Genomic DNA, 111,283 nt, shown 5'->3' on the forward strand with positions numbered 1-111,283 from the left:
CTCTGTCCCAGAATCCTGAGGCAAGTACCAGAAGAACTGGGCCAATATTAGCATATGCATTCAGTACATTCAGGTTTTCAGAAAGATACAAGTGTAACACCTGCCTTTTCTGCTAAGAAAAAAATACAAGAACAACCAAAATACAGGGAGGACACAGCCAAGCCAGGATGGAGCAGCCCAGCTCAATTGTTATGATTTAATTAAGGAGAGTTTGGCTCAGTGGGAATCACACATGGGAGATTATTCCCATTGAATCTGACAGATTTTTTCACATTGGTAACAAATATCAGAGGGAAACTGTGGATTTGAAGATTATTTTGACTCTGGACTGCATATTGTTAAATCATAAAGTTCCCAATAAATGTCTATACAGGATGAAAAGCTTGCAAGAGGGAAAAGCTGGCTTTGAAGTGAAATATATGAGAGCAAAAGGGAAGCTGAATTTTAATTTAATACAAATTAAACTGAATTTTAATTTAAAATACAAATTAAATGTCTCTGCCTGCTCCTAAGAACTTCTGGCCAACTAACCATAGAGCCATAATGAACCATTTTCAACAAAACCTGAACTCTCATGTCTTGCTGCCTCATCTTCTGCCTAAACAGACACACACTGCCCATTCCCCAGACATCACCCACTCCTTGATTCTGTTCTTGCCTTCCTGGGACACCCACAGCAAGTTGCTTTATCAGGATTCCTGTCACTGACAGAGCCCCAGGACACTTGGGATTAGAAGGGACCTTTCTGAGGTTTGAGGACATGGTTCATGCTCTACGTCCCAAACATGGGAAAGCCAAAGCACGTTGCTCAGGCTCTTGGCCAGTTGGGTTTTGGTGTATTTTCCTGGAACTGGGTGAGTATTTCATGGCAACCTGTTCCAAGGGGCAGCTTCCCTCGTGTTCCAGTGCTCTGCTGGATCATGGCTTTACCGAGACTGGGTGGCCTTCTGGTGACACCAGCCAGCTCTCATGGATGTGTCACAGCCTTCTGAACATTCTTTAGCCTGACCACCCTCACTTATGGGTAAATCTTTATTGCCCCACACTTTCCAACTGCTGTCAAAGTCCCAAGATTCCTGAGCAAAAATCTGAGGCAGTAAAACCAAGGCAAAGGTGGCACCAAGTGCCTCTGCTTTTGTCACCATCTCTCATGTCATTCAACACTAGACTCACATTTTAATGATCTTCCTTCTGCTGATGATACAGCTATAAAAGTCTGTTGTTTTTCCCATTTCTCACCACATTCATCTCCAGATGAACTTTGGCTTCCCTGTCCCATCCTTGTGTGCACCTTGCACAGATTTTCTATATTCCTGGCAGGGCTCTTGTCCCTTCTTTCACCTTTTTATGCTTCTCTTTTTTTGTATCCCAGTTGTGCCAGAGCTCATTAATTCAGGCTTTCTACCACCTTCATTTGATTTTCTACACACTGAGATGAATCATTTGGGAGCTTGGGGAAGGTAGAAAGTTTGAAGTCTCCTGAACTCCTCTTCAGGACCATTTTCTATGGGATTCTTACTAGCAGATCCCTGAACAGTCCAAACCCTTCTCTACTGAAACTTAGGGTTGAAAGGCTGCAATCTGCCCAGTTCCCTCCACCATTGCATGGACCCTAAAACCAAGGCAGCCCCAACCTTCACACCTCAGACCAGCTTGTTCTTCTTTATACCAGGTCCACCAAATAACTTCCTTTCCTCAATTCCTCAGTTCCCTGGATCAGGGAGTCACCACTAAGGCACCCCAGGACCTCCTGGCTTGCTTTGTCCCACCCTTGTTGCCTTTTCAGCAAATACCAGAGTGGAAAAACCTGAAGGATCTGTGAGCTTTTTCTGGCCACTGCTCCTTATGCCACAGCCAAGCCCAGTGAGTGTCCCAGAGAAAGCACACAGAGGTTCATCACTACCCTGAGGATGTGCTAAAGGAAAACCAAATGGGCATGATTCCTTCAGCCAACCCCCAGCCAACAAAAAGCCTTTCCACTGCTTTGTCTTTGGCACAGAAGGAAAAGTCAGTGGCTTCCAGTTGTTTTTCAGGATGTTTAATACCCCAGGAGGGAGCTCACCCTACATTCAGCTGAATGCAAGAGCTTAATTATCACCTAAAAGACTGGCAATTTTTTCCTACAACCCTCTGGTTGTCTAGATCAGCTGTTGTACTACCCAAAAAAGTAGCTCCAGAGGACCTCCAGATCACTGCTTTAGTGAATGTAAAACACAGTATTGTTTTATGAGACACAAAGTTTGGTGACTTCTGTCCCAGAATCATACTTTAGTTGACATAAATTGTTTGTACAACTCCAGAACATTTCCAGATAAAAGTTTGAAGGCAGTCACTGGAGATAATATCAACCCAAGAAAGAATGTTGAAGAATTACTCATTTCTTTTATCAACAGCAATGTTTACAGCAATGAAATCTGTTACAAAGATCACTGTAAAAGAGTCTAATATTGGGGAGGAAATTAAAAGCAGGCTCTGACAGTTATCTCTCCTGAGGATCAGAGCTGGGGGCACACACTGGTTTTTGGTAATAATGCTCTGAGCTCACTTTGCAGGCTCTGAGCTCTCAGTTTGGCAGCAAGAAAGTAACTCATTGGTCTCTGTCAGCCCCACACTGTGGCCATGTCAGAGAATAGAAGGAAGAGACCAGCTCCTTTACTAAGGAAATACCACAACAAGGTATACCTTTTTGGACTTCAAAAGAACCTTGAAAATATGGGAGAGATTAAATTAAGAAAAAAAAATAATCATGACCCATCCAAAAAGGTACAGTCAGGAAGGTAACAGCAAATAGAACAGAGCAAAATGAAGAAATTAATGAGCAAGGAGTAGTGCAGAAAATATCTTGACCTCAGCAGTTCACAGACTACAAGCTGACACTTCCAACAAATGGAAAGATCTCATTCTGAGGTATTTTATCAGAAGTGTTGTATGCAAAACAAGAGAAGTCATTATTCTGCTCTACTTGTTACTAGTGAGGGCTTGGGTCTTGCTTTGGGCACAGCATTTCAAGAATAAAGAATATCCAACAGAGAGGAAGAGAAAAACAGGGATTTCAAAACCCATGATCTATAAAGAATTGCTTGAATCATAAAAAAAATAAATAAATTTGAAAAAAAGGCAATGGGAGAAGAGTCTCCCAGGTTCCCAAAGCCCATTACAACAAAGAGAGGGATCAGTTCTTCTCTGTGACCTCTGGAGGAGGGCAAGAAGTAAGCTGCTTCATTTGCAGCAAAGAGGATTCAGGTTCCACACCAGAAAAAAAACTTGCTACACAAGGGTAGTTAAGCTCTGGAGCAGGCTGTCTGGAGAAGGAGCAGGATTCCTGCAATAATAAGCTTGAAGTACAGTTTTGGCTGATGCCTCAGGGATAGGAACTCCAGGGATTTAATGTTTCAAGTGAGATAAAACAATTTCATCCTCTCTTGCAACTCTGATGTATTTTAACACTGCATCTACACATATTCTATATTTAATATATTCCATATTCTACACATATTCTGTATTTTATGATACTGGATCAGTCTGTGCACCTGAGGAGCAACTTGTCTGCAGAACTGGAGGGAATTCTTGGGAGGTTTTCTAAAGAATTTGGGAAGTGATGCTGCTCTGTGTTCCAGCCTTCTTTGGTATAATGATTTACACCCATGTTAACAAGGGTTGGTAGCAGCACTATTAGGTGACTGCTTCATTACAAACCAAGAAAGACCATGAAATTGTGAATTATTACTGTAAATTATTATTAAAAGTAAATTATTTCAGGACAAAACCTGCTAAAAGACCTTATGACTTTCCCAACCAACTGCTACAGTGTTTTTGGCACTGGACTTCTCTAAATAAAAAAACCCTCTTGCCCACAGAGTGCACCATGGCCACATTTTGAAGGGCAATGGTTTCACACTTGTGAATTTCAGTTTGGTGATTTTTATCTCTAAAGGTTCCTTTTGTCTTGTTCACCTTGGAAATCCTCCTTCTCACCACGTGACACGGAGTGGAATCTTTGGCACTGAGCTGCTTGGACATGCAATAACCCTTCCAAATGGGAGGAAAACCTTAGCCTGATGTTTTCTTTTGGTGACCTAATTCACCTTTTTTACTAAATATGAGAAGAGACAAAGTTAGGCTCTGGACATGTAATGTGGTTTTATTTCACTGAGCTTAGGAGGCTTTGACTTTGCAGAGGAATAAAGATTTTTTGTAGGTTTTTAAGGGCATGAAGTTTGTTGTATTTTTGTGTTTTATTTATGAAAGTGTTTAACAGTACTGGAAAGCTTGTTAAATTTAAATAACCTGAGAGCTAATCTGCTTATACTCAGCTCTGAATCAGATCTTTAATTTTCACAGTCTTTCACTTGCTTATTTGTGGGACTTCTACTTTGTGGTTCCAGGAGTGAGCAGAGTTTCTAAAATTCTAGAAACACATTACATGCTTTCTTTCCCAAGGGTTAATAACTACTTCAGTGACTGCTTTCAGAACCTCAGTTCTCACTTTTGTGCACTCCAAGGTTTTTATTTTCAGAAGCAACCAGTGATGGGCACATCTAACACAGACCCTTGGAACCACAGGACAAAAGTTGGGAGATAAGAGGCAAGAAAAAAGGTCTGCCAGATATTATTGCACCAGAAGAGAGATGCAAGATAAGGTTGTCTATACAGACTTAAAAACCTACTTATTATAAGGCAGATGTACCAAAAAAAAAAAAAAAAAAAAAAGAAAATCCCAAGCAAAGCAGTCTGAACAAAAGGGTCATAAAACACCCCACAACAAGCTGGTCCAACCTTCAACTGATGCAGAAATTAAAGACTGAGGAGCTCAGAAGTTCCTGTATCAATCCCTGTTGTTTTAGGCACATAAAGTCCCATTAGATGCTCTCAAAGACCTCAGACACCTAAAAGGAGCAAAGTCAGAGCTTTTTCCCTATTTCAGCAACAAAACCCCCTCAAATCACAAAGACAACCAGCAAGCACAAGCTGTGCTTAAAGAGTCTGGGGAGTGCCTGTGCTTTGCTCTGGGTCTGGAGAGATAAGAATTCCATTTAAATGTTGTAGCAGCCAGTGAAGTGGCTGCCAATCTCTTTATTACATCAAATAACCACCACTTGGCTTCCATCCAGAATTTTCCAGCTTTTGCCTACTATTTGAAGTTATTAATTCAGAGAAAAAAAACAAAAAACCCCAGCAGCAGCTCAGGAATAACACTGGGACATGGTGGGGTGTTTTCTCTTTACATTTTCCATGGCTGAGTTTTCTTGTGTTTTGTGACAGGACCAGAAGGACCCAGCAAGGTCTGCAGAGGCCAGAATGGATCTGATCTCATGGTTTTAGGGAAGGGCAGGCTGGGACACCAAGATTCAAGAGCTGAAATTAATCAGAGGATCCAGAGGCACATATTGACCTGGGGAGAGAGATGGGAAGAGAAGGGAGCAGAAAATGTACCTGGAGTTTTTTCTTAGCTCTCCTTTCATGAGAATTTACCATAATTTAGATTCTAACCCAAAGAATGCACATTACATCACCTTCCAAGCTGCACAGCAGGTCAGGGGCAGGATGGTGGAGCTGGAATACATGCAAAAGAAGTGTGATTTTTTTTGTTCATCAAGTCAGCAATGCACAAAAAACCCCAAACATTTGTATTTACTCCATGCCTTTGATCTGTCTGCAGTCTGTAGCAGAATACAACCCTGGAGTCTTTCCTAGTCCTTGAATTCTAGCAGCTGTCACTTTAAATTTAATTCTTCTCTTGCCTGGGAGCTATTTTAGTGCCCATGGAAGCACATATGCTCTGAGCAAGGCTCCTAAGAGCAGCCAGCATGACAGGTACCCTCCTACATCTGTGGTATCTTTTTTCAGCAGGCTAGAAACTGGTGCAAATATTTTTTTTCCCTTTAATGGATTTTTTGTTAATCCAGAGCCTGTTGCTGTGCTGCCCAAATCACCCCCCGAGGTATCAAATGCAGCTTAGCAGAGCTGGAGGTGGAAGTGGGCTCACATCCATGGAAGGAACAGAGCCTCTTCCAGCTCTTGAGGTCCAACCTACAGGTGAAGCCTATTTAGTCAATGGCTTTTCAACCACAAAATAAAAGAAAATCACCTCAGGAGTTACTCTGTCTGATTTCTGGCTTTCTCACTGCTCCCTGAGGTTGTAGCTCCCTGCCTCCCCTTATAGTGAAGGTTGTTACCCCTACAAGAACCTCTACAACTCTTTGCCTGTTTCTCCTACATTTTGAGCTACTGACCTGCAGAAGACCCTGAATTTCATTCCATTTCTCATCCTCTCCTTTTATCCCTAAAAATTCCATTGCCTCCTCTCTTGCTCTCCAGAATTATCACCCATTAACCTTTTCATCAACACAGAAACCTCCATTCCTCCTGCACTCAACAATGGGATCCAGACTTAAACTGGGAGATTGAAGGAGGAAGGAGATTAGGAACACAAACTCAAAAAGGAACAAAAAAGAAAGGAGGGTTGGGCTGGAATATTTTTAATAACACATTTACTCTGCACTTACAACTAAACAATATCTTCTTGATTCCAAATCCAGGATTGCTTGGGGAAATTTAAGAACAGCAAACAAGAGTCACCTTGCTGGGCTTTCTTACTGTGCTTTAAAACAAGATTTTAGTGGCTTCCCCTGGGAGGGGACAGAAGAACAACTTCTGGCTGGACAAACTTCTGGGAGCAGAGATCTCTGCTAGGCAAAGGGTGAGATTCCTCTCAACATGGAGATGCTCCTGGTGCAGGTTCTTACCTTGGGGCTCATTATCTGGGCTCTCTTTGCAAAGAGACAGAAAGAGGCTTTTCAAGAGTCACCTCATCTCACCCCAAGACAGGACAAATGATTAGAGTTTCAGAAGAATTTATTTCCCTCCATGGAATATGAAAGGAAATTCAAAGATGAGCTCAAATGTAGATATCTGTGCTGCAGACACATCACAGAATGGGTTGGGTTGGAAGGGACCTTAAAGCCCATCCAGTTCCAACCCCTGCATGGGCAGGAACACCTTGCACCAGCCTAGGGTGCTCCAAGCTCCATCCAGCCTGGACTTGGACACTTCCACAGCTTCCTTGGGCAACCTGGGCTGGGGTCTCATCATCCTCAAATTAAAGAATTTCATCCCCATGTCCAACCTCAGTCTCCCCTCTTCCAGTTTTAACCCATTTCCCTTGTCCTCTCCCTACCCCCCCATGTCCAAAGCCCTCCCCCAGCTTTCCTGGAGCCCCTTCAGATATTGGAAGGTTGCTCTGAGCTCCCCTGGGAGCCTCCTCTTCTCCAGGCTGAACAACCCCAATCCCTCAGCCTGGCTTCCCAGGGAGGTGCTCAGCCCTCTGAGCATTTCAGTGCCTCCTCTGGACACCTTCCAGGAGTTCTGTGTCCTTCTGATGCTGGGGACTCCAGAGCTGGACCCAGCACTGCAGGGGGGGGGGCTGACCAGAGCAGAATAAAGGGGTAGAATCCCCTCCCTCAACCTCTCTCTGTGGTTCTGCTGATGCCCCCAGGACCCAGTTGGGTTCTGCTCCCAGCACACACTGATGGCTCACATTGAGCTTCTGCTCCACCATCACCCCAAATCCTTTTCCTCAGGGCTGCCCTCAATCCTTTCTCCTCCCAACCTTGCACTTGGCCTTGTTGAACAGTTTGCCTGAGCCCACTTCTCTCTCTTTATAGCTCCTAAAAATCAACATTTTCACCTTTGAGGTGTTTTAGTTTCCAGGCAGCCCTTAGCCATTCACCTGACTTCCCCAGGCTGCTACCCAGGTCTTGGCCTGTTGCTTGGTTTTTGTGTTGCACTGGGATATTTTCTGGATGTTTTTCTGTTTTAATTTCTTCACCATTTGCTGCTGTTTCTGCCTCCCCCCCCCTGCCATCTGACAGCAAAAAGCCTCCTCCCAGCTTTCCAGGGTGTGCCTCATAAATCAATGATCAACTCATTGCTGACTTAGCTCTGGGGGCCTCTGGTTCAACACGTGCCCTTCTTTTCAAGCCCAGTAAAAGGCCTGAAATCTGTAACCTATTTAAAGCCTCTCTCTAGCCAAGGACACGAATTCAAGCTCAGGATCACACAAAGTTCTCAGAACAAGCTGCTACCAAACTGGAGCCTGACACAGTCAGTACAAAGCTTCAGACCTCTTCTTAGCAATGACAACACTATTTTTACTGGGACACCAAGTTAAAAAAATGCTGATAGACTGTTTGGCAGCTGTGCAATATCAATGTGCCCATGTTAGAATGCAAAGCAAGCTGATATTAGTAATTTTGGTGCTCCTACTTTCAGGGCTGCAACAGGACTCTGATTTTTCCAGAGTCACCAGAAAGCCCCAGAATTTTTGAAAGTTTCATCTTCTCTATAAAGAGTTATTGGCCTCAAGTTGCTTGTCCAAAAAAATACAAGTACTCTGCACACTAATGAATAAAGAGCCTTACTCACCATTTACATAATTCCATCCCTCAGACTCCTCTGTTTGAATTAGTGGTTTACTCTGTTTGTTTTGCTGTAAGACTTCTGTTTGCTTTCTTTACAGGCATAAAAAGATTATGGGATCATTCTAAATGATCACAAGAAAGAAAAAAACACCTGGAAAGTCTGAGAACAATTCCCTCTGATTATGCAAGCCCTCAAGAGCAGAGCTTCAGGCCTCTGATTTAGAATGAAATTACGCAGAACAGTTCCAGAGCTGGGAACTAAGCAAGCAAACACCATTTCACATGTTGGAAAAGAAAGGATTTTTCTTGTAGAGTATTCAGAAATAGCCAACTTTTCTTACCTGGTGCTGGCTGGAAAGAAGTGGAAAATATTCAGAGTTTCAACCACTGCCCAGCTGTGTAAGGTCACATCTTGGAAAGGCTGCAAAGGAAAATATAAACCACATAATGTACAGGAAACACTTAAGAAATGCAAATATCAGGAAGTTCATCTCACAGAGGTGAAAGTACTGTCAGCAAATCTTTGCTGTCCTTGACAGTTTTGGGGGATATCAATATCTCAAGCTCACCCTCCCACTAGCAGATCTATAAGTAAGTATTTTGGGGCTTAAGAAACACTTCCTTACTGGGGAATGTCTGACCTGCTCACTCATCTTTCAGTTTTCCAAAATCAGATCTTCACAAGCTTAAAAAAATAAATCATTCCCCCAGGATTCAAAAACCTAACAAAAGAAACTCAAGCTCCTGGACAAAAAGTATTGCTATCCTACAGAGAAATAATATTATTTTAGTTATTAGGTACTGAAGAGTTGGAAGCTCCAAATACTCCTCAGAAGGGGTTTTCTTCCCTTGAAACAAAATAACTTTTATTAACCTTAAAAGCACTTTTCCCACTTCCTCCATCCTCAAGGTTCCTACATGGAATAACCTTTCCTCATCTGAATTATATTAAGCTGTGCATTAAAAGAAGCTCAGCTGCCTGTTAAATGCCAAAACCTTTTGTCAAATAATGAATTACCCTTTCATAAATTACCTGGCTGATAAGTGGATTAGATAAAGCAATAAGTGATCAACTTTTAAAGCCACATAATGAAGAACCTGGTAGGAAAATGCCTGAGGTTTCTCACCTGAATCAAAGCAATCAGCCCAGCTGAGCAATTCTTTTGCTCCTCCTGGTGTTTGATTTCCAGATCAGCTGTTTGAGAAATAAATAAAGAAGTAAATAAATAAACAAAAAAGTCATTAAAAGTGGATAAATTTGTCTTTAATTGCTGAGAATGAGGTGTTCCCCAGCACACCCCCTGGTAGTGTATGCTCAGGGGACTATCAGACTTTTTTTTCCAGCAGTGTTGGACTTCTTAAGCAGAAAACTACCTCAAAATTGCTTGTTTGGGACCATTTCTCAGAGAGCAGCCTATCTGTCCATCCACTCATTTCTTTCTAGGATCTGGGGTGGTCATTGCCCACAGCACACCAGTGCCCAGAACAGATGCTGTGTTCTTAACATTGCTCAGGCAGAAAAGAAATAGTGCCTCTTACTGTCTGAGTCTCTGTGTGCCTTTTCTTAGCATTATTCAGGAGTCACAACAGGGGAAAAAAAAATAAAAATCAGTGATATGATGACAGTAACCTTACTGGACATTTTTGAGGAAGAAACCCATCTATATGATTGTGGCAGAAAATGTCTTGTACTGACTGAGAAAAACACTGAAATGTTTTCAAGAGATGCCAGGGCAGGCAAACTTGCCCCCAGCTTTTATCCTGGATGTTATAACTCATTAGTGTTAAGAGCTAGAGGCTGGTGAAAGCCCTTGTGCCACGTGCCCACTGCAGGAGCAGAATTCCAATTTTATTTCTGCTCTTTCATGCCTGTCCTTGGCATACAGGAGAGCATCTTGACAGCAGGTCGACGTTCTGAAGAGGTTGTCCTGAATCATGGACAGGCAGAGAAATGTGAATGGCCAGATAGCAAAGAGCTGAAAATGAGGAACTGAAATATTCATAGCTGGAAAATCAGCATCTTTAACTCTTCCATGGCTCTTCACATTCCCAGGAAACCTCCCTTATCACAGCTCCCTCCCATCTCTTTTCATGTGTCAAAAGCTCCAATTCTTCTCTAATAGTTTTTGACACTTTCCATGAGCCTGTTTTCTGAGAATAGAGGAAAAAAAAGGAAAATTGTGTCACGTCTGTGATTGAATATTAAAGCAAACAGTTCAGGAGAATGTGCTGATTAGGTGAGCAATGGAAAATGAAACTTCTGCAAAATATCTGGTCCTTGGCACCAGGGGCTGAGGAATAAGATGCTTGAGAGCAGGATTTAGGAGTCAGTTTGCAGCAGTTCTTGGCCTGGGCAATCAGATTTGTGGCATTTCTCTGCCTCCACTAAACTGCATTTGGCAGAGGCATCATCTTGGGTATCACACATCACTGGGGCTCAAGGAAAACATTTCATTAGAATCTGAGCTGCCACACACCCCCTGTCAATGTCAGGATAACTCTTTATGAGACTGGAAACAAACCCTGGGAAGCTGAGCCTTGAAAGGGGTGAGAAACTGCTAGATGAGTATCTGCCAAAAATGAGTGTAAGAAATGAGAACATCTCAGGACAGGTTTCTAATATGGACAGATTGTCACCAACTATTGGTATTTGGTGAAGGTTCTGGCCCAGAAGCTTCATCTGACTGTTTTATGGCTACTCTGCTGTGGTCAGTATAAAATAAACTTCTGCTGTGATCCCAGCCAAAAGAGATTAAACACTACAAAGTGCAACAAGTGAGCTGCTGGTTACGTGGGTTTACGTTTTCTACGTGTCTAAGTGTACCTGGAGCTGGTGGCAGGAGAGATACAGCTCTTCATCCCAGAACAATATTCCAGTCCATTCATTCCTCCATCCATTCCACTCAACCATCCCATGACTGATTATTGTAACACCTCCTGGAGTCTGGAGAGAGACCAGTGAGAAAGAGCAAGAAAAGAAAAAAAAACTTTAAAACCCCCAAAAACAAGGCAAAGGGTCTGAAGTTCATTCCAGGAAAAAATAAGGAAAAGACTGGTATGGGAACAGTGAAGAACAAAGCTATGGTTTTAGGAAAAAATGGCTCTTGACAAATAAACACCAATGGGATTTTTAAATGTCTCATTGGCTTGCTTTAAAGAGAAAAACAAAAAAAAAATGACCAGGTTGTGTGCCTTAAACAACAGTGATAATATGTAATAAAGCTGTAAACTGGCTACTAAATGTCTTAGAAAATGCAGCAAGCAAGTATAAATCTTTAGGATCTTCCATGTGTCTCCAGGGGATTTCTTTCTCACCAAATGCTGCTAAATTAATAATGTGGAAGAAAATGCAAAATTATTTAAGGAAAACCATGCAGCTAGCAAATACCATTAGAATAGAAAATGAATACATGGTATTAGGAGAAGAATAGGGCAGTTACACAAACTAACCTGAACTGACTTGGGAGGTGAAGAGCAACTGAGGCATGGGTTGGGTTTTTTTACATTATTTATATGTAATTTACATTATATATATTTAATATATATAAAAAAATATATATATTTATAGATATATAATATAAATATATTCTATATTTACATTATTTATATAATTATATGATGGAGAATGTAGGTCAAGTGTCTGACCAGAGGAACCTTACCCACAACAGCTGCACATTCAGACCAATCACCAAACCAGTTCCATCCAGATGTTATGGTCAGCAGGACATTTAGGATTCTCCCTGGATATAGAAGCACCAACCAGGTGTTCCAGAGAAGGGTTGGGATGCTGGGTGATGTTTGCTGATTCACCCTGTGCCAGCCCTTGGCCACAAAGCTTTACAAATGGCTACAAACCTGTGAGCCATGAGTTGCCAGGAAGGAACTCAGGTGGCTTGTCAAAATAGTTGTTGAAATTATTCTGTTTTGGAAGAGGCAGGTGAGAAGCCAAGGTGACAGCCCAGACAGGAAGCATTGGAACAGTTCCCTCATCTTGAAGATGTGTCTGGCCATGGGTATAAATCCAGCCTTGCTGAGCGTGCCCAGTCCTGCATTTTAAAATGAGTTTTTGGAGACCAGGGCAGCTGGAGCAGGGCACCACCAAAGTCTCTTATTTGTTTTTGACAGTCTGCAGAAAGCACAGGAAGATGCAACCTCCCCCATGAGCTCACAAGGAGAGGAACAACAGCCCTGACCTCACTGAGGAGACCTTCACAGCTTTTAGGATGGGCTCAAATGAATTACTGTTTGCTGGGTGGGTGGGTGAGCATCTGTCTCGTTTGCCACCCTAACCCCACCCCTGATGGGCACCATGTGTGGGTTTTGCAGCCAGCCCTTTGCCTTCACACAGGGCAGGTACCAGCAGCCCCCTGGCCCCCCCAGTCAGCAACACAGACAATATATGGTGGCCATACACATGGATTGAGGTTTTGGGTCCCCTGTGTTAGGGGGGGACAATATTCAGCCAGACAGCACTTTTGCAGAGCCTGCTCCACAGGGTGTGCACCCATCCTGCTCGTGTTCCTTGCACCTTCTGGCTGCACACACTTTACACCCTCATCTTCCCTGCTTGTGACCTATTTATTATTTTCTACCCCCAGAGGATCCTGGCAGGCACCACCACAGCAAGCTCTTCACCCCAAAACTCCCTTGCTGGAGGGGTTTCCTGCTGTCAGATAATCAATGCAGAACTAATTGCACCATCAGCATTGATCTGGTTGGGGATCCCATTTGAATCAGCCTGGGTGCAGATTACTGGACACCAGCACCCATGGCTTGGCATGGGAGGTCCACAGGAGGAGCCCAGCAATGCACAACAAGGACCTGAGCAGACACTTGATTTGTTTACTTGAATTTTATTTCATTTTTTTTTCTTAGGCACAAGCAGCTGGGGCCATGTAACTCCCATGTCAGCAGCTCCTGTGTATCTGACAGCTTTGCAGCTCCTATGAGCTGCCCATTTGTGAAAGCCTGCTTGACCCAGGGGGCCATTAGCAAGATCTATGGGTAGAAAAACCCCTCCCTCTGAGTGAAAGTGCATTTAGTGCCCTGGGTTGACCTGTCACATTTTGTGTCCCTGGTACCTTCTCATTCTGTGGAAGAATTCACCCACGTAGCACTCTTACCACTTTCTGCCTAATAAATGTCTCCTCCTTTCTGCTGCTGCCCAGAATCTGGCCCTGGGTGCCCAGCTGAGCCCTCCCCTGTGTTTCCAAAGGGAGTCTGAGGTTAAAATAAAATTGGTTTAGAACTTTGTGCCATTTCCTTGCTGAGGACAGAGTCCTGCAAGTTCTCAGTGCAGTCCTCAGGGTGAGATGCATTTTATCTTCAGGACTGCATTAATATTGCAACTGCACTGAAGGAGATCAAGAAGAGATAATTTCATGGGGCTTTGGAAAGGCAAAGTAGCTCCATGACTCTTGGTGGCAGCTTAAATTCAGTCCTACAAAATACCTCCTGAGTCTACAGGTACCTAACACAATTAACACCCCCTTGGGATTAGGCAGCTCCTGCTTCTTGGGTAAACACCCCTAAGGAGCTCTGTGGGTCCCTTTCTCAACTGACAGTACCTAAATGCTGCATAATCCCTTTTCAGGCAGCTGAGAAGCCAAGCAGAGTTCCACAGGTTTGTCCTTTATCTGATGTGCACCCCAGGTCATTTCTGTCCTGCCAGGTTGAGAGCAATGTTGAACCCATCCATCCCCTCCCCACGTGGCCCCATGAAGCTGCTCCCAGCTGAGCTTTCCAGCACCTGGGAAGGGGCAGGTTGGCTCCAGGCCACTGTGCCACCCCCCAGGAATGACACCTAAAGGTCCTCACTGAACCTGAGGCTGTTGGCACCAGGGGTGATGATGGGGAATGGAGACAGCAGCCAGTGATGGCTTTGGGAGAGTGGACAACCCAGGGATGAGCCTGGCACCATAAGCCCCAGGGTGCAGAATTTCTTTATCTCAGAGCTGCTCAGCCCACCATTTCACAGGCAGAGAGAACCTTCAGCCAGGCTTGTTTAAACACCCTGATAGAAGGAAGTTCTTCAAGGCAGGGAGTGATTTGTGTCTCCCTAAAGGAGGGCTCTGATGCATCTTGGGCTTCATTTAGGGTGTAAGATCACATTTCCCTGTTTTTGGTTTTTCTAGCTTCCCCCAGAATCACACACACTGAGGCTGCACTGAGTGGAAGTCCAAGTCCCAGAAAGGCTGAAGGATTTATCTAATAGGAAAACTACTGCAGGATTAGAGTGCTGTGATTGATGTGTTTTAATAATCCCCACGTCTGCTCAGGCTCCTTGTGCGGCGCCATCCCTGTAATTAATGGGCAAGGCCTTTCTCATTCTCCTTGCTGCTGCTCAAGGGGTGCCAAGACACTTGAAATGCCCATAAAATATGACCAAGGGAGCTGGAGCAGGGCTGCAAGCTCTAATGTTCTCCCTTCTCAGTGCTGAAGCCTGAAATCTGGTGTGATGCCCCAGCACTGATGCAGTAACCCCAGCTGAGCCCATGGGGCACATTTGGTGGGACCCTCAGGGATTATTCCTGCCTGGGGACCTGGGCTTCTCCCTTCTCACCCTTCTACCCTATGTGCCTTGTTGCAGTGGTCTGTGGGGTTACACTTCCCACCTGACACCATCCATGGGATTCTTTCTTCATGCCATGGGATTGATGCCCTACTCCCCCCCCTTATAATGGAGCCCATACTGGTGAGGAACAAGTGAACTGACTGGTGGGAGTGACCCCAGATTTATGGCTGATCTACCTGGGATGAAGGTCAGCTTAATAACTCCAAACTTTCCCAGAATCCTGGTTTTAAAAACTCCATTTCCCAGCCCAGCAGCTCTACTCTGTAATATGCTCAGTTCTTAAGAGCATCAGTTCCTACCTGTGGATGAGTTACCTGCTGCCTGTTTTCAGGTTACAGAGCTCTGGGCACCACTGGCAAGCAAAAAGCTTTGGATGCACCAAACTGTGTGGCTGCTGAGAGCTGGTTACTGCACTGCATCTCTGTCACCTCTGGATGTCAGAACTTCTGCCAGAGGGATCCAAGGAGAGTCCTGGGATAGGAAGGGGAATCCAGAGTGCAATGTGAGCCATGTCCTGCTCACCAGAGGGACTTCTGCAGTAATTCATGCAGAAGGATTCCTTTCATCAGCCCTTAAGAAGGAAGTGCATAGCATCACCATAGTGGCATCACTCTGGAAAATCAGATAGATTTGCATAATAGGCTTTCCCTGAGCAGTGCTTCCACTCCCAGCCTTGCAGTATTCTGGATAAGAATATAACCAAGACCTATATTTTTATCTATCTCTATACAAATCCTTGCATTTATATTTATATTTGTATTTATATTTATACTTATTTTTATTTTTATGTTTATCTATATTTAATTATATTTACATTATATTTATTTTTATTTTTATGTTTGTCTATATTTAATTATCTTTATCTTTATCTTTATATTTATAGATAGACTGCTCTATCTGGAAATGCAAAGCAGTGGCACTGGATCCTCCAGTGGGGGATGGGAGCCACAGGAAGGAGAGCACCCAGGAGAACAGTGTGCAGCATCCCCACTCACACCAGGAGCTAATGGAGAATTAATTTATATGCTAGCAACATTGATTTTTCTAGCATGCAGGTTTAAGCTCCACAAGGTGATTAAGATGTGATAAAGCATTAATTACAGACCCTTGATATGTGCAGCTGTGTGAGCACTGTGCCCATGCAGCCAACCAGGCATCTGTGAGCATCACAGAGGATCTGATGCATCCCAGTGACCACATCAAGCCCTCCATACACACAATTTCTCAGTTTATTTCGTTGCTTGGTGTCCTCAGCCTGTCCATGCCCATCCCAGGGTATACATCTGTTCCATGTGTTGAAGTGTGTGTGTGGATATGTGTGATACTGATTTCTCCTTCAGAGATGTGTGGAGGGAGAACCCAAAGGATTTCAGGGTACAGTCCCTCCCCAAAGCCAAACTTCAGATCCAAGTGAAACTCCTACATATTTACAGAAGCCTTAACAGAACAGGGCACTGTGCTGAAAAATGTCTGTGTCAGGGAGCAGCCAAGAGTTTCCAGATAAATAACAGTAAAACTGAAGAACCTACTGATTCTGGAGGACCCAGATGAGGAGGATGGCTCAGCCCCTTCCTCAGTGCTTATCCTAGACAGGACCCACAGAACTGCTGCTAGAGGAAAATAGGATAAGGACAGAGGATTTGATACCATTTATTTTACTGAGTTGTTGACACAAGCTTGGCTACAGCCTGGATTAGAATAAGTGAGGCCAAGTGTGTGAGAGAAAGGCAGTAATTGACATTTTAAGAATGTAATTACAGGTTGAGAACAGGTGATTTTTCAAAAGGCAGAAAGCTCTGGAAGTGCCTCATTTTGTAGCTGAATATGCTGGGTGCAGTTTGAGGAGCCAAAAAAATGAAGTTTCCTGGCGGAAATGCTGTTTATAGGAACCTTGAGACAGTCAAGCCTCAGAATGAGTGGGTTTAAGGTTTTTTCAGGCAATCTGAGTAATGAATGCTACAGAATCTGTCCTCACTGTACCAGGTACTGATAAGCACTGCTCTATAAAGGTTGCTTACTCCCATTTCTCCTGGGGAGAAAGTAAATTAACCATGTGAAAAGCTTTTTTCCCAAAAATAGAAGCTGCTCCTTGAAACACCATCAAATGTGTGAAGAAGAAAGGGAAATGAGAGCTGATCCTACAAGATATCAAAGATGTCTGCAATTAATTTCATAATGGATTTTCACATGTGAAATCCAGGCAATGGATTTTGGGTTCTCTGTTCTTCCCCTTATGTAAAACCACTGGAAAACTTTAATTGGATCCCCTCCTGTGCTGTGCAGTGACCCAAATTCTGAGCAGAAAGGAACTGCACAAGACTAAGCCATAGAAGCCTAATGCAAAATGAGATCCTTTTTAATGACAGGATCTTATTGATGTACAACAGAACTCAGGCTTCACTGGTATAAAAGCCCAATGGTTCTGCCCACTGATTTTGTAAGCACAACCCCCAGACTTCCCAAGACAACATGCTCACAGAAAATCTAGGGATTCTGGGAAGAATCCAGTGGTAAAAAGCCCCAGAACTGCCATTTCCTGGCTAACAAACTCTGCAGTGTATTTTGCCTGGATCACTTCATCAGCAGCAAAATCATAAAAGAATCTTTTGTTTCTTGATTCTTGTTTGTCTTCACCACCACCTCTGCCCCTCAGTCCCCAGTGTTTTGTGATATTTAAACAGTAACCCCCAAAGCTGGGGTAGAATGAGCAAATTCCCACTCACCCTCCCCCCCAAATTCTAAATGTCCTTGCATGAAACAAGCAGCTCCCTCCCCAAATTCTAACTTTTTTCCTTCTTGGCCAGCCTTTAAAACTGAATCAAGGATTCTGTCTCAGGTAGCACCATTTTTGTCACCAGTAAAACAAGACTGGTAGCAAAAGAAAACCCCAGACAGACCCCATGAGGCCACCTGTGGCTCATGCTTTGAGATCCAAGTTCTTTGATTAGATCCTTACCCTCTGCTGGGTCAAGACTTGCTGCAGGTTCTTCAGAATGAACAGGAGGTGTTCAATTCTGAACCATCAGCAGTTTGGAAACGTAAAACATCCAAGATCTGCCTCAGCTGTTCCCTTTGATCCTACATTAAAGGGCCTGCTGGAAATTTCAGAGCTATGGAGCTTCTTACACAGTTCCAATTAAAATGACATTTGAGCTTTATTCTGTGAATGTACAATAACGTAGAAAACTCCTTGGAATTCCCTCATCAGCTATGTTCTGTTTAAAAATACATGGATTGGTTTTATAGCAACATCCTCAGCCACATTCAGGACTCCATTTTATACCCTTAGGGTCAGCAATTCACAGAGCTTCATAGATTCTTAGCAATAAATCCCAAAATGCATGCATGGCTTGATTTAAGAAAGATATTTTACTTGTGTTTCATACACAAAAAAACTGATAATCAACAGTGGCTTAAAAAATTAACACTACTCCACTTTTCCACAAGTGTACAAAAAAGAAATAATGGATTTACATTCAACAGTAAAGCTTAAAGTCCACTCTAATAATAGCTGCATTGACATTCACATACACAAGCACAGAATAAATATTTCAGGATTCTTATAAGAGCATACAGCATACATACAGTACTTGAATTGTACATAATAGTGTTAGTAGGGTCAGGAGCTCATAACCTCATAGAAAAGTAAAACTAAAATCAGAACAGGTTGTGTGGGAGGTAACACCAAGGTACTGCACAGAGCTAGCAGGTCAGGAAATCCATTTCTGTGAGGAGTTTGCTTCTGCTTCTTCATATTAGGAGAGTTGCTTTGCAAAGGTGTATTGAAAGTGCAGATTAATGGATAAAAAAAAAGAAAAAAAAAAAAGAAAAAAAGAGAAAGAAAAAAATATTCTTGTATTTACTAACACATGCAGGAGGCAGCCCTCAAATCACCCGACAGAATAAAGCTGTTGTTGGCAAGTGGCCGATATCATAGAGATGTTTCAGGCAATTCTTCTAAAGCACTTTAATAGCAGCAATTATGATTTATAATGGCTCTAGATTAACTTCTGTTTGGGTTAAAGGGCATCATATTTCTTTTAACATTTACAGCTATATCTCTCTATAAATAAATATCTCAGATAACAAGTAGCATAGTTAACGTTTCTTTTTTCTCTCTTTTGCATAAGTGTCGTGGAAAAAAAAACTCTGACCTTTTCAGAGACTTCATGTGCAAAATAACATTGGAGTGGCAACAGGGACACAGAGCATCACAGTTACATTCCTGGGATGTCAGCCCAGCCCTTCTCCCACTCGGAGGGCCAGCCTTGCCAGGGTAACACAGGGCCTGAAGGGACAATTTTCCCAGTGGTTTGCTTGGGAAGAGCTAAAATTTATAGGAGCTAAAAGAGCTGTAAATGTGAGGGGTTTGTTTGCAGGAGTGTGTACAATACGTCATGTATAGGGCTCAGTATTCCCACACCTTCCCTTCTCGAGGTCTGGGAAGTCTGGGCATTTCCTTTCAAGACTTTTCCTCCCCAGCCTGAACATCTTTTGAGGGTTTTTTGTTCAAGAGGTGTTTCTGTTGGTTATTTACCAGCTCTCCTTGCAAAGTCTCAAGTCACCTAGCTGACATCTGCACACAAATATTTCCAATCAGATAGAGGGTGCACAACATCAAAACTTTTAAACCTGCCCTGTAAGTGTCATCAAGACAGGAGCACAGGAACCACAGTGCTGAGAGTCCAACCTCTCACTGGCTGTACTGTGAAGATTCTCCTTTTCGGCGTAGGAGAAAGGAAACTTGTGTCTGCTTTTTAGAGTCTGAAAACAAGCCAGAGTGGAGAAAAAGAGTTAACACCAGACTTAATAAAGCTTTTAAGACAAAACCTGTTAAGCAATTTAGACAGACACCGAATTTCCTGCTGATTTTTCTCAAGTCTGTACATACAGGAAATTTGTTAACAGGAGGAAGAAGTTGGGAGGTTGCTACATAGGAGAAATTTGCCATTATTACAAAAACTGGCTAATTGGATTCTCTCATTATTAAACCCCTCACTGGTCACTGTTCTCAGTGGTGCTGTTGCCCTTTTCTTTTTTCTCCTGAGTCTTGTTTCCCTTCTTCTTTTTCTTCTTTTTCTTGGTCTCTTCCTTCTTGCCAAAGGTTATGAAGTCACTTTTGTCAATTTGGCTGTTGGGTGGCTCCTGCCGGATGGAGATGATTGCAGGAGATCCTGGGATAATGAATTTGTCTGGCAACTCACCAGGACCACCTTGTTTGGAATTGCCCGGTCCAAATTTAAAGGTCCAGCTGTTGCTGTTCACTCCAGCTCCCACTGGGGGGGACACCTCTCCTGCCTCGGGTTCTGGAAAAAAAAAAAAAAGGTCAAAAGAGCAAGAAAACCTTAAAGCACCATGAAATACAAGCACTGGGTGGGTATCAGCCCTAGGGGTGAAAGCTCTGGCTTTCTCCTGGCTTTCCACTGAGTCTTGGATGCCTGGATCTGATTGTTCCCAACTGGTTCCTCTCCAGGTTCCTCAGTGCTGGTAGGCACTGCCTGACTCCACACACCTCCCACTAGTCCAGGATGCTCCAAATCCAGTCTGATCTGCCCTGGAATGCTTCCAGGGATGGGGCATCCACAACTTCCCTGGGCATCCCCTGCCACTGTCAAGGAGGTGATGCGACTGCTTTTACAATACGATGTTTAATCAAGGATTAGAACAACCTGTACAACTATTTTCCCTTCAGATTATATTTAATGACAAAGAAGATTTGACTTTTAGTTTATCTACTTCCCCAGAACTGCTAAAATTGTTTTAGTGACCTTCACCTCTTTTGTCTCAAATATCTTTGTAAAAATTATTGTCGATGTGGAAGTTCCTCTATTTTAGTAACTGTAGCTTTCCTGTGAATTTCAGAGAATCAGTCAGGTTGGAAAAGACCTCTAAGATCATCAGGTCCAACTATCAACCCAAGACCTCCATGCCAACTAAGTACCAGGTCCAAACATTTTTTTTTCAACTCCAGGGATGATGACTCTGTCACCACTTCCCACAGTCCAACCTCAGACATTTCACATTTGTCATTTAGAAGAGCAATGTCCCAGCAACCCCTCCCATACTGAGCTCTTTAACATGAACCAGCTTTCATTTCTGCTTAGCAAAGTATTTTGCTCAAGTACTTTTCATATGGTTTCTTTATTTCTTCGAGCTGATAAATCACAAAGGTCAGTGTTGTGTGTGTTGGCCTTTTTCCAAATTATTAATCAATTCTCTTTCTCCAGCCATATAAAACTGTGAGCTTTCAGATTGCACATTATAAATTAAGCCCTAGTTGAAAAACAAATCCTTTCCCCTTCCCACCCAGCCCATACAACACTGGCCCGGACCCAATGCTCTTTTCCTGTTCCTGGCAGGAAAAAAACAGCTGAAGGTGACCTCAGTTTTTGAACCCTCCTTGGTTGGGAAGAGTGAATGGTCCAAAAACTGCTTTGATATGTGCAGGGACACAACATGATGGGTCCCAGGACCACCATGGCACTATGGTTGTGCCACCCTGAAGTCAGCACCTGGGGCTGAAGATGGGAGGAACAATGACAGTGACTTTTTCTTACTCATTTTACCATACAAATAAAGCAATGTGCAGGAAGCAAGGGCATCCTTAAGGTCCAGTAACTCTTTTTCGTTGCATGCAAGCTCGTGCCAGCCCACCAGAGTGCACATCTGCCTCTGCATTATTAAAATCTAATTCTGAGCAGGATATTGACCCTTTAATCTGGTTCTGCCTAGACAAATCCACTCACCAGATGAAGTCAGTAACATTTATCACAGAGCCATCTGACATAATGCAGCCAAACACAACAAACCCATCATATCAAGCCTGGAATCAGGGTTCTGTCAACCTAAAGACCAAAGGGGGTGGGGAGTTATTTGCATTTCTGTGTGTCTTATTTTCCCCAGTCCCTGAACATGTTTATTGTCCATGCAAAGTAAGCATTTTAATGCTCCTTAATACTCACTAAGCCAAAGGCAGCTAATTATCCTTAGAGCCCACACAGGAAAAAACAGGGCCAGGCAGAACTTGATGAGTTAACAGCCATCCTTTGCCATCAGAGGGGCTTCAGCAGCCTCCCCAGGACATTTCCCTTCTGCCTGATTTACCTGATAACATCCATGTTTATCTGTATTAGCAGCCTGGAAGGTCACAGTTCAGCTCTCCTAACAATTTTGTATGTTGAGGCATTTCAGCTCAAGAATAAATGTCACTTGCTACTTCATTTCCCAAGCTCCCTTAAGCATCTCTTCTGCTCCTTACCAACAGGAATTCAACAACAAACCCTTCCCACTGAGATGCTATTTACATTTAACAGGATTAGCTGCATTTCTCTCATGTATTTCCTGGGTCTTCATGAATGCTTTAGAGTTGTTTAATAAAAACCTAAGAGGGAAATCTAAATAAAATAAATCTGCCAGCTATGTCTATGCCACTTCATTTAAACCATTCTGCTTCTCCTCTTCCTACACCAACACAACGGGGCTGTGCCACAGAAAAGCACAGAGTTTGCCCATTCCCTGGTGTAACTCCAAGGATTACTTTGGAGACTTATCCCTACATTTTATTGTCAAGGAACACAGCAGCCATCATGTTCAAGGACCAGATTATTTATTTTTAATGTGTGCATGCAGCAGACCCCAAAATCTAGGCTGCACCTGCAGTTCCTGAGGCTTCCTTGCCTCTCTGTCTGGATGCTAAAAGGGGAACTGAACTTTTCACCCCTTCCATTGCCTCTTTCTCTCACCAAAATACAAGTGTCCCCATAGACTTTAAATGGAATTTAGAGCAAGAGAGACTTCGCAGTCAAGCCAACCATACATTTAGTTGGGAAAAAAGGACTTCCAGGGTTGTCTTTCTTTTTCTATCCAGTAACTGGTGTCTGAAAAGCACAGGCAGATCCACACACAGCCTCCCCCCATCCTAAAATCACCTCTGGGGAAGCCTGGAGCAGCAGGTGTGGTGCCCACCTATTTTATTTTCTTCCAGAGACATTTATGGGTTGGATGCTGTAGCTCTCTGAAACAACACCCAGCTTCAAAAACAGCCCAATGCTCAGCAAGTCCTCATTGCTCTGAAAGCACCACATTTCCACACATTGTCAGACAGAAAGGGGCATGTGGATGGCAAAGACTCCAAGATCCCAGGACAGGAGCAGGTTAGAGGTGAGCCCTGTCACCTCACTGACCACTCCTGGTCTCATCACATGAGCTTCCCAGAGGTACCAAACTCTCCTTGTGCTGAGGAACCCTACAGAGTCCCTACAATTTAGCTTCCAGTTACTGTAGTCACCTCTTTTTTTTTTTCTTTTTTTTCTTTTTTCCTTTTTTTAAGGTGTCACCCACAGAGTAAGGTACCCTTTTTGAAATTCCCACTGATAAAAGTTGGCATCCAATCTAAACTTTTTTATTTAGTCCCTGCTACAGGCTCTAAAGACAGGCAGGCACCCTCAGAGAGCAGCTCAACCCACCTGGCTTCCACTCCTATTTTGAGCTGCATTCAATTTTTTTTGTTCCTCTCCTTGCTGGAGCTGTATCAGCTTTGCTTCTGAACTACAGATCAATCCTGGAGAAACCAGACAGCTAACTTTTGGACAGCTAGTGGAAAAGGAACTGAATTCCACCCTCAGGGCCAAACTCAGCAGCATCCTGGCTTGGGGGATGGTGCATTAATGGCCCTGCCAAAATATTAAAAAAAAAATAAAAATAAGAAGTTTGGAACTAATCTCTTTAACAGTGACAGTCACAAAAACCCTGTGTAACTATTTGCAAGACGAGGCCACTTTCTCATCCCTAATCCCTTCATAGGATTTTAATTTAGGAAGGCACCAGCATGTTCTGTTGGAATACTGGGGAAAGCTCAGCCATAGAAAGGCTGCACCATTACCCCCTGCTAAAAGGCCCCATTTGAGCTGTGACACCAGTGACACCAGCACAGTTGAGGTCTCCAGTGATGCTTTGCTACAAGACTCCAAAGCACAGCACTGCAATTAAAATTTCTGTGCTGTCTTTTCAGATGCAGCATTTGCAAACTCACCCAAGTGAAGAGCTGGCTGTAACCCCACCCGTGCTGAGACCTGAGTGGAATAAAGTGGAAATGCTGAGTGATGGGCACAGACAGGCTGAGACTGACAAATATGCTGAATATGGGGCAGAATGCCTGCTCACAGAACTCATCATCCCACAAAACTATCTCCCATCAGGTCTGGGCAGAGATGGCAATCTCTATCTCACTGACGTTTTTCTCTGGTTTTATTTTTTATTTATTATTCTTATTTTTTTTGATGAGGGAACATGTTTTTCCCTGTCCCTGCATAGCCCCACAGCTCCAATCTGCTGTTTCCCAGGACCAGGTGATGCTCAGTTCCCATCCTGTTGAGCTGGCCAGACAATCCTGAGCATTGAGGAAATCATTCCCACCTCCTCTGGGGCTGCTGCTTCCCTAAAGAACCTTTGTCAGAAGGAGGCAGAGGAGTGTGAGAACAGATGTGCCTCTGCTCAAGGGGGAGAAGAAGAAGAAACCATTTCTGTGCAGCTCTGTCTCCCTGCAGAGACATTTTTGCCATGCTCAGCCAAGGCAGCAGCTTGCTTTCCCTCCCTTCACCCCCCTTCCTCACCACTCTGTCCCCATCTTTAAAAATTTGGTGTTTCATGGGCTCAGGAGATCATTTCAATAAAAGCTTTCAATCATTAAGCTTAAAGGAAATATTATTCAATCCTTTTGTTTGTTTGTTTGTTTGTTTTGCTAGACACCAGCCCATGCCAACTAAAAGCTGTCGTGAGAAGAGGAAGACCCCAGCAATAATCACAGACAGACCCTTCTGTCCTCAGGTCAGAGCAGCAAACCACATTAATTAAATTAATTTATTTAAAACTAAGGTCTGGCAATAAGCAGGAAGCAAATTGCAGGGAAAGCCACTCATTAACCTGATTTCTCTCTTCCCTGCCTCCTCCTCTGATGCTGTTCTGACTGCAGCTCCTGCCTCTGGCAGCCTTAATGAATATTCACTGTTAGAATATTCTGAATATTCACTGTTAGACAGAGTCTGACATTGGGCACTGATTCCAAACCAGCACAGCAAATGCAAAGAGAGTGCACTGAAAAAAAAAACAAACCCCAAACCCCCCATGGCATTTGGAGGATCTCTGCAGACACTCTGGCTTTGCTGATCATCCCTAAGTCTTTTTGAGATTAAAATGCCCATTTAATCTTGCTTTTGAAAAAAGAACAAACAAACAAGCAAAAAAAAACCCTTCAAAAATAAAATCACAACCAACAACACCACAAAGGGAGCAAATAAAACACCCAACCTCAGCATGATAAAATGACAGATACTGAACAGAGGAATTATTTGGTCAGAACAAAGCTGAACCATTTTAACCATCAGTTTGCCAAACAATCTCAGCTGTCTCTAAGGACGAGGTCAATCTGAACCCTTAGAAAAGAAAAACCAACCACCAAAACCACAACAAATAAATAATTCTCACTGTCTGCCCTTCCATCTGCTTGTCCTGCCCTCCAGTAAGGATCCAGAGCCATGAGGACCAAACAAAATGCAAACTTCTGCCCACCCAGGAGCCTGTGGCTTTAATGGATGGCTTGGGTTTCAAGTCAGTAACATAAAGCAGGGTAATTATAGCACATATGTTGTGGGAGATCTGCAACCCCCTGCTGCTCTGACAGCCAGAGACAACCCAGGGGGTGGCAGGGGGGTCACTGCCAGCTCAGTCCCAGGTTCCTGTCCTTGCTGACACTGAAATAGAAATTAATTAGCAGTTATCTGTCTCATTAGAAGAAAAAAAAAATACATCTTCCATGGCTGTGTATTAAAGCAATAGTCTCAGTACCTCTGCCAGCATCTTCTGAGAGATGTCAAAGCAAAAAATGAATCATTTGCTAGCACAGGCTGCTGTGGCCAGGACATGATGCAGGCTGGGTGCCTTCTGGCAGCTGCTGAAAAAGCAGAGCCCAGAGGCTGCAGCCTCAAGCACCTCCCTTTTACTGAAAAGCAGCTCTGCCCCCCCCAAAAAGCATCAACCTTGTCAGAAAAATCCCTCTGGTGCTGTCTTTGTGCCCAGTCCTGCTCTCTTGGGATGCCCCTCTTGGTGCTTGCTCAGCACAAGCTTTAACCCTTTTCTCACCACACTGAGGACTCAGCTGCTGCATCACTGGGGCAAAACACAGCCAGGATCCTCTGGATCAGCATTCCAGTTCCAGTTGGATGCTAGATTCTGAGGGAAGCAACCTGTGAACGTTTGGGCCACATCCAGGGGTTGGTAGGAAGAGACTGCTCCTGAAAACTAAGGGAAAGGGGTTTTTATGGGAGGCATTTTTGCCAGATCTGCAGGGTCCTCAGGGACCATTTTTAAGAGTTCATGGTTGAAAACAGGCAAAAAACCCCCAAAACCCCAGAAAACTACAGATTAAATAAACAGGTTTTAAATATAGTGTGGGCACCTAGAGCATGTTTTGCTCCAGAGTAAGGGAAAAGGACAGAAGAGTGCAGGAAAACTGGAGCTGGCACTGGGGTGACTGCTGTGCCCCTCCATCCCTGGAAGGCAGAGGGGGTGTGGGCAGCAGCTGGGGACAGTGCCCACCCTCCCTTCACCAGAGAAAAAGCTTTTCTTTGCCTTCATGCCAGCCCAGGGCTGTGTAACCTCCTTAAATGCTCCAAAGGAGCAGCAAACAGTTCCCAAGGCTGAAGGATGCTTCTTGAATTTTCTAGGTGACACATCCCAAAAATGGGGACTTTGAGACAAATCCTTAAAGAACTGGGACATCTGCTTTGTGGCTGAAATCTCCCTCTGGATGTGGTGCCACTGCTCTCAGCAGCTCCAGTGGGTGCTGGGTGGGGTCTGCTGCTTCTGTTCCACAAGGACATGAAATATTGGAAAAAAAAAAAAGAGCCAAATCCCTGCAGAAGAGAGGGAGAGACCTGAGCACTGCTTTGGCTGTGTGGCCAAAAGCCAGTTGTAGGTACTGTGTTCTGCCCAATTTAAATACAAAATATTTTCCTTCTTCTAGGCAAGCATTTTCCTGTGGAAGAGAAGAGGCTCCCAGAGCATCCTAAACCCTGCTGGGAAGGGGAAAAGGAGGAAACATTTCCTGGCTGCTGCTGCTGCTGCCTGGAAGAGCATCCTGCAGCCAGATGAGCTGCTGAGCTGATGCCAAGAGCCCAGGCTTGCTCTCTGTCTCTTGTCTCCTGCCACTGGGGGCCACTCTGCATCTATGGGGGTGCTCACAGCACCAGCACCTTCCACCTCTGCCACCTTGCTGCCTGGTTCTGAGGGATTCTCCAAAAAATAGGGACGTTTCAGGTCAGGGATTTCAGGTCACCTGATTTTCAGGCACTATCCCAGGATGCTCAGAGCAGGGCTGGAGTCCCCATCATCCCTGGAGGGGTTTGCAAGCCCTGAACATGTGGGGATGAGGGACCTGGGGTGTCCTGGTTTGGGCCAGGATAAAGGTGATTTTCTGTCTTGTACTTTTGCTTTTAGCTAAGTCTCTTGTAAGTAGTTGCACTTGCTGAAATTAACAGCAAGTTTCTCAGACAGTGTGTGCTTCTAGGACTGATAACACTTGATGTTTATAGTTACTGCTGGAGCCTGGTGTGCAGAGCCAAGGCCACTGCTCAGCTCTGAGGAAAACTTTTACCCTCCAGAAGGAATAAAGAGATCCCACCTGCAGCCCTGCTTTGGGGAGAAACGAACAAGATAGATGCCAGAACTGACCAGAGGATTCCATCCCATACATGTCATACTCAGTATAAATCTGAGGGATCACGAGGGCCAAGCCAGATTTCCTGCTTCCAGCTGCCTGCCCTTCCTGCCTTTCCTGCTTCCCTTCCTTCACCCAGCATCCTGGGAGGATTCCATCCCTTCCTCTGCCTGTGCTCCTGATCCATCCCAGCCCATATCTGTGTGTTCCTGCCTCCAGCTCCCAACTGCTGCTGACCCCAGGATTCCAGCCTGGACTTTCCCAGGGCTGCCCTGCAGCCTCGGGGGTGACGTGAGAGTGATTGGGGGAGAGGGGGCAGAAACGTGGGATCAATTTTCCTGTATATTTGTATAGATTTAGTAATTTTTCCTATTTATCATTCCTGTTTCATTAAAGCTGTGTAGTTCAGTTGCCAACCCATAAGTCTCTCTCCCTCATTCTCTCTCCTTTCTTTATCAAGGAGGAGAGAGAGATTAATAGAGAGCATCTGTTATTCGGTTTAATTGCCAGCCCAGTGTTAAACCCTGACATGGGGCAGGGGTGGCCTTGGCAGGGCTGGGGGGACAGTTTGCCATGATGCTCTGAAAGGTCTTTTCCAACTAAAACAATTCCATGAAGGGAAGCCAGAAGGCAGGACTGGATGCTCTCCTAGCACTGGAGCTCCTGGACAGGACTGGTTTGGGGTTTTTTTTTTGTGTCCACCTCAGAGACTGAACACTCCTGAGAGAAATCTGTTGAATTCAGTGCTCTGTGCTTACCCCCAGTGAAACTGTTCACCCAGTACCTGTCTCTACAACCTTCTGCAGGTGACCTTCCCTTTGCACAGTCCCTGCCACTCCTGGTGGTACCTAAAGAGGAAGGAGCCCAGTGTGGCTGCAAAGCCCAGTGCTGACAGTCAGGGAGAATCCCACTTGATAAATGAGCACAATTAATAGAAAGCCAGTAACTATGGCAACCTGAAGCATCAATTTTAGTCTTTTGAGGCAAAAATCTAATTTTAACTAGCTAATTGGGTGCTTGAAGTGGTACTGGAAAAAAGGGGGACATGTTTATATCAGTGCTTTTCAAGTGGTTCTATTTTAAACAGGAATAAATGTGTGAGCTCAACCATGATGCAAAAGGATGGCAGACTGATGGGTCATGGGCACCAAAGGTCTTCAAATAGAATTTAAAAAATGAGTTTCATCACCTGAGTTTATCTCATGGGCTTCAGCCATTCCTCTTGCAGATGTTCCCACATCAGCAACCTGAATTATCCTTTCAAAAACCACTCAAAGCTCCACAGAGTGGACAAATTCAGTGGAATTGTCCCTCAGAGCCTGAAGGTGGCTCTGAGCCTCAGACCTGGGACTTGGTCCCTGGCTCCAATCACAGCAATAATTTTACTGCTATTATGAAAGATGAAACTGGAACACAAAGGGGAAGAAAAGGTACCAAGAATGTTTAGTTTACTTTGGCTTAGTTATCCTCAAGGTATTTCTTAATTTTAGAAGTAAACTCCATCACACAGGTACAGAAAATTAATTCAGACCTACCCTTAGCTGACCCACTCTGATTTATCACCAAACTGCCACAAACTTCTCCTCCAAAAGCCAATTAACTGAATACTGCCCAGTATTTGACTCTCACCAAGTGGCTGAGAGCCAGGAACCTGCCCTAAAAGAGATGTGGTGCTGTAAAACCTTCCTCAGGAAGGGGCTGTAAAACCTTGGAGACCTCAAAGCAGACTCTGGCACTCACTGTCCCCTTTCCCTTCCACAACATCCCATTAAAGGCTTCCTATCATCTCCTGTTTGGATCACATCCCATAATGACTCCTTTTCCCTGCTAGGGGAATGAATGGAGCTAATAATATTTCAGATCAGCTAAAAAGGAATCTTAATTAAATGTGAGGAGCAACTGCTAATCCAGGATGATCAGCACCCTACACAACTTCTCTCTTTTCTCTTTTTTTTCTTTTCTCTCAAATTCTCTTCTCTTTCTCTTTCTCTTTCTCTCTTTTCTCTCTTTTCCAGAATCTTTTAAACATTCTCCAAGGGAAAAATGGAGGTGACCTTGTGAAGGGTCCATTCCCCTACTGCAGAAATAGCTTTGCTCTTTCTGATGGATGCAAGGTCCACTGGTGGGTTTTTTCTTAGGCTGTAGGGAAATCCAGATATTATGATCATTTGGAGCCATCTGAGTTCTTTAACCCTTTATAAGTTGATTATTTTGGTACTGATGAGATGAAGCAGACTGGAAGTTTGGATCTTATGACTCCTTCTACCTGTTTGCCCTTCCCTGCACCTAGAGGTGCCCTCTCTGAGATTATCTGAGGAGGGATGATCACCCAGGGATGGATCATTAGGGTCTGGTTAGCTGAGTAAAGATGAGCTCAAAGTTGGCAGATGCTTGGGAGGGATGGCACCATCCTGCAGCAACCATTTTAACAAAGCTGCAGATGCCTTTTGTGCCCTGTCTCTTGGGACAGAGTGGCTGGAGAGCATCCAGACAGAAAGGGAGCTGGGAGTCTGGATTGCCAGGAAGCTGAACATGAGCCAGCAGTGTGCCCAGGTGGCCAAGAAGGCCAATGGCATCCTGGGCTGGCTCAGGAACAGCGTGGCCAGCAGGTCCAGGGAAGGGATTCTGCCCCTGTGCTCAGCTCTGGTGAGGCCACAGCTTGAGTCCTGCGTCCAGTTCTGGGCCCCTCAGCTCAGGAAGGAGATTGAGGTGCTGGAGCAGGTCCAAAGGAGGCAACTGGGCTGGTGAAGGGACTCGAGCACAGATCCTGTGAGGAGAAGAGGAGAAGGCTGGAGAAGAGGAGGCTCAGGGGAGACCTCATCACTCTCTCCAACTCCCTGAAAGGAGGTTGGAGCCAGGGGGGGGTTGGGCTCTTTTCCCAGGCAACTCTCAGCAAGACAAGAGGGCAGGGTCTCAAGTTGTGCCAGGGGAGGTTTAGGTTGGAGATTAGAAAGAATTTCTTTACTGAGAGGGTGATCAGGCATTGGAATGGGCTGCCCAGGGAAGTAGTGGATTCTCCGTGTCTGGAGATCTTTCCAAAGAGCCTGGATGTGGCACTGAGTGCCATGGGCTGGGAACCACGGGGGGAGTGGATCAAGGGTTGGACTTGGTGATCTCTGAGGTCCCTTCCAACCCAGCCAATTCTATGATTCTATGATTACCATTTCTTAATTATTCATCAGATGGCAGGCATTCATTCTTAGAGGCTTAAAACTTGAACAGAAAATGGACAGAGCCATCCCTGTTGATTTTTTCATCACTGTAACCACTCCAGAATGGAGCCCTCACACCCCAAGTTTAAGAGTTGGTAGATGATATTCTTTAAGTTTCAGTTATTTTGATTTTAATTCTATAATCCCAGGCCTGCTTTACACCAAGAACTACTCCCTCCATGAAACAATTGGAGAAATGGCTCAGGCTTGTGCTTCCACATAAAATGATGCTTTAATTGTACTCAAACCTGCCCACTTGCTAATGAACTTTCCTCTTTTTCAAGAAAGACATTGCTCCAACAGTTTTAGTGATGTCTCAGAAAGTTATTTCTATCCTATGCCTTCCATTTCACTTCTCTGAAGGAAATATGAAAAATTCAAGAACTGGCTTGAAATGCACAGGAAGATCAAATCTAGGAAATGAATTATTACACATAAAGTGTAATGGACTTTAAATGGATGTTTGAGAGCAAAGTAAGGAAAATTAACTTCATTTCTACATTATTGCTTGATGGAGGCTGGCTGAGGAAAAAATCCTATTCTAATTCAATTTTAGAAAAATCACATTTCTTACAGCTGCCAATCCTTTAAATGAAAAAGCAAGGAGAGAATTAAGGACAGCCTGGATCTGGATTGATAGCACAGTTATTTTCCTTCCAGGAAATGTGTCACATGCCCAGGTAAGTAGGACAAGCTGTCAAAGAAGAGAGACATTTGAAAGATCCCAGTGATTACACAGGCTAAAAGGCAATGTTGGTGCTTCTGGAACCCTTCACTTCAAAAGGAATTTTACATCACCATCTGGTGGGATCTGCATGCAGATATTTAGAAATAAATGATGGCCACAGCAGAGAGGTGGATATAAGGTACAGATAATAATTTTTTAAGAATCTCTCAGCCACAGCAGATGCTTTACACCTCAGAACACTGAAAGATGAGCTGGGAAAATGAGGTGAGGCCACATTATTTGCATTTCCATCACAACCCTTGCAACCAGAGCCTTCTGAACCAATCTTTGTGTTTCTCAGGGTGGCCCAAACTCCCCAACACCCCAGTTCAGATTCTGCTTTCCCAGCACCTTCCCTCAGCCCCACGGGGAGCAGATCAGGAGGACAGGGTTTGCTCCATAATCAAATAATATTGCAAATAAAAGATACCTGTTCTAAACATCATGACTTTCCCCTGAGTCCTATTGAGGTGAATTGTTTGGTATTGAGGTGCAGAGAGGCATAATCCTCATGATATGAGCAGTCTAGAAAAGTCTAATTCAGACTTTTGGAGACTGCTGACTCGTGGTCCAGGAGCCAGACGAGAATTCAGTAGATTTTATGCTCCAAGAAATACAAGAGACTTTATGTGCACAAGTGTGTATGTAGAAATAAAAGTGATCAGAAACCCCCACCATTTTAAGAAACACATGATTCAGGAGTTCTGTCTATAGAACAGCATGGAACAGGTCAGGATAACAACCAGGATAACAACCACAGTACAAACTCAGTGTCTGGATCAGTGGCTTCACGGGGATCCCATCCTGCTCCGTTTTCATCCAAGCAAACCACCCCAGTTCACAGGGTCCTGGTCTGTGGTGCAGCTTACCTATCAATGAATATTCCTGCTATCCCAGGGAACACTCTTCCCTCTGCCAGGGATTCCAACCAACTCATCCACCAGATCTCTCCCCCAATAGATTGTTGGTGTAGGAGGGGGCAAAAGCACCAACTCTTCCTTGCACGTGTCCACAGAGGAGCAGAGACCCAACAAAGCCTCATGCTCAGCCTATAAAACCAGGCAGTGCCACACAGGGAGAATGTTATCAGCTATTTCTATATATTCCTTCACTGAGAAAAAAAAAAAAAAAGGGGGTGGGGAAGGCAATTTTTGTAGCAAAATGCCAGTGTCCAGGCAGCAAGAGCATCTATTCCTTGCTCTTGAAACACTTGGTCCCCCTAAGCACAAGGTGTAAATGGCTCCAAACCTGACCCTGCTGCCTCTTATTCCACTGACCCAACTCCAAGGAATTCCCTTTCCACCAGCCTTGAAGTGGGAATGGCTCGGGGAAGCCAGCAGAGACACAGCTTGGGACAACCAGGAGAGAAGAAAAGCTCTGGTTTTGGGTCTTCCTGCTGACACGTGGAAGAGCACAGACTTCAGCTGGTTGTACACACAGCTGCTCAGTGCCTGGAATTTCCACCACTGGCTTTGAGAGTGGAGGAAGAGCAGTCAGAGCACATAAACCACGTGCCAAGGAGAAGAGACAGCAAAAGGATGCTTTAAAAATGCTCCCCTGGAGAGGCAGACACACGATTCTGAATTTTCTGTTCAGTAACCTGTGTGCAAACTTACCAAAAGTCACCCCAATAAATGATATTTAACACCTCTTGCTGTAAGAAGAGCAGCATCACGTGTGCAGCTCTGCAGCAAGCAGCTCTCAACCATTTTGTGTCTCAGGAATTACCCAGTTTGCAGCTCAGTGAGCAGGGAACCAGATTTGTAGTGGCTGCAGAGAAGCAGATCTGCCACTTGCTGATGTGGCAGCCTTCAGGAGGGGACAATACCTGGAGAGAGGACAAATATTTAGGCTCAACAGCAAATGCTGACATGAGCCAGAGAGCCTTGTCTCTGAGAAATGCAAATTTTGACATCCCTACTATTTTATTATTTTTTTTTTAGGGGCCAGAGCTTTCCCTTTGGCACAGAAATACTTTCTGGTGGTCCGAGCACAACTGAAAAAAAATATTAAAATGAGAATAAAATGAAAAGAGAAGCCAATAAAATGCCAACAACTGTTTAGAAATACTGAAAATAATCTGTGAATTGCCCAGCTGCTCTTTTCAGGCCCTCAGACATTCACCAAATCACACCAAATGGTGCCAGGGGGGATGACTTTCCCCTCACTGAAAAAGCTGAGATAAACTCATCCATCCAAAGCCACAATGGAACCCAAATTCACCTGTTTGGACAACTACATCTGCAACAGCACCCAAACCTGCAGAGCTTTAAGGCAAACCTCAGTATTTCCCTTGTCTGACTTAGAAACCAGTTCACACTCCTCCCAAACAACCTTCCTGCCTCCAGCTTTGGTTTTGTGCTTCTCTACAGAAGCCAAAGTGAATCCCCCATTCCCTGCCTCCTAATCCTCAACTATCACAACCCCCTCCAGGTTTTCTGCTGCTCCCCCAGGTATTTCTGCTTTGGGCTCAGTACAAAACCTGCAGTAAACAAGGAAAATGCTGAGCAGGTCCAATACACAGAGACCAGAACCAAGCTTGTTCTCTTGTGGCTGCTGGGTTTGAATCACAGTTAAATAATGAAAGAGCATAAACTGCAGCCCTAATTTGCTCATCTGGCTTTTTCTCCCCAGGGGGGATTTTTGTGTCTCTGGGCTTTGCACTGTGGGCTCACGGCATGAATGGTCACCCTGCCAATTCCCAGAGTATTTGTCCCCTTCCTTAAGCACCAGTGACTTAAGGTGGGAATCTCAGGTTTCCCAAAGATAGAAGAAGAGTTACTTTTGCCTTCTAGTACACCAGAAAGCAAATAAAAGGAAGTATTTGCTTTAGAAAAAAAAATAATGTAATTTTTCAAACAACCTCTGCTTGAGGACTGAGCTTTGAGTGCTCAGGATCAGCAGCAGACTGACCCAATGCTGCCTTCCCAAATCCAATGAAGAGCTGGGGTCTGCAAATCACAGCTCTGAGTATTCAATGACCATGCTCTGCCAGACAGAAAAACATTTTCTGATGGTTTCCTTCTGAAGGGTGCACTGTTTGCTGGATTCTTTTTCAGCTTTTCAGTATTATGCTGCTTCCCTGAAGGCTGCATGGCCCAACACCATTATTCTGCATAACCATATCTGGCACTTGACCTGAATATGTTTCTCTCAATTAGGCAGTGACATTCTCAGCTGGAAACTCTGTCTGTACATTCAAACTGTTGTCTCAGCACAAAGGTGTAGTCTGAAAACCCAGCTGCACGTTTCCTGGCATGGACTGTCAGCATCTCCAAAACTTGAGCTGATTTGGAAGCTTTCAGCTCCAGGTTCCAGCATCTCCTGCCACATCCACCTCCCACCCTGTGTGTTAGGAGGTGCTGGGTCTCAGCCAGGAGATGCACAAACCTCCCCAGCACAATAAATATTTACATCTCTTTTCCCTACCTGCCAGCCTCAGCAAAGAAATAAAAGAATGATTAACACATAAATAAATAACCAGGGGCTCTTAGCCTTGATTCTTCCACACCAAAGACAAAACACCAGCAGGTCTGCAAAAGGGGTCAAAATTTCCACCCATCACTTCTCTTCTGCAGTCCAGAGGAGACCTCACTGCCAGGTGCAATAATTGCCCCCACACCCCTTAAGCAAATCCTAAATTTATCTCAGCAAACAGAAATTCCCCTTCTCTCAATCCACGTTATGAATGTTTTATATTTGCCATCAGAATTGCAGTCTCAGCCCTCATGTTCCACATGAAAAAGCCTGAAGTCTCTTTTCACAGGGAATAAATAAAGGCCATTCAAAACAAGACCCTCCCTGCTCAGTTCCTCTGTGAGAGCAGAAGGAATTTGTTCAAAGCCCAGAAAACCACAAACTCAGTATTTGGCAGAACAAAAAGCAAGTTCTGCTCTACAGGAATATCTGTTCACCAGTTGCAGCTGAGCACCTGAGATGACCTAAACCATTAACCCACCAGATAGAGCAAGCAGTTGTGCAGCCAAAAGTAAGACTTAGGGACCTCTAGAAATTCCAAGTTCAGCAGCAGCACTCTCTGTTGAATGGATGTTTGAGGAGGGTGCCAAAACTGCTGCAGAAAATTACATTTGTGTGCTGAGAAAAATTAATGCCACGGATTTAACACAGCTCCACTTTTTCCCAGTGATTACTCTGAAGTGCACCCCATGGGCAGTGCTCTCGTTTTGTGCATGCTACATGATGGCTGCTACCCTTTTTGAAGGCTGCTCCAGCATTATATAATCTCTGAATTTAATAAAATCAAATCTATAATCCTCATGGCTTTAGGAAAAGCCAGGGGCAGGGGAGAATTAAAAAATAACCATAGCTCTGATGATGGAGAGAAAACAAGTTTAATTTTTTAAGAGTGGGATATTCTCTGGATGTTTGACTGCTGAGTTCTGTACATAAGACTGGTACTAATTAGCTTGCAAGTAATTTAATTTCTCAAGTGTCATTTTCTGCCCAGCTCAAAGGAAAAGCTTGTTGCTGTGAAGCTGGGATGGCAAAGCAATGATTTCATTACTGATCTGTCCCATTCCCAACCTGTACTTCAGAAGCAGATGTATGGCCAGCCCAATGCAACCTTGCCCACTTTTTCTGGAATCCCTCAGCACACCAAATCCCAGGAAGTTCTACCAAAAACTGTTGAGATGTGTGGGGAAAAAACCAACAAAACAGCTTGGCCATCCAGGCACTGTGTATGCTGAACTAGACTGGGAAATCTGCATCCCAGAAATGAGTTAAACTAAAGTTATAAAAGATAGAAGTAACGAGGAGTCTCCAAACAACCCTCAGCACAACCTCAGGATTTTAGTTCTTCAACAGGAGCAGGAACAGGTAAGGAAATGCTTGAGCAGTACAGAGCCCGTGGGCTAAACATCCATGTCAGATTTTCACTCATTTCCAGGATTTGAAAGAAAACTCTGGGGCTCTTCCACCAGTGGGTAACAATTTCCATGCAACCAGAAAACCATTTCAGAGGAGTCCAGGTCTGCACTGCAGGAACCACAATAGCTGAAAGATGCCAGTAGGAACCAGAAGATGCCAGGAGGAAAGGGATTCATCTCTCCAGAGGGAGTGGAAGTCCCTGTGCTTGGAAAGGAAACCCCAAAGGCAACTATGGCTTGGGAAGGAAAAGGTTCAAAGAAAACAAAACATAAATATCAGGTTTTTTGCTCTCCCCTCTTTTAAATAAAAGGATGCAAAAAGCTCAGTACATGAAAACAACACTGATCATCTGAAAGTGAGACACAAGTGCCTGCAAACAGCACTGTCACTACCCCAGGGAGGAGGAAAGAGAGAATTTCACTAGAACTGAAGGACCAGTGCACAAGGATCTCCTCTGCACTGAGAAACAATGAGAAAACTTGCAGCTAAAAAGGGTTAATAGTGTAGGAAGGAGTGGATGCAGGCAAGAAATCTGATTTATGGAGATGGGGGGGGGGGATTTAACCCTTTCAAGAATCTGTTCTTGTTGCATTATTGCAAGTCAGGGATCAGGATCCCCTGGACACTGATAGGAAAGTAGAGAATCTGGAAAGGTGACTGCTAACTCCCTACCTGTCCTTTGGTGCATCCAGGCTCTCAGGCTCCTGCAGACTACTGGAATTTTCAGAATTTTAAGACTTCTTCAGATTTCTTCTGCCTCATTCATTTTCAGCTTCTCTGCCTGGCCAAATTTTCCTGTCTTGAGGCAGTTTCAGCTCACTTAGAGCCACTGGAAAGATGAGTCTTCAATGAAAGGGAGAGAGTTGGCTACATCTTTCCTACATGCACCAGAAAGAATCATTTCTAGGGTATGATTTGGGGATTTTTTTCTCCAGGCTTTCTTTCTTTTCCACTAAAATGCTAATTCAGTGCCATTTCACTAAATGGGTGCCATCTAGATTCTGGGAGTCTGCATAAATCAATACTTAAAGAAAAAAATTCTCTTTCTGATGCCCTTCAGCATTTACTCCCAGAAACATCTCCCCAGGGCAGGCAGACAGTCTGAGTCCTCCTCTCTCTCCAGCTGGCAGAACTCAGCCCTTGCACCACCATCAGCAGAGCCTGCCTTGGGCAGATCAGTTTTGTCCTCAGATGGTAGAAACAGCTGGAATTTTTTTCAATGAATTGGCAATGCTGTTTCTTAGTTTGTCTGTAAGGTTTTAAATAATTACTTAGCTGGGGATCTATTTTTTCTGATTTCAGTGGGTATAGCATTTTTTTTTTCCTCCTGGACTCCTTTCTTTCTACCCCAGGGTTACTCCATCTGCTGGACATCTGCATTCCCACAGTTCCATGGACTTCACAGGGAATTTGGGTCTTTACACATCCTTAGAGGGAGTAGGGAGAGCAGGAAGAATCCACGATGAATTCTCCCTCCTCTCTTCTTGTGAATACACTCGTGCAACTCTACAACCACGTGCAAGGTTTACTCTGCCTACTCTGATGAGTTCCAAGCATCTCCCTTGGTTTGTGGGTTTCTTCTCCACCACCTGCAATTGCCCACTAGCCATTAAATAGCTCTGTTAATACAACACAAGCATTTACTCATCTTCCCCAATCCAATACTGCTGCTTATCACACTATTGCTGATTTTATTGGAGCTGGCAGCCCAACCCAGCTGAGATGGAATTGGTCATTGATCAACCAGAGCAGCTGCACACATGGCAGCTGAATGCCTGCAGCTCTTCCTGACCAGTCTATCCACTGGGAATGACTGGGTCTGTGAAAACTTTACCATATTATTAGCATGAGAAATTGCTCAGCTTCACTGGGAGCTTCCACATCACCAGGTGGACTGTTCTACCTTTTCTTAGGTTAAAATATCCAGACTTAGAGTAAATATGTTTCCCATCACAGGGTAATCTCAGTCTGGGAACACAGAATCATAGGATAGTTTGGTAGGAAGGGACCTTTCCATCCCATCCAGTCCAACCCCCTGCAATGAGCAGCACCACCAATAAAGCATCACTTTATTGGGCCCAGAGCCCCATCCAGCCTGACCAGGAGCATCTCCCAACTCATGGCTCTCTGTATTTTGCCCTCCAACAACACAGATTTCAGCATTTCTGGTGGGCATGACTCAAACCACAGTGAAAAAAAGAAACTGGTCAACATAACTCAGCTGATCTGTTTTAGCTACTGCCCTAGGAAGTGACAAACTAAATGGTAAAATGTCCTTTCATTTCTCTCTACCACAATTCACTTGAGCTCACAAGTCTGTGTGACCAACTGGGATGCTGTCACTTATTCCACAGGTGACTAAAGTCAAATAAAATACCACCCTCTGTTATTTTTTTTCTTAGTTTCTTACATATTCACCTGGTACACTTGTCCTGTGCTCATACCAGTCAAACACTGATCCATCTGAGCATTTCTCTCATGTTGTATCTGGGTGTTCTGATTTTTTTTTTTTTTGGGTGGTTCCAAAGCCAGACTGACTTGCTGCATTCTGGAGGAGCCTTGCATGCTTAATATTATCTAAGTTGTCCTGGGGTAGCTGTAACCCATCTGTGGCTCATCTCTCATTTCTGAAATCAGCCTCCCCAATACTGGAGTTCTATGCTCTTTATGCAGGCAGCTAATCAATATTGTACTTCAGAAAGACACTTCAGAATGAGCTTATTTTACAAGAATCCATTCTGTAAAGGGATTACTATACTTCTGAACCCCCTTATCAAGTGCTTCATTATTCTGAGATGTAGCATCTCTTTCATTGTTTGTGTTGTTCTCAGCCAGTGAATCAAAGCCCTTATCTTCCTTTTCTCTTTATTACCTCTTACCTTCAGCTCCAGGAGGTCACTTCTTGTTTCCTCCTCCTGACACCCTATTTTCCCAAGGCTGATTCCACAAACCCAGCAATCCTGTGTCCTGCAGATGCACTTCCAGGCAGTTATCCCTCCACAGCCCATCCCCTTGTTGTGCCAGGATAAGTTCTCAGCAGCAACTGACTTGAAATTTAAGTTTACACAAGCTCCCTGAGCCAGCTAACTCTACAGTCAAAGGAAAACCAACACTGCCAGGAATGTATGGCAAGAACTGAGAGAAAAAGCAGCACCAAAAATCCCAGACTTAGCATGGTATAAACTGATTTAGAGTTTCACAAACCTCATCCTTTTAAGCCACACAGCCCCCTGGAATGCTGGCAAGCTCTTCCCTGCTCCAAGCTTCCCTATTTTCCCTGCCATGTTTCTTGGAATACAAGCTGGGTAAGAGCAGGGAAGTGTTCCACTGTCCTAAAGCTCAAAACAAACATTTTTTTTTAATTAAAATTACTTTCAGTAAGCCTGTAACAGAGGTAGAACAGAACAGGGATCTACTTCCTCGTGCTTCCTCCCAACTCTGCTTGTGCAGCCTCCTTCCATCATCCTCCACAGCCTTGCTTAACCAACACCATGGGGGAAAAAAGAAAAAAAAAAAAAAAAAGGAATAGCAGCAAAAATCTGTCATGCTTGTGATATCCCTGTGCTTTACAAAGCAGGGATTTTTATTCTGGTTTCCTAGCAACTCTGCAGGCCAACTTGGCAGCACTTTTGTACTGAGCACCAGCTACCACAAGGCTGTTGCAGCTCTTCTTAAAGAGACACTTTAAACCTTTTCATGGCTTTTTGGTCTCATTTTGTGCACAAATGAAGTGCACCCCAAGGCTGCCTGGAAGACCAATATGAGGGAGGAGCACCTACATTTTGCTTTTATCTACATTCCATCCCCTGATGATTTTTCACTCCATGTGAAGGAACAGTGAAGAGTTCTTAAGCTGGTATTGAATTTAGGGAGAAATCAGGGAGAAAGAAAAACTGGGAAAGAAAATCCCTGGGAAATAAGAGTGAAGTTACCACCAGTGATCTCCAGCCAGGGCTGAGCTCAACTCAGAGCTCTGAAGGACCCAGATGCAGTTTACACAAAATCTGTTACCAACCCTTGCTGGTTGGAAATGGTAAAAAGAGAAATACCAGGCAGAAGGTAAATTTTAAACCTGGATGGTGATTAAGCTTTTAAAATAACATTTGACACATAATCATAGAATGTTTAGGTTGGAAGAGACCTCCAAGATCACCCAGTCCAACCTTTGACCAAAAGCCATAATCCAACTCCTAAACCAATAAATTGAAGATTCATAAAACCAGAGCAAGAACTACACAACCCCAGCATCACTCCTCATGGCTGGGGATGTGTTTCCCCCTGGGAACAGCTACAAAGCTGGCAGCAATGCTCTCATCGTGCTGTCTGGAGAAGATCAGAAGCTGCCCTGCAGGGATTTGGTTTGTGGGACCCAGTGCCCTCCCTGCCAGGGCTGCCCAGTCCTTCCAGTTGTGACAATCTTTGCTTGGAGGTGGCAAACAACCAGTGGGGAACTGGATTCCTGCTGGCCCAGTAGGGAGCAGCTCTCTTGCCCATTAAGGAGGCTTTGAGATAGGTTTAGCTGCAGCTGGGAAGTCTGCAGACTGAGGTGGATATTCTGATTTTACACCCTGGGACAACAAAAATGTGCTTTGCTCTGTCTCCCAACCTCATTGCTGAAAAGGAAGTGAAAATGATGGTTTGCTGCCTCTCTGCACCCATACCCTGCATTTCTCTACACCCAGACTTCCCTGTCAATCCAGGGATCCAAAGTGGACCCCAGACAGCTCCTTCTGCAACTCTCTGCCCTTTCTTGCCCCAGAGGAAACAAGCTCAACCAAAACCAAAAGGAGATGCTGATCACTCTGCTTTATTTTCTCCCACCCACACTGAAGTCTGGGAGCAGCTGAGGCAGTAACCTGGTACCAATGTCATTCAGTTCTTTTAATTCTTCTGTTTCCAGCTCCCTGTGTGGCAGACTGCTACCTACTTAGCATCAATCTGCAGCAAGGTAATGGCCAGCCAAGCACAGGTGATTTTTTTGCCCTGGAAAGATGACAACATGAGCACAAATCCCTGGAAAACCTCCTGGTGCTGCCCCACTCCTCCTCTGGATGTTTGCACATGGAAGGAGCTGCTTTGGGCCAGCTTCTCCTCTAGAAATGACTGAATTTGGCTTCAGGTGTTCGGAAAGGACACTCCTTCCCATGACAAAGTTGTCTGAGATGACAAGGGGAGAGGTTTGAAACTCTGGTGAACACCCAAGGCAAAGCATTGAGTTGCTGGGGTTATTGATTATCCCCACTTAACACCACTATGGGCAGGGAAGGATTTCCCACTAAAATGCCAGCAGCCTCTTGGCTCCTGGGAGCACCCAGGATCATGGCAAAACTAGTGAAAAAATTGAGAGCAGGGAGGGGGGAGAACAGAACTTGCAACCTTCTGGTCCTGAGATGTGTTTAGTGTTAAAACATTCCTGGGTCATGAAAAATCCAGTTTGGATTTTGAAGCTTAAAAGCAGTGTTGTAAGGACTGCAGGCAGTGTTTGAAGGAAACCTGAAGGGAAAATTGTTTCATTTTGAATTTTTTAGCCCTGTGATAATATTTTTAACACCAGCTTTGCCAGCTTTCACTCACTGCCCTTGTTAAAACCCCTCTGGTTTTATTCTAAAACTCAGAATATTCTGTTCTTCCTTTAAACTCAGCTACCATATTCAAGTGATTATGTGCAAGAAATATATCAGAAAATTTAATCAAGAGGACTACAGAAGGTTCAGGACTTTCCTGATTGTTTTTTAAATCTCAGTCCATGCTTTCTTGATTTCCAAGTGCCTCCTAATGTATCAAAAATCTGAATGTGCAAAAATGACCTGAAATCACTTGAAGACCAGAGCTTGCTACCTGGAAATAACCAGATATTTGGGGTTTTTCAGGGTTTGAATGACCAAACTAGAATAAAGACCAGGCATTAGGCCAAGGAGGTGTGATTATAGGATAGGGAGGTTTAATCTAAGGCAAAATCCCTTTGCCAGCTCAAGTAACCACAGGGACAAATGTGGAGAAGGAAAGGGCAGGGGACCTCTCTTGCCATGAGCAAAGTGAGCCTAAGGAGATTAGCTGCACAATTAGAGATTTAATCAGTGCCACTCCCAGCCCAGGGAGCAGCCTTTTGTGTGCTTCAGGATTCTAACTCTGAGATCTGACCTTTACATGGGGAGAAAATTCCCTTTGCAGCCCCACAAATCCCACAAGACAGCAAAACACCCACCCCAGGAGAGCCTCTGAACCCCACAGCACAGGATTTACTTGTCAGTCAACAACAAATCTTTCTTTTTCAACAGCTCTTGTTCTTCACAGTCAAAAAAAAAAAAAACCCCAAAAAACCAAGTTCTGGGAGGCAGACACAAGGACAGAACGGGGCCACCCCCAAATGCAAAGGAAGCACTGGCTCTGTTCCTGGCACCAAACTCCATCAAAATGTGAGCAATTTCATTGCATTGTGTTCAAACCACTACCAATGAATTCTGTTCCAGCTCCAGCCTCCTGGGTGATGTTTCCTGCAGGCTGAGCTGCTGCTGTTAACCCTTTTTGCTCTGGTCAGCCCTTCCTGGGCTCTACACAAGGTCCCTCAGCATCACCAAGTCTCTTTGCCTTCTCTGACCCTGTCCTACCCACCTGAGCTGGTGGATCAGCATCACGCTGGTTTTCTCAGTACAAGCACACAGAAACAATTTCCACAAGACCACAAAGGGTTTGTGGGGTATTGGGTTTGTTTTTTTTTTCCCTTCCTAATCATCCCATTTGTTTTGCTGGCTGTGCCTGCCTGCTAGGAGAGGATGCTTTTAGGGATGGGTGACTGTAATTATAGAAGACAAGAGCAGAGTAGCTGCACTCAGATTCATTCCCTCCACAGCCAGAGCCTTGATTTCCTGAGAATTAAATCCCCCTAATGAAGGGGATGGCTTTGTGTGCTGCTATTGCTCTTTTACCTCTCTCATTATACCCCCTGAGTGCACACAAGTAATGACCAAAGGAGTTCAGCTCTCTCTGTAAGTAAGTTCAGCATCCCTAGGTAGATATTTACATAAACAGCACAAATTTTCAGTGGAAAAACCTGCCCAGTGTTGCTTGCTCTGCTCTGTGCAGCCCAGTTCTGTGATGCCAGTCCCAGCAAAGCAAGGAGACAGCCAAGAAATCAGGGGTGGGGAGGGGGATGAGGACAGAAAGAGTGGCTGAGGGGAAGTCAAAGAACCTTTCTGGTTGGAAGAGACCTTTAAGATCCTTGAGTCCCATTATTAAGCCTGTGCTAAATCACATCCCCCAGCATCACACCTACAGGGCTGGTGATTCAGCCACCTCTCTGGACAGCCTGTTCCAGTGTTTAACAACCATTTCAATGCAGAAGTTCCTTCTCCTATCTAATCTATATTTCCCCTGGGACAATTTGAGTCCATTTCCTCTTCTCCTGTTGCTAGGGACTGATCTCACTTTGCTCCAGGCTCCTTTCAGGGTGTTGTGGAGCAGAGCTTGTGAGCTGCTGAAGGTCTGACTTTGCAGGCAGAGAGCAGGGAAGCATGTCAGCCCCCAGCTTGGACAGGAGCACCCTGTGCTGGGTTAGGAACTGGCTGGAGGGCCGGGCCCAGAGAGTGGTGCTGAACGGGGCTGCATCAAAATGGCGGCTGTGGTGTCCCCCAGGGATCAGTGTTGGGCCCAGTGCTGTTCAATATCTTCATTGATGATTTAGATGAGGGGATTGAGTCCATCATCAGCAAATTCACATATGACACTAAGCTGGGGGGGAGTGTGGATCAGCTGGAAGGCAGGAGGGCTCTGCAGAGGGACCTGGAGAGACTGGAGAGTTGGGATGATCCCAAGGGGATGAGGTTCAACATTCCAAGTGCCGGGTCCTGCACTTTGGCCACAACAACCCCATGGGGAGCTCCAGGCTGGGCACAGAGTGGCAGAAAGGGAGCTGGGAGTCTGGATTGCCAGGAAGCTGAACAGGAGCCAGCAGTGTGCCCAGGTGGCCAAGAAGGCCAATGGCATCCTGGGCTGGCTCAGGAACAGCGTGGCCAGCAGGTCCAGGGAAGGGATTCTGCCCCTGTGCTCAGCCCTGGGGAGGCCACAGCTTGAGTCCTGTGTCCAGTTCTGGGCCCCTCAGCTCAGGAAGGAGATTGAGGTGCTGGAGCAGGTCCAGAGAAGAGCAAGGAGGCTGTGAAGGGATCCAGCACAATTGCCTGTGAGGAAGGGCTGAGGGAGCTGGGGGTGTTGAGGCTGGAGAAGAGGAGGCTCAGGGGAGACCTCATCACTCTCTCCAACTCCCTGAAAGGAGGTTGGAGCCGGGGGGAGTTGGGCTCTTTTCCCAGGCAACTCTCAGCAAGACAAGAGGGCAGGGTCTCAAGTTGTGCCAGGGGAGGTTTAGGTTGGAGATGAGAAAGAATTTCTTTCTGGAGAGGGTGATCAGGCATTGGAATGGGCTGCCCAGGGAAGTAGTGGATTCTCCGTGTCTGGAGATCTTTCCAAAGAGCCTGGATGTGGCACTGAGTGCCATGGGCTGGGAACTGCAGCGGGAGTGGATCAAGGGTTGGACTTGGTGATCTCTGAGGTCCCTTCCAACCCAGCCCATTCTATGATTCTATGACCTTAATGACAGTGTTCAGGCAGACCTGACCCAAAAGGCTCAGGAGGCTGGAAGGGAGCAGGGCAGGACACCCCAAAACAGGCTGACACCTCCTTTGCTCACCCTGCTGCAGTGAAAGCATTTGGGTGCTGACCCAGACTCCAGCATGGCCACAGAGCATCCCATGAGAAAAGAAAAACCAAAAAAAAGATTACATTGCTCTGCATCTTGCTTTTAACCTTTTTAAACTAGAAAAAAACCATCATGCCCTTGCCCTTGTGTTCCCAGACTTTGTCCTGCTTGTGTAAATGGTAAGTTCCTTAAGGCAAGGCTTGTCTTTTGCTGTTTGGAAGGGCTTTTTTTTTTTTTTTTTCAGCTGACCTGAGAGGCACTGCCACACTGCAACGTGAAGAGCAGACACAGAAGCAATGCCTGGTTACAAAAATAACTGCATGAAAAATACATTCATGACCTGTGTGTACAGCAAAGTGCAGCACCCAGGCAGCCACCCATTAGTGAGGATGTAACATCATGGAGAGCTCTGCGTGCCCTCACACCCTCTTTTTCTCCTTCCATCATTTCCAATATAAATCCATTCCAGGTCCAAATTTCTTAGAATTGCTTAAATCCTCCCTTATTTTATCAACCTGTTTTCTACCAGACAGTAAATTGCATATTGCTGAAACTCCTCTGGGATCAGGAATAGGAGAGGTTGCTTCAACAGCTACTGGAGTGTATTTTTTTAAAAGAAAAAAATGATCTGGAAAGAATAAAATTAAACCCACAGCAGTGGAGAAAGGGAAAAAAAAAAAACCAACAACCACAAACAAAACACAGACAAAAGGGAGGCACAAGAGGGAGGAAATAAAGCAGCTGTAAGCTCATGTGGAAAAAATTTGATTACCATCAATTCCCTGAAGTACTGACCAGAAAAACACTTGTTTAGCTTATAAGTTCTGACAAGATCATAACCCAAGGTAGCACAGCTGCAAGTGAGGGATTTTTCTGTTTATTTATTGAATTGTCTGGGAAAATAATAGAGACAGGAATCAAAATCCATGTCTCCTGCCTAAAGAATATCACCAGTGGGCAAGACAAGCTCTCTGGTACTGTTACCAAGATGACAAAACAGCACATGCCTAGAGCAATGGGCAAGCTAAAAAGTATTTTTGGTATGAAAATTGGATTTTATTTACAAAGCCATTTCCTGCCAGGTGTCTATGAACCAACCTCATCACCTGGCAAATCTCTTTGGGTTTGCAATATGTGTTATGTCCCTTCATTTTTGCTCAATTACAGCATCATTTGGGGTATAATTAACCCCAAGTCCCAGAGCTGGCAGGTTAATTAGATGAAGTTTTGGGGGGTTTGACTCAAAATGGCTTAATAAATTATTGGCCATTACAGGTAAAGCAAAGATAACCATAATGGAAAGCAAGTTCTGTCCAAGACATGTTATTTTGTTCTTAAAGACTGGATTCAGTGACAGCTATCAAATGAGAAACATTTTTTTGGTGCAACTGCAACTTCAGTTTGAGGCAGGCAGGAGATTTTCATAGGAAAGGATGAATTAAGCAGTTCTTGCAATTAAACTTTCCCTTAGCACCTAAATATAGAAATTATAGCCAGCTAAACAGCTTGTGTAAAATCTCTTACTCTATCACTCCTTAAAATGAAAGAGTCTCGAGCTGCAGCAGCTTTTGGGAACATCTGCCTCATATTCCTCTATCACAGAAAGCCACCAGCTTTTTGCTCCTGTTATTTTTATTTTATACCAGATTTAGAATTTTTTCAGGACTCAGTATCTCAGCTGGAGCTATCAGTCTCACATAAGCCTCCAAAAAAAATCTACATTGGAGCAATCACCCCATTGTGGAGATCAGAAGTTGGATGGAATGGAAGTTAATCTCCATTTTGGCAAAAATCAACCCCAGGACTTGGAGGTTTGCAGCATTTTTGCCTTTTCCAAATTCTAAGGGGTTCTCTTCTTCTGCAAGGACCAAGGTATCACTCACTATTAAACCTCTCATCCATGTCATCTCATTTACTTGGGAAACTCCAGAGAAAAATGATGGGCGCTGTGATAAAGATCCCAAATGCTATTTCAGGTCAGTCCTGGAGTTGGGGGGGGGGGTTGGAGTTAAGAGGAAAATATCAAAATAGCAGAAAGTAAATTTACCATGAGCCAAGTCATGCCTGCAAGTTTCTGTATATTATTCTCCATCTTCCTCTCCTTCCTTTGTCCTCTCAGCTGAACAGAAATTTAACTAAGCTGCCCAAATATCTCCTGGCTGCAAATACCAAGAGCCCAGACTGATGGTTCAAACATGGTTTGCATGCAATGAAGCAAACAAATCCCTGGTTAGAACTGGCATCAGGTCTCTAAAAAATAATAACCAGTGTGTGCATCTGCCACGGAAAAATGTACTTCTTAAAAATTATTTTACTGCTTTTTTTTTTTTTTTTAATATTCTGAGAAAGTCTTCCTGATTTCAAAAGGTTTTTCTCCATCCCAAGCAGCATCCCAAATCCTCAGCCTTCTCCAGCTTCCAGCAGGATGTCAGAAAGGAGAAGCACTTGGCAGAGAGAAGACTGACTTGAGGGGGAAATACTGAAAAGGGGATGTGTGGCCAAGGCTGGGATCTGCATCTCAGCATCCCAGGAATAAAAACAGAGAGGGAAGAGGCAGTGGGCAGATGGGCAGGAAGAGACCAGAGACATTGGATGGGAAGAATAAACAAGTTTCAAAAAGAAGCAGGAGGGAGAGAGGGGCAGAAAACAGAAAACAAGAACAGAAAAACAAGGTGGAATGAGAGGAAACAGCTGAGGAGCAAGAAGGATACAAGGAATACCCTGGGAATTTCACCCACTGGAAACAGGGACAGACCTGGGGACTGAACATCCCACTGAAGGGCTCAGCAATGAAGTGGAATGAGCTTGAAAATTCAATGGGCAGGGCCAAAAGATGAGATGGAGGAAAGGGATTTAGCCTTATATGGTCCTAGCAGATTATTTCTATTTCAGTACAGTCACTGCTCTGCATCTACAGGAGAAAGCTGGCCTGGTTTCCTTCTCTGGACTCTACAGAAATACTGCAGCCTTAAAGATTTATTTTAGTGCCCTTCATGGGGATGATTTTTTTTTGACTTGATTGCAAGAGGCTGTGAACAAATCTCTAGGTAGGCTTAGGTACTGGTTAAACTCTTTATAACCTTCATTTGGGGGGATTTAGTAAATCACTGATTTTCAGCAAAAACTCATTAATAACTTGGCTGTTCTGTATTTGCTCTATTTTCTCTATTTTCTCCTTTTAAAATATTACATGGTATCACAGGTATGGTTCTTAGAGCTGCTATTTTGGTATTTAATTATTTCTGGTTTTCAAAGTCTGAATTATGGCAATTCAGAGACAATTTGCTAATTACAATAAAGGACACAGATGTGGCATTTGCTGCATTTTCTAGCTCCTTCCATCTGACCCAGCTGCAGCATCCTGCAGCAAACCAAGACCCCAGTTTTGTATTCCAGCTTGCTGAACAGTTATTATCTTTTATGGCTCCAATCAATGAGCTGCTAAAGCTGAGGCAGAGCAGTGTTCTGTGCATTTATTTGGAAATTAACCTTTAGCTGTCTCCAAGCAGAGGCACTTTTGGCCCCTGCTCATCCTCTGCAGTGACTGCTTGATGAGCCTCAACTGGCCCCTTTTTCTGTGGCTAAGGAAGGTTATTTAGAGATGGAGAGAAACTCAGTGGCATTTAAGAAGTAATTGCTCTCCATTTACAACCACAGTGCAAGGCTGGATCATACAAAATATGTTGGACCTCAGGTATTTTAGCATATTTAGCATTCTTTCTCTTTCAATCTGATTTTTAGAAAAAGACTTCAGAAGCCAAGACCCTTATTGACAGAATTGTGGCCTCTGTGACCTCTTACTGGAGCATTTCACCTGCTGAATTTCAAGGGAAGTGTCTCTTGCAACAGTGAGAGTCATACTTAAAAAAATAAATTAAAAATGCATTTACTCCCTTTGTGCTCATGTTAAATGGACCCAGAGACAGAGAGAGATCAAATTACTATTTCTATGAAAAAAGGGCTTTCTTCCTTGTGCCCCAATCACAGTTTCTGTGTGACAATCTGCTTCCCAGTGACTGATGCTCAGCAGTCCACACTGCACCATTCCCAATGCTCTCTGCATCCTGTGGCCCTTCCAGCATCCTTTTCCAGCTGTCTCCTCCTGCCAGATCCTCTGTGCTCCCCTTCCTATTCCCAGTTTTTTACTGCTGTTCCCCTCAGGTATTGAGATTTCTCTGCTCAGAGCTCCTATGCTGATGTCCCACCTCTCATCTGGGGCCCTTCCATCCTGTGCCACTGGAAGGTGTCTCTTTCTGACTGAATTTTCTTAAGTAGAACTTGTTTGACATCCAAACAGTCTGAGAAGCACAGAATTATGTACATCACAACTTACACTACGTAATTATAATGATTTATTCTCCTGTAAATTAAATCCTTGCACGTTCTTACTAAACCCCACACAAGTATCTCCCTTTTCCTTTCCTCACAGCTTCCTTGTAGTCATTTGGGAGCTTGGGCTTGATGACTTTTAGAGGTCCTTTCCAACCCAAATTACCCTATGATTCCATCCACAACACTCTGACCCAAACCAGCAGCTCAAAACTCACTAGGAAAACTGACTTGTCCTTTTTTATTGGCTTTATTTTAGTTCCTTCTCACCTCATTTTCAGTACTCATCACTCACTCTACAGCCCAGGCCCCACCAAAGGGCCACTCCTGGTTACTGCAGGAAACACCCCCTGAGAACAACAGCAATTTATTCCAGAGCAACTGCAGCTTCCAGCATAAAACCAGGACAGCCCGAGAGGATTTGGGCATGGAATATCCCTAGCTAGTATGGCATGTGTGAAAAGGTCACAGGAAAGGGAAGGGGAAGGGGAAGGGGAAGGGGAAGGGGAAGGGGAAGGGGAAGGGGAAGGGAAGGGGAAGGGGAAGGGGAAGGGGAAGGGGAAGGGGAAGGGGAAGGGGAAGGGGAAGGGAAGGGAAGGGGAAGGGGAAGGGGAAAGGGAAGGGGAAGGGGAAGGGGAAAGGGAAGGGAAAGGGAAAGGGAAAGGGAAAGGGAAAGGGAAGGGAAAGGGAAAGGGAAAGGGAAAGGGAAAGGGAAAGGGAAAGGGAAAGGGAAAGGGAAAGGGAAAGGGAAAGGGAAAGGGAAAGGGAAAGGGAAGGGGAAAGGGAAGGGGAAAGGGAAGGGGAAAGGGAAGGGGAAAGGGAAGGGGAAAGGGAAGGGGAAAGGGAAGGGGAAAGGGGGAAAGGAAAGAAAAAACTGAATAAATCTGTGTGAGACAAACTTCAGAGGAAAAACCAAAGAGTCAGAGTTGGGGTGATGGGATACGATACTTGTATAAAGATTTTGTACCTATACAAACCTATATATGTATACATATATATATACACACACACATATATGGCACAGGCAGCCCTAGAGCTGTTCTCTGCATTTCCTGGTTGAATTTTCCCCCTCCCTTTTCAAGAAGCTCTGAAAGCCACAGCTCCCCTGCCTCTTCTGCTTATTTCTCTGAAGGAATAGCAGCCAACACCACTACTGCTGTTTACTTGGCTGGTTGGAGGGATAAACATATGCACCAGAAATACCAGGCATGGAGAGCTGCCCACATTAAGGTCAGTGGATTCTTGTACAATAGAATTGCTTTTTTCATTAAAGCACTTAAAAAAAATAAGGTTATCACCACTCCTCCCCAGCTAATTACCTGGGAAAAGAGAAAAAAAATGACAAATATGCAGCTTTCCCCATGAGGCCCTTTCATTTATTATTTTTTTTTAGAGTTGTCTGAATGAAGCTTTGGGTTGTTTTTTTTTCCCCCTCTCTACACATAGTGTGTGGCCCAGTGCCTTATTTACTGCCTACATATAAAGCTAACATGAACAAGAGGATTTCAAATTCCTCCTGGCTGTTTTTCAGCACAAAACCTCATTATTCTCCTGAGTCCTGCATGTGCTGTGATTTATGCAGCGGTCTGAATCAGAATCTGCAGGGTTTGGAGCAAGGTTCCTGCTCATCTCCAGGGTCTCTTATGACCTCCCACTATTTCTGCAAATCAAGCTCCATTTATTTCACCTCAGGCATCCAGAAAATAAAAAGTTCACTCAGATCAGTGATCATCCACAGAATTCCTGATATAATTGCCAAATCTCTTGAAGGACACAGAGCAGAAACCACAAACCCATATAACACTTGGGGGACAAAGGAGATGCCCCAGAGAGCTAAACCCAACACTTCTCTGGGACCCAGAGGGATTTTGAGCTTTCTTGTCCCAACTCTTGAAAGTATCCTGGGGCATCAGAAAGGCTGGCAGAGCAGCCACACAGTGCCCAGAGCCCTCCAGAGCATCCCCCAAAGAAGAGGAGGCTCAGGGGAGACCTCATCACTCTCTGCAACTCCCTGAAAGGAGGTTGGAGCCAGGGGGGGGTTGGGCTCTTTTCCCAGGCAACTCTCAGCAAGACAAGAGGGCAGGGTCTCAAGTTGTGCCAGGGGAGGTTTAGGTTGGAGATTAGAAAGAATTTCTTTCTGGAGAGGGTGATCAGGCATTGGAATGGGCTGCCCAGGGAAGGAGTGGATTCTCCGTGTCTGGAGATCTTTCCAAAGAGCCTGGATGTGGCACTGAGTGCCATGGGCTGGGAACTGCACGGGGGAGTGGATCAAGGGTTGGACTTGGTGATCTCTGAGGTCCCTTCCAACCCAGCCCATTCTGTGATTCTATGATTCTAAAATTCCCAGTTTAGTTTGGTTCTGAGTGGAACTGCTGAGCACACCAGTGAGTGGCTGCTCCATCACCTCTCCCTGCTATTCCTGTACAAAAAGCACAACTCTTTTATTGCCTGCACTGCAAAATAAAGTGGTGAGCTCTTTCTTTTAGCTCCAGGAGGACCTTTGGCCAATTCCTATTGACTGCTGTGAGGTTATCAATTATCCTGACTGAGTAAATGAAGCTACATTCTAACATGTATTTTTGGCCAGTTATTTTGTCAAGCAAATCATAGTTTCAATTCCATCATTGTGTACCAATGAATAAAAAATAACTACCCCCCCAAAAAACACACCAAAAACCCCCAAAACAAGCAAGCAAAAAACAAACAACAACAACAAAACCCCCACAATCAAACAGAAAGGTCTGATTTCACCACAGGAAATGAAAGGAGGCATTTAAAGAGATTTACTGGGGTTTTTTTTAAATGACAAAGGGGGAATTTATAAGCTTCTAACCCCGTTTTACTTTTCTTCTGAAATGGGAGGACAAGCAACCAAGAGACTCAGGAGCATTCTGAATCTGAATACACACACCACAATTAAACCTTTTCACTACACAAACCAGTAACTTCCCAAGGCAGGGTGGAAACTGGGATCAAGGGCTCTTAACCCCCAGTCCTCAGCTGAGATGAGTAAAGAAAAAGATGTATTTCTGCCTTGTTATTCCCCTCTGGTTACATTCCACAAATTCACCTACAAGAACTTCCCCCAGAGACACAAACCAGAATTAAAGCTCCAATAAGGAGGTCCTGACACAGATTTGGGGTTGTCACACCCTTACCTGTGGTGGCACTGGAGACTGTGGGCCACTGCTGATCAGGTCCCCCTGGTCCCCCACGCAGAACTCCTGCCTCCTCCATGTGGACAGCACTGAATGGGGACAGAGCAGAGGCACATTAAATGGTTTCCCCTTCTACCCTGGGGTTTAGAACATCCCCCTTGCTGCTCTGCAAAGCCTGGAACTGTTTGGTGCTGTGCAGCTACTACTGTAGGACTGCAGCTACTACTGTATATATTGGAGCCACTACTGTAGGATTGCAGCTACTACTGTGTTTATTGCAGCTACTACTGTGTTTATTGCAGCTACTACTGTAGTACTGCAGCAACTACTGTAGGATTGCAGCCACTACTGTAGGATTGCAGCCACTACTGTAGGATTGCAGCTACTACTATAGGATTGCAGCTACTACTATAGGATTGCAGCTACTACTGTGTTTATTGCAGCTACTACTGTGTTTATTGCAGCTACTACTGTAGTACTGCAGCTACTACTGTAGGATTGCAGCTACTACTGTAGGACTGCACAACAAATGCTGCTGGAACACTGGAGCTGCTCTGACTTGCAGAAATTCTCTTTGATCAGCTGCTAAAACACACTTGTGGCCTAATTTCTAAAGCAAACACCTGCAGGAGGCTTTGCTTTCATTGCCTGGCTGTCACCAGCAAGGACTCTCTGCTGTTAGGGTGTGTTAGCAGTGATGCAAATGCTAAAAAGTTGAGTTCTGAGCTCTGTCACTGTGCTGCTTGAGCAGCTCCCCCCCTCCTGGGTTACTGCACACTTCTCCTGAGCCATTCTGAAAGAGAAATAAATTCTGCACAGATGCAGGAGCTGCCACACCAGGTTTATCAGTGCCACACCATGAGCACCTGGCCTTGAAAGCACCAATTGAGGTGTCAGCCAGCACCTCAGATGGAGGGGAAAGGAGAAAAATAAACCAAACTGCTATTTTTAAAGCAAAACCAGGCACGAATTTGTGTGCAATTCCCTAGAGAAACAGGATTCTGGGGCTGTGTCCCTGCTCTTTACTCATCTGCTTCTCAGCTCCCTTCCACACTCCCAGCTGAATTTAAGGGGCAGCTTCAACCAAATGACAGATGCCAATGGTCCTGTGGATGCCAGATTTCTACGTTTCATTTCTTAAAAAATAACATTTTGTTAAAACTATCAGCTGGGCAGGTGACACAGGGAGATTTCAGGTAAGGACTGGGGGTGGTGATGGGAGAGAACAGGGAATATATACAATTTCCCAGAGGCTTCATTACCTCTCCCTTTGCCTTAGCTGACCTCGGACCTTTCATTTATTGATTCCTTGTATTATTTCATTTTTCTTTTATTATTCAAGTAACAGGCAAGATCTTGAGCTCTGTAAAGATAAGTCTGTGGATCCACACAAGAGCAGACTGACTGAGGAGGGATGGGTAAGATGCTCAGGAAGGCAGGAGGACTCCTCCTCAGACTTTTTATTTATTTTGCAGTGAACAATCAGGGGTCAAAATAAAATAAGAGCAGGAAGATGAAAGAAAGCAAGCAGCCCAACAGGCCACAGAATCAACTTTGCTCTTTCTTCCTCCTGCTCCCTGAGGTTTCTTTCCCCTTAGCAGCCCAAGTGTCCCCATGACATTCAGGGTCAGGGATGAACAGGCTGAATCTGGGCTCTGGACATCAAACTCAGGAAGATTCTTCAGCCACGTGGATGATGTCTACAGCCCCATTCCACCAACAATTTGGGGAAAATCATCCACTTTGTAGTGCCACTAGCAACTACTGCAGCCTCAAAGCTGCATCTAAACCTGTGAGGTAATTTTATTAATCATCCCAGATTACATCTGAATACACAGCCAGTTTTGTAATCTGTTCAGCAAGGAAAAGCAAAGAGATTATTTTATGTCAGCTCTATAAAACTGCTTAATTCTAATTTTTTTCCAGGTGCAGTGAGTAGCAAATTCTAGCAGAGACTGCTTGGGCTGCCAGGACTTCCAAAGGTGTCTAAGTAGATTTGGACACAGCCTCACTTTTCCTTCTTTGAAAATCTGTTTTATATCTTTAAAATGTCCTTTAAGCTGTGTTAATTATCTTGGATGCACCATGGGGTTAATAAACCAACTGCAGGAGCAGCAAACTTTTATGGCAAGGAGAAAATGCATCAATGCTGCAGTCAGTCTCCTGAAACAGCAGCAGAAATGATCACAGGGAGCTTTAAAGCAAACAGAAAAGGTATAATCACAGCTAAATAATTCAATACTTGGAGCAATTATGCATTGACAATCAGTGTATAAAAAGTCAAGGGATAAAACAAAAAAAAAAAAGCAGAGTCTGGTGATATAATATATAATATATAATAAGATGTAGTCAGACAGGATCTATAACAGTTGGAGATGGGAAGAGAGAGCAGCAGAAGTGGTGCTTTCCATCTCAGTGTACAGATAACCCCAGTCTGGGGCATCAGAACCAGCTCTGTGCTTTTCACAGAGGGTAAAAGAGAATTTCCCTTCCCTGGGGAAGCACAGGACCTACCTTTGCATTCCTGCCCTCAGGGATGCAGAGTAACGCCAGTCAGGATTGGGGTGCTTTGGCTGTAAAAACAAAAGCCCAGGAGAGGTTGTTAACACACCTTAAACACACTGAAAACCACATGCATCTGGGAGAAAAGTCTCTATGGAGCTACTCAGGGGTTTGTCACCAGTCAGAGCTGCCAAATCCTAGAAATGTTAAAAAAAAAAATAAAATCATTTTGAAATGGACACTCAGAGATTGCCTCTGAAAAAAACAAAAACAAAAAAAACCCCCCAACTTGTTTGCATGCCAAGGCCTTTGGCTAAAGATGATCTCTCTGGAATGACATTTAATGCTGGAAACTGGGGAGCAGCTTTTTCATACACTCATTGACACTCTGGGCAGAGAAAATGAAACCAAAGCAAACCAGCTCCATTATAAATCCATAATCCACAGGATTTGTTTACCTGATAAGCTGGAGAATCTCTTGCTGCTGCATGGAACAGCATCTGCCTGAGGATGCTGAAAAGGGAGCTCCCTGAGGAGGGGCTGGGGGCAGTCTGAGTGCTGAGAGGTTTCTGCTGGGCTGAGGGTTCTGCAGGGGATTGCACTGGAGGGTTGCAGATCTGCAGGCTGCAGAAAGTCTTTTAGCAAAGGCAATTTTGCTCTTTGGTAAAAGGAAGAACTGCCATGCTCCCAGTATTCATGAGGGGGCATAAAAAGCAGAAGGAGGAACCAGGCAGCAGCAACCTCTGACCAACAAACCTCAGCACATGCAGGGCAGCTTGCTAATGAAGAGATAATCAAGAAATCTTCAGCTAATCAAAAATTCCTCCAGAATTTGCATTGTCAGCAGAGCACCACAATAACTTTCAAACACAGCAATGACTGCAACCTCAGAAGACAGAAAATTACCTTTATCCTGGCCCAGCCCAGGACAGTCCTTTCAAATGAACCCCAACACACACAACAAGGTTATTTCTCAGGATTCTCAAGACATTACCATTGATATCACAGCCAGTGCTTAACTTCAAGCACTTGGATTCACCAAGGGAACTTCCATCCAGCAACATAATGGACCACACTCATTCCTGGGGTGTTGTACTGTGCCAAAGACACAAATAATGTATGACAGTAATGGTTTAATTCTCTTCAAGCTATTGGAGGCAGATCAGAAATGAACTTGGTCCTATTACTTGATAGAGAAAAAGAGAGTGTTGAATAGTCTGAATTATTTAAAGTGAGCTCTGTCTTTCCTCTTGAGGTTAGGGGGATGCTTTTCCATGGATCAATAGTTTTTATTCAAATAAAAAGAAAGCAATCACAGCTTCCACTATCACTCTATTACCATCTTTCCCAGGTCCAGCATCACTCAGGAGTGAGATGCTCCTGGATGATGCATCTCCAAGTATTCTTTCTGGTCTGAGTTACACAAAAGGGAGGAGCCTGCAGTTTGCAACCACACATTAAATATCTCTGCTGGCAATTTCCTTCCCATTTAGCCCCTAATTCTCCAGCACGCTCGAATTCTGCTGAGCTTAGCAGAAAGTGGCTTAACAAGGAGCCCAAGCCCATTACATGTGGTTCCAGTATTTCCTGATTCATCCCATTTTGGCCCCAGTCCCAGGGATATCAACACCATTCTTAAGTCAACCATGTAATAATAATCAATGAAAGAGGATAGCAAATAATACATACTGATCAGACCCTCTCCTGAGTTCACCTTTCTTGATGTATGAAGGATGCTGACATCACAAGATTTGGCTTTCCTTCTGCTGGGGATTTTCTTATAGCAGGAGAACTGCAGGGCTGGGGTAGGGAAAAAAAGGCCCTTTGCTCTTTTTGTGCAATGGGAGGGGTGCAAATTACTGATTTGCACAGGTTTAGAGACAGCATGAGGAGCAGGAATCTGACCACAGCCCCAGGCAAAACACAGAGGAAAGGAGATTACATCAAAGCCCTGAAAAGGTCTGACAGGAGGGTGGGAGAAAGAGAAAAGAAAAATGGCCATTGGCTTAGAATCTACAGATTTTTATTTCTCAGCTGCAAGCTTTCCAGCTAGAAAAAAGAAAAACCCACATTTTGGTGCAGTGGGAACTTTCAGACACCAGGTCATCAATGGGTGATGAGGGCAGGAGGAACTCACCCCTTAGGAATGAATTATGCCAAGACTCACCATGACATAACAGAAATACAACAACAAGTAGGGGACTGTGGTAGTTACTACCTAGAGGCTGTGGTGTCTTGTAGCTACTCCCAAGCACTTCTCTATCTGCTATTCCTCCTTAGGCAGAGCTGTAGCACTGCTCCCAAAAGGGCAGAAGGAAGGAGGGGATTGGATTGGAACAATCTGGAGCTGGAAAGATCCATTGCCACACTTGACTTCCAGGCATTTTCAAGGGCTGTGTTTTGGGCTTGGTTTTTGGTTCATTTTCCTAAGAGGGAAAAATACAGTGTCTGGGACTTCTCTACTTTTTGGAGTCTTCTCAACAAGGAGCAGGTGGTTGGGCAGCAATTTGCCATTGTCCAGACACATTCTCACCCAGTTATACCACATGTGCACAGCTTGACAAGGAACTTTCAGACCACAGCAAGAGATGGGTTTGTCCCACACTCATGGCAACCCAGGCAAACATCCTGCAACTGGCAAGACTGGGGAAATTCTTTTTTTTCCTGCTGCAATTCTTTAAGATCCTCTGGCCACAAGAAAAATGCTGTTTCAAGACACTTTTAAATGAGATCAGGCAATTAGGAGCAAGAAAAGCGAAGGTGCACAATCAATAACAGATGTGACAGCATAGCAGAAGCAGCAAACGTGGTCAGAAATACTTTTTCCCCAGCAGCTTTGCCTCTCAGAGATCCATCAGGCATCCACAGTCTGCCTGCTAGGGCTGGCTCATACCTCTGGCCATGACCAGCCCACCTTTCCCAGTCCACCCACTGAAGCTGCCAAGCAGCACCAAGTCACAGTGTCACGACACAATATTGCCCAGCTCCACGTCAAGCAGCACCATCAGGGACAGGAGGTGTCAAGGGGCTCCTCTGCTAAGCCCTGACACAGGCTTTGCTGGGAGAAGTGGAGCTGTGTCACAGATCCATCCCCTAGGACAAGGTAGAGCTGGTCAGGAAGGGGACAGGGAGAAGAAAGAGGAACAGCAGCTCTGCAATGGTCAGGATGCTTCCCAGTTGGATAAACCCCCCCAGTCCTGCTGAATCATGATGCTGACAAAGTCACTGGAGTTCCCTTTACCTCCCCAGACCCCAGCTCTGTACAAGACACTGTTAATTTACATGAGCCAGCAGTGTGCCCAGGTGGCCAAGAAGGCCAATGGCATCCTGGGCTGGCTCAGGAACAGCGTGGCCAGCAGGTCCAGGGAAGGGATTCTGCCCCTGTGCTCAGCCCTGGGAAGGCCACAGCTTGAGTCCTGGGTCCAGTTCTGGGCCCCTCAGCCCCTCAGGAAAGAGATTGAGGTGCTGGAGCAGGTCCAGAGAAGAGCAAGGAGGCTGTGAAGGGATCCAGCAGAATTCCTGTGAGGAGAGGCTGAGGGAGCTGGGGGTGTTGAGGCTGGAGAAGAGGAGGCTCAGGGGAGACCTCATCACTCTCTCCAACTCCCTGAAAGGAGGTTGGAGCCAGGGGGGGTTGGGCTCTTTTCCCAGGCAACTCTCAGCAAGACAAGAGGGCAGGGTCTCAAGTTGTGCCAGGGGAGGTTTAGGTTGGAGATGAGAAAGAATTTCTTTCTGGAGAGGGTGATCAGGCATTGGAATGGGCTGCCCAGGGAAGTAGTGGATTCTCCGTGTCTGGAGATCTTTCCAAAGAGCCTGGATGTGGCACTGAGTGCCATGGGCTGGGAACTGCAGCGGGAGTGGATCAAGGGTTGGACTTGATGATCTCTGAGGTCCCTTCCAACCCAGTCAATTCTTTGATTCTATGATTCTATAATCCCATTCCAGCCACTTCTGCTGACTTTAAGGTAATCTGAGCCTGCCACTTCCCTCAGCTGTTTTTGGAGGCCATGTAACAAGTTCAGTGGTTCTGTTCCCTGGTCCTGTCCTTACTGCACATCAGTGGAGGGAACCCAGTCTGATCCAGCACAGAATTCCCTGTGTCTCCCATCACCTGATGGTTCTGGTTTGGTACCAACCCACATTATCACAGCTGTGACAAGAGCCAAAGTCTGCCTAGGTGCCTATAGAAGTGGTTGTCACTGTGGGGGTTAATTTAAGAATCATTTAATTGGTTTGTAGAGAACTGAGCTGAAAATACAGAGTTGAAAACATTTTGCTCAGGTTTTTTTTTACCTAATAGGGCAACACAGTAAGGATTTGTCCCTAGGAGAGCAGGAATTTCTACCTGTTTTTCGTGCTGTCCTGATGTATTCATGAAAAGGCTGCCACACACTTCAGTGGTGTTAGAACAAGACCTGCCCGAGGTGGAGAAGTGTGAATGAAACATTTACAAACAGTTCCCAGATGATGAGACTGCTCAAAACATCCCACTCCACTCCTATTCCCACTCAGAGGCACGACAGGATGACACAAGGTGTATTTACCAAATAGATTCACTTTGAAGCAATCATAAAAGGCTTTTTAGACCCCCTGACCACATCCAGCTCTGCTCCTTTTCCTGTGACACAATGCTGACAGATCTGGGGAAACAGAAGCTTCTATTCCTGATTCCCTTCTGTAAATATTTAGAATTATTTGATGTGGAGAACAAACTATTTATAAACCAAACTTGTGTTTCTCATACAAGAAAACCAGACTGGAAACCAGAGAGGGTGGAATTCAGAAGCTCACAGATTTTCTTCCTGGTAATATTCATTTGCATTCCTAACTCAGAGAAAATTAAGGTGTAGGGAACAGGTAAGTGCATTCATAAAGCATACTTAATGAGTTCCAAGAGAAGAAAAACTCCTCTGTATAACACTAAGTGCAACATTCTGCTGGCACAGCACAAAGCATCCAACCTGAAGCACTCCTAGAACAGGCTCAGAGGCTGCCACTGAACAAAAGACCAAACATTTATAGTTAACCTTTACAATGTCAGTGGGGCTAGAGAATTTCTTAAAGGCTCAAGCTCTTGAACAGAGATTGAAAGCCATTCCACCCTTAATACCTTCAAAGCCTCTGTGAGAAATCTCTTGCAAAGTCTGCTCCAGACAATGCTGGGGGCTTACCAGATTTAGACACTTTGAGACACGTGTGTGCTTTAAAGCAGCATCAAGATGTGGTCACCTCAAGTGGTTTCCTGGGGTTTGGTTTGTTGGGTTTTTTTTTTTTCCATGTGTTTAGCAAGCTGATTTTGAAGTGCAAAAGACAGAGGAAGAACCCAAAGTAAAGAGTTGTAAAAATATACTGAATATAAAGTATATACTATATAGTACAATATGGTACAATATGGTACAATAATAGTATATATGGTATAATTTATACTATAAAGTATATACTATATACTAAATATATGTAAAAATATCTGAATACTTCAGATAAACAGATGTTGGTTTGATTATTATCCCCTACTTTGAAGGGAAAAGGTTGTCATGAGGAAGAAGACCACAAATGAGCTGAACCACACTGAATATTAAGACTAAAAGAGAGGTGAAGCAACAAAACCCAATACTAACTATTCAGGCATCACTTGGCATCCTCACAGGTATATGAGGAAAAGGACTCCAGGCTAAAGCCCTGAAACCTTTCTTAAAAATTACAAACCAAGGCTGCAGCAGTGTCCTGTAAAAAGAATTAAATTAAAAAAAAAATTAAAATAATAATAAAAAAAATCACCCCTTCCTGGAACCCCTTCACCTCTGCATGCCCTCCCTTTAGAAAGGCAGCAATCCAGGCACCAGCACCAAAGCCACAGTATTTTTTGTCCCTGTGTTTTGCCAACACTGCCTGCCTGCTCTCCCTGCACTGGTTATTTAGCTGATTAGAGAGCAATCAATCCCCCAGTCAGATCCTTACCACCAGACTCCTGCCACCCCAAACTGTTCCTAAGGTTTTCAGAGCAGTTGTGGTAGCACATCTCTTCTTTTCCAGACCACACCTGGTGTGAGATATTCTCATGAATCCATAAAGGATCATCTAGCCAAGCAGGGAGGATGCAAAACCTCAGGTTGTGTTGCAGAAACAACTCCCATTCCACCAGCACAACACCAAGTCCAAACAGTCCCACAGGAACCAGATCCAACAGATGCAAAGAATTCCCTTAATACCTTGGATTTTCCCTTCCTCTGCATCTTTCTGATGACCCCATGAAGGCAGAAACAAGTTAGTGGAAAGTAATTATTAGCATTTTGACCTGACTGCTAGATATGAAAAGGACCTTATTGCATTGAGTGGTACTGAGATTATCACTTTGAAACAGTTTTCCTCTCTCTGTATAAACATTTCAAAGCATTTTTCTCCCGGGGACCCTACGTATGACAGGCACACACACACAGTCACCTCATCCCATCCTCATCACTGAGTACCTCACAGAAGACCAAGTTCCAAAACCTGTAAAAAAACCAAAAAAACAAACAAAAAAAGAGTTGTCCACATTATCTGAAAGTTATAAACACATTAGAGATTAATTTTCGAGATCAGAGCAAGGACAAAGCTGCCTGTTGCTGCTTTATGGGTGAAGGTGTGGGTTTTAAAAACTGATTAAATATTCAGTTTAACAAAAAAAAAAGAGAAACACAGTTCTCTGAAGATCTAGTAATAGATCATTACCCTTGGAAAGCAGAATGTGGTGTTGCTAAGCAATGGATGGCATATTCTGTGCATATGCTGAGCTTGGACAGGATTTTATGGCATAAAATTAGTTAGGAACTATTAATTAGTGAGTGCCATATTCTCGTGTTCACCTGGCATTGATGCATCTTCCCAACATGTACAGCCCCAGGACAGGTTAAGAAGCAGAAAGCTAAGAAAAGAACTTGTGATGAGCAAAACTTGTCAGGATTTCCCCTGTTTTTTATCATATAGAACTATTTGATTAATTTATTCCCCTTCTGGCTCCTCAGTCCACACCAGAGAGCATTCAGCAGTTTGTTCTACACATCTCTCTGGTTTTGTACTCCAAGTTTAGGTTGGTTAGTGGTTCACAAAACTGTTCAAAATTAGCTAATTCACTGCAATTCAATGGATTGAACAGAAGAATGTGATAGAATCATCTCCATTTAATTTCCTACTGCTCTTGCATCCCAAGTGAAGCCATTTTCAATTACTGCTCCTGACTTTTCCCCCAGAAAATCAGATGTAATCTTGACTCCTCAGCATACATTCTTATAGATGTGTGAGCTCCTATATCAAACAGATTCCAGGCATTTTATTACACTTAAAAATATTTCCACAGACAAAAACCGTGTAGAAAAAAGGAAAAAAACCACCTTCTCCATCCCCTGCCACTCTGCTTTACCCAAAACACTGCATTAATTTTGAATGGCTTTGTTTTGAATGGCTGAGCATTCCTCTCTGAAAGCATTTTCATGAAGGAATTGTTATTCCTGAAGATTTTGGCACCTGTGTGCAGATAAACAGCTGCAAAAGATGCTCACATCTCCATATGTGAATTGATGTAAAGACATGAGGAAATCAGTTATATTTCTGTGACAAATCAAACTCTTTTCTATCCCCCCCAGCTTTTCAACATCTGGAGGCACAGCACACACTCAGCTTAGGCCTGACACAGTCATGGAGTACAACCAGCACATAGTATCTGCAAAAATTCCCTTTTCTGACCCAGAATTACCCTCTCCTTTGAGTGCTTCTGGGTTTAGCTGTAATATGGATAGACAGGAACCTGACCAGAGCAGACAAACCACTCATAACTGCAGCCTGTCTGTATGGCAGCATAAAGCAAACCTTAATTCTTCACTGTGGGAAAATAGTGAAAAGGTTGATACACTGCTGGTCAAACCATAGGTACTGAACCATTTTCAGCAGGTTTGAAGCTGTCACACTGCAACAGAATGATGGCAACTTGCTGTAATTCACTACAGAGATGTCACTGGATTGTCACTGTCCAAGAGATGCAGCACTGGGGAGAATAAACATCACCAAAAGAGGGATTGCAGTTTTCAGGCAACTAAAGCATGGTCAGATATTAAGCATATCACATCACTGCAATGATCTACATTCAGCACCCCTGCCTAGGTAGGAATCCAGTGCAGCAGCAAAAACCTGTGACTGACATCAAGGAACACGTTGATTTCCACGCTAATCTCTAATTATTTTTCCCTACAGTATTAGTTTTAGGATTAAAAATGTGAGACCACGTGTCATTCCTCAGCACTCTGTGGCAGCAGCAAATTTTAGATCTCTAAAAGAAAAGGGAAAGAGGCAACATCTCTAGAGCACAGGCTGCAAAAGTCAAGTGGATCTCAAGCAACAGACACATGTACTGGACTCACCAAGTGGGCCCTGAAAATCCCAGTATTTCCCTAGAAACAAAAGGCATTGCACAGATTAGAAGTCACCAGCACCCCGTTCTGTAGCTGTCTGCCAGTGAACCCAAAGGGCAACACACTTAACCCCAAGTTTGCCAGTCTGAACCCTTGTTTAACCACAGGGTTCTGCCCGGAGCCCCGTGCTGGTAGCCTCACCTCATTAGGAGTATTGGAGCCACTTTTAAGTACAATCAGGTTTTGTGCACTCTGCCCACTCTGGCCTGTCAGATGCCTCTCAGTCACCACTGCAGAGGGACCAGTTCCTGGTGGGCCACAGGTATTGTAAAACATAAAAGTGTCACTCCCTGATCCTGCGGTCAGGCACGCCTTGTAGCAGTAGGTCTTGGTGAGAGAGCCATTGCCCCTCACCTCAATGAAATGTGGTTGGACTTTTAAACCCTGGGGCAACCTGGCATCGATGTTGTTGTTGGCCTGCTTGTACAAATCAGCAGGGGACCTTTCTCTCACCCTACAGAACCCTGCACAGCAGGAGTCCCCGTACAGACTGTATCTGTAGCACTTGATAACAATAAGCCCGATGATTGTGAAAAGGAAAACGAAGGAGATGGCGCTCAAGGCGATGATGAGATAAAGGGTGACCTCTGAGTAATTGCTCGGAGTTTTATAGTGCTGCCTTCTATCGGGGATGATTTTGGAGACTCTGTCCACCACAGCCACGGTGATGGATACTGACGAGGACATTGGTGGCTCTCCATTGTCCCTCACCTCCGCCGTCAGGTTGAAAGTGGGCGCGCTGTCCTCCCCCAGTCTGCGGGTAGTCCTGATCTCCCCAGTGTGGAGCTCTATTCTGAACAAACCTGGATCTGAAGTTTGGACCAGGTAGAAGAACAACCAGGCATTTTGTCCCGAGTCCCCATCGATGGCTATAATTTTGGTTACCAAATACCCAGCATACGCCGAGCGGGGGATCATCTCCAGGGCTGCTGAAGTGTTAGTTGAGGTAGGATACAGAATCTGTGGAGCGTGGTCGTTCTCATCCACCACGTAGATGTAGACTGTCACTGTGCTGCTCAGAGGTGGGTTCCCGGCATCCTGAGCCTGGACAACCACCTGGAACTCCCTTAGTGTCTCATAGTCAAAGGATCTGACAGCGTACATGTTGCCACTGTCAGGTTTAAGGGAGACATAGGAGGTGACAGGTAGCCCTTCAATCTCTCCATCTAGTAGAGAGTAGGATACGTAGGCATTTTCAGCAAGATCTGGGTCAGTGGCTCTGATAGTGCACATCAAGGCTCCAATGGGGTTGTTCTCTGGGATGTAAACTGAGTACTCAGGTTCCTCAAATTGTGGAGGATTGTCATTGATGTCGGAGATCTCCACATAGATCACCTTCTGGGAGGAGAGGGGGGGGCTTCCAGAGTCAGTAGCTGTAACTGTGATGTTGTAGGCTGCTGCTTTCTCGTGGTCTAGTTTGCCCTGGGTGATCAAGGTGTAGGAGTTCTTGAAGGAGTTGAGTGTGAAGGGGAGGCCGGGGGGAATACGTAGGCTCACCTGCTTGTTCAGCCCTGAGTCCTGGTCAGTGACACTCATCAGGGCCACCACAGTTCCTGCCTTGGCATCCTCTGGTACTGGGCTGTACAGGGAGGTCAGAACTACCTCAGGAACATTATCATTAGCATCCACAATGTTGACCAGCACCTTGCAGTGCCCAGCCATAGAGACAGGGCCCTGATCAGTGGCTTGCACATAGATCTCATAGAAGGATGCCTCCTCATAGTCCAGGGTACCATTAACCCGCACCTCCCCCGAGTGTGGGTCCACACTAAAAAGCTGCCTCACCTTCTGTGGGGTGTAGCTGCCAAAGGAATAGATCACATCCCCATTGGAGCCCTCATCGGGATCTGAGGCATTGAGTTTAACCACCAATGTGCCAGGCAGGGCATTCTCCAGAAGGCTCACGGTGTAGGTGGAGCGGTCAAAGGCAGGTGGGTTGTCATTGGTATCCACGACTCGCACAGAGATCTGGGCTGTCCCAGACTTGGGGGGATCCCCACCATCCACAGCAGTGAGCACCAGCTGCTGCAGAGCACTCTGCTCCCTGTCCAGCGGCTGCTGCAACACCAGCTCCAGGAGCTTGCTGCCACTCTGGAAGCCTTTAAGGTCCAGGGCAAAGTGCCGGTTGGGGCTGAGCTCGTAGTTCTGCACGGAGTTGGTGCCCACGTCGGGGTCCTGGGCACTCTCAATGTGGAACCGTGCCCCGGGCAGGGCAGACTCGCTGATCTCCAGCCGGTAATCCTGGCGGGGGAAGCGCGGGGCGTTGTCGTTGATGTCCAACACCTCCACCTCCACGTTGTGCACCTCGATGGGCTGTTCGATAACCAGCTCCAGGTTGAGGAAGCAGCTGGGGCTCAGCTCGCAGAGGGCCTCTCGGTCCATTCTCTCCCGCACCAGCAGTGCCCCGCGGCCCAGCTCCAGCTCCAGGTACTGCCGCCCGCTGCCCGAAGTCAGCCGAGCTCCCCTCGCCGCCAGCCGCCGCGGATCCACGCCCAGGTCGTTCGCCACGCTGCCCACGAAGGCACCGAGGGGCAGCTCCTCCCGCACCGAGTAGCGGAGCGGCCCGCCCGCCGCTCTCCCTCCGCACATCCCCAGCAGCAGGAGGAGGAGGAGGCCCGGCACCACCGCCCCGCCGCGGCTTCTCCGAGCAGCCGCCGCCGCCGCCATGGCCGGGAGTTGCGGGGGGAGCTGCCGGAGCCCGCACCCACCTCGCCCGGCCCGGCCTCACTCCCCGCCTCCGCCCGGCCGCTTCATGCAAGCGGCGAACAGCAGCCCCCGGCCGCCTCCGGCTCCGCACCCGCTCCGTCCATGCTCCGAGGCGTCGGCTCCGAAGAGGAGGAGAAGGAAGGAAGGAAGGAGGAAGGAGGAGGGTCCGGGACTCGCCGGATCCGCTTTCCCCTGCTCCAGCTGCTGCGCGGGAGGAGGCGGGGGAGGACGCTGAGCCGCGGCTGGCGCCGGTTCAGCACCTGAGCAAAGGACAGCGACAGAGCCGCCCCCGCACCCCGCCTGCCCGGGACCCCCGCGGATCCGGGGCCCTTCCCGCTTCTCCGGGACCCTTCCCGCTTGCCTGCCCGGGCTCCTGTCCCGCCGTCCCGTTCTCACCCACGTGTTGCGACCCCCCCGGTGAGCCAGGTCCCGGTGGCCGCGGGCTCTCACCGCCCCGGAGGGAGGGAGGGGTGCGGTTCCCGAGCCGCCACCGCCCCCTCGTCTCCGCCCTGGCTTCTCTGCTGAAGCTTCGGGGGCGCAAAGAGGAGGAGGAGGAAGAGGAGGGAGGGGCGGGGGAGAGCGGGGAGGGCCGCAAAAACGCCTCCTGTACTTGTGGACCTGGTGCTGCAGTGCTAAAGTACATCCGCTTGGGAGGGAGGGTTAAATCAGGCAGGGCTCAAAAAAAAAGAAGGTGGGGGGGTGGCTTCCAGCCAGGTCTGGTGCCGTCTGTGCGTTGCTGCAGTAGGTTTGACGACCTCTTTCTTGGAGACCTGCCCCTCTGCTCCCTCGGAGACTCATCCTTGCTGCAGCGCTGTCTCTCTGCCCAAGCTCTGCGGGCACCCCTGCCCCTCTTCCACACCTCCTCCCTCTCGCCCATGCTGCAGCCACCGTGCCCCGACAGCACTCGGCTGGGAGAATTCTGCAAGTCACACCCACGAGTTCTGAGCATTCAAGGTGGGCTTCGTTTTCTTGTCCAACTGACAGGATCAAGGTGATCAAGTGCAGCTGGAGAGAAGATGCAACACGATCTGTTCTCCACTTAAAGAGTTTTTTTCCTCCTCTACCCTTGTGATGGAGCACTGACAAACGGGCCGTGAATCAGCAGTGGAGGTGAGGGTGCTGCAGCCACAGCAAGTTTTACCCCAGTGCCACAAATCCCAGCGAAGACAACAGAGCTCAGCACTCCTTCATGCAACATCAAAATCACTAAGTTGATCTATTTAACGAGACAAACCCCAGGACCACAAACTTTGAACCAGATGATCCTTGAGGTCCTGTCCATGTGTTCTATAGCACAGTCCTCCAGGGGTACGACTGTGGGTTGTACACAGTTACAAGGGGTAACTGTGTTGTTAAAAGGGGTACAACTGTGTTGTACCTACTACCCAGTGCAGAAACAGCTTCTCTGCTAGGATTTCTCTCCCTGTTGGTTTTTTCCTTGCTTACCCCACAAGATCGTTCTGAACATCCCAAGACTCCTCTCCAGACTGAGCTGATCAATCAAAGGGAGAGGGTGACCTTAACATTCAGCTAAAACCTCTTTCATTGCCCTTTGTGGGCATCTTTCACCACGTAAGATGCCTTTTGAGAGCACAACCTGACACTGTGAATCCTGAAGGGTTTTTTTTCTATAATGTACCTGATGCACAAACTCCAGAGCACAAGTACCCTGATCCTAAATCCACACTGCTAAGAGCTGTTACCAGCCTAAGAGTTTTGGCCATGGCCATCATAATCAGAAGAGGCAACAGTAAAAGCAGGATTATCCTGTGTGTTTTGGCTAATGGTTTAATTTGATTCTCAGCCCATTTTTGTGGCCCAAATATTTACCCACCTATTAATTCTATTATGCCCCATATCCCCAGTGGTTGCAAATACTGCAAAACCAACCAGTCCTGTTTATCTTTTAAAGTAGGATAAATGTTAAGTCTGTGCAGCCCAAGAAGGACAGATAGAGATGCCAAGTGCCTGGAACATGTGGGAAATGTGCCCATTTCATCCAGTTGTCTAAAGCAGAGCCAAACACTTAAAAACAGATCAGCTTCAAATTTTTGGCTAGGTACCCACCTTCAAGACCACAATATTCACAGATTCAGAACAAAATGCCCTGAAAGCCTTACAGAAAACAAACTTCAGAAAACCAGCCACAAAAAAAGCCCACCAAAAACAACCAAAAACCCAAAAACCAAACCCAGCACCTTGCTAAAACATATTTAAAAGCTATAGCTGCACTTCTGCACTATGTGTTCAGGTGTCAGAACAACTTGTAGTCATCAGAGAAACCAGAAGCCTGAAAGGACACACCCTCAGTTTGCCAGACAATCAGTGGTTCCATCCAGACAGCCCATGGATTATCTCTGCCCCACACTTCCCATGTGTACAGACACAATGTTCTGAAATAAATATACAGAACACAAAGAAAAGGCCAAAAGCAACATTGGCAAGATTTCAAAACCTGCCTTAAATTCTCCTGGAAAAAAGGCAATGCCTAAGAGGTGGTAGGAAACCAAAACCCATCTCCATAGGCAATGCCTTTCTGGTTAAAAAGTTGATTTAATTTACAGTGTGTGAATGAAGCAAACCAGCCACATGTGCAGGGGGTTAAATACCACCAAGGAATCTTTCAGACTGTCTCTAGATCTCAATTAATTACTCCTGATAGACATCCAAGCTCTGCTCTCCTGTATCCCAACTGGGCTGACAGCACCCAAATCCTGCCCTGCCCCTCTAGGTTCATCTTTCCTCATTTCAAACCTCTCTGTGCACATCTGTAGCTTTGCACATCGAGCCATTCTAGGAGACATTCCAGAATATTTTCACTCACATCAAATGTGTTTCTAAACCTCAGATTCTGAGCAATTTCTTCACCTAATTTCAGCATGTTAAGTCCTAAGATTATCTGGCTTCTTGCCTTTCTGTAGGTTTTATAGCAGCAATAAACTAGGCACTCTGATTTTCATTTTACAGATGAACACTGCAGCTTGGCTTGTTTACAGTAGCACTGTACAAATGGAACAGCCTTTCCTAAAATGTAAGCTTTATGCCATTTAAGCTGACTACACAGCTCACAAGTGATGTACTGAGACCTGGTCTGTTCCTGTTAAGTGTTTCCTGAGTCCCTTGAAATCTATATAATATTCATCAATAGTCACAATCATTTTAGTTATTCCCATCAGCTTCAGTGGCAATGCTGAGTCAGCCCTGCAGCCCTTGATTTTCAGTCCAGGAAAGAAACTTCCATTGAGAAAACACTTCAGGATCAAGTCTGTATTGACACTGATTTTTCTACTGAAAGGCAAAGATCTAAACACAGATAAACATCATTTCACTTTCAGAATTGTACTGGGGCTCAGAGACTTTGCAGTTTTCTTTTCCACAGAGTTTTGTTTCCCAGTAATTTCTTGAAATTTCAACTAAGCATCACATTTTGACACACCTTGAAAGCTCAGTAAATAAAAATGTACCCAGTAGGTTCAGGTAAATCCATATAAATCCATATAAATAAGAGCATCAGAATCTACTCCTAAAGCATGAAGAGTAAAAGATATGCATGAAGAGTGAGAAAAGATACCAGGGCCAAACACCCATTTGCTGATAAACCTGATAACCCCTGGAGTATTGGACACTGCCTGTGTGTGGTATCTATAGGCACAGACCTATTGGGTTTTGCTGACATAAAAAACTGCACCAATTTAATTAGCAGGGTTAAATTAAGTGGTACAAATCCTTTAATGTGAGTGCAAACACACAGGTGCAGCAAAGGATGTATTGATTTTATCAAGTCCTGCAGAAAAGAACCAAGTACACATCAGGACACACTGCCATATTTATGCTGGCTGGAGTAAGAGAACAATTTTACTATGAAAAGTCCTCACAGTCCAGTGCAAACCTTCCTTGAAATGGTTCTACACTAATACTGAACTAGGAGCAGTGCAGTTTAGTGCCATAGAAATATTTCTGAGCAGGTATTTCTCTCAGGAGTGATACAAATAAGTTCTGTAGGTATTCAGGGCCTTGAAAAGCTCAGCCATTTCCCATCACACCCCTACAAGGACAGTTTCTGTATAACGTTGTGAACCAGAGTCTCCTAAAGTTGGTTGAGCAGCAAGAAATCTGTGTTCAATCTGCACAACACCAAGCAGAGCCCTTCCTCTGGCTATTCCCAAGTCTCTCACAGCAAAATAAGAGCAGGACATGTTAGAAAATGTGAAAATACAACGTGTTAGCTGAAGCACTCTGAAGTATTTCAACATCCAAAAAGACATTTTGCTTCTTTGTAAGCAATTTCACCTTTTGTAGCTCACATCCCTTAAAAAAACCCCAAACATATCAAACAACTGAGTGTCATGGTGTAGCTACTGAACTGGGGGGGAATCACCAGCTCCAGGGGTCAGGCTCAGGATTTTTGTGTGTAGCCTGGTCAGCAGGTACATTTTTAGCAACAATAAGATTGGTTGTGTACCCTAGAAATGCACTCCCAGTTTCTGCCCACTGAGAAACCCATGTGCAAAAGAAGATTGAGACAAGTCTGGAGGATCCATACAGTTTAGCCATTAACAAGCAGGTAAGCAGTGTCACCCTCTGGGAAAAAAATTGATTTATCTATGTGCTTACAATTTGTCTGCCTCACCTCAAATTAAATCAAGTCAAGAGGAAAGGAGCAGCCATCAGTCACAGGCCAGATTACAGCAGCCACTGAGGAAAACAAAACCCAGGGACTCCAAGGAAATGATTCAAATTTGTGGAGTTTCCTCCATGCAGTCTTTTACCAGTGAGATGGGGAGACTCTAACACCATTTTCTGGCCCATGGATACTCATGAGATCAACAGAAAAACATCTTGATCATTTCAAGGGATGCTCACACTGCTGCTTTGGTCTAACCCCACTCACTCACTTCACTCCCTGGGGATTCCTGGATTCTTCTGCACCCTAATTATTTCATCCATGCTCCCCCTTCAATCTTTTCTGAAGGGGAATATGTACAAGATAGTACTTGAGCCATGGGAAGTCACCAGAAACTATCTGATCAGGAAGATATTACCTAGAGATAAAACAACACAAAGGCAGGAGTGAGGGGATTCCAATCCTTCTGACATCCCTGCATGAGAAGCCTCCATCCGTCTTCATTTGGCAAACTGAGCTCAGAGATCCCAAAAGATGAGAAAAGATTCTGCAGGAAGAACAGAGCCTCTGAGCAGCTCCCCCAGACCCAGCCAGAACCAGATCCCTTGCAGCATATGTTCCCCATCCTCCATGTGGGATTTTCTGGGGACACGGGATACTCCCTCTTCCTAAAAATACTGCAAAATGCCTCCCTGGGGTGATGTAAACTTCTTGTTTCTACACTCAACTCCTTTGCTCTTATGCTCAATTCATCTTCCACACTTGAGTTGCTCACTGACAAGTTATCTTTCCACATGCAACTTGTCTCTTCCTTCTTTAAAATGGATACACTGGTGCCAAATTGCTCAATTGGATTGGCACTGTTCTTTCATATCTTTCCCTAAATCCATTTTTTACATTGGTAGGAACCTCACTGGTGAGAATTATTTTTTTTTATCCCAGACATCTCAAGCCACCCTATTTAGAGCATTGCTGTTATAGGAACCAAGGCTGCTAAGCAGCCAGAAAAAATCCTGTTTGTATTTAGGTCATAATTTCTCTGCAGTACTTGCTGTTAGTCTAGAAAACAGCATGAGAAGAAAGGGGAGATGGTGGGCTGGGGTGTGGAGGGGGATTGGTGTTGTAACCCTAAATTCAGACACACCACCTATAAGAAAGATACACAGAAAATACATTTCTTTGCTTCTCCTGGTCACCAGTGTACATTCAATTATTTTTCACTTCTTGTCTAAAATCTGACTCATTCTGTTTGTCTTCTGTTCTGTTTTTCTGATGACTTCAAAACCCTTTCTGTAATTTATTGACTGTAATGCCACATACTGCACCATTCTACATGGAAGGGCTTTAACAACCAGGACAGTGACAAAACAAATTTCACCTTTCTTAAGTCACTGCAAAGCCTATAAAGTGCCACCTCTACTGCCAAAGGTTTTCCTGAAGCTTTTATCACCCTGGTCTCCCTTCAGAGCCACAGTATTTGTCACTCTTCTGTGCAGGCTGTGATTCATCACCATAAACCATCACCACTGAATTCCAGCTCAGTGAACTGGTCTGATCAAAGAAACCTCTTCCAGATCATAACTTCATTTTTCCCCCTTAACTCTGGCTACTGTCTTACCTAATGCTTCTCTCCACCTATGTTGCACTCCCAACTTTAGAGTTCCAGAACTGGAACGAGGTGACAAGGTAGTTTCCCTCTCTTGAAACTGGGTGGGATGTGTCCCAGCAGTTGTCTGACACATTCTTTTGTCATCTCCCTAAAATAGCTTTCATCATGAGCAACAGGATGTCCTCCAACTCCTACAGAAACACGGCAAAAATTCCTCCCATTCTTGGTTAAAAAGAGAACAGCAAAGTAAGATGGAGCATCCTGCATCCTATTATCTGTGGTACTCACTTGAAAAGCAGGAGGAGATGCTAGAAACCTGGGTTTGCTCCAAGAAAATTTATTAACTTCATATTTAACCACCTTGGGATATAATTCAGAGTAAAGCCAGTTTTATGACTTCTGTATTCCTTCTTATCCACACACATATCTGTTTGTTAGGGGTGATCAACTATTTGCACAGCACAAGTCCTCCCATTTCATGCTCCTTGGACCAGATCCTATGACACCAAGTCACAGACAAAGCCTCACCAGTATCATTACATCTGCAATAGCACATCTTTGCTGTTTTAATATTAAAAAAATATATATTAAAAATACACAAATGCTGAGCTCTGTGGTCCTAACTCAGTTTTACCTATGTTACCTTTTCCTGCCTTATTGACAAAATTTAATTATTTGTCAAGACAGTCCCTGACCTATTTTGGGGCAACCCCCACTCATACTTGTATGTCAAGGGTTTCATACATATTATTCTCATGTGCAGGTCTACTTGTATTTTGTTAACTTTATTTTGACAAGATCTCAGATCAGAAGGGCCTGCCAATAAACTGTATTTCTGAGGAACAGATACATTCAGGCACAAAACTCCATTTCCAGCCAGTCCTTCTCCTCCTTTTCCCTGAGTCATCCTCTCAATTTCTCCCATTATGTTAATTTTCCATATTTCTTTCCCCTCAGCATCCTAGGACTGCTGCATTTGTCCTTCTGGATATATAAGAAACCTACTGTGTTCCCAAATGATGCTGATGAGGGATCCTGATGTCTCCTTTTCCCTTCAGTTTTGTCTACACACCTCAAGCAAAGGAAGAAGCTAAGCACCAAACAGTGGCACAGAACCAATGGGAGCAGAGACCTTGGTATAAAAATAGAGAGCAAGAACCAAAAGCAGAGGCAAGGAGTAACATGAGGAACAGTCACCTTTTTACTATTGAGAATAATTGGCATTTCCTTTAAAGCCTTAATAGGCAAAAAAGGTCAAATTTGGTTTATAGAAGACTATACAAGTACTGTGTCCTCACTTACTTGAAAACATGTGCTGAGTTACACCTCATAACTTTATTTCTGCTCCCTGCTTACTGATAAGTGCATCTTAGAATTTAACCCCTACATCTGAACCTGCCTGGTTTGGACCTGAATTGGATCTGGCACTCAGAGGTTTATCCCCCTGGTTTAAGAATGACCTTAGTTTTGCCTTTGGGCAAGCTGGAAATATTGACTGGCAATGCCCTAAGTGTAACCTGTACATCTTGTGCCAGATCAGATTTTGCTTTTTGGAAGGTTGGGTTTTGCTGTTTGGATGGTTTTCCCCTCCTTCATTTGCACTTTTTCTTTTTGGTCTCTTCTTCACCAAAGGACTTTCCCAGGTTTGCTGCATTTGCTCACAGCACCTCCATGAATACTCTGAATCTGTGGAAGTACATCAAGCTAGAAAATAATAAACTGAAGACACAAAAGCATATCCTAAGCTTTCATTTCAATGTTTAATTTCTTGATATTTTTTTTTATCTGGGCTGTTCTGAGCCACAAAACTGCATCATAGAATCATAGAATTGGCTAGGTTGGAAGGGACCTCAGAGATCATCAAGTCCAACCCTTGATCCACTCCCACTGCAGTTCCCAGCCCATGGCACTCAGTGCCACATCCAGGCTCTTTGGAAAGATCTCCAGACACGGAGAATCCACTCCTTCCCTGGGCAGCCCATTCCAATGCCTGATCACCCTCTCCAGAAAGAAATTCTTTCTCATCTCCAACCTAAACCTCCCCTGGCACAACTTGAGACCCTGCCCTCTTGTCTTGCTGAGAGTTGCCTGGGAAAAGAGCCCAACTCCCCCCTGGCTCCAACCTCCTTTCAGGGAGTTGCAGAGAGTGATGAGGTCTCCCCTGAGCCTCCTCTTCTCCAGCCTCAACACCCCCAGCTCCCTCAGCCCTTCCTCACAGCAATTCTGCTGGATCCCTTCACAGCCTCCTTGCTCTTCTCTGGACCTGCTCCAGCACCTCAATCTCCTTCCTGAACTTCCTGAGGGGCCCAGAACTGGACACAGGACTCAAGCTGTGGCCTCACCAGAGCTGAGCACAGGGGCAGAATCCCTTCCCTGGACCTGCTGGCCACGCTCTTCCTGAGCCAGCCCAGGATGCCATTGGCCTTCTTGGCCACCTGGGCACACTGCTGCCTCCTCTTCAGCTTCCTGGCAATCCAGACTCCCAGCTCCCTTTCTGCCACTCTGTGCCCAGCCTGGAGCTCCCCATGGGGTTCTTGTGGCCAAAGTGCAGGACCCAACTCTTGGCCTTGTTGAACCTCATCCCATTGGGATCATCCCAACTCTCCAGTCTGTCCAGGTCCCTCTGCAGAGCCCTCCCGCCTTCCAGCTGATCCACACTCCCCCCCAGCTTAGTGTCATCTGCAAATTTGCTGATGATGGACTCAATCCCTTCATGAAGATATTGAACAGCACTGGGCCCAACACTGATCCCTGGGGGACACCACAGCCGCCATTTTGATGCAGCCCCGTTCAGCACCACTCTCTGGGCCCGGCCCTCCAGCCAGTTCCTAACCCAGCACAGGGTGCTCCTGTCCAAGCTGGGGGCTGACAGCTTTTTCAGGAGGATGCTGTGGGAGACGGTGTCAAAGGCTTTGCTGAAGTCCATTGGGAAGCTCTCCTGTCTCAGCAGTCCCCCTGCTCAGGCCCTACCAGGGTCACCCCTTGCACTGGGTGCTTAACTCATGCTTTTGTTATTCAAAGCTTCTGTCACTGCAATTTTATTTTATTGCCTGCCTAATCCACCTTTAACACATGGTCAGGCTACCTAAAATGCTGCAGACTAAGCAAACAAACAAAAAAAAATAAAATGCACAAAAGTTAAATACTTTCAAAAATAAAATTATACACCACCAGCTGAAGCACACATTAACCTACCAAAGTGGGCTGCTATTCCCTAGTGCAGTTTCTCAGCAAACAGACCCTAAGTGCAGCTTCAGTCCCATGTGACACCTTAAATCCTACTGAAGTCTTTGGTGTTAATTCTTTATAGAGGAAAGGATTCCTACAGACATTCAATGTGCTGCCTGTAGCCACTCCAGACAGCCCAGAGAAGAAACCTAAGATGGACACCAGGAAGATGGATGGATGGATCATCTCAGTGCTCACCTCCATGTAGCTTTGGAGCAAAGATGTGCCAAGGAGGAAGAAAGGACAGAACTGGGACTCTAAGAAGAAATTTAGGACAACCTGAAGACTGTTTAGTTGTAACCTCTGGATGATCCATCCAAGCTTCCTGAAGCTACATGTGTAAAGCAGCACAGAAATGCTGAAGGACAGAATTTCTCAGGCTAAAATCAGACCTAAAATGCTCCTCTGCTGAGCTGTACAGAGCTGCCCTAAATTTCAGCAGTTTCTGGAACTAATAGAACAAGTTATGCTTAATCAGAGTTAAAAGCATAGAGGCAACTTTCCTTTTCAAGGTTATATTTTAGGATTCACTGCTTAGTTGGTGTTTTCTTGATGTTGACAAAAAGTCCAGGTCAAATTTGCCAGGAAATTAAATCATTAGAGCTATGCTTTTAAAAAACACATAAATGGGGCAAAATATCACCTCTACCCCATAAACAATTCCCATCTTTCTGTAGCCAGAGGCTCAGTCACCACCATGGTACTGCCTCTCCAGGTCCAGATACAGAATCCCAGAGTCTTTCTGGTTGGAAAAGACTTCTTAGGAGTCCCACCCTAATCTAACTCTAATCAGTCCAGTGGTTAAACAATGTTCCCAAGAACCACATCCAGAAGGTTTTGCAACATTTCCAGGGATGGTGACTCAACCATCTCCCTGGGCATCCTATTCCAGTGTTTGGGGACCCTTTCAGTGAAGAAGTTCCTTCTGACATCTATATCTCCCCTGGCACTCACAACCCGCGTCCATTTCTTTTGTCCTGTTTCTAGGGAAGAGAAATCAACCCCCACTTCACTACAATGTCCTTCCAGGTAGTTGTAGGGAACAAGAAGGTCTCCTCTCATCCTCTTTTTTTCCAGGCTAAACAACTCCAATTCCCTCACACTCCTCATCAGCCTTGAGCTCCAAACCCATCACCACCTTTCTTGTCCTTCTCTGGACTCTCTCCAGCCCCTTGGTGTCCAACCATGGAGGTTCCATGGATGAGCAGCCAAAGGAACAAGATGTAGCTCTGGACTTCCAGAGTTCCCCACAACACCTACAGGTCCTCTGCCACAACCTAAGGCACAGAAATGGTGTGGAGTGAACCTCTTCATGTCTGCTTCCAACCTTTTAAGAGCTTTCAGGATTACAATTGGTGACACTTGCAATTCTCTGCACAGTGGGGAGCAAAAAAAAAAAAACAAAATCAAAAAAACCCCAAAACTCCCCCTAGAAGAAACAATTGAGGAAAATCTCCATCTCAAAACCTACCCAGCTTTGAGCAGAGATGGGAAGGACTCAGCAAGAGTCCCAGCACCCACTCTTACTCCACCCCTCCTCTTACCAACCTTGGGATTTGCAGGTCCCTGCCTGCAGTTCTGACACATGCACAGAGAGAAAATGAAAACCCTGCAAGTACTTTAAAGAAGGCCACAAAAGAGGCCAGAGCAGGTCCCACAAAACCTACTGAGTCTGGGAAGAATTTTTATGAGCTCCTCAGCTTCCTGTGTTTCACTTGCCTGCACAGGAATGGCTGAGCAGGGAAAGTAGGGCAGGAAAATATTTTGTTTTCTGTGCTTATTCTCAGCAGCCATCTCTGAGCTTAGAAGATTTTTACTTCAAATCCTATTTAAAAGAAAAAAAAAACAACCAACCACCCAAAACTATCTGCCTAAACTGTGCTGTGCTTGGACTATTTTTAACCTATAGCCACATATACAGCAGGGAAAATGCTAATACTGCAAATTCTGCTGATATTATCTGACCTCAGGACATGTCCCATTGATTTTCTTACTCAGCAAACCCAGGAATAGTATTATTTAACCCTGACTTACGGCCTCTGCCAATGATTTTGGTTTATGGTTGTGTTTGTCTTCAGGATCCTGACACGCAGTGGGATCCCACACCCTAAACAGAGATTTAAAAGCTTGCTTTTTTCTCTCTTTCCTCTTGTAATCACAGCTCAGCCATTTCATGCCCTTTACTGCACCTTTACAATTTTGGTCACATTTTCCTTTTAATAAGGTTATAAGAAAAGCAGAGAGAATTGGATTCTAACTGTGCACTTACAAGCAATGCCTGATGATGTGCCAAGAGATTCTCTGCCAATAATTCTCTGGAAAAAAAAAAAAAAAAAAAAAAAAAAAGCAACAATTTTGCCTTCTCACTTCCTGCATCAATAGTTTAAGTTCACTGCTTTTACTCAATCTGAAATTTTCCTTTCTATAACCCATGGGATTTTACCTGTTCCCATTTATTACCTTCCTTTTTACATGGTGAAAAGAAAAGAAAATGTAAGGCTAGTATGAAGTATGAATGTGCATCTGAAAGCACACAAAAAAATACAAAATCAGGCTGAACAGGACAAGTATGTATTAATCACTCCAGAGCAGCCCATAGGGAGGTTTAATCCAAGCCAATGAGAAACAAAAGTACCTAAAATAAGATGTCAAGAAGATGGAGAACTGAAGTCTGAAAATACAGAGGAGGAAAATTTTACCTAAGACTTATTAAGGGGTGAGAAAAAAATCAGAAAAAGATGCCAAAGAGTCATTCCTCCAGGGGAGTGATGGCAAGGGACTGCACACCAGTGAGCCCCTGGTCACCAGTGACCATCGGGCAGAGGAGCTGATGCTCCTCTGGTGAGGAGCAGGGTGAGTGAGCAAAACCTGCAGGAGAATGAGAATCTTTCTCATCATTAATTGTAAGAGAATGAGATTTTGCAGAAGAAAACCCCTTTTCCCTCCCACAAGATCTTGGGTTGAGTTCTGGCATCTTGAGTTGGACTATGAGGATGATGAAGGGAGAGAACAGCTCCCTGATGAAGAAAGGCTGAGAGCCCTGGGGCTTTATGGTCTGGAGAGGAGAGGGCTGAGGGGATCTGATTAATATCAATATGTGAGGGCTGAGTGTCAAGAAGGAAGGGACAACTTCTTCTCACTTGTGCCCTGTGACAGCACGAGGGGAATGGGTTCAAGTTAAAGCTCAGAAGTTCCACCTCCCCATGAGGCAGCATTCCTTCACTGTAAGGGTTCCAGAGCCCTGGCACAGGCTCTCCAGGGAGGTTCTGGAGTCTCCTTCTCTGGAAACTTTCAAGACCCCTCTGGATGTATTTCTGAGTCACCTGCCCAAGTTTTGGTCCTGCTCTGGCAGGGGGGTTGGACTGGATGATCTCCAGAGATCCATTCCAACCCCTGCCATTCTGTGATTTCCTACATATTCATTCCAGATTCTTATTTGTATTTTTAAGTGAAGTCAGATCCTGAGAGGATAAGGGCTCAGTCAGAAAGGATGAGACACAGCAAAAGCCAGAAGATGCTGTGAAAATCCAAGAAAAACCAAACACAAACAACACTGTGTGGAAGTACCCAGAAGAGAACAAGCAGCACTGACTTTTGGAACCTGAAGACATTTTAAGAAAGGGCTGAGGACACAGCTGTATGAACTTGCTGCCCCAGGTCCCCTTTCCCACATCAGCACCAGCTCCTGCATCCTTCTTCCCAGATCCCTGGAGCTGTCAGTGCTCCTGTTGCTGCTGGAGAACAAGTCTGGATCCAGGGATCTGGAGGGGCTGCAAGGAGCAGAAGAGGAAGAGGAGCTGGGGGCAGACATCAGCATCTCTCAGCTCACTGCCTACGTGGGACCAGCAGCAGAGAATGAGGCAGTGGTGAACAGAGACTCACCAGTGCAACAAGATCCCAGGAAAAGGTGAGTGAGGAAAGAGGGAGAAGGGCTGGAGAAGACCAAATGAAAGCAGAAAGAGCTCAAAACGTGGTTTGGAAAGACAGGGAGGCACAATCCAGTCAGAATCCCTACCCTCTGGGTGCTTAGTCCTGCAGCCATGAACACCATTCCTATCTTCCTCTTGGGAAGCAATCTTGACATTGGGCTTTCACCAAAGACTTTCAGCTCTTTTTCAAGTCCTCCACTCAAGAATTCTGGCACAGAAATCCACCCACAGCAGGAACTCTGCCAGATGTTAATACTGCTGAGCTATCTTGGTTTTATCCTTTGTGCTTTTCAGCCACCTCCCACTTTTCTCTCCTCCTCCTGCCAGTTCTCACCCAACGTTCCTGAATCCCACAATATTCACCAGTCTTTCAGTCGGATTTGGTGCTTCACACTGGAGCATTTCAAAGCACTTCACAAAGGAGCAGTCAAGATATCTGACATAAATTTAATTACCAGGGCAGAGGACATGCAGGAGAAGGAAGAACAGATCTGCTCTTGGTCTCCTCCAGTCCCATGCATTTCCTCCAAAGTTAGGGACCCTGCACCCTGGTCCTGGACTGGGAATTGCTTTGTTGGGGTTTTTTTGCTCCCAATCTGCCTGTTCTCAGGTCCAGCCCCAGTTTTGGTCTGGGCTACAATCAGCCAAGTGCAATTATAGGGAGGTCCTGGCAGCTCTGGCTGAAGCAGAGCCCGGTGCTGGAAGGGAACTGAGCTTTCCAGAAGCAGCTACCAAGAACAGGGAACAAGGATTTCTCAAAAGCTTGTAACTCAGCCAACCTCAGCAGACCTTAATGGCTATCCAACATGACACAAATACCACTTAATAACAAATATCAGGTCCTTTTTCCAAGCTATACTTCAGCAAGGCTTTTAAAGGGAGGATTAATCATGGCTTTACTAAAGCCAAGGATTTTTTTCACTACCCTCAGCCTAAGGAATGACCAAAGCATTCAGCTGAACTTGTCCAACTTGTTGTTCCACCACATCACCACCCTGAGAACACCAAGTTTTATAACAAATAACAGCAGAGCAGTTTTAGAGTAAGCAGCAGCATCAACACAGCCTGAAACACTGCAAGGTTTTCATTCATTCAATAACAGACAGAGCTGGACATGCAGAAGCTCCAAAGTTACCAATTGCAATTGCTTTATCAAGCAAAAAAAAAAATAATTGGAAAGTTGCTGACACTGCTGAGCCTCCTTCCAGCCAAGGTGACAGAGTTCAGCTGGCAGCTTAAAGGTTAAGGTTTGGGTTAACCTTTGGTTTAACCACCCTTTGGTTTGAGCAAAATATCCCCTTTATAAATAACACAGGCTTGCTACCAGAAATAAATTAATGTTTAACACCAGCTGCTACCAAATAAATAAATAAAAATACTTAAAGTAATATAAAATAAATAATTACAACTGTCCAGTTTCTTGTATTTTGAAGCAGTCCTTTTGGAAACATTAATATTACATTAAAAATGCATGATAGCAAGGGACTCAGCATTACTTATAATAGCAACTAAAAGGTGTCTTTCAGGCAGAATACTTTATATACAAACTTCTCCCAGCTTTACTGGAAGCAAACCAGGCTCAAGCACTAGGAGAAGCCAAACATACACTTGGAAGAATGTAATTGTACAGCATCATGGCTGGTAAAAAGGGTAATTCTGCTTCCTCTGGATGTGGCTGGAAGCCCTTGGGACAGAGGGATGAAATATATTAGGAGAGACTGTAATATACACTTCTTTGGGATGTTTAATTTGCTTTAGATGGCCACAAGCATTGGAGATTTTCCAGAGTGCCCAAGAAAAACGTTTATGCCAAGACTGTGATTAATTTAGAGCAGGCATATTATTCTTTTTGTTTTTAACAAATGAGAAATAAATATTGAAATGTTTTCAGAAGAAAAAAAAACCCAAACAACCACGTGTCACTCTATTCTTCTGCTCTGCAGCAACAGTTAGGAGGGAATAGGGACATTTAAAGGTACTTTGTGCTTTTTCAGTGGTTTGGACTGTCACCAACAACCTCTTCACTATCTGGCAGAAGGGAAAAGGATTAAAAATTCCTTACAGAACTCCCAGTTTGGAAGCACTGGCTCTCAGAGGGTATTGATGGTACAGGTTGATTTTGAAGGATTAACAATGATTTCCAGCAAACTGAATTTTACATTGAATCCCAATGATACTTAATCTAAGGTTAGTTGAAAAAAAATAAAAACACCAAACACTTCTCTTGTTCTTTTATCCCACTGGTATTTCTAATTGTCACCTCACTGCTTTGCTTGCCTTTTTTTACTCTGTTTTCCACAGGGTACAAGATGCCATCCAGGAGAAGCAAAAACCACTCAAACATGATGTAGCATTCCAAATCAGGCCATATACAGAAGATGAAATTAATTCAGTAGGAATCATGGATGAAAACCCCCATTAGTTCTAATCAGCTTCCCAGCCATCTTCATCACTGCTTTTGTCAAACCAGAGCACAAGGATTCCATCTGATCCCTTCCCATCACCTTTCCCTGGGTGCCTGAGCTACCAACCAGCTCAAGACAGAGCAGCAGAACCTCCAGATCTGGAAAGTATTGGAAAGGTGGAGTAGGATTTCCTCCCAAAAAGTAACACATGAGCTACAAACTTGAGGTTCAACATTCCAAGTGCCGGGTCCTGCACTTTGGCCACAACAACCCCATGGGGAGCTCCAGGCTGGGCACAGAGTGGCAGAAAGGGACCTGGGAGTCTGGATTGCCAGGAAGCTGAACAGGAGCCAGCAGTGTGCCCAGGTGGCCAAGAAGGCCAATGGCATCCTGGGCTGGCTCAGGAACAGCGTGGCCAGCAGGTCCAGGGAAGGGATTCTGCCCCTGTGCTCAGCCCTGGGGAGGCCACAGCTTGAGTCCTGTGTCCAGTTCTGGGCCCCTCAGCTCAGGAAGGAGCTTGAGGTGCTGGAGCAGGTCCAGAGAAGAGCAAGGAGGCTGTGAAGGGATCCAGCAGAATTCCTGTGAGGAAGGGCTGAGGGAGCTGGGGGTGTTGAGGCTGGAGAAGAGGAGGCTCAGGGGAGACCTCATCACTCTCTCCAACTCCCTGAAAGGAGGTTGGAGCCAGGGGGGGGTTGGGCTCTTTTCCCAGGCAACTCTCAGCAAGACAAGAGGGCAGGGTCTCAAGTTGTGCCAGGGGAGGTTTAGGTTGGAGCTGAGAAAGAATTTCTTTCTGGAGAGGGTGATCAGGCATTGGAATGGGCTGCCCAGGGAAGTAGTGGATTCTCTGTGTCTGGAGATATTTCCAAAGAGCCTGGATGTGGCACTGAGTGCCATGGGCTGGGAACCACGGGGGGAGTGGATCAAGGGTTGGACTTGATGATCTCTGAGGTCCCTTCCAACCCAGCCAATTCTAGGATTCTATGATTCTATGAAACTTGTACAGTACTCCACAACTAATAGCTGTAGTAAAGCCATTCCCACTGCTGCCCATTGAGTAAGGATCCTACACCAGGGAGTATCTCTCCTCTTGCCTGTTTAGTTATCCTGGAACCCCAAACATCCCTTTCTGGGTTTCATTTCTGTTTCTTCTCATCATTTCTGTTCTAACCAAGCAACTCACTGGGGGAGAGTGAGAGAAGAATATTTCAATCTTCTCAATTACATCCCAGTGCTATGGAGCTGAGGATCAAGGAAAGATCTGGGCTTGCTGTGGGAGGGGAATTATCAGCAGAAATTCTTTCTGGAAAAGGCAAAGAGCTCATTTTTCTCTTGCAGAAAAAAGATTCTTTCAGAGGAGAACTCAAGACTGCAGTCAAAAGCCACTTTGACTCCTTTAGATACAAAACTTTCCCTAAAGTTTGGTCTGGGGGGTTTTGATCTGATGCTCACCTGGCAAAGCAGAGCTCCCTAAACCTGCATCCCTTGGGTCTGATCCCCACTGCAGCTGCAGGGAAGGAATTCAGATGTCTTGGCATGATTTTCATCTTGCACACTGGGATTTGAGCATCTACTGAGAAATATCCATGAATTTCAGAATCCTTGTAAACACCTACAGCTTTTGAAAACAGGATAAAGCATCAGTTTTGGGAAGGCTCTATTATAACTTATATATAAAATAACAACTATTACATATTTCTATTTTGCCACATTTCAAGGATTCACAGAAAATAATTAGGTTGGAAAAGCCCTCAGGAAGTCTCCAACCTCCTAACTCAAAGGGAAGAAGGTAATTAGGATGCTCAGGACCTTTGCCCAGTCAAGCTTTGAGTATTTCCAAGGACGGAGATCCCAATATCTCTCTGGGTCCTGTCCCTGGTTTACAGCACTTGCACAAGGAAGAATTTCTTCCTTGTTTTCAGCAAGAATTTCCTCTTTTTCCATAAAGGTCCATCAGGTAGTGAAAAAATACTGCTAATTCCTACCTTGTGAGGTGTTGGGTTTTTTTGTTGTTGTTGTTAGGGGTTTAATCTCTGGAAGGTTTTCTTGTCTTTGTGTGCGGGGTGGGAACTTGATGGGGTTTGTTTGTTGTTTTTTCTCTCCCAATTAAATTTAACTGAAATATTGTCTGTTTTCCAAGTTTTTTGAGAACCTAGCTAGATTCCCTGCATTAAAGAATACTGGCCCCATATCCTAGATGATAACAGAAAAAAGGCAAAAGAGAACCACTTGATGAACTATTAATTCTTACAGTGGGGACCTGCAGATCAATAATGAGTTCAGATTTTATCCAAAATTACATCTGGGTCCTCTTTGAGCAGCCTGAGTGAAGAAAAGCTTTTTCATAAGACAAAACATTGCAGAAGTAAAAGACCTCACCAGATAAAGAGCTCCAAAATTCTAATATTCCTCAGTGGGGATTTGTATCCTACAGCTACATTCTGACCAGGATCAAACTGGGATCATCCCATGGTCTGGGTTAGCCTGGGTTAATTTTTCTTGTAGTTTTTCAGATCAGATGAGCTGCATTAAAGAGACTGAATGCCTTCAGAGAAGTGTGATGTTGTAAAAGAGAAGACAGGAGTTTGCTAATTCTAATCCCTGGATAAATAGATAATGAAATTTAAACAAAGATGAAAGTGCAAATAGCAGTCCTAAACCAACAAACCAGAATCCTTTGAAGGTCTTCCAGCTGGCAGCTCAGATCAGACAAGTCATTTACTGAGGTGATTTCTACTTCACCAGCTCCCAAAAAATGCTGAGGCAAGGGAGAAGTTTTATTTTCTCAGAGTGGAAAGAAATCACTTCCTTTTTCCACCAGATTTCCTTCCTACCAATATTACATTGAAAACAAGTATCCTTAGAGTTCAGTTATCTTTAGGGTACTCATGACTGCCCAACCAAAAAAATTCCAACCAAAACCCCCCCAAAAAATCATGACAACATCAGAAAGACCACTGATGCCACTCTGTGCCCAGCCTGGAGCTCCCCATGGGGTTGTTGTGGCCAAAGTGCAGGACCCGGCACTTGGAATGTTGAACCTCATCCCGTTGGGATCATCCCAACTCTCCAGTCTGTCCAGGTCCCTCTGCAGAGCCCTCCTGCCTTCCAGCTGATCCACACTCCCCCCCAGCTTAGTGTCATCTGCAAACTTGCTGATGATGGACTCAATCCCCTCATCTAAATCATCAATGAAGATATTGAACAGCACTGGGCCCAACACTGATCCCTGGGGGACACCACAGCCGCCATTTTGATGCAGCCCCGTTCAGCACCACTCTCTGGGCCCGGCCCTCCAGCCAGTTCCTAACCCAGCACAGGGTGCTCCTGTCCAAGCTGGGGGCTGACAGCTTTTTCAGGAGGATGCTGTGGGAGACGGTGTCAAAGGCTTTGCTGAAGTCCAGGTAGACTATAACAATAATAATAATAATCTCCTCCATCTCTCTCTCCCTGCAGCCCTTTTACTCCAGCAGCATCTCTGTCATTCTTGTAGCCAAGGATTATCCTCACCACCAGGAACTGCTCAAGAGTATTTTAACCACCAGGAAACACCTCAGAGGATACACTCTGCATTCCAGAAGTTGCACCTTTCCTCAGTCATCATCACCACACTTCTCCATGAGGACAACACAGACCCAGAGAGCAGTTGAGGCTGGGAGGGACCTTCAGACATCATCTTGTCCAACCCCACTGCTCCAAAGCAGATTGACTGGGACCATCTCCAGGGGGCTTTTGAAGATCTCCAAGAATGAAGCCTCCAAAATCTCCCTGGGCAAGCTGTGCCAGTGCTCAGCATCTCATAGTAGTAATAATAATAATATTAAAAAATTTAAAATAAAGTAACAACAATTAAAAAAAAATCATTATGCTTAGACAGAACCTCTCCTTTACCTCAGTCACCTTTACACCCTCCCTTCAGGTAATTCCAGACACTAATGAGATCCCCTTCAATCTCTCCTCTGGGCCAAACAGTCCCATCCTCAAATCAAGGATGCTCCAGACCCTTTCTTATCTCAGAGGCTCCACACTGGACTCTCTCCAGTAGCTCCATATCACTCTTGTACAGCAATTTGTGGGGTCTCTCATGCTTAGAAGACTGAAATCAGGTTTCTGTTGAAACATCTTCATGTCTTAATATTACAGGTGTGATGATCACAACCCTGAGAATTTAAAACCACCCAATGAGAACTGCTCTGAACAGAACAAGATTGCACCAACCTCCATAAAACTGCTGGCTAGAAAGCAGAGCCTGCCAGCTCCCTAAAACACATTCCCAGGACACATGGGAAGAGTTAGGGAGCTCATAAGATGAAGAACCACTCAGCAGTAAAACTTCCTTGCTTGGCTTCTGCCTCCTACAAAGGAATTGGGAAAGGATGAAGAAGGAGCAGAGAGCTTTTTGGAATCAACAGGCTCCGGTTTCATGGACAAGCATCATCTGCTTTGATTCTGCAGAGCAGTCATGTAGAGATGTTTGACTCTGAGCAGGAAGCTTTTGCCAAAGAAAAAAGAAATTTCAAGTCACTGAATGAGGTGTCAAGACCCATCAGGCAGGGACAAGCCCAGGGGGAGATGGAACAAAGAATATATCAAAATATAAAAGTCATTTCTTTCGAGAAGAAAGAACCCAAAGAACAAAAAAAAAAATTATTTTCCTCTCCTTGGAGAGACTGCTCAAAGACTTGAGACAAACCTTTCCTTTATTTCTTCATGCACCTTCCCTTCTCTGATATTTATTTTCCACTTGCCACATTTGTCAAATTTGCTGTTGTATTCCAAATGCTTCTGATAGCATCAAACCTTGGAGATGTTGCCTTGCCCTTTCCTTTGCCTTACAAACCTCAACTGGGTATCTTAATTCCCACATGCCTGCTTGCCTCCTTTTTTCAGTTCAGCTCTGCTGTTGGATTTTGTTGCTGTTCCTTTGATTACTTGTGGCTTCAAACAGTCCTCAGCAAGTCACACTCCTACCAGAATTCCTTTTGTTCCACTTAGACAAGGTGTGATCCCCAAACTGCAGAGCATCAGTACTGTCATACTGTGTACCAAAAGCCCAGCAGCCTCCCCCCAGTGGGTTACAGACCAATAGTACAAAAATATGGCATATGAGGACCAATCATCTGCTTGAGGCACCATCCCACCTTATAATAATAAATCTGTATTTTCCTCTCTTCTCAACAACCCAGACATGATGTTGACTCTGTGACAAATGACCTTGAGGGAACAGAAATTGCTGGCACCAGGGCAGAACTAAAAGGCTGAGAGTTCAGCATCCTCAAATCTCCAGTCCCTAATTTTCATCACAGATTTCTAAAAGAACTGAGGAGGGAATTGTTTGTTTATTTGTTTGTTTGGAGGGGGTTTTTTTGTTTTTGTTTTGTTTTCAGATAAATCTGTCAAGTCTGGAGTAGAATAATCAGATTGGAGAAAAGCAACTGCAGTGCCAGCACTCAGGAAAGGTAACACACAGTCCAGGTGTCCACCTGAAATTTAAGGATGGACTTTTTAACACCTCAGGTGCAAACATCAAGCATTCAGATGGATGAGGTGAGGCAGAACCACCCCCATGTTTGGAAACCAATCTTCTCCCATCCAGCTCTACCCCAAAGGTGATATATAACATATATAGTATATATAATATTATCATAATATTTAGATATAATTAATATATATTTATATATATTATAATACTATATATATCATATTTAAATGACTGACCAATCAGCATATTACTACTCTGAAGAAGGTCACTGTCACCCCAAAATGTGCTGGGTGATCTATTCCCAGCACTGTGCAGGGGGCTCTTTGTCTCAAATATCATTCTGGTCATATAATTCCAAGAACCACATATCCAGAAGAGATTCAGGGAAGGGATATTACCAGGACCAGGCAAGTGCAGAGGTGAACTTAAAAAAAACAACTGAAAGAGGTTAACTTGTTTCATTTAGTCAAATACAACCTAAGAAAAGATGTGGCTGCTCTCTAAACTAGAAAGAAAGGAAGCCCCAAAGAGGGCAAAGAACTACTTATATAAAAGAATATTGCTGGCACAAGAACAAATGTCTACAATAAATGTTGCCAGGATATCAAAAATGTATTACAGAGCCTTAGAGGAATATGTTCCCAATAGTAGGCACAACATAGCAGATTTTGCAATTGAGATGAGTATTTTCACTATTAAAATTTAAATCTTTGCATTCGAAGATTTAAGATTAAATGGTGGCTGGTACAGGAAAGGAGCAGACATGATGCAAACTCTGTTTTCATCTTCTGTGCTTTCACATGGCAATTACCACTCAGATCTCCCCTCCCACAGCCCAGGTAACCACCCAACCATCCTTCCCTTCCCACAGCCTTTTGCTTTATGGATCTCCAAACAGTCACACGAGTCTCCACATCCCCTCAAGTCCTGTATCTCAAGGTTCTGGTCACCCACCATTCCAGAACCTCTAAAAATACCACTGCAAGGCAAACATCAGCCATGCAAAGCTTCAGCCTCAGCATCTGTAGCTTTTCCTGGGCTATGCTCTTTTGCTGAATCCCAGACTGGTTTGGGTTGGGATGGACCTTAAAGCCCACCCAGTGCCACCCCCTGCCATGGTCAGGGACACCTTCCCCAGCCCAAGGGGCTCCAAGCCCCATCCAACCTTCAACACTGCCAGGGATGGGGCAGCCACAGCTTCTGGGGGCAACCTGGGCACCCAGGGGCTCAGCACCCTCACCCCAAACCATTTCTTCCTAGTATCTCATCTCAATCTCCCCTCTTGCAGCTGGAAACCCTTCCCCCTCATCCCATCCCTCCAAGCCCTTGTCCCAAGTCCCTCCCCAGCTTTTCTGGAGCCCCTTCTGGCACTGGAAGGTGCTCCAGGGTTTCCCCATTGCTCCCTTCTCTTCTCAAGGTTTCACCCAACTCTCTCCCCCTGGCTCCAGAGCTGCTCCAGTCTCTGAGCATCTCTGGGGCCTCCCCTGGACTTGCTCCACCAGCTCTGTGTCCTTCCTGGGCTGTGGAGCCCACAGCTGGACACTGAAGGGGAAGCTCCCATCACAGCACTGAATATTAGCACTGCAAAAAATACATGGAATGGTGAAAAAGAGGGAAATTTAGGACAGTTTCCCTTGCTGAATTTTCTCTGATCATGCCTCCCCTTCTAGGATTTGCTTGGCCTGACCCCAAGAGCAACTTCCATAGCCAAAAAAAAAAAAAAAAAAAAAAAGCCTAAATAACAGAATTGTTGCAATTTGGGCATTCTGGGCAGGGTGCTATCAGCACAGACAGAAAAAAAAATTGGGAAGGTGCTTCACACTTAGATTTGGCTACACTAGGGGTGAGGATCCCATCAGAGCAGGGTGCAAGGAGGGCTCACCCCCATGGCTGGGCTTGTGTGCATAAGTCACCAATGCTCAATGCCACTGTCCCCATGCGAGTGCCACCACTTTTGTCACTGGAAATGCACGCCACATTGAGTAAAATTAATCCACTCTTTTTTCCAGTTTAGCAAGAAACAGTCCCCAGTGCTAGGCTGGTGTCTATTTTTGGATGTAACCTAAATATTGAATGCCAAACCCCAGAGAGGTCACTGCACTCTGAACACAGAAATCTCTTGCAGGCTTTTGGAGCAGCACAATGGACAAGACAACTAAACAAAAGAATTGCACAGATCTGTGCTCACATCTCCCTCCCAGAAATACCCAGTGAGCTGCTCTTTACTCTACAAACTCCACTGGTGCCTTTGTCTCTGAGCCAGCTCAGGGCACAGCACTGGAACAGCCTTGTCACTTTGCTGTCACTTATGCCACATTGCACAGAGACAGCAAAATGCTGAGGAGATAAAATTCCAGTTCCCTATATAACTGTTATTATGGCTGTACATAATTCTATTTTTAGCTCTACCCTAAATCAAAGCATAAAAGGGTTTCCTGCAGCTGTAAAAACTACTCAAGCATACCACATCAAGACCAAGAATACAGAAGTTAACCTAAATTCTGAAAATATCTGGAATTTCACTTCACTTTCACTATATGTATTCTGTGTAGGCATCTTTTTCTATGTTCCACATACTAAAACCTCCATGAATTAAAAAATAATCAGGTGTACTTACATTGCAATTTTGGAGTCACTCCCAAAGCCTTGAGTTACAAGTGTGGGGTTGCTACCAGTGCCTTTTAAATATGTTTTCTTTCTGTTGTATTCATATCCTTAAGGAGCAACACAATGATCCCTCCCCAAAAAGTTCAAAGAATCACAAATGTTTGTGGTTTTAGCTCCAAATGGGTCAGTCTGAAAGCAGCTCCAGACAAAACTTAGTTAACACCCAAACTTAAAGTTTCTTTCTTTCTTTATAGAAATGTCTATTGGTAAACACAGAAAAATTCCAATGCTTTCATTCTAACACAGGGCAAGAAGAATTATTCCTCACTAATAAGGTGACTGTGATCCCTATTTAGATCCACAAAGATCTGAACTAAGGAAGAGCTTTCAAGACTGAGTGCAATTCTCTTTCTCAACTCAGATGGGTGAAACCTATTGTCCAAGCATCTTTTTAACAAAATCAGGCTTTATTTTAAATCTTAGTTAATCTACAGCATGTACAGAGATGAAAACAGAGAAACTCTGCCTTCTGCCCACTCCTGATTATTTGAATATCAATGTGATTTTAATAACTTTAATTTTATAACTTTAATTTTAATTTTGCAAGACATGTAAATGATACATATGCATCTATATATATATGCATACATATATATATATATGTAGCTGACTCTCCAATAGAGCAACCACTGGAATCATCAGCACCAAGTTAATAACAACAGACACCATTTTTTGCTCAGGGTAGGTAAATCTTCATGCTCTCAGCCTCTGCTCCCCTATTCAGCTCAATTAACTCATGACCTTTGGATTTTCCACATAGGTCACATCTATGCTTGCCCAATTCTGCAGATTAGCAGCTAAGAAAATAAAACTGCCAAAGGTTCCACCTGGGATTTATTTTGCTCCTCAAACAATGTCTCCTATTTCAAGTTTTAAAATTCACCTGAATGGCTGAAGGTGCAGTGAGATACATTTTGATTCTTCTCTTTATAGAGTTGAGGGATAGGTTTGCTTTTTTATTATTATTATTATTATTTACTCTATTAATGTCTTGGTAAGCAGAGTTTCAAGATCTTGCTCAATAGGAACACAGAAATCAGTCACCCCAGGTTTGGGTTTTTTTTATATTTCACCTTTGTTACAGGAGTTTTGGAATTACCAACTACTCCCCCCCCCATGAGATACAACCCCCAAGATCCTATCAGTTTCCTTGAAGACACCCTCTGAGTTCAGAGGTTGCCAAAAAGGTTTTTAACTACCCATTACAAAGGTTCTAACTCAGCCTTTTTTCCCAGACCCTCAAAATAATCAATAATATTCCCAAAGTACACCAATGCATTAGGCACAAGTTCTTCTTTACATGCTGCCAACTTCTGCTTTCCTGGCATCCACAATTTCTTGTGGATTCTTTCTAGAATAAATCTACTTGTGCAAGATTTATTCCAACCCCCCCTTTTTCATGGGGAGAGATCTCTGACATATTCAGCCCTCTGCCACTACAGAGAACAGAACTTAAAACCAGAAAAATAAGAGCAGGAATGGTGAACTAGTTCAGAGGAAATCAGGAATTTTTTCCAGAACAAGGAAAAACTTATAGAAAATCACCATTTGGAAATCCATGAGTCGTAGAAGGAAGTGCTATATAGTTGGCTATATTTGATTAACTATATTTATATATATAGTTGGCTATATTTATTTGATCACCCAAAGAAGTTCCTGAAGTTACCTTTACAGCAAGGTTAAAAAAGAGGCTGGCCAAGTACATGTATTAAGAAGTAAATAATTATTTCAAAAATAAAAATCAAATTAAAAAAAAAAAGGTTTAAATCCTCAGGACAACTTTTAATATTTGTAAATTAGGAGAGAAACAACCACATGAAGAAAATTATATCATGTCTAACATGGGCTCTCACACTTTTCTTAGAAACATCTGGAAGGGCTCCTACCACGCAGTCCTGGCCTGGACAGAGCCAGCACTGGTTGGTCACCATTATATACAGAGGGATTTGACAGTCTGCAGGTAAAACACTGCAAAACATCCTAAAAATACAGAGATAAGTCATTGCACCTACCAAAAATCCAACCAGTGTTGTTTTGTCCATAAGAAAACTGGAACCTGCACAAGTGACACAGCAGCTCCCAGCAGCTCAGGTCTGTGGACATCCCACCTTGCAGCCCTAATCTGGGATCAAAGCAAGATATTTTCTCCTGCACAATCACCCAATACACTACTGAGAAGAAACCAGCTTGGTCAGAGGCTCAGAAAATAGTGATTTTAGCTTCACAAAACTACAGATTGCTTGGGAAGAGATGAACACTACAAATGGCACCTCATAAAGAGGTGCTGGGCACTGAATTCCTGCTGCTGCACCACAGGTTTACCTGGGACATGGCTAACCAGCATTTTGCTCAGCAAACTGTTTACACCACAATGAAAAAATCCCAGGAAATATGGAGTGAGAAATTAAAAAAAAAAACGTAAAAAATGCCACAGGCTCCATACAATGGAGATTAGAACCACCCATGGATGGACTCCTACCATGCCCCTACTTAGCTACCTGAAGACAACGGTAATTGTAAGGTATTTAAGTTTTCACTGATTCCCTCTTTTCCTTCAGTTATGTCTGAAGGTCCTAAATGTTTGTGGGGGAAAAAAAAATCTCATTTGTCATCCCATGACCATATTCCACCTAAAGATTAAAAAGGCACTGAAATTTCTTCCAGGTGTCACAAAATGTCACCTGCCCTCCTGCAAGTGCCCTTGGTACCCTCTGCACAGACTAGTAGTAGACACAAGTAGTGTAGACCTTCAATTTACCTTCAGTTATTTCTGAAGGTCCTAAATGTTTGTGGGGGAAAAAAAAAAATCTCATTTGTCATCCCATGACCATATTCCACCTAAAGAGAAAGATTAAAAAGGCACTGAAATTTCTTCCAGGTGTCACAACATGTCACCTGCCCTCCTGCAAGTACCCTTGGTACCCTCTGCACAGACTAGTAGTAGACACAAGTAGTATAGACACAAGGCCAAGTGCTCCAAAAGAAAAGTGAAGGCAGAAGTACTCACCACCAGGACAGCACTCAACCGATCACTTTGGACCTGCTGCACCTGGATGCAGGGTCCTGGCACCTGTAACCTGGAGCTGCCGGGCACATTCCCAGCATCACCATTTGGGATGTTGCTGCTATGAGGGCCAAGACCTACAGCTGCCCTGTACAAGTAGGTATGGGTGAGTTTACCCACACCAGCGACCTCCAGCATGTCTGGTGGGAGGTGGGAGCTGGGGAGCATGTGCACGCTGTAGCAATACTTCTCATACTGCTTGGGTGGGCAGCAGCAGCAGGGGTGGCAGCGGCAGAGCCGCAGGATGGCCAGGAAGAGGAGGAATGCTGCGAAGATGCAGGAGACGCAGGCCAGGGAAACAATCAAGTAGATGTTTGTGGCATTGAGCAGCGGCGGGGGCTCCCCGTAGTCATCAAAATCGGGCAGCACCTGGGGCAGGGTGTCAGCCAGCAGGATGCCCACTGTCACAGTAGAGGAGAGCGGGGGCTCCCCGTGGTCCTGCACCACCACCACCACCCTGTGCTTCAGGAAGTCCGTGGAGCGCAGGGAGCGCCTGGTGCGCAGCTCGCCCGAGTGCGGGGCCAAGCGGAACAAGGTGGAATCGGAGGATTGGGCCAGGTGATAGGAGAGCCAGGCGTTCTGGGCGTTGTCCTCGTCATCTGCCACCACTTTGGTCACCAGGTAGTCCTCATCAGCCAGGCGGGGCACGACCTCCACAGCTACTGAGCCGTTCTGGTTGGTGGGGTAGAGGATGGCCGGGGCGTTGTCGTTCTGGTCCGAGATGTAAACATTCACAGTTATGGCAGCACTCAAGGCTGGTGACCCATTGTCCTTGGCTTCCACTTGGAAATGGAAGCTCCTAAGCTGCTCAAAGTCAAAGGCACGTGTTGCATAGATGCTCCCGTTGGCCAAGCTCACAGACAAAAAGCTGGCCAGAGCACTGCCTGCAACTGTGGAATTCCTGAGCACGTAAGAGACCCGCCCGTTCTCCCCCATATCAAGGTCAGATGCTGAGACCTGGTAAAGAAAAGCACCAAGGGGATTGTTCTCCTCCACAGACACGTCAAGTGTGTCGGCACTGAAGACAGGGGGGTTATCATTCACATCAGAAATCTGCACCCAAAGGGTCTTCTGAGTGGTGATGGGTGGAGAGCCCAAGTCTGTGGCAGTAATGGTGATGTTGTACTCGCTGATCAGCTCTCTGTCCAGAAGCCCGCTGGTGACCAGGCTGAAGTAGTTTTCCAGGGAAGGTTTCAGCTGGAAGGGAAGGTTATCAGGGATCGTGCAGTTTACTTTCCCATTCTCCCCAGGGTCCTTATCAATTATACTCAGCAGAGCTATCACTGTGCCAGGAACAGCATCCTCAGGAATGGGACTGGAAAGGGATGTAACTGTTATCTCTGGACCATGATTGTTCACATCAGTGATTTCCACCAGCAGCTTTGCTGTGCTGGACATGCCAAAAGCCCCGTTATCCCTTGCCTCAATCAGCATTTCCAGGAGAGGTCTCTGAACAGCTAAAACGCCACTGACTGTCACCTCCCCGGTGTGAGGGTCGATGAAGAACATTCGCTGCAGATCAGCAGAAGTCGTATTGCTAAACGAATACCTGACCTCTCCATTTGGACCTTCATCCAAGTCTGTGGCATGCACCTGCACTACCAAAGTGCCACTGGGGGAGTTTTCCAAGACACTCGCCCTGTAGACCGAGTGCTCAAATTCTGGTGCATTGTCATTGGTATCCAGCACAGTCACAATGACCGGGACATCACCAGACTTTGGAGGATCTCCACCATCTTTGGCTGTAAGGACAAGTCTGTGAGCTGCTTGCTGCTCCCTGTCTAAGGCTTTCTTCAGCACCAGTTCAGGATATTTACTCCCATCCCCGCGGGTCTGCATTTCCAAGTGGAAATGTTCATCAGGGCTCAGAGTATAATTCTGGACACTGTTGGTACCTTCATCAAGGTCTTGGGCGTTGGGGAGCGTAAACCGTGCCCCGGGCGACAGAAATTCAGGCACACTTACATGATATTCACTTAAGGGAAAGGTGGGAGAGTTGTCATTTATGTCCAAGACTTTAAATTCCATCCTATAAAGCTCTAGAGGGTTTTCTAACACGAGTTCATAATTCAGAAGACAGGCAGACTTTGACTCACAAAGCTGCTCTCTGTCTATGGGCTCATTAACAGACAAAGTCCCCGTGCTTGCATTTATATGAAAATATTGCTTACTTGAACCGGTGATCATGCGAAATTTCCGAGCAGAAAGCGTAGCTGCGTCTATTCCTAAATCCTTTGCTATGTTCCCAACAGACGCCCCACGCTCCGTTCCCTCGGCGATGGAATACACAACTTGCCCCTCCACGGCGCAGCAAATAAGGCAGAAGACCATTAAATAGACCCGCATTCTTCCTCCCCTGGCTCAGCTCCCCGCAGACCGGCTCAGCAGGAACATAATCCAGAATTTCACCAAGCCCCCCCCCCCTTCCCCTTCCTTCCAAGTGCCCAGCGCGAAGCAAAAGCACCCCGGGGGGGACCGGAGAACGGGAACAGACGGGCACCGGGGAGCGAGTTGGCTGCAGGGGCGCGGGAGGTGCCCCGGTTCCGCGGCAGTCCCGCGCCCCCACCCCGCCGGTTGCCGTGCGGGGAGAGGCGGCAGCTCCGCTGCTCCCGCACCGCTCGCTCTGACCGGGACCCCGAGCGGCTCCGGTGCGGGCGGCGGCCGTGGCGCCACCCAGAGGCCCCGGTGATACCTGCACCGCCCGGGGGTGCGGGGCTGCGCTCCCCCCCACCACGCACCCCACCGGCTGCTTTCCCCTTCCCGACCCTCTCTTTTTATATTTTGAACTCCCCGGTGGAGATTCGGAGGGGTCCCGGGTCCCCCAGTCCGCGGCACCGATGTGATGGAGGAGAGATGCAGGGCAGCCCCCGCTCCATCCCTCCCTCCCTCTCTCCGCTCCTTGCCGGGTACCGCGGCGGAAAAGAAACGCGGATGAGAAGTGACAGGAGTTGGCTAAACATGGGTCAGCACAGTCTAGGCAGGCTCCGGCTCAGCACGACATTTCCCAGAGGGGTTTTGAGAGTGCAATTAAAGGAAGCAGTCGACTCTACACTTGTTAAACTTAAAGAAGGGGAAAAAAAAAAAAAAAAGGTGGGGGAGAGGGAAAAAGGAAGTAAAAAAGAAAAAGCCTCTTTCCTGCTTCTTCCTGACAAGGAGATAAACTAAGACAGATTATTGGAGGGATGGCTGTCTCCTCTGCCAGTCCCCAGACGAATCCATTCGGATCACCCACCCGCAGTCACAGCCGAGCTCCCTCCCATCCAGCCCAGAAGCAGGGGGGGGGGGGGGAAGCTGGGGGGCTGCAGAAGTCGAATTAGTTGTGGAGGAGTTAATACGGGCGCCAGAGAGGTCTTGCGTTTAGGACATGCCCAAGAACTAGAGCGGAGGCTGATACCACACAGCGAGAGCAGAAAAGAAAAAAAAAAAAAAAAAAAAAAAAATCCAAGCCCTCTGCTTTCCCGGCTTTCTGCCCCAAGGGCAAAGATGGCAACCAGCATCCCATCCCCGTTGCCCCCCTGCCCAAGAAGGTGGGAGAGAGCAGAAAGCATTTCAGAAAACCTTTTTGGCGTGACCTCTGGCTGTAATTTACACAATTTTCCATCTTCCCTCTGTGAGATCTTGCTAGCACAAGGTCCTGATCGATCAAAAGCAAGAGGCTAGAAACATGTGACAAGGACAGATCTTAATCCTTCTTCCATTCACTGTGTTTAGAATGCAAGCTGAGAACTCCCAGGAAAGTTAAAAACAGCATTTCAGTTACACAGACTATCAAGGCCCTTCAAAACAGGAGAAAAATCAGTACCACAGCCAAAAGTTGTAAATTAAATTTAGACAAATAAATAAATATTTAAAAAACAAACAAACAAAAAATCTCTTTGCATCCTCAGAACTCAGTAAAACCTCCCAGTGAGGCTCCTGCCCTGCCCACACCACAGCAAGCTTTACCTCAGCACAAATATCTGCAGATATTATGACTTTTGAACTCCAGTCACTCCTGACAGTACCTGAATATTGCATTTTACTTCAACTGTGTTGACACTACAGCATGTGTTCGAGCTGCAGGAAGGATGCTGAGTGCAGGAGCTGCAGAGCTCCTGTGCATCCACCTTAATTCACACACTATGTGAACTTGTTCAAAGGACCATAGCACACAGTATTACAATCTCACTATTTACAACTCACTGTTTACCTTGCTGTTTGTTTCTTTTTCCTTGATTGGAAGCTGCAGAAATCCCCAGCTCCCCACCTTAAAATTGCCATCCAGACTCCTCCCACCCTAAATTTGCCTTAGACTCCTGCCAACATAGGACGTTCTCTAGAATAAATGAAAAAGTTGCTGGATTTCCTTCCCTGTAGTGATGCAGTCATTAGAAACACCCTGAACCAATTCAATAAACACCATTAAAATCACAGGAAAGACTGATAAAATTCCCTGAATTCTGCAGCAAAGAAAAACCCACCTGCATGGGAAGGCTACAGCAGACCATGCTGGTGTCCCAGCTGCACACACAGAACCTGCTCACCCAGGTGACTGGGTTAGCAACTAAAAAAGCCAAGAATTTTGGCCTCAAGATTCTCCTGTTGAACACACAAACTCACCCAAAGGCAGATTTTCCCTAAATCTTAATATTGGAACAACAAGTTGTGGTTATGTGCCTGAAGACCCAGCAGCACTTGCAGAAATTTATATGGTCAAAATCAAAGTAATTATCCATCTGCTTCTTTCCAAGAAGTACTCACTTCTTGAGAAGTATCTGGGAGCCTACATGGATTTTGTCTTTAATTCACTCATTTACTATTGAAATAACTTTTTCAGCTTTCAACTACATCTCTTTAATTTTGTAGCAAACTTAATCCCTGCTCACAGGGCCCTAAGGGAACTTGCCTCCAATTCACTTTTTTAAAACATTTTAAACATGTTTAAACCTAACAACCCTGCTTTAGTATTTTGCCATCCCTTGTCCTATTGTTCATACCTACACCCTGCTGCAGACACTGATGTCCCCAGAAGTCAGGCAGCTTAACTAAGTGGAACATGCATGTTTTGGGCCATCTCAGTGTCCAGCTTCTACAGCACTGCCTTCCCAGTCCAGCCTGGATCAGTGCCTGATCCACGTACCACTCAGACCTGTCAAAATCCAGTGCTTAGTGATGTTAAATATCCAGAGGCAGCTACACCACAGCCATTCCTGCCCAGAAGGAAGCAACATTATTGTGCCAAGGGTAGAATCCAGCCTTGTCCTATGTGCACTCTGCATGGCAGAGCCTCAGGACCACTGATGCTCAGCTTCCCCCATCCTGCATCCCCAGGGGTCTCAAAGGTGCTTCAGGTTCTTCACTCTCACTCATTTTGTCACCCTTTCACCTAACCCCTCTTTTCAGGGTCTCCAAAGTTCTCCTCTCCATCTCAAGACACCTACCCGAATTACATTATTTACACATAAATCTTATTAAACACTTTTAATGAAGACACTTCCCTTGGCATCACACCAAGATAACATAACACCAAGATCACCATTTAAAACTCCTCCCCTTTGAGTTTAAAAACTCCCATCTTTGCCTTCAATTTGCCAACCTCCAAATTCCCTTCCCATTCCTAGAGCTGGTTTGACCCAGCTCGCCAAGGAATTCCATATTTTTGCAATCCCAAAGGCACAGTCCAGGCCCTTTGCAGTCTCACCCACAGCTACACAACCCCTCGCATCAGCTGCCCCTCCCTGATGCTCACACAGAGCTTCCTCCATATCCCTCCTCCCATCAGGCAGTTCCAGTCCTGCATTTACACCACGTCAGAGCCCGGAGTGTCCCTCAAGTATTCTTTTTTTGTGCCCAGTCTTATATTTTTAGCTAATCACCCCTTTTTCCAGCAATTAGTCCAGCCGGGCACACTGGGCTCAGAACAATGGTAGCAAGAGAAAATTCTTCAAGAAGCAAAGGCAAAAAAATTAAGGTGCATAACAAAACCAGGTCACCTCGGGGATGTGAAGCACATGGCAGCATCACACGAACAGCCACTCGTGTTTGAGCTGCAGCATCTACGGCAGCAATGATCTGTTTCCGCGAGTAATTCAGAGACGCGGAGCTGTGCGGGACACGTCCCGCTCCCCTCAGGCTTGGGAAAATCCCAGAGGCACCCACCGGAAACTCAGGAGTGCCGATGGTGCTAGATTAGGACACGGCTTTTCAGCGGGAGGCAGCAGAAGGGGATGAATCCCTTGGGTGAGCAGACGGAGCGACAGCCCCGCGGTTCTCATCCAAGGGGAACCAATGAGTTGTCCGCCCCTGGACCGACACGAAACCCCAGCCTCCATCTCTGCCTGGAAGGAGCATGTGAAAAGCTCCTCTTGCACTGAAAGGAGCCCGACAGCAAGTAGGATTTCTCTATAGGCTGAGAAAGACTGGTCCCAAAACAAGGAGCTCCTCCTCGGACCGCACCCGAACAGCCAGCGAGGAGCCGGTGACGGAGCAGCAGGAATCCCATTACCACACGTGGGCTACCCCGGGCAGGGATAAGAGCAAGGACAGGGATACCCACGGTAACCCGAAACGACGAGCTCCTCCCAACGGGGAACCCAACGGGGCAGCCCCCCCATCCCACGGGCTCACTCGAGCCCCGTGTCCCCCTGAGAAAGGGGGTGGGACAGGGCAGCTCTGCTCCTGCAGTGCTACGCTGATCCGTTCCTGTTCCCGCAGACCCAGTGCCCGCCTCGGGCACTGCCTGCTGGCAGAGATCTCCAGATGCCCTTCAGCAACCCCGCAGGAACCCGCAGCTGCTACGTGGGGACAGCGGGAGGGGAGGTGACCACAAGGAGTTCGGGAGAAAAATCTCGAAGGCAGAGGATTTCGGGATTTCAGCGAACCCCACGAAAATCTCCATTACTCACATCAAGCCACAGAAATACGGACTCGCAGCGTGCAACTGACTATCCTGCCCTCAAGAACTCGTCCCTTGGGACGACGGAAATTGGTGTATTCACTCCCAGTCAGAGCCCACCGGGCTTGGCAGAAGGGGCGGAGGGGACAGTTCCGAAATGATCATCCAGTGACTCTCACAATTATCTCTGGCTGCCGTGCCCTCGTTTTCCTGCCTGTTCCGAGGCTGCGAAACAGCCTCCGACCGCCGCAGCGCTGCGGGAGCTGAAGCCGTCGCTCCCCCGCCCGCCTCCCCCCGCGGAAGCTCCCGCTTGATAGCTCCGCCTCGACTGCCACGATCGCATCATCGCTGGCTACCAGCGACGGACAGCCCTGTTCAAGACATTAATTAATAGTTCTGACTCTGATAGCGACTGCTGCCCAGATGCTACAAAGCAGAAGCATCCGTGAGCTCTGTTTCTAAAGTTGAAACTTCAGAAATACTGAAACATCCTACAACACTGAGAGTAATTTACAAAAATCTACAGTAAATCTCGTTCAGATCCGCAATTCGCAACTGGACCCAGAGAATTCAAGAGAAACCATGCTGAAACCGAAGCCCCTCCTGCACCAAATGATTGGCATTAGGATTTAATCGCCTTAATGATAACCCAAGCAAAATAATTGGTCCCCACACCTGTGGGAAACTGCTGTGCTTTCCCATCCTCTTCCACAAAATCGGTGAAACACCTTTTTGGAACTTAATAAAAATATTACCCTTTAGGAGGTGACGGTTTGCTGTCCCTGCCTTCTTGACACGTCCATGTGAATTAAGCTACAGCTCTGGGATAAACCTTGTTACTCACAGGTGAAGGCTGTTCACATATACTTAAAGAGGTGATAACCCACTCTCCCCAGGCATATCAGATAACAGGAGCACAGCAGGCTAGAAAACCAATCCCCAGTAAATACACAAATTACCCAAACATAGAGCCCTTAATAGGGATCTAAAACACTTGCAAGAAGGAGAAAGAATTTCGCTGGATGCGCTCAATTTATTTTTTTTTTTCACCAGAGAGAGACAATTGACTTCTACCATTTATCTTTAAACGGACATGAAATTTTCAGCTTTCATTACTGTTTTTCAGCCCTCCCATAAAGACTATCCTTGTAATTGTGGAACCAACGACCTGCAAGTTTTTTTTTTTATTGTTGTTGTTTTCTACATTCTTCGTTTAAAATTTCTGTTAGTAGAAAACTCAACAAAACGCACATGCTCACTGCACCTCCTACCTTTCACTTCATGAGATGGATAAAACATACCAGCCAGATGAACTAATAAAACCCAGCAAACCCTTGATAAACAGGAACCCACTATTCATTCATCAAACAGAGAATAACCACATGTGCATTCAAACACAATTAATACAGTCAGCCTGAGGGGAACCACCAAATTCCTGGCCAAGCAACGCACGCTTCTATATGGTGAAAGATGCTTTAAAATAAAGATATAAATATGATCCGCTAAGACCTACTACTGCCATGAAAAACACACCACAGGGCAGAGGAATAAACCCCCAAACAAACAAAAAACCAACGCAGATAATTACGGCTACATGCAACAATAACCTAATAATAGGAGTTAAATTGTAAAACTCAAAAAAAAAAAAATTTAATAGACCCGTAATTCATGAAATGAAAAGCGTGGAAAAAAACACGAACGGGAGGAAATAGAATGAAAATATACATCAGCGACAACGCTTACCGCGCCTGAAGAAAACGGGGACAGAGAAGGCCCATTCGCAGAACTGATTTCTGCCACGGCGCCGGGCGGCGGCGGGAAGTTGGGGCTGAAAACCATCAGATCGCTCTTGCCCGCGCCCTCCGCCACGCACAGGCTCCGGCTCTGCCGCTGCGAGTACGACCAGCTCCCCACTTCGCTGGCGCACACCAGCGTCGTCGGACCGGGCCCCGACACCACGCCCGCCCGCGCCGACCACCGCGACGCCACGTACAGCACCACCGCCAGCACCAACAGGCTCGACACCGCGCAGATGGCCACCACCAGCCACACGTTCCTCGACGACGGCGACAACAACGAAACCTCCTCCGCCACCGACGACGCCCGTGGACCCGACGACCCCGCGGCCACCGCCGCCGCCGCTACCTCCGCGCCCTCCACCAGCGACACGCTCAGCGTGGCCGTCACCGAGCGCGGCGGCTCCCCGTGGTCCCGCACCACGATCACCAGCCTCTGACGCGGGCCGTCCGCCTCCTCCAGCGCCCGCGTCGTCCTCACCTCGCCGCTGTACAGACCCACGCGGAACGGCACCTTCCCCCGCGGCTCCCACAGCTCGTACCGCAGCCACGCGTTGTACCCCGAGTCCGCGTCCACCGCACGCACCTTCGCCACCACCTGCCCCGCCGGAGACCCCCACGACGCCCACGCCCACAAAGGCGGAACCGCGCCCGACGAACCCTCCACAGACCACGCCTCCAAGGACCCACCCGCTCCCCCGCCCGCCTCCACACCCGCCCCGCCGCCCGCAGCCGGCAGCAGCGACGGCGCGTTGTCGTTCTCGTCCACCACGAACACCTGCACCGTCGCGTTGCCGCTCAGCGGCGGCTCCCCCGCGTCCACCGCCCGCACCTCGAACTCCAGCACCTGCACCTCCTCGTAGTCCAGCGCCTGCACCGCCCACACGCGACCGCTCTCCGCGTCCACCGACACGTAGCTCGACGCCGACCGCCACCCCCCGACCACCGCCTCCGACAACGAGTACCTCACGCGACCGTTCCCCGCCTCGTCCGGGTCACGCGCCCACACGCGACCCAGCTCCGCGCCCGCCGCGTTGTTCTCCCGCGTCAGCACCGTGTACACCGCCTGCGAGAAACTCGGCGCGTTGTCGTTCACGTCCGACACCGGCACACGCACCCCGCGCCTCCCCGACAGCGACGGCGACCCGCCGTCCTCCGCCAACACCTCCACCTCGTACTCCGACACCCGCTCGCGGTCCAGCGCCTCACGCACCACCAGCGAGTACGACCCCGACAACCTCGACACCAGACCGAACGGCGACGACGGACGCACCCAGCACCGCACCCGACCGTTCGCCCCCGAGTCACCGTCCCACACGCTCAGCAGGGCCACCACCGTCCCCACCGACGCATCCTCCGACACCGGCACTGACAGCGACGTCACCCGCACCTCGGGCGCGTTGTCGTTCACGTCCAACACCTCCACCACAACCTCGCAGTGTCCCGACAGCGGAGGGGTGCCACTGTCTCTCGCTTCCACTGTGATCTCATAACTGTTCATTTCTTCGTAGTCCAACTTCCCTCGGAGTCTGATTTCCCCTTTCTGTTCGTCGATAGAGAACATTTCTTTCACTTCAGCAGACACACGTCTGCCGAATAAATATGTAATATCACTGTTGCTTCCTTCGTCCAAGTCCGTGGCACTGAGCGTGATTAACAAAGTCCCGAGCTGTGAACCCTCTAAAACTTTTATTTTATACACGGACTGGTTGAACTGGGGCGCGTTGTCGTTGGCGTCCAGCACCGAGATCACCAGCTCCATCGTGCCCGTCAGAGACGGACGGCCCCCGTCACTCGCCGTCACCACCAGGTGGTGCACCGGAACCGTCTCCCGGTCCAGGGGTTTCGTTAATACAAGAGCCAGTTTCGCCCTCTGGTCATTATTGTCCTGGTAGTCAAGAGAGAAGTGCTCGGTGGGGCTGAGCGTGTAGGAGAGCTGCGCGTTAGATCCGATATCTGCATCCGACGCGCCCTCCAGCGGGAAACGGGAACCGGGCACCGTGGTTAATTCCGCGATAGTCAAGGCTTCTTCCTTCACGGGGAAGACCGGGGCGTTGTCGTTGATGTCGGTGACCTCCAGCTCCACGTGGAAGACGCGCAGCGGCCGCTCCACCAGCACCTCCAGCCGCAGGGCGCACGGCGCGCTCTTCCCGCACAGCTCCTCCCGGTCCAGCCGCGAGCTCACCACCAGCGCCCCGCTCGCCCCGCTCACCTCCACGCTCGCCCGCCGGCCCTGCGCCACCAGACGCAGCCGCCGCGCCTCCGCATCGCCCGCCTCCAGGCCCAGGTCCTGCGCCACACGCCCCACCACCGTCCCGACCTTGGCTTCCTCCGGCACCGAGTACCGCACCTGACCCACCGACACCCACCACGCCGCCTGCACCAACAACAACACCCGCAACACCGCACCGCAACACACCGACATCCCTCACACCACCCCCGCCGCTCCCCGCACGGCTCCCGCCGCCTCCCTCACGCTCGCCTTGAGGTTCCCCGTATCGCCGCTCTGTTCTTGGCGGCCCGGTTCTGCCCGGTCCGGTCCGTCCCAGCCGCCGCTCGCTGCAGTGCCCGCGGTCGGGGTGGAGCCGCCGCTTTCCCGGCGCCTTCCTGGACAACAGCGCCACCTGGCGCCCGCCCGCGGCTCTGCTGCGGCTGCGACCCCCAGGGAGGGGCCGGATGCGACTTCGCTCGCTGTGACGACACCGTCCGGAACATCCCTCCTGAGCATTCCCTTTCTATAAAAACGAAAACAAATGGTTCTCCGTTTTCTCTTTCCTCTTCCTTCGTCTCTTCCTAGTCTGTTTTTTCCTTTTTTTTTTTTCCTTCTCTCAAGTTTTTTCTCTTTTCTATGTTCTCTCTTTTCTTCTTTTATTCTTCCTGTTTCCCAGATTTTTCCGATCTTCCTCCTCTTCCTCCTTTCTTCCCTAACCGCACTTTAACTGACATATATACTTGACAAGATGTTTTCTAAACATCTACATAAACCCAGAAATCACAGCTGTGAAGGTCTTCTCTGGAAAGAACCGAGCCCACTTCCCACCTCCTGACTTCTGTCTTCTCTACACGCTTCTGAGAAGCCTTAATTCAGTTTCCTCGTTGATTTTTTTCTCTGTAGAGACAGCCCAGCTGTTTCCACTATTGGAGAAGAATCTATTCTTGGTCTTCCTTTTATGGCAAGTACTGAGGTCTCCAGAACAAACAGTTTCACATGGAAATTAGTTGTGTCCAGTGCAGCAAATTTAAAAGCAAGCAGAAACGGTGTATTTTTCCGTGGCTATTTTTCCATGGCTTTATGACAGTGACTGATGAGTTCTTTCTTACCTTTTTAGGCAGGCAGGCACTCACGGTACAGCAAACGGTGTGCCCATTACTGATGGATATGAGCTACCCCAGGCTGTAATACACCCATCCCATAGCTGAAGACAACCCAACAGGGCTGCAACCACTGCTCTGGCACGGTACAGTTTATGTTGCAACATATTCCCACGTCATCGTGGTCTCTACACTACAGACACTCTGCTACCCCACCACAGAGACCAGGCAGCAACACAAAATGGATGATTTCACATGGTACTGAGCTGCTGGTTCTACTAGAGAAGTATCAACAATGCCAGAGGAGGTCCAAACTAAATGAAGACAGCAAATGCAAAAAAAGAAAACAAACAAAAGGAAACAGTCCATGTGGGTCTATCAATGGATCATCTTTAATTACACCTGTTGCTATTCCAGTAATTGCCTTGATTTATTTCCAGGTCTCCACTGTCAGGGCTGAGTTCAAGGATTCCTGTTCATGGTTTTAGAGATTCTGGGCTGGAGAAGCAAACAGGTTTTGTCCAGCCACTCAAATCCCTGTTGTATCACTGATGTTTCTGTACCCACTTCTGTGGAGGTAGAAACAGAAATTCCACTTCATAGAAGTGGATGCAAAACTAATCCTGAAGATTCACATAATTCTCTTGAGGTAAATAGGTAGTACAGGACAATGAAGCACCGTGATAGCAAGGGGCACAAAGTGATATCAAGCAGTCAACACAATTTAACAACAGGGCTCTTGCTCACAATGACTGACACATCTCCCAAAAAGAAAAGCAAGCTAGAGCACCCTGTGTGGGGGAATCAGAACTATCAAATCTCATCCCAGTTCACATTCACACAATCATCATAATGTACACGCACAACGAGATACAAAATCACTGTTTATTTTAAAAACTATCTCAGGAAGAAAATAAAAATAAATAAAGGAAATACAAAGCCTACCACAGCAGAGTACATGGAAACATCAGAGTCAGGAACTGTAGCTGAGGGGCTTCAAAAACATATTCACCCCAACAAAACAAGTCCTCTGGCAATATATCTTGCCTAATATAGCACTACAGCTGCAGGTTTTTCACACCTACCTTGGTTTGTGCTCTTCTGCTGTTAAATACTTTGTATTGGAAAGTAGATTCGCATCATACTTAAAAATGGGCAACATTAATGCTTCTACTCTCTTTTCCACGTCCACAGTTAATTATCTAGTAGCTCACAAAGTAATACATGACATGCAAGGTGAACAGAGGAGAACCTGGAGTACCAATTCTTGACACCTTGCATCATCTCTTTTGCAGAGAAGAACCAAAAAGGAGAACAGACTTCTAATTAGGCAAAAAACTAGAGATTCACAGCAGAAAAAGCAAAAATCTCACTAAGAATACCCTGCCTGCAATACAGGAAAACACACACAAATGAAGACAGTCAATTGAAAACGAAACAAAACTGAACTGAGGCACTTGGAATTAGGATTAACTACTCAGATGGCAGGAAAACTGAACCTGGCCATTGAGCATCATCATAAGGTCAACACTGAAGTCAAGCAGAGGTCTTCACCAGGAAATGGCAAGGCATCTCAAAAGGTCAGAGAGAGTGATGTAACAAAGGTTACAGGAGATACTGCCCGACAAAAAAGAGTAAAAAGAGTAAAAATACAAATCTGCTGAGAAGTACTGCAGAAACAGCTGATGACCTTGAGTACCGAGGCAGGAAAATGGCAAAAGATTGTCCATGCAGGACACCAAAAAGCTGAACAAATTAATATGTGGCTTCAACAGAGACTGTCAGTGATTCTGAGAGAACCACTTGGAATATTTGTGAAGGTCCTTTCAATCCTAACCCGGAATGAAGAGAGGAGGCAAAGAGGAGTTTCAAAGGATGGCAGCAGGATGACCAAATACATAGAGCAGCTTCGGTCTGAGGAACGTTTCCACGTGTTAAAAAACTAGAAGACTATCCTGAACATGTCAGAGGTCTTTAAAGCAAAACTACCATGAAGAATGATAAGAAGCAAAGGCATGAATAACTGGCTTAGATGACACCACGAGAAAAACTCATCCCCCTTCAACATTTCAGGGAATTCCATCCAACTTCATCCTTTCAGAACGGGTTATGAGAGCACATTCCCAGGAAAACCTTAAATCCTATCTTACACCCTCAAACTCCGAATCTACTTATAAAAAAAAAGCTAACAAGTGCAACAGAGCTCAGTAGCACACCCTACACCACACAAACATGAAACAGAGTAAAAGTTTACATGAAGATATAAGCATCGAGGTCATACTTATACGGAAACTACCAGAAGAATGGCGCCGAGCAATTCCATATTCGAGGAAAATAAGTGTGTGGCAAAAAAAAATAAATTTAAAAATCCAAACCTTCAGCGCTGCAACAATTTGCAGACGAAGGACATAATGAAACCTACAGTGACCATTCAGAGAGCAAGCAACCACCAATATTCACTGCAATCAATATATATGGGACGATCGCGCCTCCCAAAAGCCCGTGATCATAGAAAGGGTGAAGACAGCAAAAGAAAGAGCACGGGGAAGGACACGGGGAGGGCCACTGACCGTGTCCAGCAGAGCGGGCGGCTCCGGCTGCGTCTCCTTCGCCGCGGCGCCGGGCGGCGGCGGGAAGTTGGGGCTGAAAACCATCAGATCGCTCTTGCCCGCGCCCTCCGCCACGCACAGGCTCCGGCTCTGCCGCTGCGAGTACGACCAGCTCCCCACTTCGCTGGCGCACACCAGCGTCGTCGGACCGGGCCCCGACACCACGCCCGCCCGCGCCGACCACCGCGACGCCACGTACAGCACCACCGCCAGCACCAACAGGCTCGACACCGCGCAGATGGCCACCACCAGCCACACGTTCCTCGACGACGGCGACAACAACGAAACCTCCTCTGCCACTGACGGCGTCCGCGGACCCGACGACCCCGCGGCCACCGCCGCCGCCTCCGCGCCCTCCACCAGCGACACGCTCAGCGTGGCCGTCACCGAGCGCGGCGGCTCCCCGTGGTCCCGCACCACGATCACCAGCCTCTGACGCGGGCCGTCCGCCTCCTCCAGCGCCCGCGTCGTCCTCACCTCGCCGCTGTACAGACCCACGCGGAACGGCACCTTCCCCCGCGGCTCCCACAGCTCGTACCGCAGCCACGCGTTGTACCCCGAGTCCGCGTCCACCGCACGCACCTTCGCCACCACCTGCCCCGCCGGAGAACCCCACGACGCCCACGCCCACAAAGGCGGAACCGCGCCCGACGAACCCTCCACAGACCACGCCTCCCAAGGACCCACCCGCTCCCCCGCCCGCCTCCACACCCGCCCCGCCGCCCGCAGCCGGCAGCAGCGACGGCGCGTTGTCGTTCTCGTCCACCACGAACACCTGCACCGTCGCGTTGCCGCTCAGCGGCGGCTCCCCCGCGTCCACCGCCCGCACCTCGAACTCCAGCACCTGCACCTCCTCGTAGTCCAGCGCCTGCACCGCCCACACGCGACCGCTCTCCGCGTCCACCGACACGTAGCTCGACGCCGACCGCCACCCCCCGACCACCGCCTCCGACAACGAGTACCTCACGCGACCGTTCCCCGCCTCGTCCGGGTCACGCGCCCACACGCGACCCAGCTCCGCGCCCGCCGCGTTGTTCTCCCGCGTCAGCACCGTGTACACCGCCTGCGAGAAACTCGGCGCGTTGTCGTTCACGTCCGACACCGGCACACGCACCCCGCGCCTCCCCGACAGCGACGGCGACCCGCCGTCCTCCGCCAACACCTCCACCTCGTACTCCGACACCCGCTCGCGGTCCAGCGCCTCACGCACCACCAGCGAGTACGACCCCGACAACCTCGACACCAGACCGAACGGCGACGACGGACGCACCCAGCACCGCACCCGACCGTTCGCCCCCGAGTCACCGTCCCACACGCTCAGCAGGGCCACCACCGTCCCCACCGACGCATCCTCCGACACCGGCACCGACAGCGACGTCACCCGCACCTCGGGCGCGTTGTCGTTCACGTCCAGCACCTCCACCACCACTTTGCAGTGACCCGACAGCGGAGGGGTCCCCTTATCCGTGGCCTCGACTTGTATCTCGTATGAACGGACGTCTTCAAAGTCCAGGCCGCCCGTCAGACGGATCTCACCCGTTTTCGGATTTAAACTGAACAGGTTTAATCCTTTTGCGGGATATGAGTTACTCGCACTGAACGTCATGTCGGCATTGCTTCCAACGTCCGGATCCGTGGCGTTCACCCGTGTCACCAGTGTCCCCTCTGCAGCGTTCTCGGGCAGCTGCACTTTATACACGGACTGGTTGAACTGGGGCGCGTTGTCGTTGGCGTCCAGCACCGAGATCACCAGCTCCATCGTGCCCGTCAGAGACGGACGGCCCCCGTCACTCGCCGTCACAACCAGGCGGTGCACCGGAACCGTCTCTCGGTCCAAGGGTTTTGTAAGCACAAGAAAAAGGGATTCTCGGTATTCCTCACTCCGCTGTACATCCAAGGCGAAGTGCTCGGTGGGGCTGAGCGTGTAGGAGAGCTGCGCGTTAGATCCGATATCTGCATCCGACGCGCCCTCCAGCGGGAAACGGGAACCGGGCACCGTGGTTAATTCCGCGATGCTGAGGTTTTTTCTGGCGACGGGGAAGACCGGGGCGTTGTCGTTGATGTCGGTGACCTCCAGCTCCACGTGGAAGACGCGCAGCGGCCGCTCCACCAGCACCTCCAGCCGCAGGGCGCACGGCGCGCTCTTCCCGCACAGCTCCTCCCGGTCCAGCCGCGAGCTCACCACCAGCGCCCCGCTCGCCCCGCTCACCTCCACGCTCGCCCGCCGGCCCTGCGCCACCAGACGCAGCCGCCGCGCCTCCGCATCGCCCGCCTCCAGGCCCAGGTCCTGCGCCACACGCCCCACCACCGTCCCGACCTTGGCTTCCTCCGACACCGAGTACCGCACCTGACCCACCGACACCCGCCACGCCGCCTGCACCAACAATAACACCCGCAGCACCCCACCGCAACACACCCACATCCCTCACACCACCACCGCCGCCGGCGTCCCCCGTTCTCCGGTCCCCGCACGGCTCCTACCGCCGCCCGCCCGCACGCACCGGCTCTGCTGCCCGGGGCCCCGCGCCGCCCCCCCGCACTCACAGCCGGGCTCTCCGCCGCACCGGGGCGGAGCCGCCTCGCCGCTCGCCGCCGTTTCTGAGCCTGCAGCGACACCGTGTGCTGCTCCCACCACCCAACACGCTCCGCGGCACCGACCGAGCAAATGGCTCTAAACGCTCATCTCCTCTCCGGTCTTTTTTTTTTTTTTTTCCGGTCGCCTTTCTTCTTTCTTCTCTTTTCCTCACCCCTCCTTATTTTTTATTTCCATTGCTTGTACAGATTACTTTTTTTTTTCCTTCCAAGTTCTGTCTTCCTTTCTCATCTCTACTTTACCTTTTCTATTTCCTTATCTTCCTTCTTTTCTCTCTGTTACTTCAGCCTTATTTTCTGCCCTGCCTCGCTTTTCTTCTGCTTTTCTGTCTTCCCCTGCCGTGCCCGATTCTATTTTCTCTTTGCACTTCTTCTTCCATCTTTCTGTCGTCTTCAGCTGCACTTCCAGCTCCCCAGTTATCTCTGGTCTTGCGGGGGCGACCACTAGAGAGGGAGCTATCGGCGCTAATTGCGGGCCATTAGCACTAATTACGGTGTTTCAGCTCCGGAGCTTCACACTCTTACCAAAGGGGAGGCTTTTAGGGACCCGCTCCAATCAGCGTCTAGAAGCAAGATCTACGCACCTCCTCTATTGTCTCCTGCTTTCTTGTCTTCGACAACTTCATTTTTTTAGTGCTTGCCTCCTCTTGTCTCCTTTTCATCCCCTCACCCGTCTCTGGTCCATGCTTGTACGCACGTTTTACCATTCATCCTTTCCTTATCTTCTGTCTCTTC

The 111,283-nt window shown here is 46.2% G+C and overlaps 3 protein-coding genes across 3 annotated transcripts; all 3 read right to left on the reverse strand.

Annotated features, from left to right (window-relative positions):
- Positions 1-19,989: 19,989 nt before the first annotated feature.
- Positions 19,990-110,378, reverse strand: LOC103527071 (protocadherin alpha-3). Its single transcript, XM_030459379.1, is given in 5 exon segments — positions 19,990-20,300; positions 52,712-52,800; positions 55,226-55,284; positions 107,918-108,616; positions 108,618-110,378. Coding segments are annotated over 5 exon segments (2,919 nt in total).
- On the reverse strand, positions 92,788-95,766 carry PCDHAC1 (protocadherin alpha subfamily C, 1). Its single transcript, XM_030459358.1, has 2 exons — positions 93,309-95,766; positions 92,788-92,799 (listed from the first exon to the last, which is right to left on the reverse strand). Exons 1-2 carry the CDS (start codon positions 95,709-95,711, stop codon positions 92,788-92,790), a joined length of 2,415 nt encoding a protein of 804 aa, XP_030315218.1. The 5' UTR covers positions 95,712-95,766.
- On the reverse strand, positions 100,401-104,460 carry LOC115599082 (protocadherin alpha-8-like). Its single transcript, XM_030459359.1, has 2 exons — positions 101,983-104,460; positions 100,401-100,610 (listed from the first exon to the last, which is right to left on the reverse strand). Exons 1-2 carry the CDS (start codon positions 104,458-104,460, stop codon positions 100,401-100,403), a joined length of 2,688 nt encoding a protein of 895 aa, XP_030315219.1.
- Positions 110,379-111,283: the final 905 nt, after the last annotated feature.

Source organism: Calypte anna, chromosome 13, assembly GCF_003957555.1.
Source record: "Calypte anna isolate BGI_N300 chromosome 13, bCalAnn1_v1.p, whole genome shotgun sequence".
NCBI lineage: Eukaryota > Metazoa > Chordata > Aves > Apodiformes > Trochilidae > Calypte > Calypte anna.

Excerpts from the sequence above, each read along its gene's own strand:
- PCDHAC1 (XM_030459358.1), bottom strand. The coding sequence starts at position 95,711 with ATGCGGGTCTATTTAATGGTCTTCTGCCTTATTTGCTGCGCCGTGGAG.
- LOC115599082 (XM_030459359.1), bottom strand. The coding sequence starts at position 104,460 with ATGTCGGTGTGTTGCGGTGCGGTGTTGCGGGTGTTGTTGTTGGTGCAG. Across the intron at positions 100,611-101,982 it reads CCCCGTTTTCTTCAGGCGCG|GGCTGTCCGTCGCTGGTAGC; the intron begins GTAAGCGTTGTC and ends TGTCTTGAACAG.